General features: G+C 45.7%; 2 protein-coding genes, 1 long non-coding RNA gene and 1 pseudogene across 3 annotated transcripts; 2 read left to right on the forward strand and 2 right to left on the reverse strand.

Annotated features, from left to right (window-relative positions):
* Positions 1–20,419: 20,419 nt before the first annotated feature.
* Positions 20,420–30,138, reverse strand: LOC141938561 (kinesin-like protein KIF20B). Its single transcript, XM_074857437.1, has 4 exons — positions 30,013–30,138; positions 23,429–23,576; positions 21,805–21,947; positions 20,420–20,503 (listed from the first exon to the last, which is right to left on the reverse strand). Exons 1-4 carry the CDS (start codon positions 30,136–30,138, stop codon positions 20,465–20,467), a joined length of 456 nt encoding a protein of 151 aa, XP_074713538.1. The 3' UTR covers positions 20,420–20,464.
* A 1,829-nt stretch (positions 30,139–31,967) lies between these two features.
* LOC141938562 (kinesin-like protein KIF20B) lies at positions 31,968–57,282 on the reverse strand (annotated as a pseudogene).
* Positions 57,283–59,197: 1,915 nt separating this feature from the next.
* On the forward strand, positions 59,198–67,435 carry LOC141938563 (uncharacterized). Its single transcript, XR_012627330.1, has 4 exons — positions 59,198–59,310; positions 62,970–63,146; positions 66,996–67,090; positions 67,345–67,435. It is a non-coding gene; the product is annotated as an uncharacterized LOC141938563 (long non-coding RNA).
* Positions 67,436–131,036: 63,601 nt separating this feature from the next.
* LOC141938564 (syncytin-2-like) lies at positions 131,037–136,564 on the forward strand. The gene is made up of 2 exons (XM_074857438.1): positions 131,037–132,428; positions 135,244–136,564. Exons 1-2 carry the CDS (start codon positions 132,387–132,389, stop codon positions 136,552–136,554), a joined length of 1,353 nt encoding a protein of 450 aa, XP_074713539.1. The 5' UTR covers positions 131,037–132,386; the 3' UTR covers positions 136,555–136,564.
* Positions 136,565–144,179: the final 7,615 nt, after the last annotated feature.

Raw genomic sequence — 144,179 nt, forward strand, 5'->3', positions numbered from 1 at the left:
TGTGGGGCTATGTCACAGTGTGCAGTGCGTCAGTGGTGGCCATGTCACTGTGGGGGCCATGTCACATTGGGCAGCAGGTCAGTGGTGGCCATGTCACTGTGGGGCCATGTCACAGTGGGCAGCAGGCCAGTGTTGGCCACTTCAGTGTGGGGACATGACACAGTTGGCAGCGGGTCAGTGGTGATCATGTTACTGTTTGGGACATGTCACAGTGGGCAGAGTGTCAGTGGTGGCCATGTCACTGTAGGTGCTACATCACAGTGTGCAGCAGGTCATTGGTGTCCATGTCACTGTGAGAAACAGGCCACTGGTGGCCATGTCACTGTGGGGGCTATGTCACAGTGGGCAGCAGGTCGGTGGTGTCCATGTCACTATGGGGGCCATGTCACAGTGGGCAGCAGGTCAGTTGTGGCCATGTCACTATGGGGGCCATGTCACAGTGGGTAGCAGGTCAGTGGTGGCCATATCACTATGGGGGCTACGTCACAGTGGGCAGCAGGTCAGTGCTGGCCATGTCACTGTGGGGGCCATGTCACAGTGAGCAGCATGTCAGTGCTGGCCATGTCACTGTGGGGGCCATGTCACAGTGGGCAGCAGGTCAGTGCTGGCCACGTCACTGTGGGTCCATGTCACAGAGGGCAGCATGTCAGTGGTGATCATGTTACTGTTTGGGACATATCACAGTGGGGAGCAGGTCAGTGGTGGCCATGTCACTGTGGGTGCTACATCACATTGGGCAGCGGTTCAGAGGTGGCCATGTCACTGTGAGGTCATGTCACAGTGTGCAGCAGGTCACTGGTGGCCATGTCACAGTGAGCAACAGGCCACTGGTTGCCATGTCACTGTGGGGGCGAGGTCACAGTGGGCAGCAGATCATTTGTGGCCATGTCACTGTGAGGGACATGTCACAGTGGGCAGCAGGTCAGTGGTGGCCATGTCACTGTGGGGGCCATGTCAAAGTGGGCAGCGTGTCAGTTGTGGCCACGTCACCATGGGGACATGACACAGTCGGCAGCGGGTCAGTGGTGATCATGTTACTGTTTGGGACATGTCACAGGGGGCAGCGGGGCAGTGGTGGCCATGTCACAGAGAGCAACAAGCCACTGGTGGCCATGTCACTGTGGGGGCTATGTCACAGTGGGCAGCAGGTCAGTGCTGGCCATGTCACTCTGGGGGCCATGTCACAGTGGGCCGCAGGTCAGTGGTGTCCATGTCACTATGGGGCCTATGTCACAGTGGGTAGCAGGATAGTGGTGGCCATGTCACTATGGGGGCTATGTCACAGTGGGTAGCAGGTCACTGGTGGCCATGTCACTGTGGGGCCATGTCACAGTGGGAAGCAGGTCAGTGGTGGCCATGTAACTGTGGGGTCCATGTCACAGTGGGCAGCGGGTCAGTGGTGGCCATGTGACTGTGGGGGCCATGTCACAGTGGGCAGCAGGTCAGTGGTGGCCATGTCACTTGGGGCCATGTCAGAGTGAGCAGCAGGTCAGTTGTGGCCATGTCACTGTGGGGGACATGTCACAGTGGTCAGCGTGTCAGTGGTGACCATGTCACTGTGGGGAGCATGTCACTTTGGGCAGCAGTTCAGTGGTGGCCATGTCACTATGGGGGCCATGTCAAAGTGGGCAGCGTGTCAGTTGTGGCCATGTCACTGTGAGGTCATGTCACAGTGTGCAGCAGGTCAGTGGTGGCCATGTCACAGTGAGCAACAGGCCACTGTTTGCCATGTCATTGTGGGGGCTATGTCACAGTGGGCAGCAGGCCACTTGTGGCCATGTCACTATGGGGGCCATGTCACAGTGGGTAGCAGGTTAGTGGTGGCCATGTCACTGTGTGGCTATGTAACAGTGGGCAGTGGATCAGTGGTGGTATGTCACTGTGGGGCCCATGTCACTGTGGGCAGCAGGTCAGTGGTGGCCATGTCAATGTGGGGGCCATGTCACATTGGGCAGCAGGTCAGTTGTGGCCATGTCACTGTGGTGGCCAGTCACAGTGGGCAGCAGGTCAGTGGTGGCCACGTCACTGTGGGGCAATGTCACAGTGGGCAGCATGTTAGTGGTGATCATGTTACTGTATGGGACATGTCACAGTGCGGATCAGGTCAGTGGTGGCCATGTCACTGTGAGGTCATGTCACAGTGTGCAGCAGGTCAGTGGTGGCCATGTCATAGTGAGCAACAGGCCACTGGTTGCCATGTCACTGTGGGGGCTATGTCACAGTGGGCAGCAGGTCAGTGGAGGCCATGTTACTGTGGGGCCCATGTCACAGTGGGCAGCAGGTCAGTTGTGGCCATGTCACGGTGGGGGCCATGTCACAGTGGGTAGCAGGTCAGTGGTGGCCATGTCACTATGGGGGCCATGTCACAGTGGGCAGCAGGTCAGTGCTGGCCATATCACTGTGGCGGTCATGTCACAGCGGGCAGCGCGTCAATGGTGACCATGTCACTGTGGGTGCTAGGTCACAGTGGGCAGCAGGTGTAGTGGTGGTCATGTCACTGTGGAGGCCATGTCACAGAGGGCATCATGTCAGTGGTGGCCATGTGTAAGAGTCGGTCAGAAGATCAGCATTGTCTCAACGTTGTTATCTGGGACATGGACATTGAGGGACCCGACAACGACCTTTTTGGAACACAGTTGTCGATCTCTGGAGTGGAATGTGGTGCAAAGTCTCCTGAATGCAGAACTGTGTGGCACAGCCAGTGTTGTGCTGTTCTCCTGAGCACTGACCCGTGTGGTGCAGGCAGTGCCGTGCTGTTCTTTGGTGCCTGAGCCGTGTAATACAAAGAGTGTTGTGCTATTGTTCGGTACCTGGGCCTAGCCGGAGCTGTTAGAGTTAATTGCACAGCCCTTGTCAAAAAAGATGGATCGCGACTGTTGCCATAACATCGATGAAGAAATCATGAACCTTAGACTAACTTTGTTTCATTATAATACCAAAACACAACACCTGGTTGAAGGTTACCCACCTCCAAGACTGACCACGCCTCAGACACTCCTCCCCGTGCATGCGTGGTAGCCTCACTCAAGAAGGGCGGAGACCCCTGAGGCAGAGGTGGAGCAAGGTGTGTTCCTGAGCATAAAAGATGACTTCTGGACAACGAAAATGAGAAGCTTCCCCACCAAGGACCACGACGATCGACGACGCAGCCTCAGCTGGACCCGGGACCGTTAGGACGTCGTGAGATCAGCGGTGGTAGCTATAACCTCTCTCTCCCCTCTCTCTAACCTTAACTTTACTTTTCTCCTTTCTTTCACCCATCTCAAACTATCACGTGCCGCTTCACAGGCAACACAATAAAGTTTCACTGTTTGATTACTGCTATCCCCTTTGGTGTTGGTCACCTTAATTTTGCACTTTCGAGATCGTAGCAAACGAACCATCACGAGTCCAACGAGTGGACCGTGGCAGATGGTGGATGGTGGAGGGTGGATTGTGGAATGGTTGATGGTGAATGTTGGATTGTAGGACCGTGGATGGTGGATGGTTGGAGGGTGGATGGTGGATGGTGGGAAGGTGGATGGGGGATGTGGTGTCGTTGGAAGGAGGATGGTGATCTATTGTGAGATGGTGTATGTTCAATGGTGGATGTTGGGAAGTTGGATGGTGGATGCTGGATTTTGAGACGGTGGATGGTGGATGGTGTAAAGGTGGTTGGAGGATGGTGGATGGTTGATTGTGGGAAGGTGGATGGTGGATAGTCTGAAGGTTGTTGGTGGGTGGTGGATGGTGGATTGTGGTATGCTGGATGGTGGATGTTGGAAGCTGGATGTTCAATTGTGGATTGCGTGATGGCAGATGGTGGATTGTGGGAAGGTGGATGGTAGGAGGTTGGGTGGTGGATGGTGGATTGTGGGATGGTTGAGGTTGGGAAGGTGGATGGTGGATGTTGGACTGTGGTATGGTTGATTGTGGGAAGATGAATGGTGGATGTTGGATCGTAGGATGGTTGATGGTGGATTGTGGATGGTGAATGGTGGAAGGTGGGATGTTGCATGGTAGATTGTGGATTTTGGGATGGTGGATGGTGTGAAAGTTGTTGGTGGATGGTGGATTGTGAGAATGTGGATGGTGGATGGTGGATGTTCGATTCAGGGAAAAAGGATGGTGGATTGTGGATGGTGTATTTTGGGATGGGAAATGGTGGAAGGTGTGAAGGTGGTTGGATGATGGTAGATGGTGAATTGTGGGAAGGTGGATGATAAATTGTGGATTGTGGGATGGTGGATGGTTGGATGGTGGGTGGTGGATGGAAGAAAGTGGGATGGTGGATTGTGAATAATGAGCAGGTTGATGACTGACTGTGGATGGTGGGCAGTGGGATGGTGGATGGTGTGAAGGTGTTTGGAGGATGGGGGGTGGTGGAAGTTGGAAGGAGGATGGTTGATGGTGTATGGTGGGAACGTGGATGGTTGCCGATGCGGAAGTCTCGGACACAACTTAGATGACCAATTTGATCAAGCTGATGTCACTTTATTAAAGGCTACACAGCAATTTATACTCTATCACAAGCTTCACGCGCCGCTATCTTATTGCTAATAGGCTAAAGCTACTTGTTCACGCGCCCTTTTGCCCCCTATGATTGGTCCCAGTGTGGCGTCCACGCACTGCTCTCCCCCCAGGTAGACCCCCTGTTTTCGACATTCCAACATCTTTATCTCTTGGGCAGGAATGTAGTTTCTCAGGCCATCTCGGCCTTGTTTATGTCCTTGAACACAGCTGCAGCTTGCTGTTACAGTGAGGCCCCTTGGTCTGGATCGCTCACAACATGTCCGTTGTTCTCCAGCGATGCCACAAATCCCCCTTTTTGTTTTTGAGCAATCCAGACCCCTCTGTGGTCCTGTGCTAAAAACATTGCACCGACAGTCCTCTGCAAGCCCCTTTGCAGAAGGCCTATAAGGCAAGGCAGCATTAAGAGCACAGTCACTACAATCAAAAGGACTACTCCGACAGTTTTGACTCATGTTATCAATCAACCAGATAATCCCCAACCTTTAAACATCCTTGTCAGCCAGTCCAAGCCATCATCTTCTGTTAAGCGTTTGAGTCCATCCTTCAATTGCTGAATGCTTTTAAAAATAGATTCTGAATGATCAGATAGATTCATACAGCACATTCCTTCAAATTCAGCACAACCATGTCCTTGCACTAGAAGCAAAAGTCAATCGCAGCTCTATTTTATAACGTAGCATGTCTGACACTATCAGCATCAGTTAAAAGACCACTTAAAGCCAAAGAAGTAGCATTAGTTTGTTTGCTAAGCCAAAACTGCAGTGGATTCGGCCATGTATCCACAGGTATTTCTACCAAGCACGTAGAGAACGGATTTTCAGGGCTTCCGGTGGCGTTTGGTTGTGAGACCACCCATCCTTCACCCTGAGACAGGTTCCAACACAGGCCAAACACCAAGCAGGAACCCAGCGAGAGCTGGCATCTGTGAAAACACAAACATAACCCTCGCTCCAAGTTAATATCTCATTCGGTTTCTGTTTCATCTTTCTTAACCCTTTTTCCAGGGTCGCACCCATCGACTCGGAACCCATCTAGTGCCAGTATCGGTAATAACGCAGGCATAGCCTTGACCCGTCATTTTTAGTTCCACAGGTCCTTTCCACTCTCCTATAGTAACATCTTTGTACTGAGCAAAAGCACCATCTCCACACCGGCTTATATCAGATTTCAGATCCATGCTATGTATTACTACTGGTGGTTCCTCCCTATCACCTGTGAGCCGTAAGTACTTTAACACATACACCGCTTTTGCAAATGGTTCTGCAGCAGCCAAGACCTCTCCCCCATTTTGTTTTTGCAAAAGCACTTTTAAAGTTTGATGCGCTCTCTCCACTATGGCTTGCCCCGTGGGGGAATGTGGTATACCTGTGATGTGACGTATACCCCAGAGTTGACAAAAAAGAGCAAATTTTTGAGAGGTATAGGCTGGTCCGTTATCAGTTTCACGGATCAATTGAACTAATTTCCCATATTCTCTGGCGCATTCTGCCCTACCACGATGGTAACTTCTCACAGCTTAGTACTTTTTCACAGTTCAGTGTTGCAGCTGTCCGCTGGTTTTGCCTGCTACCTTGACACATCTCAGCAGTTTCTTATCTATCTTCCAAGGCCTGTTCTTCATCAACCCTAGCTATTGCTTAGAGGCTGTGTAAGGCTGACAGGCCAATGCCTCCCACAACTCCCCTTTCTTTGTTTTGCAGCAGCACCTGCAAGACTTATTTCGAGACTTTATCAATTAAGGGTTAGGCAAACTTCAAAAAAAACCAGCATACTTAAAACAGCTTCACAGAATGCTAGAGACAATACAGCAGTTACAGTTATTAGGTAAAAAAGAGTAGGCTAATTTCAGTACCCATAACTAAGGGATATGACTAAATACTACAAAAATAAACAGTAAGGAAAATACGAAATAACACGCTTGCTTAATGGGGTGCTAACATTCAGATCCGCAATTGCTGGGGAACCCTGGATGCATCGAGAATTTAGAGTGCCCTTCCTCACAAACCAGAAATCCTACGCGATGCGTCCATCTGTAGGTGAGGCATCCAAAGTCGCTGCAAGCAGGTCCAGCCTCATATATCCAAATCAACAGGCCAAAATAACTGGCAATTTTCTTTGAGCGGAAATATCTGATTTCATCCTCCTGTTGGGTTCCACCCAGAGCCTGGCCACCACTCAAGGGGGAAAACCAAGGGAGTTTCTAATAAGGTTAAACACTTAAGTTCCTAATTCTTAATATTGCTAAAGAAAGAAAGTCAAATACACACATTCTTACAGCATTTCATCCTTATTAATAGCTACATTCTGTCTAAGCTACATCTTTCACTAGTGACTAGTAAGCCTATAAATTTCATCAAGGAGTTGCAATTACTGTTAGCATTTTCTCTTAAAAGAGTTGGCAACTGCAGTGTGATTAAGGACAGAGATAGTGTATTTTGTCCTATTGCAGCAGCAAGCATTACCCATACATTCTGCTTAAATGATCAGTTGAAGAGACCACAAACTGTCAACACAGGGGCATCCACAGCACACACAGCTGGCTCCTGAGTGTCCACCAAAAGCTGCCTCTCACACCTCAGGTGTAGTTGCACACAGCTTGCTGGTAACCACCGGGACTGTAACCTGTGAAAACACAAGCATAACCTCTTCCCCAGGTTATTAAAGGATATGGTCCTTCCCAGTTACATTTTCCAGGACTTGAGCCTTGCCCTGGATTTCTTGTTGATCTGATATCTGTGATGAGAAGTGCTGCAATATTGACGGCACCTATTTTAACGATCCAAATGCAGCAAAGGGAGTGATGTCAGATTGCCATAATTCTGAGGAGTGAGTCCCCGAGGGTTGACACCACTAGCTGTTGAAGAGAAGGAGTCCTTCTGGCATTCAGGGCAAGTCGCAATGATGTCTTCAGCCTGATGCCTTGATAAAGAAAACTGGTTTTGTATTGCCCTGGCATTTTGGTGGAAAAATTGCATGTGAAAGCCGTGCTTACCGTGTTTCTGAGATGGCATTAGCTGCACGGTGGAGATCTTGTTTTTGCTTTCTCTGTAAGTACTCTGGGTGATGTCAGTGAAGGATCTCTTCTCAAAATATAAAGCAAGCTATGCACATCATCATTAGTTAGGCCCAACAACAGCTGTATCCAATTTATGGCTCCCAACAGTTTTTGTAAATCATTTAAAGTCTTAACATCAGTTTTAAGTTTAACCTGTTGCAGGACAATGGTCTGTCCACAAATTCTCCACCCCAGGTACTGTCACGGTGATGATATCTGTACCTTTTCAGGCACTATTTGCAACCCCACTTGAGATACTGAGTCTTTGGTTAAAGCAAGAGCCTTTTCCATGATCTCCTGTGTTTCTGCTGCTATAAGGATGTCACCCATATAATGATATATAACAGCCTGGGAGACCTGCATTGTGGCAGTATTCTTTATGCCTTATGGTAAAACAACCCAGTGGTACCGTGTTGCAGGTTCACTGACATTAATACTGGGAACAAAAAAGGGAAATTTAGATGCATCATCCAGATGCAAGGGAATGGAGAAAAAATCAATCTTTCAGATCATTTATTACAAGATGCCAGTTTAGGGGAATCAATGTGTTGGAGATCATGTAAAAGTCACCATTTACCACTTTTCTTTAAAATAACAAACACCAGGGGGTTCCAAGGACTGGTGGTAGGTACGATATGTCCTGCACTTAACTGTTCATGAATTAAATCATTCAGGTGGAACAACTTTTCCATTGGCAAGGGCCACTGACTCACCCACACAGATGATTCTGTTTTCCAGGTTAGTTTCAGGGTGGGTTTAGGGGTGGGTTGTGCTGCAGTGGCCCTTAAGACAAATTTCATGCAATTTGAGTTCCCCATGGAGCCATACAGTCACGACCCCATGATGTAATAGGTGTTTCCAATATAAATGGATGAATATTTGCTACCCAGTTTTCTGGGCCCCTTACATGGATGAGATCTCTGCTTTGAAACGTTACAACATGACCACCAACCCCGAAAAGCACTCGAGTTACCCGAGCCAACGGCCAATCTGCTCGCAGATATTACAGGCACATCCGCACCAGAATATAAAATGCCTGTCAGTGCAACAGATTCTTCTGCTTTAGTGAGGTTACATTTTATCAGAGGTCGACTTTGTCTTCCTGTCTGAGCTGAAAATACTTCGGGAGTACTTGCTGATCCAAATCCTGAGTCACCCCAGCCTCTCGGCATACTATTAGGAGGAGCTGTAGTAAAATAACAAGCTGAGTAATTTTTGACCCTTTTGTTACTGAACATGCGTCTATGACCTCTGGTAAAACGAACAACCCCTGTAAGGTTGTTGATGATTTTTATGACAATACCCTTCTCAGATAGATGGTACAAAGGTGCACTCTCCCCACAGAGTATGCACCTGAATTCAAGACAACAATTAATACAGAATTACTGCCTCCTGCTAGAGGAGTTATTTCAGCTATGACACTTCAAACACTGAGCCCAAACAAACAGGCAGCACCGATGACCCAGCGGGTACTATGGCACTCTGTCAAAGAAGTCTGCAGTCCGCAGCTGCCGCTGGGCTGCATCTCGCACACGCAAAGCAATCACACAAAGAGGCCTCTTACACTTATTACTCACACAACATAAAATGATAAACGCTGCAAACATCAAAACACTGTTAAGAATATATAAAGCCATTGCTTATTGATTATGTGGGGTGCTGCATGCCAGTGTCAGCAGCTTCTGTAAAAACTGCTGCTTTTGGCGGGGGGGGGGGGGGGGCGGGGGCGAGAGCGAGAGCGCAGTGCCGGTCTCGGCCACAGGCGGTTAAGACTGAAGACTCTTTCAGCCCTCCCATCAGCACCATCATAAGTAATGATAGTGATAAAACTAAGAAAGTCCCAAGCCCCCCAAGCATCATCATGTAACTCAGGATTAACATCAATAGCGGCATGTAGTCAGGCAATAAATTTTGGATAGGGCTCCGTGGGCCCCTGTCTTATTCCTGTAAATGCTGGTGCTGCTTTTTCATTGTTTTTAAGGCCAATTCTTCGGTTAACGGTAATGCTTCTGGTTGAAATCCGACTTCCCAGTTGGAGCTAGCAAAAGGGCCTGCACCTGTAAGCGTTTGAGCTTGCACCTCATATAGAGGATCTCCTTGCTGATGGGGTGTGGCTGCAGCAGCGTCACAGGCCACTTGCCAACGTTGGAAAAATTGCAATTGTTGGGAAGCTGTTAGTAAGATTTGTACAATCATGCGCACATCAAACGGAGTTAATAAATGTGCTGTAAAGATATGCGGAATTACTGAATTTGTATATGGTGATTTCAACCCATATTGTGTTACAGCTAATTTTGCCTCCTTAATCACTTTCCAGTCTAAGGCTTCCCACTCCTTGCCTTGTGGGGTTACTGTTACCGGGAACGTCATTGGGCCAAGTTCGTTAAACTGCCCCTCTATTACAGAATCCCGAATAACTCCCAGCCATCGGCTTGCTGGATTATCATTACCACTCACGCGTTCCAGTGCCCCCGCTCCCATTTGAGCCAGTGCCCCCCCTCCCATTTGAGCCAGTGGCCCCCCTCCCATGTGGGCCGACGATGGCAGCGACCCGATAGCCACCATTTCCCTCTGACCATCCCCCCCCCCACCCGTGTCACGGAGGAAGGGGTTAATAGGAAGAGGGGGAGGTGGCGGTGCTGTAGGGGTGGGCTGAGCCGCTTGCTGCATTCGGATTTCAAATTGCTCTAATTTTCTCGTGAGTTCTTGCAAGTGCTGATCTTGTAAATCATAACGAGATTGTTTCTGCACCGGGGTATCGGGGGCGAGGGCGGGGGCAGGGCTGGGTCAGCGCCGTCCTCTGGCGAGGTGGCGGCGGCGGCGGGGGGGTCGGGCGGGGGGCGGCGGGAGAGGGGCGGGGCCGTGCGCTCCGGTGATTGATCTTTTGGGCTTGAGGGGAGGGGGAGTCGATCTGGAGTAAATCTGTTGATTTTTGCTCTTGATTTTCCTGCCGCACGGGTGCTGCGCGTGAAGCGTCCCCGTCCCTCCTTTTAGGAGCCGCCTTGGGGAACAGGGATCCCACAAACGTCCCAGCAGTGACGGAATCCTGAGAGCCAGCGCGTTCTGCCTCTGCTGACCGGGCAGTGAAAGCAGAGGCGGGGGTCTGCAGTTCCGCTTTCAGTTCTTTCAGAGTGTCTAAGACCAATCTCCACACAGTGGAGAGTTTCCTACTGTCTTTAGAGCCTGAGCTAATGTCATCCCACAGCGCCGCAATGATCTTTTTCCAAGTAGCAGGTTCAAAGGCTGCGGTCACTGAGGGGATTAGTCCGCGCTGCCGAGCCCACAACAGCACCCTCCTCAGGTTCCCCTGATAAGATAATCCTCTCTTAGAGAGTATATGTTGGAGGAGCTTAACCACTGCTGCTTCTTCTTTACCCAGCGTGGACCCCATCTCCTCCCCAGCCGCTCACCTGATCAGGGCGAGATTCCCGACGATTGCGCGCGCGTCTTCCCAGGTGCCGGGGCAGCACCTGCTACGGCTGCTTCCGCCCCCTCCGGACCGTCTTCTCTTGCTCGGGCGAGCACCAACGGGAGGATCCCGATTCCCCAGGGCTTGAGTCCCGCGTATCTTCAATGAGGCTCCCTCGGGTCCCTGTTCGGGCGCCAGTTGCTGACGCGGAAGTCTCGGACACAACTTAGATGACCAATTTGATCAAGCTGATGTCACTTTATTAAAGGCTACACAGCAATTTATACTCTATCACAAGCTTCACGCGCCGCTATCTTATTGCTAATAGGCTAAAGCTACATGTTCACGTGCCTTTCTGCCCTCTATGATTGGTCCCAGTGTGGTGTCCACGCGCTGCTCTCCCCCCAGGTAGACCCTCTGTTTTCCACATTCCAACATCTTTATCTCTTGGGCAGGAATGTAGTTTCTCAGGCCGTCTCGGCCTTGTTTTTGTCCTTGAACACAGCTGCAGCTTGCTGTTACAGTGAGGCCCCTTGGTCTGGACCACTCACAACATGTCCGTTGTTCTCCAGCAATGCCACAGTCCCCCAGGCTGCTATATATCATTATATGGATGACATCCTTATAGCAGCAGAAACACAGGAGATCATGGAAAAGGCTCTTGCTTTAACCAAAGACTCAGTATCTCAAGTGGGGTTGCAAATAGCGCCTGAAAAGGTACAGATATCATCACTGTGGCTGTACCTGGGGTGGAGAATTTGTGAACAGACCATTGTCCTGCAACAGGTTAAACTTAAAACTGATGTTAAGACTTTAAATGATTTACAAAAACTGTTGGGAGCCATAAATTGGATACAGCTGTTGTTGGGCCTAACTAATGATGATGTGCATAGCTTGTTTTATATTTTGCGAGGAGATCCTTCACTGACATCACTCAGAGTACTTACAGAATCCAAGATTCATCTAGGTTGGAAAGGACCTTGAAGATCATCTAGTCCAACCGTTAACCTAGCACTGACAGATCCCAACTACACCATATCCCTAAGTGCTATGTCGACCCGCCTCTTGAACACCTCCAGGGATGGGGACTCCACCACCTCCCTGGGCAGCCCATTCCAACGCCTAACTACCCGTTCTGTAAATACTTCCTAATATCTAGTCTAAACCTTCCCTGGTGCAACTTGAGGCCATTACCTCTTGTCCTATCACTTATTACTTGGTTAAAGAGACTCATCCCCAGCTCTCTGCACCCTCCTTTCAGGTAGTTGTAGAGGGCGATGAGCTCTCCCCTCAGCCTCCTCTTCTCCAAACTAAACAACCCCAGTTCCCTCAGCCGCTTCTCGTACGACATGTGCTCCAGACCCTTCACCAGCTTCGTTGCCCTTCTCTGGACATACTCGAATAATTCAATGTCCTTTTTGTAGTGAGGGGCCCAAAACTGAACACAGTAATCGAGGTGCGGCCTTACCAGTGCCAAGTACAGGGGCAAGATCACTTCCCTGGCCCTGCTGGCCACGCTATTTCTGATACAAGCCAGGATACCATTGGCCTTCTTGGCCACCTGGGCACACTGCTGGCTCATGTTTATCCGGCTGTCAATCAACACCCCCAGGTCCCTCTCTGACTGGCAGCTCTCCAGCCACTCCTCCCCAAGCCTGTAGCGTTGCTGGGGGTTGTTGTGACCCAAGTGCAGCACCCGGCATTTGGCCTTATTGAAGCTCATAGAGTTGGCCTTAGCCCATCGCTCCAGCCTGTCCAGATCTCTCTGCAGAGCCTCTCTACCCTTGAGCAGATCAACACTCCCACCCAACTTGGTGTCATCTGCAAACTTACTGAGGGTGCACTCGATCCCCTCGTCTAGATCACCAATAAAGTTCTTAAACAGTAGTGGCCCCAAAACCGAGCCCTGCGGGGCACCACTCGTGACCAGCCGCCAAGTGGATTTAACTCCATGCACCACAACTCTTTGGGCCCGGCCATCCAGCCAGTTTTTTACCCAGCAAAATGTGTGCCCATCCAAGCCGTGAGCATCCAGTTTTGCCAGGAGAATGCTGTGGGAAACGGTGTCAAAGGCCTTACTGAAGTCAGGTAAACTACATCCACAGCCTTTCCCTCATCCAATAAGCAGGTCTCCCTGTCGTAGAAGGAGATCAGGTTTGTCAAGCAGGACCTGCCTTTCATAAACCCATGCTGACTGGGCCTGATCATCTGGTTGTCCCGCACGTGTTGTGTGATGGTACTCTGGATGAGGTGCTCCATCAGCTTCCCGGGCACTGAAGTCAAGCTGACAGGCCTGTAATTTCCCGGATCATCCTTCTAACCCTTCTTATATATGGGTGTCACATGGGAATGGTGTATGGTGGGAAGTTGGATGGTGGATGGTGGGGAGATGGATGGTGGATTGTGTGATGGTGATTGTTGGATGGTGGATGTAAGAATGTGGGATGGTGTGTGGTGGAAGAGTGATGGTTGATGGTGGGATGGTGGATGTTGGGAAGGTGGATGGTGGAAAGTGGGATCGTGGACGGTGTATGGTGGATGTTGTATTGCGGGATGGTGCATGGTGGATGGTGGGTTGTGGGAAGTTCATTGTCAATGGTGGATGGTGTATTGTGGGATGGTGGATGGGGGATTCTGGATGGTGGATGGTGGGAAGGTGGGAAGGAAGCACAAGTTATTTGAAACTATGAAATATTGTATTTGATACGGGGAGCTATCAATCAGTAATTTCAGAGATGTCAAATGGCTGAAGATATTTCTATTACTTCCACACATTTGAATCAATAAAGAAATCCTACACGCAACAATCAAGTAATTCAGCATTCTTCCAATCCTGCGCTTATGTTGCAGATGTTTTTTGGTGAAATAAGAGCTATAAGGCCATTTGATGATTTAATAAGCAACCACGTGCAGATGCATCTGGCTAACACCAAGAAGTTAAACTTCCACAGCTGAAGTTTTTAATAAGGTAATTAAATATAAATACATATTTTATGTGGGTTTTTTCACCAATCATTTTCTCCAGAACACAAACCTGGATATCACAAGTCTACAAGCAAGGAAAAAGCTTATTTGTGCAGCAACAAATACTGTAATTCTGTCTTCTTCAGAAAATATAACCGTTCATTCTATTGCCAGCTGCTTTTAAGGCAATTCACTCCTGTCAAACACTCTCAAGTACTCACTCATGTCAGCTTCCTCCCATACTTCTATCCTTTGAGCAACTGAATCCATAGGAGATTGCATGGGGACATATTGCCAGCCAAGAACCTTTCAGCTGGCTCATCTGACTACACCCGAAGTTTGAAAGGTCACTCAGGGGAAGATTAGTCTTTGGGGTTTTGCACAGAGCCTGTGCAATCATTTTTGGTGCTGCTTTGAGGCAATAACACATGTCAGAGCAGAAGTACTATTTAAGGGTTATTGACCACAGATGACAAGAAAAGAACATCTAAATCTACCCTGGTCCGTCATGCACACAGGAGCATAGGTGGATAGTTTTCTCCATATGCAGTCAGAATTATCCACTTGACATGGGGTCTCCAAGACGAAGTATACCTGCTCGTAAGGTATGATACCTTCAGGAGATCTAAAATAGACATGCTGTTTAAGGTACTGAGTTATTTCATCTACACATGCTGCCTCTCCTTTATCCACTTCATTTATTTAGCCAGAACTTTCTATTCTTTCTAATCTGACATGAAACAGCACTGAAGCATCACATTAGCAATTCGTCTATGATTCAAAGGGACTCCTTGTTAAAAGCAAATCACACTTTAAACAGTTGAAAACGAAGTGAAAGAGGTGCAAGCTCATTTTACCCAAATCTAATTATTTAATGAATTGAAAAAGCTGATCTTTCAGTTAAACTCCCAAAAACTGTCTTTGTCCCCAGACAAGAGTTTCAGAACTCATTTTTCAGCAGCAATCAGTGAGCACATGGAGGCTTCAAGTGCCCAGCAGGGAAGGTACAATTTGGCATTATGTTCTGAAATAAGCCAAAACTTGCTTCTCAGAATAATCCTTATTCTCATAGATAATTCAAAGATAAAACAATGTTATAGCACCTACATGAAATGCACCCCTATAGCAGAATACTGCTTTTGTTTAGTGTCAACATCTCTAGGCAGAAAAAAAAAAAAAGAGTCCAACTTTATCCATCAATACAAAGACCTATAAATATTGAATCCAGGAACTCTGGAAACAAACTCTCCCTTAATGAATCTGATCTCATCCTTTTTCTCAAGCCTAGGAGGACCTCTAGTTCTGCCCAATGAATTTTACAACGGAAGTACCTTTTGTCTTTGTTAAAAGAGAGTATATAAACTCCTGTGAAACGTTCATGTGCAGCAATGGATGAACAGGTTACAGTAGGCATCAGTGTATATAAACCAACACTTCGTCTCAGAATCCTGACCCAAGAAACAAAACCCTGTCCCAGGGCTATATATTCTAATCGCTTGTGTGCACGGGTAGTGTCAAGTGAATTTAGTCCAGCAGGGTCCCGTTCTGCACTTTTTATGCAGCTTGGCTAAACAGGCTGCAAAGTGCGTTAATTTAAAACAAAGCAAAACATTTCCACCCCCCTGCACCTCCCAGATAAAATTCCTGGTGTGGAGACCGGCTATCTCAAGCAGTGCCTCGGCGCCATGTCCTGGGGATTTTGCTGTCGTACGTGAGACATGGTAACCGACTGCAGAGACCCAAGTAAGCATGTTTTACTAAAAATATTTTCTTTTTCCTCTCTCACAGCCCTAATCAAGTTTCATTAACGTTCAAGTACTTACATTATCTTATCTATGGAAAGCTATTACTGAAAAATCACCCCAAAAATATTCCACTCCCTTGTCTCACTCTCAACTCCAGAAACAGTTCCCCTCACTTTATGAGCTGTCTGATCAAATGGTGCCACTGTTCCTCCTTGTTTTCTCAAAGAGAAAAGTTTGACCTATATGAAGTAGTGTCCTCATATTTTCCTTCCAGAAAACTTCATTATGTGTGTAATTGGAGTGCCATGAGCATGGCAAAAGAGAAAGTGTTCACCCCAAACAAGCTGAAGTTGAGTAAGGAATAGTCTTTTCAAAATGAGGCTTAACCACTGGAAAAGTTGGAGCAGCTTGACACTAGTATAGGCTATTTTCTAAGAATTATCCCCAGCGTGACGTGCTCAAAAGGAACTCTTCAAAGACAGCGGTGTTGCTGTACCAGGCACTTTGCAGGATTCAGGTGTTACATACTACAGAAGACTTTCCTTCCTTGTGTGGGAAAACAAAACACCAAAGAAGTGAGGCCAAGTCTTAAGAGACTGTTATTAAAGTTATAAGGTTATAAGCTTATTCTGTTGGGAAACAGAAACTTTAAGTATCAAAAGTTTTCAGTGCATAGAAGAGATTGATACTGAACGAGGTTGTCCTATTGCAGATAGTTTCAGGAACTAGATTTACCCAAATGGGGGTGGGGGGCGGGGAGAGCAAACCAGTGGAAGTCACTGTTGGTACCCCAGGAGACTTTCCTTTGTGGGATTTGAGTTCTCTCAGCACACCAGCAGTGCATGACCAAAATCCATACACAGAAGCTTGTATTCCCCTCGTCAGCCAACGCTGCAGAGATACACGCATCACACAACACTGCTGGAGTACAACCTTCCTGCGGCCAAGGGAGTTCTGAAGAGAACAAGAAAAGTTTCAGTATTACCATGTGAAAACATAGACCAAATTTCCATGAAATGGTGCTTGCCTTTGGTCTTTGCTAGGTAAAGAATTGAGCTCTCCTCCATTAATAGACTAACACTAATTCTCTGTGCTCTGCAAGCTGATTGATGAATCTTACACTAAGGTAAGACTAAATTAAAGAGTAGGCCTATTCATGCTCAGCTTTTAATCAGTTACAGCACTTATGAGAAAAAGTCAGAAGGCAAAAGGCAAATGATGTCCTAAAACACCTTTTTGCTTCGCTGTCCAGAGGAGCTGAAAGAATGACAATACCCAGCCAGTCTCAGTATTGACCAGGAAAAAAATTATTTCCCATTACTGCCAAAGAACTGAAAGTGACACCTTTATATGTGACAGTACCAAAAAAACCTGCTTGCTTGAATTCTTTTTTTTCCTTCCTATCACACCTGTGCTCTTCCTGCTCAGGAAATAATTGATAATCCTGACATAGACAAAGGTGGTACACAAAGTCTGACCCATTTTCTAGGCTTCCAACACACAGGCTCAAACTCCAAGAGCTGTAGGAAGTACAGAAATCACCATCCCTTGACCAAAGCAAAGGGAGCATGCTTTATTTCTGTATATATTCAAAATCAGTAACCATGGAGTTTGATAACCAAGTCTCCACCTGTGAAGGAAGTTAATTCAGTGCAATTCTTGCAAAGGCTACCTTAGGGACAGAAAAACAGGGTAAGGGAAACAGACAACATTTTTGTACATGTGTATATAGCTACTCTAATGCCCAGATTATATTGAAAACACCCATTCAAATGACTTCCAGAAAAAACAGGTTGTCATACAGCCTCCAGATAGCTCAGCAACACTGATAGAATTTTAGTAAATACAAGAACTTAGAAAAACTGGCAACACAGGTGGAAATACAGGGGCATCCCCGAGTGTCACAGTGGCTTGACTAATTTGAGATTCTTCTTCCTAGTTAGTTGCAGATAACTAAACTAAAATTTACCAGAGTCATTGAAATAAACTGTTAAATGTTTTGACACTTGTTATTTACCAACAAAATCAGAAAGAAGCACAAGTTATTTGAAACTATGAAATACTGTATTTGATACGGGGAGCTATCAATCAGTAATTTCAGAGATGTCAAATGGCTGAAGATATTTCTATTACTTCCACACATTTGAATCAATAAAGAAATCCTACACGCAACAATCAAGTAATTCAGCATTCTTCCAATCCTGCGCTTATGTTGCAGATGTTTTTTGGTGAAATAAGAGCTATAAGGCCATTTGATGATTTAATAAGCAATCAAACTGCCATTCAAGACAACACGATGACATATGAATTTCACTGCAGGCAAGTGCCAGGTTATACACAATGGAAGGAACAATCCAGCTAAACAGGCACATGCTGATGGGTTCTAAAATTAACTGAAACTGTTCAGAGAAAGCAACAAGGGTCAAGATGAACAGCTGACTGAGAACATCTGCTAAAAATGGAGAAAACCAGACAAAATGTTAAGAGAAAGACAAAGAATAACTATTCCAAGTACTGTCCTATTGTTTAAGACTGTTATATGACTTCACCTTGTATATTTACTGTCTCCAGCTACGAGACTTCTGTAAAATGAGCAACTAGCACCTACATGAGGCAAGAATCTTCACTGCTGTGCTCTTCTATAGCCCTGAAAGATCAATCCAGGTATCTGGACATGGATAGCAGAAAATGGAAGATCTCAGGAAGGACAAAGGGGCTCAAAGTATAAAATCCTGCCTGTAAAGAGATACTGCATTTATTTTTATTTAGAATTATCTGATCATCACCTGAATTTTACATCTTTCTTTTACAGAACGAAAAGAGGGAAGAAAGAAGATGTCAAGAGCAAGCTTGACAAGGAAATCTAAGTTCTCATTCACACAGACAGATGAAGACAAAAAGTTGAAGCAATGGAAGAACTGAATGATTGGTGGATCAGGCTCACTTTGTCACTTTCAAGTTAGAAAGAATAAAATATCAATCTTTCTTTGTTGAAGAGTATAGGGGTACAACTCCATTTTACAGCCATGAAACTAGAGAAAAGACAGTATGAGAATCTGATCTTACAAGTCAGGATCTACAGAACTGAACTATGCATTATCCTTATGAAAAGACATTTCATGCTCAGACAATCTACTGGATAACAGCAGAGAAAACCATGTCAGAATTTGTTGCCACTGAACTGACTCACAGCACATTTAAGTTACAGTCACATAAAGAGGAAAGGAAAACTACTTCTACTAAAGAAATACTAATGACCATTTTTACGTTGATTTGCATTTTTAAAGGTATCACATTTGTTAAAACAAAACTGCAACAGGTATTCAAAGTCCCTTTTTTTCCTCTCAAGAAAAACAACTTTAATCTCATGTTCAAGTCAATCTGATTCTTTTTGTCTTCAATCAAACAAAAGACAACAGAGAGCAGCAGTCCAAGAAAACAAACAGAAAACCCCACTTATAACTTAAATCATGGAATCATTTCAAAAGGACAGTAAAGTTGCAGCTGTACTATCAAAAATAAGCAGCACTTATCTGGCTGTATGAGCAAACTATCACTGCCTCTACAGACCAACTGGTTGTTGCTGATGAACCAGTATGGCTTGGAAGGAGGGAACAAAAAAAAAAATAAATCTCAGACTCAATGTTGACAGAGAATTTCTGAAAAATTTTTGTGGTCAAGACAATACCAAACCTCAAAATGCAATCCTGTAGACAAGATATTCTTCCTGTGGTGCTATACACGTGCAAAACAGACTGATAAGGAGTTCTTTAAACAAAGGCATCATAGAATCATATAGATGATGGGTGACAGACCAAAATGCAGTAATAATCAAAATAATCCAATAGTCCACGTAAAAACAGTGTTGTATGGTTGGCATTAATTCAAGAAAATAAAAATAAGAAAGCTGCATGAGCAACAAGTTAGAGTACCTGATCACTTACTGGGATTGTCTTGTTCCATCCATGCCAACAGCAGGTCCTTGTCAATGTAATTTCAGCTCTTTCTGAAAGGTGATCAGGACTGTTCCTCAAACAGTGCAAAATCCTACGAAATACAGTCACTGCCCGTGACTTAGGTAAATGCTACATTGGTGAAACCAAAAGGGTTTTAAATGTTTACTCAGTCACTGATTATAAGCTGAAACCTTACTACATATAGCTGTTCTAGTTGAGCAGAACTGGATGGTTGGAATAAAACGTCAAATGTCTGAGAGTGGGTCACTTTAATAGCAGATTATAATTATCTATGGATATTATAATCCCCAAAGAAATAATATTGTGCTTATAAATTCCTTTAGAAGAGTAAATAAAAGACAGTTAAACCACACCAGTGATAAAAAGCATATTTCTCCACATAGTGCCAATTCCTTTTTTTGTCACTTCACAGAATTTATTGCATACTCATATTTTTTTCATTAAAAGTTATGGTTGGTATATTGGCCAGCTGAAAAAAACAACTTAAACCATTCCACACAGGCATAGTTCTTACTGCACAATGGATAAATTATGAACACTTCCAGAGACACCATTCCTAAAAAAAAAATATTCAGACACAAACTTCTTGAACAGTATTTCAACTTTAATGGAATCAGAACAGTAACCCATCAGAACAATTCTATACATCTCTATAAACACTTTGGAGCATGACTAAGTACCTATTACTTCCTATATACAATCACCTGAAACAATACACTGTAAATATGCCTTAACTAAGAAAATACAAACATGCTTCTGCAAGATTATTTAGCTCTTTTTGAGCGTAGCTGTCGCTTGATGATTAGCTGATCGCTTTCCTTCTCTTTTTTTCTATAAAGACCTGAAAAAGATGATATTTCAAGAGTTACTCAGCATTTCTTCAGTGACGAATGACATGTACTTCTAGACCCATGTAACCAACAACATGTTTTTTCCCAGAAGCTGTTTTCAGAATGAATTTTGCCTATTATCTTCTAGTCAGAGGTCTCCAGAACAGAGACACCATTTTAGTGCATCATAATAAGCAAAAAATACTGGGAACATATGAAATCCCTTTTTTTGCTGAAACAAATATCAAAGTCCAAAGAAAACAGTGATCTGAAAGCAGCTCTCACTTCTTATCTCTAATACTCATTTTGTGAAACAAGAAGCGTTCAGAAAACATATTTTTAGCTTAAATTTCTTTAGCTTTCTGACTTTCCCAGGATTCAGTCTTTAACTTTTTCTTCCACTTCCAAGCTCCTTAGCTTCTTTTGCCCTGCCTTCCTGTCATTTCCTTCAGCCTCCTGTGGACAGCATTTTGGTTACTGCTGCATCTATTCATACAGTTTACAGAAAAGTCAACAGAATAACTCAGTATGGGCAAATGCTCACCAGAGCGAATGAAAAAGGACTGAACAGAATGAAGAGATGTACTTCTAACAGCCAGAGCACGCTCAGCACTTTAGTTACTGACAAAACCATAAAGCTGGATTTCAGAAACAGTCCATCAAGCCCTGGCCTATAAGACTCTCTATAGGCTGGTTTAGACAGGGCAACGCAATTTAAGCACACGCAGAAGACTACTGAAACTGTGCTTTGAAAAGCATGGGTGTATCCAAATCCTAAAGTAACCCTAATAGCAGCTGGGCAGAAAAGGAATCGGAAATTACCTCAGATGCTCACTTGCCCTGCAAAGTTAATCGTACATGCAGACCTTTCTCTTCAGTGTTTCAATCATGCTATTCCAAATCTATGGATTCCTTAATGGTCTCTATTTCTGTTATCCCTTCATGCTACTCTTAAATGAACACCAACTACTGGAAAAACAAATTAAGACTCAACTGCTGTACTAGAGGAAAAAGTAACACTCCACATACCACAGCTAAGGTATCTAAGACTCCAAATGTGAAGATATCGCCATGACTGCTATATAGGTGATACAACAAGTCAGCAGTCACACACAGAGAAGATAAGCGAGAAAACAGAGAAAATTAAAGTAACACATCAGGAAGAAAAGACCAAAAGAAATAAGTCAGTACTTTCAAACCTCTTCTGCAACTTGACTCAATCAGGTTTGTTCTGTCCCCCCAATATCTTATTTTAAGCCCAGATTACAGAAATAGATTACAGCGGACAGAACACTAACCCGTAATCACTTACCGAAGAATCAGGGATATCTAGAGGGCAAGAACTGTCCGTTGAACACAGCTTTCTCTTAGATCGTTTTGGCTTGAGCTCCTTTCCTTTGACATTTTCTGGTTCTGCAGACTTGGGAGAGCTTATTGTTGCCATCAGCTTCTTTGCTACAAGAAAAAATTTATTGTAAATCAATGTCTTATTGGTTTTATGAGCCTCAAAATTAATGAATAAAGGTTTAATGAATAAAGGTTTATTAAAATCAGTTTAAAAATGAAACAGATGTAGTCTGAAATTTAAACATAAAAATTCAGAAGTGGTATGTATTTGACTACCACAGTCTTCTATATCCTGAAACAGTTTTCTATAGCTTCAAATGCAAAAGCTTAAAGGACACATTTAAATAGCACCAAAAAAATCAATTGGGATTCAGATTTCACTGGATGTTAAATACAACAGGAATTGAAAACCAGGCTTAACTTCTTTGTACTGACAGAAGCACAAGGTTGAGTCAATTTTCTCTATGTACTTGTATAGTTTTATCAAACTAGTACCAGCTCTATGAAGAGATGAGTGTGTGCATCTTATGAGCTAGAAGGAAAGAAGAGATCCCAATCAATACTAAGTTATGCAAAGGAGGGAAAAAATACAGGACATGGTAATAAAGGTTACAAATTAGACCTCATTTGCTCAAATAAAGTATTTCCAGGGTGAAATTTTGATTACTCTGAATTTGGCTTCCATTGATAATGACATGTTGTCCTCATGGAACCACTCTGACAAATGTGAAAAATGTTAGAAATCCCACTATCTTAACTGTGCATCGTGAATAATGACTAACCTTGTTTTAACCAGCCAAATAGTAGTGTCTTTTAGAATTTAACACTGGTGATTCTTTGTGCCCTCTGCTAATTTTAATCTTTTTTTTAAAAAAAAACCCAGTAACTCAGAAATCATGTCTTACTGTAGGAAAGAATAAAAATATATTCTTCAATGGAAGGTCCTAGCAGTTAATTTTCCCAAGGCTATACTTAAACTTGAAATCCATTAACTGCTTCAGAGCTAGTTTATTGAACTCTTCCACATATTTTCTGGAGATACTGGCTTTCAGATTCTGTAGAACTAATCTTCCTCTCCTACATACATACTTCAAAAAACATTAATACAATTTCCACAGAAACAAAACAGGAAGTGGGGGGGAGATTGCTTATAGAACAAGGTCAGATCTGGGTTTGAATTCAACTCTTGATTTTTTTAGATCAACAGGTCAAGTTTCTGAAATTGCCTTTAACTGTTTTACTGTAAGCAAGAACAAAGTAACTCAGACATTTTGAGCTTATCATTGCTTTTATGATAAATTTATATGCACATAGTCCACACTGCATCCTTTCGCTCTACCTGGCTTACCTTTCACACTTAACCTAAACTTTAGAACCATGTGGTCCTTGTAATCCAGTCGGCCTCTTCTACTCTGCAAGATTCAGCAGAGCAGGCCCCAGCTCAGACTCCATTGTTTCATAAATGAAAGAACAACTGGATGCAGCAGACGTGGCCTTTAACAGCACATACATTAACAGATTACAGTAGAAAAAAGCTATTCTACAATACCCAGATAACATGGAATAAGCCTTATTTATTCTGTACAAACCTTTAGAGTGAAAAATAACAGGAGAACTTTGGAAAAAATCTCCAATTTTTTGTAGTGTTCCATCTTTCTTTTTAGCTGACTTTTTACGTGAAGTAGATTCTTGCTTTCTTAAGGGGTATTCTTTTCTTTTCTTCTGTGTAGAAGACATCTGTACAGAAATACACAGTCATTGTTTAAGTCAAAAAGTTGACTTATCTTCAAGTTTAATTCCATTTTGTTTGGCTTCAATGTTATTTTCAAGCTGACATTTTGAGCTTTGCTACCGAAACCTCTGCTCATTAATGATACTGCCGCAGCAAGCAATGTAGACAACCTTATTTTATACCCAAAAGAAAAAAAATTGTCAGTTTCACAGAATACATCTAAGGGCATGAGTAATATAGGAAACAAATAGTTTCTTTTAAAAAAGTAGATTCAAAGTTTTAGAGTATTTCATTAGACTAGCTGTTCTAGTTATAAAACAGAAGAAAACTGATGGTGAAAATAAATCTACTGTCCACCCTTTGAGCCTGCCCAGGTTACTACTAAGGCCTAAAATCATATTTTTATAGTTGTCATGCATATAGATGACACAAACCTTAGTTTTACTTCAAAAGGAATTGCCTATAACATGACATATGCTAAGAGTATGCTCAAACTAGTCTTCATAACTACTCAGCATGCAACATCCTTCCCTGGGAATCCCTGTACGCTGCAGCCAGTACACGTTCTGGGCAAATACAGACTGACTCTCCTTGGTTAGCTTAGAAAGTTTAGTAGGAAGACAACGTACGTGTTTAAGAATCCTATTAAAATACATAGATAAGGATTAAGATACTGCTGCATAAGAATGTTTGCTCCTTTCACAAGTCCACCTTTACAGAAAAGGTGGACTTATGAAAGGAGAAACTAACTTCAAAATTGAACAAAACCAAACTATTTTCTTGTTGCTTGTAGAAGGTGAATTAGTCATAGCAGGTTTTGCATTTTCTTGTTCTCACTTTTCACAAAATCCTAAGAAAATAAACATGACAAATTTTAACTAGGATTCTTCCGGAAAGAATAATGATTACCTATATTACAGAAGCAGCCACTATTTAAATGCTATGACTAACAGTAGGGAGGCATTGACTACTGCTGGATAGAGGTAACTATTCAAACGTGAAATAAACACTAAACAAACTTGTGGAAGGGAACTAGAAATGCCTGTAGTCAAACCATTCTGACATTTACTATTTTCTTCTCTCTGTTATTTCCTATACTTTTGACTTTAAGAGATTTGACAAGCCAACACCCAAATTGAAATTAATAAATCTAAGTGTAAATTTGGATTTATGGTGACAAGTATATAAAAAACAGGTTGGTAGCACAGTGCCATTGTTAAGCTGTCTTTTAATGACATCTTCTATCTTGTGAAGTGGTGCTGAGAGATTTCAGATAACCGACAGCCATACCAACTGATAACAGCATCAGAAAATGGAAAGAGGATTTTGTTCTTTAATTAGAAGGGAGCCTCTGAAAAAGATTTGGTTTTGTTTGTTTCTAAAACACCAGGGAGTTTGTTTCATTTTTAAAAAAATTTGACATGAGCAGTATGTGGTTATTTTAGCACTACAGGTTTCCCCTCAGTTTTAGTTTTCACAATGCTTTTCAGTTTTAGGAAATTTAAAAAAACAAACTGTGTCTTCAGTAGACTTGTAACAGTTAAAGTTACTGAATCATTTTATAATCTGTTTGGCATATGTAACATGAAGATAAATATTTAAATATGGGTACAGAAGGCCCCATATGCAGACCGGACCCGCTTCATAGGGAAGTCTGCTGCCTCCCTGGGGGCCGCGTCAATGACCTCAAGGCAAAACTCCCCACTCTAGTGAGACCCAAGGACTACTACCCTCTCCTGGTTTTTCAGGTAGGTAGTGACGACATTACTAGGAGAAGTCCTAAAGCAATGAAGAGAGATTTCAGGTCCTTGGGGAAAGTGATTAAGGGGTCGGGGGCACAAATTGTGTTCTCCTCCATCCCTTCAGTTGGAGGGATGGATGAAGAAGAACACAGGAGAACTCAACAGATGAGCTTGTGGCTCCAAGACTGGTGTTACAGTCAGGGCTTTGGATTTTTCAATCATGGGTTGGTATACAGGGCGCCAGACCTTTTGGCATTAGATGGAATGCACCTGTCCCAGAGGGGGAAGAGGATCATGGGACAGGAGTTAGCTGGGCTCATTGACAGAGCTTTAAACTAGATTTGAAGGGGGAAGGGGGAAAACATCAGCCCATCTGAAGTACATGTATACCAATGCACACAGTATGGGTAACAAACAGGAGGAGCTTGAAGCCATGATGAAACAGGAAAATTATGATGTTGTGGCTATTACAGAAACATGGTGGGATGTCTCCCATGACTGGAGTGCGCCTGTTGATGGCTACAAGCTCTTTAGAAGGGACAGACAAGGAAGGAGAGGTGGTGGGGTGGCGCTGTATGTTAGGGACTGTTATGATTGCCTTGAGCACAAGTGTAGCGAAGACAGGGTAGAGTGTCTTTGCGTTAGAATCAGGGGGAAGGCCAACAGGGCAGATGTTGTAGTAGGAGTCTACTAGAGGCCACCCACCCAGGACAGAGAGGTGGATGAAATATTCTATAAGTATTTAGAAGAAATCTCATGATCGCTTGCCCTTGTTCTTGTGGGAGACTTCAACTTCCCAGACATCTGCTGGAAGTACAGTACAGCAGAGCGAGACAGTCCCGGAGATTCCTGGAATGTGTGGGAGACAACTTCCTGACGCAACTGGTGAGAGAACCAACCAGAGAAGGTGCCCTGCTGGATCTCCTCTTTGTGAACAGAGAAGGACTGGTGGACAATGTGGCAGCTGGAGGCCAACTAGGGCACAGTGATCATGAAATAATAGAGTTCTCTATTCTTAGAGAGGCCAGGAGAGGGCTAAGCAGAACTGACATCCTGGACTTCAAAAGGGCTGACTTTGTATTGATTAGGCACCTGCTTGAAAGGATCCCTTGGGAGACAATCCTGAACAGTATAGGGGTCCAGGAAGGCTGGGCACTCTTTAAGAAGGAAGTGTTAATGGCTCAGGAACAGGCAGTCCCCAGGTGCTGTAAGAGAAGCCAGCGACAGAGAAGACCAACCTGGCTGAACAGGGAGCTTTGGCTGCAACTCAGGGAGAAAAGGAAAGTTTACAGCCTTTGGATGAAGGGACTAGCCACTCACAGTGATTACAAAGACACAGTGAGGCTATGCAGGGCAGAAATCAGGAGGTCTAAAGCCCAGCTGGAAATTACCCAGGCTTCAGCAATCAAGGATAACAAGAAATGTTTCTATAAGTATGTCAACAGCAAAAGAAAGACCAGGGAGAGTCTCCATCCCCTGCTGGATGCGGGGGGAAACATGGTAACAAGTGATGAGGAGAAGGCTGAGGTCCTTAATGCCTTCTTTGCCTCAGTCTTTAATAACAAGACTAGTTGGACTGAGGGAATCCAGCCTCCTCAGCCAGAGGACAGAGACTGGGAGAACGACCCCCCTGCAATCCAGGAGACAGTCAGTGACCTACTGCATCACATAGACACACACAAGTCTATGGGACCTGATGGGATACACCCGAGGGTGCTGAAGGAGCTGGCTGGGGTGCTCGCCAAGCCACTTTCCATCATTATCAGCAGTCCTGGCTGACCGGGGAGGTCCCGACAGATTGGAAACTGGCCAATGTGACGCCCATCTATAAGAAGAGTCGGAAGGATGATCCAGGAAATTACAGGCCTGTCAGCTTGACTTCAGTGCCCGGGAAGCTGATGGAGCACCTCATCCAGAGTACCATCACACAACACATGCAGGACAACCAGATGATCAGGCCCAGTCAGCATGGGTTTATGAAAGGCAGGTCCTGCTTGACAAACCTGATCTCCTTCTATGACAGGGTTGACCTGCTTATTGGATGAGGGAAAGGCTGTGGATGTAGTTTACCTCGACTTGAGTAGGGTCTTTGACACCGTTTCCCACAGCATTCTCCTGGCGAAATTGGCTGCTCGAGGCTTGGATGGTCGCACACGCTTTGCTGGGTAAAAAACTGGCTGGATGGCCAGGCCCAAAGAGTTGTGGTGCATGGAGTTAAATCCACTTGGTGGCTGGTCACGAGTGGTGTCCCCCAGGGCTCGGTTTTGGGGCCACTACTGTTTAAGATCTTTATTGATGATCTAGACGAGGGGATCGAGTGCACCCTCAGTAAGTTTGCAGATGACACCAAGTTGGGTGGGAGTGTTGATCTGCTCAAGGGTAGGGAGGCTCTGCAGAGAGATCTGGACAGGCTGGAGCGATGGGCTAAGGCCAACTGTATGAGCTTCAATAAGGCCAAATGCCGGGTGCTGCACTTGGGTCACAACAACCCCCAGCAACGCTACAGGCTTGGGGAGGAGTGGCTGGAGAGCTGCCAGTCAGAGAGGGACCTGGGGGTGTTGATTGACAGCCGGATAAACATGAGCCAGCAGTGTGCCCAGGTGGCCAAGAAGGCCAATGGTATCCTGGCTTGTATCAGAAATAGCGTGGCCAGCAGGGCCAGGGAAGTGATCTTGCCCCTGTACTTGGCACTGGTAAGGCCGCACCTCGATTACTGTGTTCAGTTTTGGGCCCCTCACTACAAAAAGGACATTGAATTATTCGAGTATGTCCAGAGAAGGGCAACGAAGCTGGTGAAGGGTCTGGAGCACATGTCGTACGAGAAGCGGCTGAGGGAACTGGGGTTGTTTAGTTTGGAGAAGAGGAGGCTGAAGGGAGACCTCATCGCCCTCTACAACTACCTGAAAGGAGGGTGCAGAGAGCTGGGGATGAGTCTCTTTAACCAAGTAATGAGCGATAAGACAAGAGGTAATGGCCTCAAGTTGCACCAGGGAAGGTTTAGACTGGATATTAGGAAGTATTTCTTTCCAGAACGGGTTGTTGGGCATTGGAATGGGCTGCCCAGGGAAGTGGTGGAGTCCCCATCCCTGGAGGTGTTTAAGAGTAGGTTCGACATAGCGCTGGGGGATACGGTGTAGTTGGAAACTGCCAGTGCTAGGTTAACGGTTGGACTAGATGATCTTCAAGGTCCTTTCCAACCTAGGTGATTCTGTGATTTAAGAGTAACATTCAGGTGAATAAAACAGCAATAAGATACTTCTAAAATTAGTTCCATGTTATTGAAAAATTACTTAGCTAAATGTTATCCCATCAGGATATGAACATCTACGCTATGAAAGGATTTATAAATGGATTGGTAAAACAGTCTTCTCAAAACATGGATAACTATGTTAGATGAAATATATTCATCTGTAGATAAGGTTCAGTACTTTTCCAGTGCCTTCAGAAGGATGGTTATTTTTACACTTACTTTTCCAGCAGCCTAAGAGAATACTCCTCTCAAAGAAAATTGGTTCAAGACATAGGAAGTTTAAATCAAATCTGGACATTATTCCAGAATGAAGCGTTCAATTCCAGATGAATTAACTTACACAACTTTTAACAGTTACTTTTGCAATCCAAGTTTAACAAAATGAGTTTATTGAAGTACTGTTGAACACTAATCACTGAAGTGACCGTTTCTCTTAACTATTTTACTAAGAGATTAAAAAAACATCACTTGAGAACACTTGAATGAGAATGCTAGAAAACCATCAGACACTTCACTCTCCAGCTGAGACAAACTCAGAGTGATCACTTGCCACTTATGCAAATGACCCACAGGTCATCTCCCTATACTCACCTGTCAGCTTCAGAAGTCCTTAGAAGTACAGAGATTCATAAGCCCCACAAGTAGGATTACAAGTAAGTACCACCACAATGAGGTATTAGGGTTTCATAGTCTTTGTGTCTTAGAAATAGCTCTGTTCATGCTAATGTTGATAAAAGTCAGAGGAAAGAAATGTGCGGTTCAAGTAGGAGCAGTGAAGATTTTTACCACCCTGAACTGCTGTGAAGCCTTAGTCTCGCACATAAACACCACAGCACACTAAGAACGCTGGCACATATAACCTAGCACAACTGAAGGAATTAAAGAGGAATTAAGTTCTACAGAAAACAGGGAGGTTCAGGTGCTCGTGCAATTAGTTCTGTATATTCCCTTTAAATACAAAAAGATCAAAGAAAACACAGACTGGACAAAAAGTCAAAGGAAGTGGTCTTGAAACTCTGAAATGCAATGATTAAGCCCAGAGGCTTAACTTTTAATTGCCTATTAGAAGAGGTTATAGTTGATACCAATGATTGCTTAAACCAAAAGAAGCAGTTCTATTGAACTGGTCTCTAATCCTGCAGATCACAGCTACAGACAGAAGCAAATAGTAAGAGCAAGGAGAGAGAAATGTAAAAGGTGAAGAGGAAGTACATATCAGGGACAAGCGTCCAGAGTCTGGATAAATTGAAATCTATGACTTTATTCAACATAGGCCAGAGATCCACACCTTGGCAGGAGGTGGGGGGTGGGGGGGAAAGAGGTTTAAATATTCTCTGTATATATCCTTAGGATCTCAGTGAGAATCAAAAGGATAGGATTTTAACAAATGATCAGAGTAATAAATTGAAAGACTACACAACACATTTTGTCAGTTGGTCTAGGTCATACCTCATCCCTCTCTTCACTTGTCCTTTTCTTTCTTGGCTTGAGCACTTTAACTGTAGCTGGTAAGGTGCTGCCCTGGTGTTTCACCTCCATCTTATCGGGTTCCAGAGGTGTGAACTGAATTTCCATCTCTGGTTTTGGGAACCAACTAGTATTTCCACTTTCTGTGGACACTTCTGAAGAGTCAAGGACAATTTCTGAATGCTCCTGCAAATACATGGAAATTTTAAGAACACAAGTTTTAAAATAACTGAGTTAAAAAACCCATAATACACATCTTTCCCCAATGGATTGCAAAGTAAGCATTCCATTTCCCAGCTTTCACTTTCAGAACACTTCTAATTGAAGGAATCTACTTCAACCATAGCAGAGTTTAACCCTTACTTTCTAAAACTTTTTTGTTACATTTTAAAAAGTTAACGTTTCTATCTACAGTGACAGAACTTGAACTCAGCCTGATACTTTGTTTCCAAGTCATTTTGCTCAAGGGCAGAGACAGTCACAGTTTTCACAAGTAGCAGTAGTAGAATGGACATGACTTTCATCTTAACTCTGCTGCTCCTTAGGAGCTAGGCAGTGATAGCAGCTTTTGAGAGAAAAGTATAACCTTTCTCTAGCCTATCTTTAAGGAATTTTCCCTTCCCCTTCTACACCAGAGAAGTTGTGTAAGTAACAAGGTCCAACTAGCAAGCTACAAGCCAAATTCAACCTATGAGAGGCTTCTACATCACTACCTGTTCTCTGGAGGAAGAGCAGGCATTAAGGCAGCCCGCAGCCCACAAGCTGAAAACCTTGTCTTGTACCTGCTTACAGCCAAACTGCAAGAACTGCACAGTGAGGGTGGGATGGAAAAATCAGTTTGACAATTCTTCTTCCTCAGCAGCACTTACCTTCCACCATCCACCCAACCTGTTTTTCTTAGCAAAACCAGCAAGTGAGAGCTGTGGTCCTCCCAGCTCCTGCATCTCTGTGGCAGCAGTTCAGCTGCTGGCTAGCATACAGGAATGGATTCAGCAGCTGTTTGAATGAAACCTGAAAGACAGGCTGCTGGGGTGGTTGGTGCTTAGAAACTGCAGGTGGCTGCTACTACTGCTGCTGGTGGGGTCCCAAACAGAGCAGCTGCTGTGGCTTCTCGAAGGGCACTCTCCTCCTCTCAAAAAGGAAAGTGATCAAAGCTCATGGAAAGCCCAGAGATAGTCACATTCTGCAACAGGCTCTGCTGGGATTCTGAGTAAGAATACAAGCACCACTGCATTCCCAAGAATGGAGTCGGCTAATAGAAACATTTTTCTTTATAACTGCTATTTCATGAGAGTTAGCCATCAAAAAGTTACACAGGAATGGCTAGTGTCATTAGCTAACACAGCTACACACAGGAATCCTGTAGTGGAAGAAAGCAAATCCAATTTGCCCTGCTACTGCTCATCCATTTAAAAGGGTTTATATATTTGTTTCAAGTGACTTATCTAATAATCAGCCACTTCATAAGCATTGGTGAGAGGTAGGATTTCAAGAGCATGCAGCTGAAGTCAGATATAGCTATTCACATGATTATGTTATACATCTTTTATTTCTACCAAAAGCCACTAAAATGAGGTGATCTGATCACCAAGAAAGGTATTTGCAGAATAAAACTTTAGAATTATTCAGACAACAGGATACATTTTCTTCCCTATTCTGCATTTAGCAAAACCCATACAACTGCATAAAATTTTTAAATTTCAGTTTTGTACCAACCTCACTTAATGAAGAGGCACTGCCAGGACATTGAGATAATGAATAATTCCCTTTAACTGCGTCATATCTAACTGAAATACTTGACAAAGTATAGGATTAGTCCTGCTTTGTTTTTCTATAAACTGTAAATATTTAGAACGAGAAGAGATTATGCTAAACTGTAAACCTCAAAATATTTTGATTTTTCTAAAGCTACAATATAAAAGCTCAAGTGCAGACAGCTAATGAACACCTGGGCTGAGAGACAACACAAGTTTAAGGCAGTAACCTCTACTCATGATGCCATCATGAGATGTGCCCTGCTGGGTCTCACCAACAGTCCGTCTAGTTCAATATTCTGCCCCCAGAGTGGCAAAGGGAGATGCTATTTAAGGATAAGATAGTGATCCTGGTCACCTTGTCATCTGTCCTCTCCATACTCTCCCAGCATTCTTAGCTGTGCATTACAATTGTCAGAGTCTACACCACTGTCTAACCCTCAGAGTATCCATTTAAAAATATATTGATGGATTTCTACTACAAAATTTTTCTAATCCCTGCTGACAGTAACTGTTTCCACCACCTCCAGAAAATTACTAGCTGCTTCATATAGGAATATGTTATTTTAGCTGTCTTAAAATTATTTCCTATTAGTTTCACGAAGTGCTGCCCAGTTCTTGCAGGATTTTAACAAGGACAGTTCTGCCTTCTGTTTACCCACCGCAACCATGATTTTGTAAACCTCAGCCCCACAACCCTCTGGTGGCCTTAACCTCTCCTAATCACAGTGCCAGCTTCTTAGCCTCTCCTCACAAGGCAGGAGACACACATCGTCTTGATCACCTTAGATTTTCTTCTTTATCTCCACTATATCTTTCCTGAGAATTATTTGACTTCCCCCCAAAACTCTACCCCATTCACTTCACACCATAACAGTTTATCACATGATAATCCTGGTAGTAGCCTCTCCTTATTCATAACATCAAGTACTGTGGCTACTGGCTTGAGGTAAATACTTCAGCACCAACTGTTCACAACAATTCTTCTCTGTAACTAATTTTATAGCAAAAATAACTAACTTTATGGTGCTCTCTTAGCTGCCATTACAAAGCTGTATAAAGCAATAACCATTCTGAGAGCTCCTCTCTACTCCCTCATACATCACAAGCTTTATCTATACGGCACCAGCTGAATTGATGAAGTAGCAAGAAACTGGCCAGTCTTATTTGGCAGTAGACAGGAGAGAGATGAAGAGATGCATTTCATCATTCAGTCCAGTTCTGCCACAAGAGGAGAATCGCATCTTCTAGCAGCCAGGGGAGGGTCTGCTAGGAAATCCATGTTCAGCTCTCTTCATTACTAGTTAGCAATGGAGTCACGGAGCATTAATTCAGTTTGGGAGGAAAACTACCTCACTGAATACTGCTCACGTAGCACACAGGGATTTGGTCATAATCAGAAGGCTCAGTACAGGTGCAAGCCTTTCAATTTTTGTTCAGGAAATATGCAAAGTCGATCTTTTCTTTGTGTAAACTTCAAATATTGTTTTGTTTTTAAGTAAGATGCAAGATACCGTTCTGTTCTTGTGAACCCCATACGGGCTGGCAGCTCTAATTACAGAACCATCTCTACTACCACACTATAGGTGGTATCAGGAAAGTTGTCTGAGCTGAAATCCCCTTAGCACTGACATAACCAAACAGAGGTGACATCACAAATATTATGTCTTCAAATCTCTAGAATCTGGATTAGTTAACTAGTTTTTCCCTCAGGTACAGAAGTTTTATAGTGTATAGAGAGGTGGTATTCTCTTAACTAAAGTACTTCTTTTTCTGAGAGGGAACTTGAAAGAGGGAGAGAGAAGAATAAACAAGAACTCAGAATTAATGATATAGTTAAAGTACGAAGAACTACAGAAAGTAACTTCTGGGAGATTCCCCACATTGCTGAAATATATACTGAGAAAACAACAAAAAAAAGATGTTACTAACAACATATCATTAGTACATACTTTCTATAAATATAACAAACATACCTCTTTGTTTACAGACTGATCTATTTTATCTTGTCCTTCAGGTAAAGGTACTTCTGCCAAAGACTGAAGACTTTTATGGTTAACGCCTTGTTTCAATTCCTTTATAAAGTCATCTTTCTCAGTCAGCTGTTTTCTTAGTTCTTCTGTATCAGTTCCCTCATCCTAATAAACATAGCAAAAATTGCCACAAATTGCAGGATTGGCAAAAGAAATTAACATGTGCATGAGCATCATTACAATTACTCAGTAGCATCAGTTTTAGAATTGCAGGCTCAAACAGCCAGCTGTCCAACAAAAAGCCAACAACTTCATGTATGAGTGGCCTCTACTTAAAGCCAAGAAAGGTCATACAACAGCCTGGGAAGATGCAATGCAAAATTTTTATTTTAATCTACTTATGTAGGGTTATAAATTTCACCTCCCATTGTTTGTGAAGTTCTTGGTTCTGTGCAAAAGGCAGCTGATGTGATAGTTGTTTCAGATTTCCAGTCTAATCAAATTGCAATCAAATGATCAAATAGACTTGAGTGTTTATTTGAACTACTAAGTTTTTTGAAACTTCAGTTACTGTTACAAATTCAGTTTCAGAAAAGCATAAAGCTTTTTTTTTTTGTATTAGCTGCAAACAATTTCAATATGTTTGGAATAGAGCCAAAACATAGTGTTTTGCAGAGTTAGTGAATAACAAAAGAAAAATCACAAAAACAACTAAAAAAAAAATCCCACAGAAACAACAGAAAGAATGAGAGAGGACCTTTCCTGAATCATTTACTGCAGCTTCTTTCAGTTCTGCTATTTCTTTATCTTTTTGTATGGTGATAGAAGCCAAAGTCTTGAGCTGTACTTCCAAAGCTTCTATTAATTTATTTCTTTCTTCACGCCACTTTTGAAGATTGTTGTCCTTTTCTACCAGCTGTGCAGCAAGTCTTTCCTGAATGGGGGAAAAAATAGGTTAGAATTGAACACCACTTCTACAAACCATCTGAACTGTTCTGACAGCTTAGTTTGGCATAGTCAGTACTATTTTATGGCCTCAGTAGACTTGAGAGCCTATGTAGATCTTAAAAAGCTCACACAGAACTAGTTTCACTACAAATATACAAAAGCAAACCATGCTTCAAATGAGAAAAAACTGTATCTATATTTATACTGTTTGTGAAGAGAATTTTTGTCAAGAACCACCACTCCTGCTTGCCCACTTACTGATTTTATTACTGGAAAGTCTCAGGCAAGCAAAGTCACAGACAAAGTGAAAGTAGTCCCAAGCTCCTAACATCCCCCTGTACTGATTGCAGGTCCAGAAGGTCATTGCTAACTACTTCTAGATGCAAGTACAGTTTTAGATTGCACAGATTCATACAATAATTTCATATGCTTAAGAAATTACAACCTTGATACAGCCCAGTGACCAGGCAAGGTATCCACCTTGTTATTAACTATCAGTCACCCTACTTTGAAAGTGGTATGGGAGCAAAACCACTAGCATTTTGACCAAGTATTTTTACTGGAAAGATCTGGAAAGAGGCTTTTTTTGTCAACTACTGCTTGCTTCTTCTCTTCCTTCTAAAGCCTCATAGGCTTCTCCCCCCCCCCCCCCCCTTTTTTTTTTTCAGAAAAGCCAAGCAACAAATCTTGTTTTTCAAAGTATGTTTTCTTAGCTTCATTAAGTAGCAATTCATTTAAGCATAGGTTACTTATTGGTGTTTTACACACAAGATGAAGTTTGAAGAAGGTGGTGGTGGTGACAGGATAGAAAGGAACAGGCACACTAACTTCCATTACGTATCACGCTTTTTCATTTTGTGACACTCCTATTCTTCCCTTTCACATTGAGATGATCTCATGTAGGCTTTGTCATGTGATAAATGAGGGGACTTTGACAAAGGCCAGCTCCCCTCAAGCACCCACACTGTTAACACTTGACACGAGATCTGCTCTGTACTAACGACTTACGCTAGAGGACTCTGACGAGACCTCCAGTCACTTACAATTTCTGCTTGCTGCTCTACATAACGTTCTCTGTCATCCGCAAATTTTCTCATTTCTCTGTTGTGATGGCTCTCAGCTTCTTTCACTTCACTCATGAGTCTCATTTTTTCCTCCAGCCAATTCTTTTTATCAGTTCGATACTTTGTCTCACTTTCCTATTTTAGTGGAACCAGAAATAAAGCCATAGGCAGAGATTAAGCAACAAAAAAAAGAAGTCTTAAAATCCAGATTACCATTAAACTCATTAATTTCAAAAAGATAACAGAAATACTAGCACAGTTTTACTCCAGCATATTCCCAAGTGCAAGTATTATATTCTCATTTGTTCCTTTCCAGTTAAAAAAATTGTTCAGCAGTTCTCAGAACTTATTATTCGGACTGGCACATCTTCAGGGAACAGACTTTTTTCCCTCTAAAAAATGCTCTGGGTAGGTCACAAACACTATTAAAGTTACACCAAAGGTAATGGCAAAAAGACCCTTTTTACTTACAAATTCCCAATCTTTTATACTTGCAGAACATGTTAAAAAACCTACTTCAAGACTGAAAGGCAAAAAATGCAGCAAAATTTGAATGGTAAACAGAGAGAGTGTGTAACTAAGAATGTCGCTTCAATCACAGCAACTTTGCCTCCTTCTCTGCCACAATCAAACCTCTTGTCAGACATTCTCCCACATAGGACCTGAAAAGCTGCTTGAGAAAAAAGTCTACTTTCTAATCCAAGGAGAATTAAGAGGTAAATCCTTAGTCTAACAGGAAGGACTTACAGGTCACACAGCAAGCACAAGATCTTTAAACAGTCTGATTTATTTGCCCAAGCAACTGACGGGAAAAAGGCTTGAAACAATCCAACTCTTGACATCTGTTCAAGACAATTTTAAGAGGAGCCCAGCTAGAGAAGCACCGTCCATGGTAGCATAACATAGTGAAGGGTGCACTCCATTATGGAGCATCAGTGATGCTGTATATTACAAAGACACCACATCCAGACTTTGCTGCACTGATGCACGGCAGTTTTTAGAGGAGGTTTCCTTTACCAGAACTTGCCACATTGTGCCCTAGTTCTTGAAGATAGCAACACAAAAAAAATTTAGACTCCTAAATGAAAGTTATGGCTTTAAACCTAAGTATGAATTACATCACCATGTTTTACCTTCAGTTCTTTTCGCAGCTTTATTAATTCCTCATTTTCATCTATGTTTTTTTCTGTGGTTTTGCTCATCTTTTGCTGCCAGTCACTATTGCTCTGGTTATCCAGCTCTCTATATCTCTGCTTCCATGCTTCCAGTTCTAGTCAGCACACAAAATGAGGTTATATAACATAGTCTTAAATGCATATTTGACCACATTCACATCCTTCTACTAAAGTTACTTGGATTTATCAGCCATGACCACAGAGGGACAACAGAAGCCTTTAACTGTTAGAAGTTTGTTATGTACTATATAAAATTAATGCCTAAATAACACTCAGCAAATCAAAACAGAGATTTAAAGCAGCTATCACAATACATCCAAAACAATTTTGTCTCCTTGCTCCCTTTCCATGGAGAGATTACCCCAAACTAATCTGTTGGTCTCTTCTAATTTGGTTTCAATCACTTGATCTTGTTTAATATGAGTCTGTTCTTGTTCTTCTAATGTCATCCGCATATCTTCAATTATTTTTTCCTTTGCACACAGATCTGAAAATATATTTACAGATGAGCCCCCATCCTAGTTCCCACCATTCTCTCCCAAAGTGCCTTCATCACAAGTAATTTCCCCCATTTCCTGAGATCTAAAGCTCTATTAGAAAGAAATAGAGTATCTCTACTAAACTTTCCAAATCCAAAATTCTGAAGTGATTCTCATCAACTTGATTTAGGTGAGCATTTCATTGTTAATGTCAGACTAAGGCTTGTATTATACGAAAACCTAACTATTGTTCCACTGCTAAATGTTTATCAAACCTGCAAAAACTGTTATTGTGCTAGTTCATGTTTCAGGGTTTGACTTTTTCCACAATAGGCTTACTTTCAGAGCAACGTTTTCTTCCCACTTTCAATAGAGTCTCCTCACAATCCCTGAATTGGCTGCTTTCAATCAGTTCATTAGAGTTCTTTTCTGCCAATTTTCTTTTAATGGTAGTTACAGTGTTGTCCTGTGTTAAAATAAGATAAATTACTTTGAAGTTTTACAAAGTGAGCACTTAATAGGCTTAGTAATCTTTTAGATGCAAATATTTTTACAAATCTATCTGGGTAACCTGTATATGGGTTGTCAGAAGAACAAGTCAGTTACAGATCAGTTGCTTAAACAAAAAGCAGGTACACCTTCAGACAGTAATAAGCACAATGCTTTGCACTGTACAGAAAGTAGAGCAAGAGACTAGGAAACTACGAAATGCAAAAGGAGTTTACCACCTGAAGTATCCAGTGTCAAAAGAGTTGAGGAAATCCATGATTTGCTCAAAGGGCCAATGGTCAGCTCTACAAGTTCATCACTTTCTTGTCATAGTTGGTAGAGCTGGGAGTCTTAACCACCTTCAGCAAAGCCACAGATCATTTTTATCATGAAAGATCTGATGCAATTTGAAAGCCTAGTCAGTTCTGTCATACATACTTTAGACTATGTATTTGACCAAGAATAAAGTTTCTTTACTCACAAGATGACACAAGTGGCAAGCCATGCCGGTTGCCAAGGACCAATCACTCATCTAAGTAATTCATTAAAAAAAATAATGATCTATAGAACAGACTTGAGGTTTGTTGTCACATTTTAAGTTTCATCCCACACAGTCTCATAGAAACACTGGACAGAGCTAGAGCCTGTCTCTTGGAAGGAGCAGTGATAGGAAGCAGTCATCACAACTGTTACCACTCTGAGCATTAATACTATTGAAAAGCTAAGTTGCTCAGAGGCAGAGAGGGAATAGAAGATTAAGTATGGTCAAAGCTTTAAGTTCACAGTGGAAGAGAAAAATGGATCAGAGCGCTGCCTAAGTTTAACTTAAAATGTTCTCAGAACTACATTTCAGGTTACAGGGCATCAGGCTCAAAAAAACACCTAACCGCATGTTTTGATTTTTTTTTTTTTAACCTGTGTACATGTAGCCAAGCCAGCCTTTTGGCATTCAGCAGCCAGCAGCAGACTAGCCAGCTGCAAATTTTATTGATCGCATCAAAAGCAGAGATACCCTGGCCATCCACTCTTAGATCAAACTCTGCTCAATACATTCATATTATTGCTCTGCCTTAGAAAGTTTGTGTGCATCATGGTAGTAGGTGGGACACACTGATTTTTGTTGCCAATTTACACAACCACTGTCCTTCTCACACTAACTTCTAACTTCAATTAAATTTGAGCTTTTGCTGCAGCAAAACCTCCTTTCCTTCCTCTTCCATTCAGGCAAAAATAAAAAAGACAGTGACATAATCCCTCTCTTCCCACAGCTGGAGTCCTCCCAGTTTGAGTGTTGTTTTTTTCTTTAGAGTGGCTCTTCATAGTCTCATCGACAGTCCTCCAATAGTAACTCCAGATCACTGCTTCCAGAAATCCTATTTTCCACACACACCTCTGCACACATTTTGCCGTAACTTCAGTTGTAATGCCAACTTCGCCTGCTACCATTTCAAGAAAGTAGCAATTACTTACAGAAAAATTCAATTTTCCAAAATAGTCAAGTCCGTTATAAGCACAGATTTAATTTTTTTGTAAACAGAAAATTGAGATGTCTAAGACTTACATAGTCTTTTATGGTTTCTTCTAAACAGGATATCAAATCTTGCAGTCTCGTGATAGCATCATCTTTTTGCTCTGCGATGTCCATTAGTTCTTGAATCCTTTTATTCTGCGTATTCATTTTCTTAGAAAAGAAAGTAGTTCAGTCAATGCTAAATTCTTGAACTATACAATGCATTTAGAAGCAAGATCAGTTAAGCTAAGCTTGATATAAAAAAAGCTAGAAACATACTACAATAGCATTTTAAGCTACTGAAATTTTGTACTAAAGCAAGTAATTTTGCACAAGTTTTTTTTGAGAAAGTTACCTCAGTTGCTTCTTTAAGCTGCTCAGCAGCCTCATCCGATTTAATCATCTGCATTTCAAAGTCTGTAACAGGAAGAGAAGCCTGCATCAAATAAGTGGCTATTACATGGTTTACTCAGTAATCCATTTTTCCAGATCTTCTGGTACTTTAGTAGCTTTTGAATAGACTCATTTATTTTTGTGTTGGCTTCTACTTACAGGACACATTTCAAAAGTTCAGGTTTTTTTGAACAGAATTGGGCCCTGTAACCCGTATAAAATATAGATCATGTCAAGAGACTTCTGCTGAAATCATATTATGAGGTATTGATACTTTTATCTATGAATGTTCCACAGAATACCTGAAAACACTGCATCAGCAAAATGTGAAGTGCTGGGATCACAATATAACCATGAAATCAAGAATAAATAATGTTGACATGTTACCCCCACAATTCAGAAGTCTTCAACTGACAGTTCTAAGTTTTGTCTTAAAAATGAAATAATCAAGGCCTGTGGAATTGTTCAACCCAAACATACACAAAACAATTGATTACCACCTATAGAGGTAACATACGATTTGGTTCCAAAATCCTGCTCAACTGGATTATTTCTATTTTACAGTGTCATTTCTTTTTTCTTTCACATCACACACACACCCAGCTCACCTTTGGTTTTCTGTGTCAGCTGTTCTTCAATTTTGATTAGTTCATTGGTTTTCTCTGTCAGCTTTTCTTTGGTCTGAGTTAGTTCAGTGCTAGTTTTTCCCAGTTGCTTTTCAAGCCAACCTATAGCTTCCTGTGGGTCCTCCAGAGACACAATGTATCTGTATGTTTCTTCCGCCTGCTTTTTGGTATCAACGACATCATTCTGCAGAGAATCAATAACATCCTCAAGATCAATGTAGGTGCCTGGCCCTATGCCATGTTCTCCATCCTGAAAGATAATTTATATCCATTTAGAAGTAGCAAATAGTTACACAATATCCATTATTTCTACTGAAAATTTCAAAGAACGTTATGTACTCAAACATCTAAGTACAGTTAATTCTGACTTCAAAGCCATCTTGTAGGTTCACAGGCAATTTGATTGCCAGTTTCTCTCTACCTTCACACAGAATTCTCCAGCATCAAGTAACAGCTACTTTATTTTTAAAGCATTTAACGGCCCACCATCACATTCCCTTTTATACCACCACAAAAGCATCCCCTCCAAATTTAATATAAAAGCTAGCATTTTTACCCAATGAGAACACTGAATGAACACAGCAAGCAAACAGTTTTAGAAGGAATACATCTGAAATTTTCAAATATCAGTAAAAGTTTGTGAGGTCAAATAAGTTTGTGGTAACTTATCAAATTAAGCTGTACTTAAAACACTGACTTTCTTTCCTCCTTGTTTTTTTAAAAACAAAGGGTTCGAAACTCACAAGAACCAGCCTCAACTTCAGAGTTTAGTTATGCTTAAGTGTATATACAATTCTCATTGCTTCAGTTGTAGCCACAATAGCCTTAAGAGGAAAGAAGTCTCTGGGACCACTCCAGTACCATCCATATATGGGGTCTTAGAAGTCAGCTTCAAATACCTTAAACAGGCACTCAATGCAACAGTTTATAGCATAATTGCAGCTTTTCCCCCAGTTTCTTTGTACACAGTAATTCTCACTTTGTGTTGCAGAAATGCAGAAAACCCCAGATTCCTAAATGCATATCCGAGGCACAGCAACTACTCCTATTGAACATGATAAATATATCTTGCTGAGGATACAGTTAGGCAGCATGCAATTCCTTGAAACCATTCTTCTAATTCTTGAGACGTACCATCACCATAACAGGTAGTTAGTGAAAGGGATGTTATCAGGGGCATAATACCAGAGGTCCAGCTTGTTCACTGCGAGGCTTATCCTTTAGTTCATTTTCTTCATCCATGTCTTCAAGATCACCATTTACAAGTTCCTTGAAGATTTCCAGGCGTCTGTCAGAATCTTCTTGAAGCCGTTCTCGTTCATAAGAAAGGAACTCACTATAGTAGGAAAAATAAGTCAGATAAAAGCTAGCTAGTATGAGCTGCTACAAAGTTATTAGTACAGCTGCCTATAAACAAAGATGTTTTTTTCTTTATTTTGGCACAATAAAACAATACACAAAATGGTGTTGCTACACCAGAGTACGCACACTCCTGAAGAATGAGGGGGAGACATATATACACAGATATGGCTAACACTTGACTACAAGCATTTTTTCTAAGCTTCTTGAGCCAGAATACCCATCTGAAGTATCACTAAGACTGCAGTAACCAAAGAATTTGCAAGTGTCACTCTTTCTACAGACATCCTATCAAAGCTCTTCTGTTAGGGAGAGCTCTACAGGAACACTGCTGACAGATTACACACACACACACACACACACCCTATGTGCCCCAAATCAAAGCCTTTCCTACACAGTATTTTTCCTGAACTCATAGTCCAAACAGAAACTGATCTATTAACAGAGGCAGTAAGTCTAGCAGAAGAGTGTGGTCTCTTATAGCCAAGAGACAGATTTAAGAAATAAATGAATGGAATTTAATTTTTTTTAATCATTAACTTTAAAAACCACTTAAAGCTAACTTACTTGAAATATATTTCCTGCTCAGCAAAATATTGGGCAAATTCCTGCATCACCTCTTCACGAATCTTTAGTTCCAGCAGTAACTTATTCTTCTTTTCAGCAATAAGTTTGTTCTTCAACTCTTCTATGAGATTCAGCAGCATCTAGAATTACCATTAGTATTAAGTTTTTCATAACGACATGGTTTCCCATAAGTGAGATTTTTCTCATTCCTCAAACACTACAACACCACTTTACCCTTCCACCTGACAAAATTTCTTCCAGTTCTTTTATTAGTTTATTCATAAACAGGAAGATTTATGAGTAGATCAGAAGATCTCTTTGGTACTAACACAGCAGTTTATAAGTTTGCACAGAGCAGGCATTTGTAAAGAACATCCATTTTATTACAAGAATTCTTGAAGTTGTCTTAAACAGGCTTAAGCTCCACAGGATTTGGCTCTTGTTTTCCAGGTGCTCATTTTTGGGACAATATTAATGAAACCTCCACAAAACAGTTTCTAGTCCTCAGTTCCCTCCTCATCTTCCCTAGAAGTGACTAAATTTGCTGTTCCTTAAGGAACAGTTTTCAGCATTTTCTTGTACACAGAATACAGAGAAACAGTCTTCTGTATTGCTAAAAGCAGGTAATACTTGCTGTGCATTGACCACAGGCTACCAAAAGGAGAGAAAGCCAAATCTGCAATTCTTACTGCTTGGTCTATATTCAGACACATTATAGAGTTTTCCCACAACAGGCATCATCACATCATGAGTAATCCCACTTTTAGTTCTTAATGCTGGATTTAGATAAAATAAGGGTGATCAGAAAAAAAGGTGAGAGGGGGGAAAACCAGAATAATACCTTGCTTCAAGACTCCATGCTACGCTAATTCTTAACATACCCCCGGCACATACCATGTACTCTTTTTTTCCCATAATAACTTTATTATCTTCATGTTTCTGCACTGCTTCTTCTCCTGACATATGCTGTTCCTCCATCTCATTATCATCTTCAATCACATCTTCTAAGCTCCTGTCCCATAGGACAGTAACTCTTTTCCTTGAAATTGGCATTTTAATGTGACTAAGTAGTGATGATGTTGTTGATTTCTGGTCAAATGACTGATCTTGGACAAAAACAGATGTGTCCATAGCTAAAACCTACCCAGAAAACAAAGAATAAAGTCTTCAGTATTTTTTAATCCTCTACTGGCACTTCCAAGATATACCCGCTGCACTTCCCTATAGGTCTCCTGAGCACAGTACTCCCCCAGTCTATCATCTGTTCAGAGTCACTACTTCAACTGGTTTCCAGCTAGAGTATAAAGGAGTCACTTTAGAGTCTAACCCTTCTTTTGATTGCAGGAACACCAAGTTTCACTAGCTTGACAACGTACAAGAGGGTTGCCACCTCATGCACCTTCAGATTTCTGTATTTCCTATACTTTGAGTTTCTAGTTGCATTACACAAATGCCATCCAACAAATTCTGTTTGTTTTAGTGTTGTACTTAACCCATTTAGATGAGCCCACATTCTAATGGCCTGGATCTCTTGTCCTTTGAACATATTTAACTGTCAACAGAAGTTTTCCATGGTTTCCATTAAGGCTGCAGCACTGATCCCCAATACTTTTGTCTTCCAACTCCACCAGGGTTCTATCCCTGCACTTACTCCTACTCATTCTGCTTAACCTCCACCTTCCCACTGAAGCTCCTGAGGACATAAAGACAACCTTTCAAATTCTCTTTGGTGCTCAACCTACATACCTCAGGTGAGCAATATTCCACATTAAGATAGCAGTAGTATATGGGGCAGCTAGACTTGCTACTAGGTGAGAGCATGCTATGACTACAGAAGAAAAATTCACCCAGATCTCATGGAATTTCTTCCAAATATAGCAAGTGTCTTGTCAGGCTGGATATTTTATGGGAATTACGGATTTTTAATAGGAAATATATGTCCCAACAAAGCCTTTTTAAAAGCTTTACAAGGAAATAAAGCCTGACTAGGAGCAATCAGAAAATACGATTGCAACATGAGACAGAAAAACCCAGTCACTAAATTCATATTCTTAGGAGTGAAGGAACCTGCTCTTTAAAGGCAAATCAGAAGTACTGATCAAGATAAACTGCAACACACTTACTTTTTGTGCAATGGCCGAGAACTTTAACACATGGAGTGTTTCATCATACGTTGAAGAACATTGGCTTATGTTTACTATCATGTATACACTCCCCTTTCCACTGAAGAATCCTTGAAGGAAATGAGTTAGTTTACTTTCCCGAAAGGGTATGTGCTGCTGCGACCTTTAAAGACAAAAGAACAGATGACCAGATGTTTAATAATTTCCAGTCAGTGTAAAAGCTACCCAGCATGAAGACTTAAAAATATTTATTAAAGTAGTAGTCATTAAATAAATTAAAATTGTTTTGGACTAGATGCAGCTGTTTGTAGAGAGACCATGTGGCTGTTGTGACTGTGGCTTTAGCCATTATCTTAGATAGGCTATAGCAATATAACCAATGGGAGCACTTAAACTGAAAGTGTTCAACGTTTAGCCTTGGGCAGGTCACACAGCCTCATGCTACACCAAACTATACCCCAACCTCTCTCTTCCCTTCCACATTAATGAAGAGAACATATCTAGTTCTAGGCATGCAGTATCCAACATCATCAGAGATCTCTCTCACTCAGTATCCGGCCTCTGAGAATGGACAAGAGCAAGTGCCTAGGCAAGAAAATGAGCATACACCAAACACATGGAGATACTTTTCAGAACTTTCTTCCTAATCTCCCAGCAGTTTGGCACTTCCTAAAAAAAAAAAAAAAATCACAATTTGTGCCCTTGAATTTAACAGCTGGGGATGTAGTTTTTGATGCTTATAGGAAATTTTATGAGAATTCCTAAAACATGACTGAACGCACACTTGCCACCAAATAGGTTGCCTGCATTTTGGACACATAACAGCTATTCAGTTACATGGACAGTGCTACAGAACTCAGGAAGGCAGCGACACTCCTACCAGAGTACATAGACAGCTCATAAATAGCTTTGCTGCAGGACTGGTAGTCCAAAATAATTTTAAGAAAGTTTCTATTTCCTATTCAACTTGCAAAGGGCATGTATTAACACTTTAACAATATAGAAGAAATGCTCTGAAGCATGATCTCTTAAAATTCCAAGTTATTGGGATCAGAAGAAGTCATTCTGAATACATTAACAGCCCTCTAAGCAGCCGCTAGTTTTAATGCATCCTTCCTATCTGGAAAGAACAGAAAAATAAGACAGACTGTAAATTCACAGAACATAATCAGGAACACACGCTAGCAAAGCTTCTTCATCTTAAGGTGTTACAGACTTTGAACAGGCTGTCAGGAAGAGTGCTACGGGGTAAGTGAATTTGGCAAAGCACATCCATCAGCAGACTGGGTTCATTTAACTTCTGGGACAGAAATAGAGCTGCAAATGAGAACATGTGGAGAAAGCAGTTCCTGGACAGTTATATCCAGCTGTGACTATATATTGTACTGTTTTTTAGACAACTAGCTTCTTGTATTATTTCACTCTTATTTAGATCCCCAAGGTAGGGCATAAATAGCAGGAAGGCTTTCTTTTGTCTGCATATGGTTAGCTGGATCAGGAGGAGAGTGTTAAAAGTTATGTCAGTATTTATTAAAAAACAGACAAATTTTGTCAAATGGTGCACAGTTATGATAGCACAGCAATGTTCTGCTGATGAAAAAATGTTACACTAGAAGTATTAGACAGTTGAGTTAGTTCGTAAGGAGTAATAAAAGGCTAAAAATTTGACACTTACTATGACACTGGTGAAAAGGGGGGTTTAAACTTATTCCAAAGTTTGATTTTTTGATAAACCAAGCTCAGAGGAGTAAAGTTAAATTGCTAAAATATACAATAGCATGCTTAAAGGAGATTAGAATTGATGATTTAAAGAGCAGAACAAGGCAAGTTTAAGATGACTTTGGTAGATCAACAAGTCTATACATCATTTCCACCAAAAACTTAGTATTAGCATTGCATATTTTAAACATTGTAGGTAATACCTAAAAGCCACAACCAGTTTGCAATTCGTACAAGGACTTACTTTGACTGTTGAGAATTCTTGAGTGCGTTAATACACTTGCCTAGAATCAGAAGAGAGGTGTTTATATTTCCACTCTCTTTCAATCTATGACCTTCATTGTGGGTCTTGGCATATCTTTCTCAACCAGCAAGATCACACAGTGACAATCTGAAAACAGATAAGGAAAACTCCCTTTATTTACCTTAGAACATGCACAAATTATTCACTTTTTAAAATGATCACTGTTTTTAGAGGAAGAATTTCTTGATCTTCATCTGCACAAACACTTCCATTCTTTTCAGTGTTGCTTTCCCAATCAAATTTTACATTACCTCCTGACAAATCTTTTCCCAACACACTTCTTATTTCCCCTCCCCCCCACCACCATCCTCTTCCTTTTGAGGACTTAGACGAGTTCAGGTATATAGCAGGCTAACAGAAACTTGTGCTGAACAGAGGGGACAAGATATAGAACAGCACTGCAACCTGATGGCTGGAGATAGAGGGCCAAGTACTGCATGATTGTAGAAAGTGGGGAAAAGGAGTGGGAAGTGGGTAGAAAGTGCATGAGCTTCTACCAGGAAGCACTGGGTATATAGTCAGTACCAGTACACCAACACAGAAGATAACTGACAACTTCATCACAAAAGAAGAGAGGGTCTCTGCTCTGAACTTACTCATTGACTCGGGTGACTTGTGGGGCTCCTGAATCTTCAATTTTTAGTATCTTAACTGTGAACATGCTGTGACTAAAAGGAAAAGTTTAAATCAGCAGAGAAGATAAAGTAGACTAATACCTTCAAAATATTTTTAGCCTCCACAACATCTGTTCAAAACACTGTTGAATCTGTCAACTTGTCTCAGCATATACTCTATCAGATACAAACTTTTAAAGAGATGCTGGTGTAGCCTTTATTTTGCTTTTTCCTCAGACATTTAGATGGAATAAAGCTAAGTGCTTTTGCTTGAAGGACAGTATTTGATAAATCTGTTAGCTTTTGTACAGGTTCATCTTACTGACGGATTGAATCCTTTTGACTAAAAACATTGGGTCACACAGTGCTAAAGGATGCCAAACCTAGATATCTAGACCCTGTTAAAGCCTCTTCCCCTCCTAAAAGCCACAATCCATATTTTAGTTCCCCCTTCCTCCCAGACACCATCCTATGCCCAGTGCTATTCAAAAAGTTTCTCACCTTCTGCTGGCGAAAGTATTTAGCTTCGTGCTTGCGATACTCTGGTGTTTCAACCCCAGTTTTAGAAGTCTAAAAGCTTCTTTAGAATCAGAAATCTGAACCCACTGCAGACCTTTAGGAAGAACAAACACAGTAATCTTGTAAATATCATTATCAAAAAGAAAGAAGGGATTAGGGGATAACGTATGCACACCAAGAATAATACGTTTATTTGAGACAAAAACATTTTACTAAGCATGCTTCAGACAGAAATTATGTGACGACAAAATCAAGATTCTTCCTTCCATGGGAAAGGAAGGGCACATATCTCTCATCATTTCATCCTATTAGCACACAGAAATATGCTCCATCCAAATTAAGTGAGCAACCTTAGCCTCCACTCTGAAAAGCCAAAGCACAGGGTCTAATATGAGCATGAACGCCCTATGTTCATACTCATCAAGGCAGAATTCTACCTGGACAGCTTCTCTGGTTTAGCCTACGATTTTGAGGGTGCGGGGGGAAAATCACCTAGACATCTTTCAGGGCCATCAAGTTAAAAAAAAAAAAAAAAAAAAAAAAGAAAATCAGTGAAGAATTTTGTCTGCAATATGATGACTGTATATCACCTTGGTATGGGCTAGAGTAAATACCTACAACCCTACTAATGGAACTTAGAATATGAACATTATGGCCTCTGTTAAACTAGAGGTCACCAAAATTGTACTAGCAAAAATACCAGCTGTGAGGAAGAAAAATAAGAAAATCATCAGCTGGTTTTCCTCTAGAACATCAGGAACAGCCTTATACCTCCAAATGTTATAAAAAGAGATTATGCTGAAGCATAGCTCAAAGCAGACTATTTCCTACTTCACACCTCTTCTAGTCTTTGAAGAAATGAAGGAGTTGGGTTTATCATCTGATTCAGCTTTTTGAATTATAATTTGGCATATAAAAGATAAAAGGAGCAGGCCAAACACCTCCAAAAAAGCCTTTAATCTAGAATTGGTGTCTTGATTTTCCAAAGAACCTATAAATCAAATAGGATTTGAAACCTGTTATTTCCATGGCCAGAAACAAACACTGAACTGTTAGAGTTCTGCTAACCCCCCGCCTCCCCCAACCCACAACAAATCACATCACAGGCTTCATTAGAGTACTGTAAAATGTAATTTGCAGTCAGACTGAACTTTCTCACATATTCTCTGAAAATACTAACAAAATAGAACTGTTGAGCCAATTATAACTATAGGTAAGAATTTGGAGTCTTTTTTAAGAAAATGGAAAAAATCAAAACACTAAAAAATTTGTCAATTGTTCTCAATATTTCTCCCATTTCAGAGAAATATCAAGTCAGTGGAGTGCACGCAGGCTTTTAAGAGTTACAGTTAACAACAGAGAGAAAACACTATTAAAGGTACAGATACTTCTGTGTATGTAGATTGTTGCCTTTCATACCCAAGGCAGACATTTCTAGTGCCACAGTGAATACAGTTAGGAGTTTTCTAATCTAGAAATAAATATTATTACAGGAAGACTGACTTCTCAAATTACACGTTTGGCAATTTGCAATGTATTCTAATCACCTTTTACATAAGAACATCCCTTGATGTCTTGAGCAAGGCGTAGTGTTTTTCTTTTCTTGTCATTTGACATAGGAATCAGTAGATCATAAAAACATTCATTGTAAATCTCACAAAATGAAACCCAAAGAGAAAATTTCACGTGATTTTTCGCAGTTGTGCTAGATTGTTCTGAGCCTTTTAAGAGTTCTTCCAAATCTGTCAAGTACAAAATATTACAAGTCAGTATAGACCTTGTAAAATAAACTTTATTCAAAAAATTAGTAAGTGAAGACTGATATTACAGCAGCCTTCTAAAAAGCACTTACCCCAGACAAAAATCCCTTGAAACTTTTCTCCCCTTTCTTAAATATCTGGAAGTCACATGCTTACCCTACATATCTGCCAGACACCTCATCTACCACTTCCTTTCCCACTTGCAAATTCTATCAAAAACATGCAGCTTTGTTAGAATTATTCAAGTCTCTTCAATGTCTTTAAAAGAATCAAACTGACAAGTACATATCATTCTAACATTTTAAAGCAAACCTAGTATTTAGGTAGTTTTTAAATGCTAGAATTAGGTTTATCTAATTACATACAGGGTCAGGATACCACTAGAGACCATAGCATAAGTAGTACTATTTTTCCTTGCCATAGTTTCATCTCATTTAATGTCTGTTCAGGTAAACTTCTAACCATTTTATCCTTGTGTTTTCTGGCCAGATAAATTGATCACTATCCAATTCACAGGCATATAAAAATGCCAAGCAGTCATTTTATTATTAACATAGGCCAGAAGTCAGTTGTTGACTTTAAGAAAGCTTCTTTGCCTGCTTTAATTGCAATTCTTTAATATAAAACATACCCTTACAACCAACTGGTGCTTTGCTGTTAGTGCTATCTTGATGGTCTACCTACAAAAGAGAACAGAGGCTTTAAGATACATCGTTGACAGTAGATCACCAGTTCCTTTTGTAACAGCTCCTACTAGACAGTAATACAGTGTAGTTGCAATATGCCAATACAAAGATCCTGACTAGGCATCATGTCTAGTTCAATGCACCTGTTCACTCCTATTGAAAGGATTGTTCTTACCTTAATACTCATCCCTGACACTTCCCTTACATCAGGCCCTATCACAGTACAGAGCACTTCAGCTCCCTGAGCCAGAGGAAAACTAGCCACAGAAAAATAGAGGGGTGGGACCCCACAGAGAAACAGGGTGATTTAACAGGATGATTTGCGGAACTCCAGTTGCAGTTTACACATTATTCTTAACCTGGTGAATCTAGAGAGTCTGGAAATTTTTTAGTATTGGTATTTTGCTAATTCAGGATTCCGTATCTTACAGCTTCCTAGGTCAACTCTCAGAAATAGAGGTAAATGTAGAACACTTGTTCACTTAAGAAATTAAGTGAACAACTTACTACTACATGATACAGGCTGTATCACAGTTGAAATAAAGCCCAGGTTTTAGAAAGAGAAGGAAAACTTCCTTCTGCTGAATTCTTAAAAAAAAAAAAAACAAAAAAAAACCAAAGTAAAACAAATCCCTACAGATAGAGGTTAATACACACACACTCCATTCCCACTCTTAGTTTTGGTTGTTTGGTTTTTTTAGGCACAGAACTGCAAAGAAGTGCAACTCGTCTACCAAAACCAGTATGCTTAAGAGAAGAAACATGGATTAAAAAACAGGTGTGATTTGGGTTGGGTTTTTTTAATGTTTTGTCAAGAGCATATGTCATATAAAGCTGGGATTCCATAAAGCAATTCCTGAAATAGTTAAATACGTGTGTAATCAAAACTTTCAGGTTTAAGCTTTACACATATAAAACACCCACCCAAACCTCTCTCTGTTGAAGTAGGTGCAAACTTTGAAAACTGTTGTTATAAGAACAGCTTAGAGATTTAGTGGCAAAACTACAGGGGACACATACATGATCGTTTTTTCTGAAGCCCTTAAAGACTGCTAGAGCTAGATAGAACATACGCCTGTGCTTTTGAAGTGAAGTCTTGAAGAACTCTGCTGCCACCTGCCTTCCACACTGGAGAATTCTAGTTAAGTAACTCGGATAAAAATCAAGGTAACAGATAGATTCCATCCCACAACAGCCACACCACTGTATTATAACCCAGCATACCACTAGGCAGATAATTCTTTTCACTAAAAATAAAAAATGCACTGCAATCCATTTCTAGTTCCAATTCCTAGCATATGCTCAGTTTTCTTACATTATTGCATTCATTTCAGAGTTAAAGACACCAGGAAAAAGGTATGCTTATACAAAATACAAATCCCCACAACTGTAATTGGACTAAACAGCTTTAGAGTTCCAAGCAATTCATGAAACTGAAGTGTATTTCTGGACTACTCAATAGTGAACTGTTTAAGAATAAAGTCCAGCAGAAACCTGTTTGAATTCAAATCTTTAGAAATCCAACAGCTTTATAGCTCTGCTGTTCCAAAAAACCCTTTGCTTCCTTTGAGGTTATTGGCATAGACTGGAAGAGGGGAACAACCTCAAAATCATTCATTTCTTTCAAGTATCCTGGAAGAGAGTAAATTGTTTAAAGGAGCAGACCTACTAGCATCCCCGCAGATGGCGAGACTATTTGCATTCCATCCTTATTAAGCACCAGTAACCCCAGAGGATAAATTATCAGATGCTCAAACTATAGAAAAAAACCTTAGTGTTTACATTGTATAAAGTATTCAGCCACAAGGCAGAAATTCACAGAACAGGGTTCATCAGCAATATTGCTCACTTTGCTGCTCATCTGAAGAGCTACCTGACAGCAAAGACACGTCCATACTTAAATACAGAGAGTTGCTTCCCATTGAAAAATGAACATGGTAACATTGAGCTATCTAAAGATGCACGTACTCGTCAGTACAGAAAGAAGTGCTCCTCTACCTCTTTTGTTAGGCGAAGTATTGAATTTTTAATAGCAGTTTCTTCTTTCACTTGGTCTCTAGTCAGCCTTATATAATCTCTGCACCGATGGGGTTTGAAATCCATTGCTGTGTATAGCCTCCCTTGAATACTTTTAAACAACATATCCATAGTCCTTGGCAGAATACCGATGTCATCTTCTGTCCCTGAAAGCAACATACCAAAGAAAGACCCTAATTATTACTGTGAACAAGATATACAAATAAACAAAGACAGAAAGATAAGCAACTCTAATCTCAAGGCATACATGATGGATTTGGAGGCCACTTACAGCACGAAGCAGTGGGTTTTTTATTCTCAAGGTAATAGCAATGTCATTAGTGTTCTGAAAGGTATTTGGCTTTCAGCAACAGCTCATGCTCTACCCCTTAGACAGTAAGGGGCAGAACATAAAAACTGATGGGGTGTTCTGCATAAACTTAGCCTTAAGGAAAAAAAACAAAAAACAAACCAACCACAACCAACGCACATTCAATAGAGATTTGCAGTTTTTCAATTGCATTTCATAGGCTGCCTTCACTCTCTCTCTCAAGGAAGTAATCTGCAAATACAACTGATGACTCCTCTCTCAGCTGCAGTCCTGTACTAATTCCACAGACCCTACCAAAAAAGTTCTAGAAGCCTTGTGAAGACTCACTCCTTTCCCTGTCCCAGACCCTTTCCTACCAAAGCATCCTACTTTTGCACATGAAAGGCAAAAAGGAGTCAGATAAAAGCCTCAGTGAACACTTGATCTTTCTGAATCCAGATGCAAGTTTAAAAAGGGTTCACTTAACTTTGATTTCTAAACCAGAGAGGAGAGGAAAGAGGGGAGAATGGAAGAGAAACAACTATCCTGTCTCAGACTGACAGCATTATCTTCCAGCCTCTGATAACTCCTACCGCTCCTGAGACAGATGGGCTTTCACCAGTTACAGCACTAGCTGTGTTGCCCAAGTCAGAACCTATGTAAAATCTAGCTGGCACTCAAACACCAAGCTAGGAACCAAATAACATACTAAAGTACTGTTGGATTACATTTGTTTCTCCTCATCTACTCGTAATTTTTTGTTTCTCGTAATGCCACTTGTAATTCAACCTCACATGAACAAAGTAGCAGTCACTGGCAAACAACAAACAGTCCTAAAAAACTGTTGCATCTTTCACTTAAGTCCCTTGCCATTGACTGAATACAGACTGCCATGTACTGCCACAAAGGAAAGGCTATATTGACAATACTGGGAATAACAGAAGAGGAAATCATGGCACCCCGTAGGCAACATTCTGCCCTGACAGTTCTTATCACAAGTTGATAGTTAAGTCCTAGAAAAATATAATAGCATGAAAAAGTCTGCAGAGTCTGAAAAGACATGAATCAAAAAGTCTTGAAAACCCACACAATATAGCCCAAACTAGCCAAGCATGCGGGACTGTACACTTTAGGAATTTTGGGGGGTTGTTATTTACCTATTATTTATTAGGACAGAGCATGCCATCATTGCCCCAGATTAATGATAACTGAAAATACTGGCAGTAGTCTTTAGTTATAATCTACCTAACAGAAGATCACTTAGAAGACAATGTCACTTCAATAAAGATCAATTTCATATGGCATAAGACATATTGTCCTTCTACTACTTCTGTGTATAAAATAAGCATTATAGAATCTAGAACTGCCATTTTATTACAGGAGAAATTGTTTCCATCTAAATCAAGCCACCTTATTTGTTAAAATGTTTTGAAAAATAATTAAAGAATGACATCTTCCAACCAGAAAGGATATTGAGCTTTAACAGTACAGAAACAGTACATCAGGAGACAAGGTCTCCTAGGATATTATTGATAAACTCAGAAACTCGAGACAAGACAGAAATACTTGGAAGTACTCAAATATGTTTCAAACCATTTATGCTCTGCCTGTAATAATTGAAACGGACTCAAATACTATTCCTTATTTGGAGACAATGCATATAAGATGCATATGACCTTTATAATAATGATTAAGAAAATATGAGTCTGGACTTACACACTTTTCACATTCTGATATACAGAACACATATTTTCTTAACTCCCCCCTCCACCCTCTAGATACTTGGAGGAAAAAAGAAGTCACGTACACCTGGTTGAAATTATTACAGCCTTACAAAGCAATACCACTGTATGTCTACGTAAACTCTGGCAGTGACTGTCAGTTGGCAGTTTAGTGATATTGGTTATGGAAGGAGACTTTCAAAGGCTATTTATTATTATTATTATTCAAGAGAAGCCAATGTACAGGGCCTACAGCTTAAATAAAGGAAAGAGTTATAATATTTCTGCTAGAAGTAATCCTCTCAAAAAAAAAAAAAAAAAAAGGAATTTCATTCAAGAACACATTTCTACTTATACCTTGGAATGTGTAGGTTTTCCCAGCATTTGTAACGCCATATGTAAAAATAAGACGATTATATCCATCTAAGAAGTCTTGCACTGGTTGCTTCATGGTGCCTTCAAAAAATTCTTCTTGAGTTGTTTCAGGGGCAAACACCTGAGCATTACCAAGAAACATCTTTATTTTGTTTCAGCAATCATTAGAGACTTTTAAAGAATCCTTTAAATTCTGTATGTTTATAATCTTAAAGACTATTGACAGTTTAAAAATCTAGTTGGATTGCTATTTAATAATATAAAGTTAAACAAATTTTTCCAGGAAAAGATTAAAAATTTTTAAAGACAATTCATTTACTTGTGAAAAAGTGAACTTCTGTCCAACAGTTTTTTCACTCAGTCGACTCAAAGAATATTGGGGTGGCTTCAGTATGACACTTGTTGAATCTTCAATCGAAACACAGCTCTATTAAAAGGAACCAGAAACAATGCAGGCATGAAAAGTGTATGAAAAGCTCAGCTTAGAGGAAAAAACAAACCAAAAACCCCAAGCATACATTTAAGGTATTTTCAAGTTATATAAATGTCACACCTGCAATTCATTTTCTCTCTCCAACGATGTAAATGGCCTAATACGCAGGCAAACTTGTATGTGTCCCTTAGGCTCCAAAACGTTCCTCTTAAATAAAAAAAAAATAAGGAAGTTAGAAATTTGACTAGCTTCTTTGTTGGATAGCTAGCATCTTAAGGCAGTTTTATTTTCACCAGGCTACTTTGAACAGACTTATTTGATGACAAGAGAAGCAAAAGTAATTCACTACATCAGTTTTCACAAGTGCTTAGGCCTCTGCAGAAGTTCGCTGTGATAACTTAAGAGTTCATAATCTTGCAGCATATATATATACACACACACACGACACTAAGGCAATGAGAAATCAAGAATGAAACCCACAAAAACATTCTATGATTAAGCTGCTCCAAGACTGATGCGCCCAATAAGGTATCAATGCAGTGCCACACAACTTAGTCTAATCCTATCTATCTCCTCCAAATTAAAAACATACTAAAGATGCTTTTCATCTTCTCTGTAAAATTCTGATTATTCGTATTGATGAAAAGACTAAGCTTATTAAAAAATATCCAAACAATGCAAACGTTAAAGCTTTCTTACCTGGCTTGTGTCCGAGTCTGAAGAAACCAAAGAAAAATCACCAGAGAGATCTGTTTTAAGGTCTTCCACACTTACTGGCCCTGTTCTTTGAAGTGGCTCAGCACTAGCAATATAGGATGGTCTGAAAAATTCCTCTTTATCCAAATTTGGTTCCATCCTGCGAGATAAAATAAAATCCTTCTTTTGTTTTCTGATCACATAACATAGAGCTTCTGAAGTCTCTTATATAAGACAAGCCAATTTGAAACTGATAGCTGCAGTTTCTTTAAGGAGAAAGCTTTCTTTATCCTATTCAAAATTTACACAGCAAGTTTCTGATAGCTGGGGAGAGGGTCTGCAATGGAGTTCACATCACGATGAAACAAGACCAGCCATTCTTCTTTCAATGCAAAGCAACTGTTTACGAGGGAAAAAGCCTTACACATATACCACAACCTTGCTAAAACCCATGTTTGACAAGGAAGATAGAATTAAAAAATAAAAACACCAAACAATCATATTGTTCCACATCCGTTTCTCCATCATCCCATTATTGTGTCCATTTAGAATAAAAGTTCATTGCAAGAGTAACCCAGACTTCATGGTTATCTCTGCAGGACCTGATAAATAATTGGTATTATAAATATAACACAATGTAGCTTAATGCATGACAGAGTTCAGAAAAATTCTGAAGACTAGCATATAGTTTTAGCTATTAAGGGGACACTAGAAAATTAGACCTCATGCCAGAGGGCAAGTTACAGAATTGCTTTTTAGTAACTTTTTCAGTCATTTTATAGATCAGCAATTCATCTATTAATCCAAAATTTAATGATTTTTGTGCATCTCAGAATCTGGGCAGTGAAAATTTGCTATAGAAAATGAAAGTAAATTGATTCAGCGTTGATAGTAGACAGGTAGATTTCAAAATAATCTTTAAAAAGTGCATTTTATTTCAAAATATTAGCGTATTTTGTCTGCCCTTCACTCTCCAGTTGCTTTTTCCTGTGATGTTACAGACGTGGCTTGGCAGCTTTTGTTATGAATTAAGTTTAACTCATTGGGCTCACAGACTATGACAGCAACTCACTGGGCTCATAGACTATGGCAGCAAGCATTCCAGCAATTAGACATCTACCACATGGTCTCCTACAGTTTTGAAGCTTTGGACATGATGAGTCAATGGTCTAATACTACATTCCCATGTCTATGCTACAGCCACGTATATATATTTTGTCTCTAAATACTAATGGAGAACACACAGCATTCATTAAAACAGTGGACAGACCAGGGCTGGTTCAGAAAAGGTGTTGCCTATTAAGCAGTCGTAATATTTTTGTTCCGCCCAGCAAAAAACCTGAAATATGCCAGCACTTTGGTGTCAAAACATTTAACAGTTCAGCCTGACTATCTAGCTTGTAAAAGGCAGATACAAGGCTTCATGAAGCCAGACAAACTTCACCAAGAGGCAAATGAGGTAAAGCTATACATAAACTAAGCAGCAATGTTTAGTTTAATCTACAGTTCTTATTTTGTCAGACAACTATATGAAAACCAGGAAAAACTTGGCCTGAAATACTGACAAAGCTTGAACAAACACCAAGTTGGGAATAAGCTACTACTGGAAAGAAACATACCTGTGCTGTCCCGATCTAGAAGTCTTCCTCATCAGCTACACAAAGTCACAGGGCAAAACTCTTACCAGACCTTGACAGGAAACATAGTTGTTAGGTAACTGACAGTTTAGTTGTTTTAAATATAAGCTTATTTTAAAGTGTGATTTGTCGAGATTATGCTCTCACTCTGTGCTTTTTTACCTAAGGGGCAAAATACAAACATTAAGCTATGTATGTAAAGCTGGAATTCAAAGCATTCATATGAGCCCAGCATTCAGATAAGTCAGGTTGAACCACTAATAGCATGTAAAACACAAGATGCAAACTGTCCATCTGTCTGCACATTGTGTCATACAGCACTGTAATTACCTTAGATGTTCTGGGGTAAACAGGTATACTGCCCGGCTGTAGCCTCTAAAATGTACTTGTATACTGGGATACGTTATTGTAATTCTGCTTATCGTGACAACAGAGTTTAGAGCTGCAGACACCTTAAGAGAAGGGTATCCAGAATGGCACACAAAGCAAAACCTGGTCACGGTACACACACAACCTGTAGCACTGTCAGACAGCACAAGGGTTGAAAAGGCTCCAAACCTCACAGCTGGCAGCTTATAAAGAAACATAACGCATCCGTACTTACACTTTAAAAAATTTAAAAGAAAAGTTTTCCTCCGCAATTACCAATCTCTCACTGCAAGGCTTCGCAGTGTTGTCCCGTTCTTACGGGACACTGTCGCATGGCCTGGTCATAGCCCTGGACGCTACCCGTGACTTGCACGCCCCTCAGCAGTACCTAAAAGTTTTCACACACACATCCCCCGCTCCACAAGTTTTCACCCACCGTAGTGCCAGGGGAGAAGCGAGGGGAAGAGGCCTCAGCACCGCCCGCCACGCAGACCCCCCAGCACCGCTTCCCAGCTCCGCGACCCCGAGGTCGAAACCGCCGCCTCCTTCCCTCCTCTAGCGAGCGGCCGGCAGCCCGACAGCCCCACAACCCCTTACCGGAGAGCGCACGGCAGGCTGAGCGAGCCCAGCCACCGACCTCCGCCAGGCGAGAGCCGCTCGGCTCTGCCGAGCGGCCCTAGCAACCGTTGCGACTCACCAACAAAACTAAGGCACGGCCGCGATTCTTTTCAAATCTGACCAATGGCAGAGCTCGGCGCCGTCACGCGACCGCCGGCGAGGGAGGGCGGACGTTGCCGCGGCGAAAGGCTCGGCGGGAAATGTAGTCTGGGGGGGGCACGCGGCGGGGCCGGGCCGGGCCGGGCCGGGCAGCCCGGCTGGCGGTGCGGGGGGGAGGTTTCCTCTGAGGCGGCGGCTGGGCTTCGCAGTGGGGGCGCGCTGCGCTGCGAGGGGTGTTCTCTGAGGCTTCTGTGTTGCAGGCACCCAGAGTATGGAAATGTACGGATTTAGGTAACAAAAATCACCATAAGTTTCTCTTTAGACTCAGACAGGAATTCTTTGAACTTTAATAAAGAATGTCTGCCTGTTTTAAATTGAAATAAAAGGAAAAGTAACTTGAAAGTAGTCAATAACTACCAAAACCAAACGTTTGTCTTTCATTTGAAGAAAATGCCAGCTAGTGCAAGCAATTCTGTAAAAGAATAATTCTACACAGATCCTGTATCAGCTGCTTTGATGAGGTTGTCTTTAAGATTATATCCCATCTTTCGTTAAACAGAGGTTGTGTCGTATCAGTAAAAGATGTGTGCTTGATTTCAGTTCAGATGCAGACCATGTTGCAAGAGTCGGTGTGTTTTAACAGCAGAAAGTGATGCGATTTTGGATTTGAAATTGCTTGCCAAACAAAACCGAAAAGCTCTTGTAGACATTCTTTAAGACTTAGGCTAACTTTTTTAAAAGTATTTTAGTTTCTATCCTGAACAGAACAGTGAATTCAAACTACTGAACTAACCTAATGCCAAACCACCTTTTTCATACCAGGAAGGGACTGAGAATGGTTCTCAAATAAAGGGGAAAATTAGCTCCTGCGAGCAAACCTGAAAGTTGTTCTCTTCTACTTGTTGAAAAGGAAAACTGAAGATCTTCTCGGAATATTTTTCAAGGTATATTCCTAAAAATGTTGGGTGCTGTTTTCTGCAGAACTTGGGGCATAACAAAGCTCATAGTACAAGCAGTATTTTGGTTTTGTTTGAATATTAGATTTCTGAAACTGATTTTAAAATACTGCACATGCTGCGTAATTTAAACTAGTATCTCAAAGGACTACCATCAACATACTAAAAGAGCAAAACACAATCTAACATGTGCTCCTAGCCTCACACAAACCATGATAAAGAAAACATTACATCAGCATAACCAACCCAGCCTGTTTTGGAGTGGGAGATGATGAAACTCTATCTATGTAAATAACCTATATGGCTTTTCACCAATATATTCTCCTTAAAGTAGTTTATGCAAGGACAGCCAGTTGCAACAAAAATATCTGCTGCCAAAAGTGTTAACTCATTAGCTCCTGAAATTTGATTATGTTTCTTTTTAAGTCCTCTATAACTTGTGGAGCAAGGTTGCCACTCTGCAAGGGGAAAAGATTTTTTTTATGAATTACTTGTTACAGCTCTCATCATTACCCTTAGAAACTTATGCTCCTTATATTTGGGACAGGATTGAAAAGTTGTGGATAGTCTCCTCATCAGAGTGATGAGATGATGCCCTCTGAGACAGCGTATCTCGGGTAGCTTTTACACTGCTGTCAGAAGAAATTAGAGACACAGTCAACACTTCTGGGACTTGGCCCAGCATCCTTCAGCACATCTGAGCAGCAGCCAAACCAGAACTGGCTTCAGCGTCTTTGTACTCAACTCATCTTCCCCGGGGAACTGACAAAGCACTTCAGTTTCCCCTCAGCACTCCTGGTTCTGCTGCGCTTCCCTGTGCCCTGACAGCGCTGCCTTCCCATCCTGGTTGGAGGAGAGTCCTTCTTCTGCAGGGCTTGTTTGGAGCTGACTGGCAGGAAAGCTCCCGTTCCTTGTCACAGAGGTGCCTTGGAGGAAAATGGTGTGCTGCGTTACCTTCTTGGTAGTCTGCCATATCAGCCCCTTTTCACCTGTCTTTCAGGGCAGTGCGTGTCATTTGTCTTGTGATTTGCACAGTCCTGTGGGTGCATTTCACACTGCCTTTAATTTGAACCTATATAGTGGTACCCTCGTTGGCCCAGTGCCATCAATTGCCTTCAGGTGACATTATTTCTAAGTCATATACAGCTGATTTTGTGAACTCATGACTTTGCAGGCTGTTGATTTGTGCATTCTTCTTTACTGATATAGGTATATTTTCCTTTATGTCTTTTAAGCAATAAGCTGCTTCTTCAGTGTCACATTTCCCAGTTCATCCAATATATTTTTTCCACAGCTGACTTTCAATTCTTCAACTATTTGCTTGTTTCCTGCTCAAGATTAGCTTTAAAGGCACAAACTTAAGAGAAAAATGACTTGAGTTTGTCCGTGTAATTGTTGTGCATCAGCGTGCATACGTTCAAGCCTTCCCTTGAACCGAGGGGCGCAGAGGCAGTCACTGGCAAGCAGACGATATTCACGTTGCGGTCCGGTGTCAGTCGGCCAGCACAGCGTCTCTTCCTTCAAAGGGACCTGAACTTACGTCAAATTAACGACGGGAGACAAGGTGACGGGGCCCGGAGCGCGAGGCCCGCCGTAACGTCCAGCCGTAGCACCTCGGCCCCACCGTCAAGGCCCCACCGGCCCCGCTGGCCCGGCAGCGCTGGCGGAAGCCGCCTCGGCGCGAAGCGAGGCCACAGACCACCCGCCGCCGCCCCGACCCCGCCGGGCCCTCGCACCCAGCCCCGGCAGAAGGCGCCCGGCCTGGGGGCTGCCGCGGGCGCTCCCCAGCTCGGGAGGCGTCACCCCGGGGGCAGGTGACGGCGTCGAGGCCCAGGAGATCCGAGCGGGGCTGGGCGTCCCCGGCCGGGAGCAGGCGGGGTCCAGCCCTGCAGGGTGGGGGGCGGCTGGCTGGAGCCCCACGGCGGTGTGGGGCCGGAGCCGCAGCCGTCCCCAGCGGTATCTGTAGTCGGGGCCCTTTCCCCAGGGGCAGGGGCTTTCTGCCAGCCGCCGGCCTCCAAATGCTGCGGCTGTTTCGTGGGTAATTTGGTTAACTGAGTAATTGCGGGAGTTCGGGCAGGGTGGGAGGAAGGAGTTGGCGGATGGTCATGAGGCCGCTCCCTTGAGGTGCTCTGGAAGCATAAAATACAGTCTGGAAAATGAATCCCAGACCCACCGGCAAAGAGGGGGCTTGAGCAGCACATGGCAGTGTGAAATAGCCAGCTGGGGGCCTGGGGAGGAAGGAGGGGATCGCTGATGGGCTGCTGGAGGCAAGCCATAGCACCTGGTGCTGGACTCGGGCCTTGACACTTGGCCTCTGGCGGCTTCCCAGCGCCAGGGTTGGCTGCTGTGGCAAGTAAGGTGTTGGGGTTGCCTGTTGCCCTGTGGTCGTTTAAAGTCATTCACTGAGAAGAGAAGAGACAGGGAGCTCACAGCTGGAGGCATGGTTGTGTTAAGGCATGTTTAGGTACTGCTGCATGTGTGCTTTTCATAGATGCATTGAGGCCACCTGGTCCCATGACAGGGTTTTGTGTTATAAAAATGTGCTACATGTGCTCAGCATATAATTTTCAAATCTTCATAGCTTCATTTGAAAGCATGTACATGGCAAACATAGTATTACTCCTTGAGCAGGAGCTGTATTGTTTTGTATTGTATAGAAGAACTATATTTACTAAGATGTATGTTGTTCAATTTGAATAACTCAAGACTTAGTCCTTGGAAAGAGTGCAACTGAGACAAAAAAGCTATTGCTGTTTCTCCCTCCACCCTGGTTATTCATTCTACCCTTTGATTTATTGCATAATTCTCTGATGAGCTAAAGAGATCATTTCAGCTTTAACCAACCTTTTAATCTTGTAATTAAACCAAATAGTTTCAAAATCGATTATTCTCTGCAATACGGTAATATAAATGATTACTGTTTTGAAGGTCAGATCTAGCATTTTGAAATCAGAAACTTCTATCTCTCATCAACAGGCTTAAAAATGTACCTGAAAACATAATTGTGTGTCTTGGATCATTACGCTTACCAAGTGTATGAGTGTACTTAGGTTCTCAGGTCACTTTAATTCGAACAGCTCTTAAAGAAGCGTGTGTAACCAAGTGCCTCACAGTAATAGTGTTCTATACTGGCTCTAGCAACTAAAATAAGTGAATGGCTTGGATATTTTGAGGAATTAGTAATGCAGTTTTTTTCAGTATTAGTGTGCTGTATATTTTTTACATCCATCCATCCATCCATCCATCCATCCATCCATCCATCCATCCATCCATCCATTTAAATCTTTTGTTACTATGATTAGGAAGCTTTTCAAGGCAGGATCATTAGGGCCTTCCATTAGTGCAGTTGTACTCATGTTTGCCTAATACAGTGCATTCTTAACCTCACAGGAGCTTTTTAACATCATCACAGCATAAATGATGATAAAGTATGTTTCTTAAATGTTTCTGTGACATACCCTACTCATTTAAACTGCCAATCTGGAGTAAAATTTAATAGACTCTCAAGATGAATAATAATTGAGAAATATTTTGTGTATGTATGTGCGTATATATATATTTATATGTTTTACTACCAAAGGAAACTGAAGCTTTACTAACTGGAGGGGAAAAAAACCCAACTTTTATTTTTCTTCTGCGTTTTCTAGGGTCTTTCTGTAACTCTGGCACAGATGCTGTAAGACCACCAGTGATGGCTAAGTATTTTACTTCTTTATTGCTGAAAGGGGCTGAAGCATTTAGACAGGAGTTGGCTGATCAGGCCAAACAACACAGTATCACAGTAGTCAATGTAACAGCAAAAGTGGCCTCCGTTGGAGAAAATGGTAAGAACTGTTTTCACATTGTGACACAAGTATTTGTCCTGTAAATGTTTTGTCTGTTTGATTCATTTTGTTTGTCAGTGTCAATGTCTGATGCAATTTGTTGTCAAATGTCAAAACATTCAGTCTGTTTTGTCTGACTGATTCATAGTCATGTAGCAAATAGCTTAGCTATCAGGTATTTAAGATACATGTTGTGAATAGTAAAACTATTGTTTAAAAAATATACGGTCAAAGGTTTTTTTGTGAAAGTGTATTTATACAAGAAAAGATGACTGCTCTTAAATTGCGTGCTGTCTTATTTTTAAGAAAAGTCTGCATAGATGGCTTTTCCGTAGAACTGGTTGCTAAATATAGTTTCTGGGGCATTTGTGATGTGCCCCAGAAAATTAACTCCATCCCAGCCAGAGCCGGTACACTGTCTCACTTTGGGTTGTGATCATGCTGAATCATGTAAACCAGGCATTTTTGAGTTACTGGTAATCACATAACTGAAAACCTTGCCATAGAAAGCACAAGCAGAAAGAGTGACGGTTGGTATCAACTAGGTGTGTAATATTCTTCTCTCCTAGCCGACATTCTACTGATGTCTCAGGACATACTGTTAGAAATAGCTATACAGCTGGAATAATAAATCGAATCCTGTACTTAGAGAAGTCAGTATGAGCTTTGCCGCTGTTTTCACACAGCCATCTTAGTTTTCCTATGGGTTTCAAGGTTACATCCTTTGGACATAAAAATAGAGTGGTATGGTTAATGCAGAAGGACAGATACAGTACAGGAACACTGGCTACTTCAGAAAATGTTTTTTATATGTGCTGCTTATATTTCATGAAGGGTGTTTGAACTGTGTATCCAAATATTGTTTGGTTCCCTAAAATGTCCCCTTTTTTCTTTTTCTTTTTCTTTTTTTTTTTTTTAATTTCTAAACCTATGCCTATGTTCTGCAAATATTTGCATAATGTCTTTTTATCTCTAAGTCTGGGACTAGGCCTGTTTTGCACTTTTTGCCATACATGATGTTAATTATTTTTTTTTGCAGACAGTATGTTAGCTTGAAACCTCCAGGTTAAGGGCTGGGCATGAATTCCAAATCTTACTAGTAAAACTATTTCTCTCCATGTGTTGTTGATTCTTTTTCAATCATCCACAGAGCTGTGTAAATACCAACATGGGTAACCATTATTTAAAGGTAAAAATCTCAGGATTGACTTTCCTGAAATGAAACATATGTTTGAATTTTATTTCAACTGAGGTTTCAGAAGTTTTATTTCAGTTCCGGGCTGCTTATGGAAATTCTTCATGGTGTAAGAAATTCAAGCTTTAATCCTTAGGATTACTTTTTTGAGAATACTGTTTCTTCTTTTGTAGTGTTATATAAAACAGAGGCTGTAAATAGCTGTCTAATGGTCCCAGAGCCCTCAGAACAGCCCAGAAAACTTTACCAAAGGCATTCTGTTGCTCGTTACATTCTCAACTGTTGCTGTCCTCTTACTAGAAGCTTAACAAGATAAATAAATTGGAACATGAAGTCAATACATATCTAGAGTCATGCCATTCTGAAATGGGGAAACTGGCCAAGATACCAAGATATATCTAAATAAATATCAGATATTTATCTGATAGCTGAAGAAACTGAAAGATCTCCACTAAAGGGGGGTGTGTGTGTACATATATATATATATATATAGTTCTGTGTAGAAGCCAGAAGACTGGACACTTCTGTGTCTCAAAAATATAAGGTGCCTCAAAAAGATGTGGTTCAAGAGTAAGAAGCTTACTGCTCATGTAACATGGGCTAAATCCAAGGAGCAGGATATGTTACAGTGCAGCCATTACAGTATTTCAGTGTAGTATTACTCATCTTTCTGGCTCTGACACCCAAGACAGAGCTTCTTTTATCCTTGGCAAGTGTCAACTGTCTGTCTTGACCTCAGAAACTAGTGCCATTCTCTGATGTTATGTACCATTCCTCGGAATGTCATCATGGTTTTGGGCACTCAGGGCTTCTCCTTGAACTTAAGTGAAGATGTGACTGGAGTGGGATAGTCATGCCACTGACCTTCAGATGTTTTAACTTGGGCTTCCTGTAGAGCCAGTGGTGAGAAATGCTCAGAATAGTTTCAGGCCTAAGTTAAACTCTTGTTCTTTCCAGTTATGCTACATGGTACAGCTAAGCAATATAACCATAACCTGAATTGCCCCCTGGAGGAACCTTGCTTTCTAGCCGCTTAGTTTAGATGTTAAATTTAATGTCTAATATTGGGTAACACAGTTATCCTAAAGCATGATAAAAGGGCAAGGAATTAACATTTAGAAAACAAATTTCTTAACCAGTCACATCTTTAAAGGACTTGAAAATAATGGCTCTTTGACAATAACAAATGGCCCAGGGCATTTCCTGTTTTGGTCTGAGCTCATCTTCCTTTTTTTTTCTTTTGTAAGCTTATGTTTTAGTAGTATTTCAGGCTGGCCATTGCCCATCCTGTAGGAAAAACAGAAGGCAGGGAGCTTAATACACACTAGACATCTGCCCTGCATAGAATGAAGTCATACTCCTGAAAAGAAGAGCCTGTATTTGTGCCATGCGATGGGACTACAGTGTTCTTTGCAGTCCTTGAAGAGAAGCACAGTCTTCTTCCCTGAAAGTGCACCAGCAGATGAAAGATGATGAAAACTCATGAAGTCTCTGTTGCTTCTCAAAGGGTTGATTAATGAGCAGCTAGTTTTTTAAACATGTTTTTATACCATTATTTTCAGCCAAATCAGCAAGTAGATCCATGTGGCCAAACAGGTGCTGGGACAGCAGAAGAGCAGGCAGAAATGCTGGTGGGACAAAAGAGCAGGGCTGCTTCTCATCTATTAGGCAGTCTTAGATTGGCTAAATTGCTTCTGAAGTTGCATCTTTGGCAATTCTTCAGCAAGGAGTCAAATATGCAGGAGGCTGGCTGGATTGCAGCCTTTGGGCATATCCAGACTTGCAGAGTTAGAGAGAGTATTTCCAAATGTTGTTCAGCATAAAGTTCTCCATTTAATGCTGCCCTGATGTTGTCACAACATGCTGCAGCCAAGGATGAGAAGAGTTTTGAAGCAGGCCAGGCTTCCTTACTGAAAGTTTGCTCACAGCTGAAATCTGAAGAAATTGAAAGGTTTCCACTGAAATGATGAGTGTTACCAAGCACTGGCTGATCTGACCCTCTGTAGTCAGAATAAACCCCATTTTGCAAAAACTGAGCTGTAAACAGCAAAATTCTGTTGTTAGTAATTCAGTTTTGTGCATCTGAGTTTCCCTTTGCTGTTTCAACAGATTATAGGATCTGACTGCAGTTCCAGTCAGGTGCTTTTGTATAGTGTTGCCAAGTACTGTCATGTACTGCATCATGTATGGGGGTGCACTGAAGAATACACAGACATTTACAAAGCACCGTAAGATCTTTCTGGGTGAATGGCGTTATAAACCTAAGATAATTATTCCAACAATCCAAAAATTCTGTATAAAGCAGATTTTGGCATTGTGAAAAGAAACAAAACATGCAACAATTTAGGGGTAAGGGAGGAATCCTTTTATTTTAAGGATAATATTAGTATAAAGTTAGAAATGAGTAATTTTCTAACTCATTTCTAACTGGGTGACTCATGCTCTTGGCAAATTAATTATCCAAGACAAATGATTCAGAAATAGATGCTATAGTTTTATTATTTTTTTAATCAGATGGCTATTGCTGTTACAAATAAACATGAGGCTTGATTTCAGGTATAACAAATGTAGCTATACGCTGCAAATTATGCCACAGTGCTGCTTGAGTATGTGTTACACATGCCAATTTTTCTTATCTGATGTTTTGGTTTCAGTTTTAGGTGAATGCTGTAGTAGCTACTGGGTGTCTAAAGCAGCTGTGGCCACCAAGAATCTCAGCAGTGAACTTTGACAAGGGAAGTCTAATGTGGTATGTATTTCTTTCCATACAGGAACTGTGATTTATTAAAGCCTCATCACAGGAACATTCCTATGAACAAACTTTTCACCTCAGAATTCTTAATAAATTGTTTGATGAATATTATTGAGAACATTGACATGGGGATGATAGAAGATCCATGCCATCTTTGCTTGGGATGGATATATTGTATTGTTGGCTGTAACCCCCTGTCTCTGTTCTCTTTCTTTTTTTCTCCCTGCCCTGCCCCTCCTCCTTGGCTGCAGTTTGTAAGGGAATATCACAATGCAGGTCTGATCTGTTGAAACCACAGCTAATGCCCATGCCTGCCTCTGATGGGAAGAGAACACAGACCACAAGTTTGGGATTTCTAGCCTCTTTTTAGGCAAGTCTGTTGCTTATCTTCCCCTTTGCCCCCCAGTTCCCTTTGTTTCTGCCCTTCCTCTGTATCATTAATTCATATCAAAGTTCAGTGTTATTGGTTGCTGGGAACGCAGTTTCATTTGGCTATACGTACACTCTTCCCTAAAAAAAGTCAGATACTACCTCCACATTGCATGTTCATCGTGCAGTGAAAATACGGAGCATGATTTTATTGTAGTAGTTCTGAATGATTTTCAGCTGAAGTAATGAAGAGGAAAGTCAGGCACATTTTTGTGAGGGGTTCATGTTTCTCAACTATGATTCTTAAATTGGAAGTTTTGAGTTTTTAATAACATTAGAAATTATTCATGTTCATTGCAGATACCTATACATCCTTATTCTTAAAAGGTAGGATATTTGCTAGCATAGCTGAAATTATTCCTGTAGTGAGACAGGAGAATGTCTAAGGAAAACTGCATTGAGTAATAGTTTCTATTCTCTTTATTTTGTTCAGTTGTAAATATAGTAGACAACAGATGAAATAGCTATTGACGTAGAGAATAACACAAATTACGTCAAACAAGGACTTCAAACAGCGTGTTTTGAGGTCAGTAACCTGTGTGCCTAGAACTTTGGTCACACTGGTGACAGCCAGCTGACATAACTTATGTGGATGTACATGCAAAGATAAATAGGTAGCTTTTTGCTGAATTTTCCAAGCAGAACAGCAAGATGTCAGTGAAGGTGTATGTTTCTAATAGGCTCAAGGTGCTTCAACAAAGGAAGCTGTTATAGGTAAATTCTCAAATTGATGTGAGACAGGGCCAATAAAAATTCCAATTGTTTATTTAGCAAGCGGCAACAAGCAAAACAGCGCTGGGCGGCCGGGGAGTTCAACTCCACCAATGGCGCGCACTTTCGAAGTTTTTTCGTCTTGCTTATGTGTTACAAAGTGATGTATATTAATGAAACTCTCATATATATTCATAATCTATCCCCGCCTACCCCCGCTTCATATTTTAATGAGGTTTCTCTGCGCAGTAAACTTCAACAGTTCTGGGCGGTGGTCGCAGAGTCCTGAATAGTGGTCGTAGAGATGAAGTATCTCCTCTTCCTCGCCGTTGAACTTTTCACCCCAAGGTTCTGCGCAGCCTCTGTAGTTCTCTGACATGTCTCTGCTTGCCTCTTGTCTCTACATGTCTCTGTTAAAGCTCTGATAAGGACGCACCACTATATCTTCTACCTACCCCCTACACAGCCTTGATTTATTATGTTAGTTAAGCTAAGCGCTTTCTGTTAGTCGGTTAGTTTTATACAATGTAGCAATATTAGCTTTACATAGCTCAGGTGGTGATTTACTTCTCCATTGTTTTAACTGAATTTGATGAATAAATAGTTTACTATCTATCACAGAAGCCAATACTGATGAGTTAACTTGCTGAAACTGCAAGAGGTTTTTTTTGCTTGTTTGTTTGGTTTTTATACCTAAATGGATCCTGTTTTCAATAAACAGCATGAAGGAGGAGTCTTTCCAGGGCTCTGCCATATCAAATAGAAGACAGCATGTTCTGTCTGATGAAATGTAGGTTTGACTGCTAATCGGCCAACGCAAAGCACTGCTAAATTAATAGCCAATTTTGCTGAGAATACAACTTCTCAGGAACTGAAGGTGTTTCCTGAATCTGTGACTGGCTGAGAAAAATGGGAATTCCTTTTAAGAAAATCAGGATATTCTGATTTTTTCAAACAGAAGTCTTTCATATTTCCATGTCAGCACTGATCCTGCCTAGGCAAATGAGTTAAAAATCGGAGAATGACTCTGGAATACTGCAACTGAATTTTCCAGTTGGGTGTCGCAGTTGAGACGGACACGACAAACATCAGATTGTGTGAAAGCGACCAAAATGGCTGCAAAAGCCCCTTTATTGTTTTAACAAGCTTTTTTATAACCTTCTTCAAAGTAGGTGTTCATACAGGATTGGTTTACTTTAGTAACTAACAGTTCACGATTGGGTGATAGTTTCTCGCCTGAATCGTCAGGACAGTTCTTCTTATCTTAGTTCTCTAATCTTGTTTCCATGGCACTTCTCAGGACTTTCTCGCCTCTCATGGATACACTGGAATTTCTTCAAGGTTAAATTCTTCTTCAGTTAGACTAGAGGCAGACCCGCTGCCTCCCCCGACAGTTGGGGGGCATGGATATTTTAATTTTCATTTGGGGTCAAACTGATCCAAATACGTGTTTCGGTTTGGAGGTGAGACCTGTCTGCAAGTCCTTTCTCAGCTCTCTCACTACTTTTTGTTTTAGCATTGTTGCTTTTGTTTCTTTAAATGGGAGATGAGAAGAGCAGTTATTCACACTTTATGAAGTGTCTGAAGACCTGTGGGTACAGAGCACTCCATTAGTGCAAAGTATTTAAATGTAGAACTATGTCTTCTTCCTTTTTCCTTATGCCAGTCTGTGCTGTGACTGAAATCAGTCTGCTTACAATCAAATTTAATAGGGGCAGAGAATATTTTTTTTATGTTTTAACCACAGACTTTCTCATTCAGTGAAAGTAGGGTTCCAGCCTATTTCTCTCTGCAGGAAATTCATATATATATATTTTTTTAATGTTTTAATTGATTAGGTAGTTTTTGCTACTCCTATGAAAACAGTCATGATGTGTCTATCCAGTGCTGTTTGCATTTCCTTCAAAATGTGGGAATTAATCCATGCTAAAAATTACTTGGTTTATGTGTGCGTTGTTTAGTTTATATGTTCTGGGAGGATCTAAGGACTGAAAACTGTAATAAAACATATATGGTATTTGTTATTCAAATCTCAAGGGGAAAAAGAAGTTGTAGTCAGGATGTTGTGGCCGAACAGTTTTGTAATTCTCTTACGTAAATAAGAAATAAGATATGTGTATATAGTTTCTATTGTTAAAATCAGTTGTTAGAAGGGAGCTAAAATGGCCCCCATCTCCAAGCCACTACAAAAACACTTGTGCTGAGTCATCCCCCCCTTCTGTGACGGAAACCTGAGACAAGCCCACCGAAACCTGAGAAAAGCCCGCGAAAACCTGAGAAAAGCCCGGGAAAACTTGTTTACACCTTTGCAGACCCCTCAGGGTACACCCATCATGAATATGGATGAAGCCTACACTATAAAGGGACTCGGTTCTGCCGGGTCAGGTGTGTGTCCTGGTAGAGCAGAGACTCCCGGCACACCCAGCGCTGTTTTGCTCACTCGCCGCTTGCTAATAAAATTTTATTGATCACTAAAAATTGAGAAGTGGTTATTTCCCACTAAATTACAATTAATCAATAACAAATTTGGTGCCGTGACTCGGATCCAGATCTTTTGGTGCGAAACCCCAGATAGGGGAGGCGCCCTATCTTCGGATAGCCCCAGTCTGAGGATCTCGTGGCCAAAACGCTGGATATCCGAACCCCTTTTAATTCGAACTCGGGAGTGAGCAAAAGAATCTGCAGAACCCCTTAAATTTTGTGCACGAAGACCGATCGAAGACTCCGGGGAGGAGTAAGTATTTGCGTTTGTGCAGTTATCCGTTCGGTTGGGGTTGGTAATCCCAGAGTGCGAATGAGTGAGAGGTCTCAAAGAGATCACCCGAGTGCGGACCCTTTAGTAGTGCAGTTCTCATAGCCTGCGAAGGAGCGAGTCACGAATAAGGGAAGCGTGTGTGTGTGTGAAAGAAGGCACTCTGGAAGATGGGACAGAGGGAAAGCAAGCCCTCTGGATCCATGGGTGGGGGCAAGGAAGAATTGCCGGATATCCCACTAGGAGGTTGATAATCCCAGAGTGCGAGTGAGTGGCACTCTGGAAGATGGGACAGAGGGAAAGCAAGCCCTCTGGATCCATGGGAGGGGGCAGCTGAACTCCTCCCGCTGCTGGCTCCAGCTGGGACAGGGCTTGTTCCCGGGGCGCCACCGCCCGACTCGAGCAGCGTGCCCAAGCCGAGCCCTGGAGCAGTGTCGCGGAGCCTGGCCCAGCGTGGGGGAGGGGGGGGGCAGAGCTGCCCACTCCCCAGCCGGGAGGGCCTGTCCCGAGCACCCAGCTGCCCCGGGGTGGGGGTTGGGGCTGGAGCAGGGGGCACTGAGCGGCCCCAAATTAGCGTTTAGGCTTCTGCTCAGAGACAGGCTGCAGTAAACTGTCTCGAGGGGGCTCTGTGCTGAGAACCCCCCCCCTCCTTCTAACCCGCTCATACTTGTAACCAATGATTCTGACCCTGAATCTCCCGGACCCCCTCAGCGGGTTACCCGAAGCAAAGTTAAGGAAGGAAGATTATACCCCCTTAGAGAAATGCTTGTGCCAGGAGTGGGGGCACAAGGGGAACCGGGAACGGGGTATGTCACTGTTCCCCTCAACACTGGAGATATTTTTAAAAAAGAAATGGGGAACTTATTAGAGGACCCGCTTGGCGTAGCCAAACAGGTGGACCAGTTTCTTGGCCCAAATTTATATACCTGGGATGAATTACAATCTATCCTAGGAATTCTATTTACTATGGAGGAATGAGATATGATCAGGAGGGCAGGTATAAGACTTTGGGACCAGCAACATCAAGTGGGTCCCACAGCAGATCAGAAGTGGCTGTTGGTAAAACCCAACTGGAATAATCAAGACCCAGGCCACCAAACCCACATGGCAGATTTAAGAATGATCATAATTCAAGGAATTAGAGAGTCAGTTCCCCGAGGGCAGAATATTAATAACAGTTGTACTCGGGAGTAGATCCTGCCATCCCTGTGGGGCAGGCATTATTAAAGACTCAGTTTGTGGCTAAGTCTTGGGCAAATATTAGGAAGAAGCTAGAAAAGATAGAAGATTGGCAAGGGAGAGGAATTGCTGAGAGAAGCTCAGAAAGTTTAGGTGGATTCCTACTTGAAGTGGTGGTATTGTTCTCGTTATCAGTTTGGATACCCAGATAATGATCTATTTAAATGTTGTTTCACCTCTTCATAACTCGTTTATTATTCAGTATACCTTTGCCTGCTTGACTTGGTGATCAGAAGGTGACAGCTTAGAACTTTCTATCCTCTTGGTATTTTAAGGACTGTAGACAAGGATCAAAAGATACTGTGATAGATACAAGCCCTTGGCTAGCTTCAGCAGCTTTTTTTTTTTTTTCTTAACAGTGATGAATCAATTTAAATAAGAAAATCGGAGTAAAACATTATCAGAGTGAAAGCAATAGTCCAAGAGGGGAAAAAGTGAGCAGATCTGCAGCTTAATCTGGCTGCCTGTTCTTCAAGCAGGCAGCTCTCTTACATCATTGGCAGGAGTTGGAAAAAAAAAAAAAAAAGAATCAGGGTTCTAGCATACAGGCAGGTATATGGGCTGGGGAGCCAAGTTCAAGCTAATTTGCCCCCAGACCACATTCTTTTGGAGCTGCTAATCTGGTTTGTACTTCTTAGCCAAAAGACGGGGAACTGACATAATTGTAGCACACTGACTAGACAGCTCATAAATGTTGTGTCTTTTCCAAAGAAGGAGGATGCTGCTGTGCCCTTTGCAGACTTTCTCCTCACAGGCCATGGCCTAGAGCTTACCAGTTTTGTAATTTGTGATGTGCTATGTAAACACCGCGCAGCGCGAGTGTGGTATAGCTGCCCAGATGCTTTATTTGATTGCATCTGGAAGTACATGGGCAACAGTCTTGGTAGATTTAAACTGCCCTTGCTCTAAATGTCTAGACCCAGGAGTAGGAGTTTCAGGTTGAGAGGAGGCAATGCAGAGTGTGTAACAACTCAAACATGCAGCAAACTACATTATTTTAGCCTGAAAACTGTTCTGTGCATTCCCCAGTACCTGCATGTAATAAAGCTGTGCAGAACATGGATGTTTTATGTGATGATTACCTGGAGACTATGGTTTCTTTGGGATCAGAGATTTTCATTCATTGAATGGTTCTGCCTGCTTTAATATGAAGGAAGTGGAATGTTTTTATTGCAAAAGGAAGGGGCATGTGAAGAAGGTTTGCTGGAGGAGAATCCAAGATGAGAAAATGTTTTCTGAAGACTAGTGGGGTCAGGGGCTCTATGTGCTGGGAACCCAAAGAACAAAGAGCCCTTGATAAAACTTAAAGTGGGTCCTCAGCGACAAGAGGTAGAGTTCCTTGTGGACTCAGGAGCCGAAAGATCTACCATTCAGGCTCTGCCTCCAGGCTGTAAAGTATCATCAGAAAAAATCAGTGTAATAGGGGCTAAAGGTGAACCGTTTGAGGCCCCGGTTCTTCATGATGTGATTGTTGAATCAAAATGCAAATATGTGATTGGAACATTTTTATTATTACCAGAAGCAGATTATAATTTACTTGGACGGGATCTGATTATAGAATTGGGAATTAATCTGGAAGTAGAAGAAAGAGAACTCAAAGTCAGATTATGCCCCCTCACAGTGGCGGATGAAGAAAAGATTAACCCAGAAGTATGGTATACCCCAGAGACAGTGGGTAGATTGGATATCACCCCCTTTGAAGTCACCATTAGAAACCCAGAGATCCCGACTAGAATCAAACAGTATCACTTGCCACAAGAAGGCAGGAGAGGCTTAAAGCCTGAAATAGAGAGACTCCTTAATCAGGGGCTATTAGAACCTTGTATGTCACCTTTTAATACTCCAATATTGCCCGTTAAGAAGGCAGATGGGAGTTATAGATTAGTGCATGACTTAAGAGAAATCAACAAAAGAACTGTAACCAGATTTCCTGTAGTGGTGAACCCCCATACTTTACTTAGTCAATTGAATCCTGAAAATCAGTGGTATAGCGTAATAGACTTGAAAGATGCTTTTTGGGCATGTCCTCTAGAAGAGGAGTGTAGAAATTATTTTGCTTTTGAATGGGAAGACCCAGATACCTTTAGGAAACAACAGCTGAGGTGGACAGTTTTGCCTCAGGGTTTTACTGAGTCCCCTAACCTCTTTGGACAAGCCCTCGAACACATCTTAAAAGATTATAACTTGGGGGAAGGTGTTACTTTAGTACAATATGTAGATGACCTTCTGTTAGCAGGAGGCAACCCAGAGATGGTACGAAAGGAAAGCATTAAGTTGTTAAATTTCTTAAGCCTCCAAGGATTAAAAGTATCCAAATCTAAATTGCAATTTGTAGAAGAAGAGGTGAAGTATTTAGGTCACTGGATTAGTAAAGGGAGCAAGAAATTAGACCCAGAGAGGGTAAATGGAATTCTTTCTCTCCAGGCTCCCAAAAACAAACGACAGGTTAGGCAGCTCCTTGGACTACTGGGGTACTGTAGACAATGGATTGAAAATTATAGTACAAAAGTTAAATTTTTATACCAGAAATTAACAAAAGACAGGTTGCTTAAATGGATCCCAGACGATGAGGAAAAATTAGAAAAATTAAAAACTGACTTAGTCAACGCTCCAGTATTGAGTTTACCAGATATAAGAAGGCCCTTTTATTTATTTGCCAATACTGAAGACGGCATGGCATTTGGGTTATTAACCCAAGAATGGGCTGGGAAAAGGAATCAGGTTATGCAATTATTAGTGGAACCACCCTAGAGGTAGTAGAATCAGGACCACTGAGTCCTAGCTGGTCAGTTCAAGCTTGTGAACTATATGCAGTACTAAGAGCGTTACAGATTTTAAAAGGATTTCCATACTAAAACTCACTGGGGAGTACAAGCATTGGTAGACCAGTTTGCTATTAAATACATGTGCATAGGAATTTATAATGTTGCTAAGGGAATAATAAAAAGCTGTTTAACTTGCCAGAAAATTAATAAGTACCAATTAAGAGAAAAGATTCAAGGGGGACGGGATTTGGCATACAGACCATTTGGAAGAATTCAAATCGATTTTACAGAACTACCAAAAGTAGGACGGTACAAATACCTCCTAGTATTGGTAGATCATCTCACTCATTATGTGGAGGCCTTTCCCACTGCTCGAGCTACAGCAAGTAATTGATTCGGACAGGGGTCCCCACTTTGTGTCTAAAGTAATCAAAGAGACATTGACTTCCCTGGGGACCAAGTGGGAATTCCACACTCCCTGGCATCCACAAAGCTCAGGAAAGAATGAATGGAGAAATCAAGAAACAACTTACCAAATTAATGTCAGAAGTTTACCCCTAGCACTTCTGAATATCTGGACCCAGCCCCGAACTGATACTGGAATATCCCCGTTTGAAATGCTATATGGTATGCCCTATGATACGGAATTTCCCACTGATCACCCAGTATTGGAAAAAGACAATTTGCAACCATACTTAATAAACCTCATGAATAGGAGAAAAGAACTACGCAAAAAAGGGATGGTAGTACAGAGACCTCCATTAGAAATTTGTATGCACTCCATAAGACCTGGAGACAAGGTGTTAATAAAAACTTGGAAAGAATCCTCTCTTACCCCTCGTTGGGAGGGACCGTTTCTTGTTATACTCACAACAGAGACTGCTGTCCGGACTGCTGAAAAGGGATGGACTCATGCTACCAGAGTGAAAGGACCCTTAACGCCTGATCACTGGGAAGTAGCTGAAACATCAGGAGATCTGAAGCTAGTGTTGCGAAGGAAGAAGGACTAAATTAATTTTGTAAAACCCCTAACTGTGTTTGTTATCCTTTTGTGCGTTTTAAATGCACTACTTGTGAGGAAAGTTGGTGGGCGCACTGCGTCCACGGCTATTCCCCAAAGGAATACTGTGACCAGTGCTATAAAAGAGAAAGAAAATTAACCAGTCATCAACAGGAAAAATTGTGTGCATACCAATGAACCTAAGCCCCATAACGTGAATATAGTACAAACTCTTTGCAAATTCCAAATACTCCAAGTGCCCTGTACGATCCCACAAGTGAAAGCCTGGAACTGGGAGGCGTTTAGGTGTCGACAACGAGACCCTAACCCCAAAGAATACGACTGCTGCCGAGAAGATGGAAAGCCCCGCTGCTCTAAGGAATGAATGGAGTAGGCGGAGGAGGCAGAGACGTATGGAGAGGGGAAAATAAGAAAGGCCTTGAAGCAACCAGTTCAGGTGATTGTTGTGGCAAGGAGAACTGGAAAGTATGGGGAAGGAAAAGATCTGAGCATGCAAATCCTGTCGCAAGACAGAAAGGGGACACGTTTGTACAATGAGCTAGTAATTGGAAGATGAACCCACGAACTCTCCTCACTATAGTGGTCATTTGGGCTATGGGAGGAATCGCAATTTTGATGTTAAACCTCCATTTTATGAAACCCCTAGTGTTATTATTAATTGGGTTAACTTTCGGACCATGTATATTTAACAAGTCTGTGATGTGTTAAGGAGATTTGAAAAACAAAATTAGTTAAAAGAAAAGGGGGGAATTGTAATAAAACATATATGGTATTTGTTATTCAAATCTCAAGGGGAAAAAGAAGTTGTAGTCAGGATGTTGTGGCCGAACAGTTTTGTAATTCTCTTACGTAAATAAGAAATAAGATATGTGTATATAGTTTCTATTGTTAAAATCAGTTGTTAGAAGGGAGCTAAAATGGCCCCCATCTCCAAGCCACTACAAAAACACTTGTGCTGAGTCATCCCCCCCTTCTGTGACGGAAACCTGAGACAAGCCCACCGAAACCTGAGAAAAGCCCGCGAAAACCTGAGAAAAGCCCGGGAAAACTTGTTTACACCTTTGCAGACCCCTCAGGGTACGCCCATCATGAATATGGATGAAGCCTACACTATAAAGGGACTCGGTTCTGCCGGGTCAGGTGTGTGTCCTGGTAGAGCAGAGACTCCCGGCACACCCAGCGCTGTTTTGCTCACTCGCCGCTTGCTAATAAAATTTTATTGATCACTAAAAATTGAGAAGTGGTTATTTCCCACTAAATTACAATTAATCAATAACAAAAACTGGCAATAATAAGGAGGTCATAAATCAGGCAGCTTTTCTTGGTTTAGGATTTTAGGTCAGGCGTATCAATTCCAGCTTATGCTAGATTGCAGCTGTGCTTGTGAATGGAGACTAGATCATGTCATGTAACTTGTGGGGATTTTCTCACTTGCAATCCATGACCACTGATGCCTCATAACCACTGCAGCAGGGGTAGCTGTACCTTCCTGTCTGGTTTGTGTGCTTGTTCTCTTTCTTTTTTTTCTTTCTTTCTTTTTTTTTTTTTTTTTTTTCCCCCTTCTAAGAGGAAATGAAATTAAGATAGATGTCTCCTTTGGTATTTTAAGTAAATTTTATAAAGGGAGGAAACGCAAATCAGTTGGTGCTTGCCACATATAGAGCAGTCAGACAAAAAGTATGAGGGGTTGATGTCTTAGCACTATCAGTTCTGTTTTCAGTGGATATACAGAGGTTTTGTAAACAAAAAAGGTATCTCTGTCTCCTGTTGTACAGGAGTTACACAATGCTTTTGTTTTCTTTTCCCGTGTGTGAAATGTCTGGCACCAAAGTAACTCCGAGGCTTCTTTATCTGACTTCTCTGTCAAAATTAAGGATAAATACAGCAAATTTGATTAGCAGTGTTCATGAGATCAAGGAGTCTGTTTTACCATTCTGGGTTAAAAAGAATGATAAATGTGTATAATTAGGACTTTATGTGTGTCAAAATAATGCTTTGGTCCCAAGGTGTTCAGTCATACGTTGTGAGATAATAGAACATCATCTATGCTCTGTGGTACTTGGCATATATGTTTCTTAGACCCTTTCAGGTTAATCATTGATTCAAAGAACTTGTTTCAATGACCCAGATGGTCTCTTTGAGTCTTAAATTCCCATTAGACCAAGTGTGTGTATTAGTTATGTTTTATTGCAAGAAAACAAAGATTTTGGTGACACTAAGGTTCCTGCAGTGAAATGCAAGTTGCCTTCTGTGTGGGAGAGATCCTGGAAGTTCCTTTCTATTGTTTTGGGTTTTTTTCACAGTGTATCTAATGAAAAGACAGAAGTCTGTGTAGTTCTGTTTTTCTTTTTTTGTGTGTACATAGATTGTATTGACCTTGTGAAAACCTGAAAGCACTAAATTGGCCTCTTGAACAAAATGAAATGCATTTCACAGAACAGACTATTCCCTGTAGTATTTATTCTGAAAGGTCACCAGTCACAGAAACATCAGAGGATGTAACTATGGCAAACCAACCCAATGTTAGCATAATGTTTGGTTATTTCCCTTCTTTGTTACTAGGTAATCGGAGCCTTTAGGAACACATTTGTCATTTATAGCACAGCCCCTTCCTACACAAGACTCTGATTCTTTGCAAACATGGATAAAAAAGGTATTTTTAAAAAGATTAGCATTTGAGTTTTATTGTCTGTGGTTTCAGCTTAATTTCACAAGGACATATTAAATGTTGTTCAGCATCAAAAACCTAAGCAAATGTTTGTTTTATCTATCAGAAAGCAAAGTCATGTTGTTCAAGTACTAAAGTCTTAACTCTAGATTAGTTGTGGTGTTTGGACTTAACTCTGTGCTTAAATGCTCTTTCAGACATACACTTCCCTGCTACTGAAGGTGATTGAGGAGCAAAACCAAAGGTGTGGTGTGTTTCTGTTTTGCACCGATTCCCATCCGTGGACTAGTTTGGAAGAAGGAAAATAGAAGCTCTGTGACCTTTCTAGCCTCTGATGGACACTGTGTGTTCCCTCCTGGGTTAGAGGAGTAAGCCAGTTTTGTCTGGTTTGGAGGTATGTATGTCTAGCTAGAATAGTTCAGAGAGATGCTTTTTTTCCCTCTTCCACATACAGACATAGAAAGTCTGGTTCCCTGTTGTAATAAAACATATATGGTATTTGTTATTCAAATCTCAAGGGGAAAAAGAAGTTGTAGTCAGGATGTTGTGGCCGAACAGTTTTGTAATTCTCTTATGTAAATAAGAAATAAGATATATGTATATAGTTTCTATTGTTAAAATCAGTTGTTAGAAGGGAGCTAAAATGGCCCCCATCTCCAAGCCACTACAAAAACACTTGTGCTGAGTCATCCCCCCTTCTGTGACGGAAACCTGAGAAAAGCCCGCGAAAACAGGAGAAAAGCCCGGGAAACTTGTTTACAACTTTGCAGACCCCTCAGGGTACGCCCATCATGAATATGGATGAAGCCTACACTATAAAGGGACTCAGTGCTGTCCTGTAAGGTGTGTGTCTTGGTAGAGCAGAGACTCCCGGCACACCCAGCGCTGTTTTGCTCACTCGCCGCTTGCTAATAAAATTTTATTCATCACTAAAAATTGAGAAGTGGTTATTTCCCACTAAATTACAATTAATCAATAACACCTGTTCTTATCTGATTCATAATCATTAATATCCATGGGAATTTCGTGTCAGCATTTAAACTCTGGGAATACAGACCAACGCAAGTGAAAAACCTCCATGCAGCTGAGTACTAATAGGAGAACCAGTTTCTCCTCCTCTTCAGATGTGGTAGTGCTGAATAAGGAAGAGCGAGTCTTTTGTAATTGTCAGCCATTCTGTTACTGTCTTTCAAAGTGCTTGTTTTGAAGCTGTTACTTCCCTCCTGATGGCATTATGAAGGTCCATATAAAAATGCTGAGTTGGAAAAAAAGTGAAGACATTCAGCCGAGCAAAACCAGTAGTTTACATACATGAGGGTAATTGTCTGTGGGGGAGCAGTCAGGAACAAAGGCTTTTCTCTACCAAGTTCTCTCTACCAAATGCTCTGTCACTTGTTACAATCATTTTTATGATGATGAACAGTAATTCTCAATCTCTGGGTTGTTAACTTGCCTGTTTTTCAATTACATTTTGTATATTTAAGTTTGATAGTTAAAGATAAGCAGCAGTACACTGAGCCAAATACTTAGGTACAAGGTAGACTGGATGGGAGCAAAGGACAGTGTATTTGAAATGAGATTTTTAGCTTTTTTACATACCTAATAGTTTGAATCAATTACCTGGCTTTTCCTTTTTTACAAACTCTCTGCAGAATAGAACTTATGGCATGGAAAAAAGATGATTCACCTCTTAACACCTACTTTATCTTCACTGGCTTGTAATCCTAAGCAATAATCAAGGACTAGATTCTAAATGTTTACTAATTTGTGGAGTTTATTTGAAATGTCTGAACTAAGGCACTGAAGGTTTTTGTTTCCTACCAAAGATGGGCAACCAACAGCTCTGCCAGGGATCAGTTAAAGTTGTGGAGAGTAAATGCACCTGCAAATTAAGTTGTGATTGTCTAGTTGGACACAGAGAAACAGAGGTATCGGCAGGAAAAGCTTTAGAAGGAAAAGGTTCTTGCTGTTTTGTGACTGCTGCATGCTTTTTTTCAGTTGGGATGAAAGACGGCAACCACAATCTCTAACCACATCTCAGCACTGCCAGAGAATAACTGTAGAAACCACTTGGGCCACGACAAAGTCTGGCCGCAGGGATGGGCAGGCTGGTGAGACCAGGATACACCTGTGTACTCTTCTGACTGTTATTCCCTAGTCTTGGCTATTGTTGTTATGTTCTAGTCCAGACAGCTTTTTCCAGGTAGCGTTCATACCGCCTTTCCTGGACATTCAGCTTGGCACTTGGGCCAGGAGATCTATCTATGCCCTATTTGTCATCAGTGAAGTGAAAGAACATGCCTCCTGAGGGCTGTTCAGACTGCCAAAGCTAAACTCCCGCTTAGACAGGAGTGCCTTTCTCCATCTTTCTCATCCTTGATGAAAGTGAAGGGGAGATGAGCTTCAACTCTGTGCAGGGGAACCGGGCTTTTTATTAAATCAACAGGTTTTGTTTAAGTGTCACAGAAGGCATAATTGAAAGGAGCCTGCACTGGGAGGTGGGTGGGGAGAAAAGGAAAGGAACTGATGGTCTCAATATAATCTTTCTTGGCCTCAATCTGGCAAAGATTTAGGCATATGACTAAATTTATGCCCTTCACTTCCTCTATCATCTGCAATCAGTTTCCCCTCTCAGATGCGTTAGTGTTGGGGGAAAGCAGAATTCTCGTGCTAGCTAGCTGTTGTCATAGTAAGGCTTAGCTTTCCTGTGATGGCACTGATAATACTAGAGCACTTTGGGTCCCTTTCTAAGTACTTTGTCATTGCATTTTCCAGATAAGAATTCTACACAGTTTTAGAGCTGGTTTTGTCCCGTTTGATTTACACATTTATCATATGTCATTATATAGTTATGTTTGACTGTTAGTCTTCTAGTCCTGCAATTTAAAGGGAGAAAGAGCATTAAAACATATTTCAAACAGGTGTCTACCTAAGGCTAGTTGTTTTTAGTACGTTTTTTTCCCAGTTCTGAAAAGAAATTAGGAAGAAATACTGAACTCCTAGATGTGGTTCTTTCCTTTTGATACATGTGATATGTGAATATACCTAAGCCAACAGTATCTGATTTTTTGCAAGAAATGCTATTAATATTTTCATGTTACTTTATTAAGCTGTACTGTATTTGCTTTATTTTCAAAGGGGAAAAAATGAATAAGAACTAGTATGACTTTCCTGTAATATAGAAACAGGGTAAACATAGAATAGAAATATAAACAGAAATGGCAGAGTGCCAGCAACCCCTTGAACATAAATCTGCCAGCAGCTGTGCCAGAAGTCTGTTTCATTACACTCTTGGCATTGGTTAATAGAGTTTGTGTAAATTGAGAAGATGTGTACATGCTCCTCATTGCTACTTCTCTCCAAAATACGACCAAAGCTTTGTATCTGCATGGCTTTGAATTAGAATAACACCACTGGTGCTCTGTAAGATTTTTTTTTTGGTTCTTGGGTAATGGATTTACCTGTGGACTGCACCTGTTTGGTGCTTATTTTAGCTTAGTCTCAGACCAGGGACATAGGAGGTCCACAGAATGAGGGAGGACGAGCCTAAAAATTTCAGGCCAGGATGCCTGTGATAACATGCCTGAAAGGGTGTTTTGGTTTGGTTTGGGTTTTGGGGTTTTTTTTTCAGTTCCATTGGTTTTGAAACTGTAAGGGCTGGAGCACAGCATATTTGATCCTGTGGCAGAGTATCTTAACCCCAGGGTAGTCATTAGTTTGCTGAAGCTGACTTGTAGAGTTAGAGAATTGCAGCCTGGCTCTCTGTGTTTATAAACAAATAAATAGAGGTGACAAAAAGCTGGGAGTCTGAAGTGCAGGCGGGGATGGAATAATCCAGGAAGTGTTTGCTCTGCAAATGTGTAATATGCAGTGAGTCAGTGTAGCAGACTTGTTCACTGTTCTGAGTCCATTTGTGTCCTGGATTTCTTCAGCGTACTACGTGTTTGTAGTCCTCTTCCCACCAGATTGCTAGTGAAATATATAGGAAAATATTTTAAAATAAGCAAGTAGTTTCCACCTACTCCTGTTCAGAAAAGAAAACAGAAATCCTGAGTAAACGTTAATATTGAAAGAACTGTAAGCATCCTCAATTTTGTTTGCCAATATTGCATCTCTACCTGGATTGTTGTCTTGCAGGTTAGACTGAAAACTGAAGTGGCTCACAGGGTTTATTTATAAAGTTAGGATAAAAGGAAGAGGAAAACTTCACTTTGGTTGCACCAAAGGGTTAGAAATTCAACCTGTAATACATGCCATGACTTCATTGACGGGTGTTGTAGTTCTACCTAGTTCTTGATTTGCAACAACTTATATATATATAAAATATACAGAAATTAATATAAAGGGATGTAGAGTAGACATTAATATACTGAATGTGTATCTGTGGTATAAAGGCAAGAGAGTGCAGTACCTCTTAAAAACAATACCTGCTTTCAGCCAGTTGTGCTGTGATGCATCACCTCATAAATAGTATGGATAAAAAACCAGCAGACAGCAGGTCTGGAGCCAATGGCTCAACTGTGAGAGTAGCAGGATAGTTTATTTCTGCTTTTTGTCCTGTTTTGAAGAGGTGACATTATCACTTCCATCATATTTCTTCTGGATTGTGTTTTCTAAGACATTCCAGATTTTCAAACACTAAGTATAATGTGAGACCTTCACATCACCAATTTAGCTCCAGTGCAGAATATGAGAAGAGCACAGGCTGCCTGCATCAGGAGTGAGTTCATGATGTACTGTGGTTCTACCTGTGGCTCACAGTTGATGCAGAATAGGGTGAACAATTCATCTGCTCCCAGTTTCAACTTTATTAATGCAAAAGGCTCAGGTCTTTTTGCCCTGAATGCCAAATGGATTGCACTGTAGTTTGCTTGTGCCCAGAACAAGCAATGCTATATACACCTGAGAACATGAGATTACTTCATTTTAAACCCTTACAGATGATCCCGTAATACATCAAACACTCTAGTTTTATTCCCGTTGTCTTAGTTTACATTGCAGAAGAGCTGAAGAATTCTGAAATCAGAACTGAAGAGGGTATGTAAAACCTTTCATTCCAAAATTCAACAAGTGTAAACAAAAATTATATGTAAAAGGTGATACTTTGCAGTGCAGAAATCAGTTCATGTGATATTCACCAGTACAAGAGTCTGAAACTGTTTTGATAAAGCAGCACCTTGGTCTGAAACTTGATATTTCCACAACAATACAAAATGTTAGGAAAGTGTTTTCTTCCATTCGTGCTGGAGAGCTTACAAGATCAGGGAAACTTGCTCACTTAGAGGACTCACTCTCAAGGACTCATCTGTCCTTGTACATAAAACCTGTCAACTGATTTGGACCGTCTTTAATGTTGCTCTGTTTCTTATTTTCTCCAGCATTATTTGATGTGACATTTGTTGTTGTTATGTGCCATTGGTCTACACTGCCCCTGAACTTTTCAGTGACCTGAGCATAATTGTGCAATATTTACAGCAAAATATTAGGGAAATATTTAATTAGAAATAAAAGATTGGAAAGAACCTCAGTAAGGTGTCTAGGCCATGCCTTTTCCTTGCTTTAAGTCAGGATCAGCTCGACCTAGACTGTTCCTCACAGATATTTAATTTTTCCTAAAAATTTGCGGCAATGGACAGTTGAGTCTTCCGGTGCAGTCTAATGCTTGTCTAACTTCATTCTAGGAAATGCCTGAAGTCTAAAGTGAATTTCCCTTACTGCAGTTACTGCTTAGGAATTCCTTCTAGTTTCTCAGCAACTGTGATATATCTCCTTTGCTGTTAGCTGTTCCAGATTTGAATATCTCTTCAAATCTTTCATTTCCTAGACTAAAACTTGATGTTTTCATTTAATCCTTTGTTAGTTATTCCAGAAGTTTACTGCCTGAAATTGAGCACAGCACTTGAAACAGGTACTGTATTCCATTGCAGAGCCAGTGGGCTGCTATCCTACCACGAGGGAATGTAAGCGTGCAGTTAAAGGTGACTTCCTTTTGTTGCACTAAGGTAAAAAGTTGCCACCCTTCAGCTGAGATACAGTAACTGCCTATCTGTCTGCTCTGCAGTTGCAGAGAAAAACAGATTTGCAGGAATGATCCCCTGTTCTGCATCGGGTGGGTTGGTTGTGGAGTCAGTTTCTGTGTCAGACATAGAGAAAGGGGCAACCGTTACCAGCTGGGGACAGAGCAGCAAGGATTCCTCATGCCCTGAGAGGTCTGAATTAACAAGGAAAGTTCGCAAAGCATAACCAGCCAGCTGCCTAGAACTGCTAACAAGTGGTATGAAGGTCCCTGCCAGTCAAGGCAGCGGCCGCCTTGTTTTTGGTTTAAACATAATTCAGTAAGTTAGGGAGTTCTCAAAGAATTTCACAGGTTTGGAAGCACTACAGCTCCTTCTAGCAGTAAACATACATAGCATGCTTGCCTTCCTGCCCTCTTCAGGGCAATCGCGTTTGGGCTAGCAATTACAACAGTTGCTTATGCATTAGGATATGAGGAAAAGGAAAATTTGGAGTGTTTTAATCATCAGAACACTAGTTACTGGTTTTTAGGGAGAAAATTCTACTTGTTCTTTGTTCTCAAACGTGCTTTCTTCGTTTCCCCAGCTTCATGCGCCTGTTTTTCTGTGGCTTGCTCCCAGTTACCTAAATATAATGTTGTGTCCCTAGCCCAGAAGGGGAGAGAATGTCACATTACCTCTTAGGAAGCAGTTGCTTAATACAATGTCCCTTTCTGGAGGCAATTAGAATAGCTCTTCATTCTTCGTAGGTGTTTTTCAGGGGAGGGCCTGTGTCCTGTACTAATTTTAGGTGTAAGGAGGAGAGACGATGTGACCTGGTTTTAGTTTAAGAACAATCATCCATGTAGGGACTGGCAGTTTGTGTGAAGAAATGACCTTCATGTGCAGGGCCAGAATTCAATTACCGCTTCTTTTCAAGTACACGCATGGCACCGCAGCACAGCTCACCCGGTTTTATGTCCACTTGATATTTAATATATTTCATTCAGAAAATGGTGTTTTTACACTTGGCTGTCTCAAGGGTCAGAGAGTAAATCAGTGTCACAGGATTACCAGTGCTGCACAGGGAAAGCCAAGATACTAAAAAAGCACGAGGTCAGACGCATTCAAGGTCACACTAGCCCCACTAAGCTGTTGAGGAAACAACGTGACTACGCAGACAAAAACTTGAATGTTGATGCTGATGCCCAAGTAACTTTTTGTGCGGGGTACAAGGCACACCTCGAGTCACAGGAGCGCGCGGGTGGGTGCCCTGAAGCGAAAATGACCCCGCAGCCGGTTACTGGGGCCAGGGGTGCCGGCTGCCGGGGGGACCGTGCGAGTGGGGGCCGCCCCAGCGCCCCCCGCCCCGGCGCGCTCCCGGAGCCCCGCAGGTGCCGGCGGCGGCCGGGAACGCGCATGTTAGCCGGGCGTTGGGGAGGCGGGGGGTCGCCGCCGTGTCCCCGGCGGAGGACGGCGGCCGCCCCTCTGCAGCGCGCTGCGAGCAGGACGCCTGCGCCGTGCGCTGCCGGCGGCGGGGGGCGGGCGCCGCATCCCCAGCGCTCGGAGCTGCGGGCACGGGCGCCGGCATGAGCGGAGGCTCCACCGCGCCCAGCCGGAGCTGAGCCGGGAGACAAAGGGGAGAGGTCTGCCGCCATGGGGGAGCCGTTCCGTGCCCAGCCCGCCGCCCCGGCGGGGCCGCCATCGCCCGCCGCCTCCTGCTCGCTGCTCGGCGGGCTGCTGCAGAACGGCTTCCACCCCCCGAGCCAGCCGCTGAGCCACGGCGGCTGCGGGGAGGCGCCGCACCCGCTGCTGCTCCGCCCGGAGCTGCCGCCGCTCAGCCACGGCTCCGCGGCCAAGAAATGCCGGCTGCGCCGGAGGGTGGACTCGGGCCGGCGGCACAGGCCACGTAAGTGACGAGCGCGGCGGGCTCAGCGCGGCAGCACTGCGGGGCGGCCCCCTCCGTGCGGCGCTGCCGCGGCCCGGCCGGGCCGGCGTCGCCATCGGCCCCGCTGTCAGGCGGCCGCGGGTCCTGCCCTGCAGATCGCCGCCCGGCCGGGGCTGGCGGCCACCCGGCTCCCGCGCCGCGGGCGTTCCCCCCCGCCGGTGGCGGCCCGGGCGGGCGGAGCGAGGGCCCCCGGTGCCGGCCAATGCGGCGGCGGCGCCCGGGCACAGCCCCGCTGCCGCGTGGGCCGGGCCCGCCCTGCGCCAATGGGGCGGCGGCGGGCGGGGAGCGGCGGCCCGGCACAAACGCGGGCGGGCGGCGGGCGGCATCTTCGTGCCGTGCTGTGCCGTGTCCCGCGTCGGGCGGCGCCCAGGGTCCTGCCGGCCTCCGCCGCCTCCTGGACGCGCCCATGAAGCTCATAGAGCCCAAGCAGCGCTGTGAGTAGCGCCTGGGCGGGCGGGGGTCGGCCTGGGTGCCGCTGTGCGGCGGGAGGGCGCAGCGGTCTTGGTACATGCGCCTTCTCCTTCCCCAGAGGCTGGCAGAATTAAGAAAAAAGTAGACCTGGGAGCTGAGTGCAAATCATTCGGACTGAGGCGGGGGGGGGGGAGGGGAGTATATTGCAAGCACGATAAATTTGTAATACACTCCTTACGGTCATTGCTTGTGGCTTTGGTTGGTTTGGGAGATGTTCATGAACTGGCTGCTCATGTTTTGTTGCAAGGCTGTGAGTCTCAGACATCCATATTTGTAATGTACTTAATTGTATAAAGTTTGTTGATTAATGGTATGTTTTACTTACTTGATTACAGCTGACTTCTTACATTTAGGTATGGAGCTATTCAATAATTTCATGGTGAAACTCTACAAGTAAAGCAATCCCATGGAATTGGAGTACTCTGTTTCTTTACAGTCTCACTTTGCTAGCCCTTCAAATAAAGCAAACGAATGTTTTCTTCTTTGTTAAAAGTTCAGCATGTTCCAAAAGGGTAATCAAGGATAGTCAGGATCGCAGCTACCTGCTGCCAAAACTTAAAGATGTTTCTTACTCAGTAGGAAGCAGTGTGCATTCAGCTAGTCTGGATTACTACTTTTTTCTTTCTTTTGAAATGAATACTTAAAAAACTTTTCTGTATAAGTCAGAAGAATAGTCAGAAGGAGCCTTGAAGAGCTGCAGCTTTCACAAGGCTACTTATTAGCCAGTGCCTTCTCTGGCGTTTTTAAATGTTTTGCTGAGCTACACATGCTATTTTACCTTAGAATGTTCTCAGTATTGATTAATCATACATAGTATTTGTAGATATTTAATTTAGTCTTCTACCAAATTTAGCGTATTGGTGACAAAATCATTCTCTGACACAAACTGGTTTTGTAGTCTTTGTCTAGCTTCACACTTTCATTCAGGAACAAAAACTGCAGAACTTGGACTAACTTATGTTTTGATTTGGTGTAACTAAGAAGGGTCAGCACTTGCATATCAAACTCTTCATAATGTTAAAAACTATTTTGAAACAAAGAACGAGGCTTTTATGTATTCATGTAATCACTTGAATAAGAAAGAATGGGGAATTTGGTATTTCCCTCATGTTACCGAAAAACTCGGAATAAAACTTATCAACACCAATTTGATGCAGATAAGCAGACACTTCTTTATTAACGGCCGGGTGCACGGGTGAATCCTTTCACCAACGACGCACACCATGCACCAAAATCATACATCTTATGTGGAACGTACTCATACATATTCATTAAGTATTCATGCATAAACATAACAATTCCTGGAAATCATTATCATACTCTCCTCCTATTTCCGATTCTGCACAGTAGAGTCCAGAAGCACCTGGAAATGGGTCTGGGGTGTAATGTGAGTCGGTGGGTAATGAGTCGGTGGTCGCGATCTCCCCCTGTCGGAGTTACCTATTGCCTGAGGACACTTTCTTGGCTTAAACTTACATGTTGCTTCAGCCGATTTCCCTATTTTCCCATTAATTTGGATTCTGACATCTCTCTGCATTCTTTCAGGTTATTAAATACCTTATAAGTAAAATTATCTTGAATCTTAAGCCTGTTAGCTATAGTTCTAAATGTTCCTACTAGGTGATTCTGACCAATTCTTTCAGCCTTGGTACAGGGCTGTACAGGGGAGTTCGTAGTAGCCTCGGTTCCTGTATAGAGTGCAAATGCAGCATAGGATTTTTACTAAATATCTCTTATAATTCTATAGACCTATTAAAATTAAACAAATTAATACTAATCTATATTAAATCAATAACATATCAAATCAGTAACATTGGTATACTGCTGTTGGATTGGGGTGTATTTATTTATTTAAAGTCTCATGAACAGCAGCTTGTAGTTGGCACCACCTGTCAGCTTTTCAGTGACCAGTATAAAAGGAGCTGATGGTTTGTTTCTTTGGGTGGAGGTAAGCCTGGGGTGTTTGTCATCTCTGCTGGAATCTGCTCTTAATACCTGTTTAACAGAGCATCTTGTCTCAGGGACTTCTTTTCTAATGCATATTAGGTGATGATTGCTGGGAGTTCTGTGTTGTTACTTCATATCAAACTAGTTGTCAACAAAATCCCTTTGAATATTGGAGCATTTTTAAGAAAGAAAAGAATGTGGTAGAATTTTCTTCAAGCAATTGCAGTAGAAGCCCTAAAAGCATAGATCTAGAACAAAAAAAAAATAATAATTTTGAAAAACATGGCAAAAAATGAAAGGCGAAGCATTGAAGAAGTGGTCATAGGACTCGGAACTGACCTTGTTTTGGTTCTGTTGTTCTGACTTACCAAAAATATTCTGAAAATAAGAATTCAAAACAGTAAGTGGAAACATGCATATACTGATTATCCTTAAAGATTCTGTAAAATGTAGGGAAATTTTATTACAGCTGTGCTCATAGAACAGGAAGAGGAAGATGTATCCTCAGGATATTTTCCTGCAATTTTGGAGCGTTTTTGCCAGACTTCCAACAGTGATGTGATAAAAGCTTCCAGACCTCTCTGTTTGGAAGAGCTCTGCCTTGGGTAATTTTCCTGCCATCCTCAGCATGGGCCAAGGGGAGCTGGGGGGGCTGAAGCTTTGGCAAGAGCATGTTTTTTTTTTTTTCCCCCTGCAACTTTCTCTGTCAAATGGCCCTCAAGAAAAATAGCCTTCGCTTGTGCCTTAGACCCAGAGCCAGCACATGGTTCATCAAATGCATCTGTTATCTAAGTGCAGTGAAAGGTGGGGAAGGAGGGAAGAAAACAGGTGAAAAAAAACAGAGTTTGTTTTTTGTGGGTTTTTTGTTTGTTTGTTTGTGGTGATGTGGGTGTGTTTGGGTTTTTTTTAATAACTAAGTTCTCTGATTTGATTTCTTCTATGCCCAGGTAGCACCCATGCCAGCAGGAAAGGGTGAGGGGGCGATGAGGCCCCTGGGTGGGAGAGGAGGCCAGAGCCCACCTGGGGAGGCAGGAGGGGTTGAAGTGTCTCACAACTGTTGGCTGGGGGATTTGGCAGGCCTGACAGCAAACAAAAAGGAAAATCAATATTGTGTTTTGTTTCTACCCTTAAGAAAGGAAATATTTTAAAAGGAAAAAAAAAAAATCAAGAAAAACGATGAATGTATTTCTTTCAGTACTGAAAACAAGAACCAGATTCATACTGCCAGATTTGGTCTGCAATCACCCTTCCTTTACTTTTTGAATATTATTGAGGTACACACATTTATGACTGATGAGCTTTCTTAATGGAAAGCAGCATGTCTGGCAGCAGTGTGACAGCCGCAGGGATTTCCAGCTGGTGCCCTGGCTGAGTAGGTAAATGGCTTAGGACGCAGGTTGCACCCCCCTGCAGATGTTGTTCTGAGCCCTCTGCAGTTCCAGACTGCACTGCACTCTTCGTGCTGGTCTTAGAGCCCTTCCCTCAGCTGGCCTCATGTGAAGGATTGCAGCAGAGGAGTGGGAGGCTCCATGGGAATTTCCTTTGCTGAGCCATCAGGGCTGGTCTGACCTGTGCTGTTGTGTTTTAGGGCACTGCCAAGCACAGGAGTGTTCTTCTGCCTGGCTGGGGCATTCCTGCCACGTAGCATTCCCATTTCTTAGTCTGAAGGACTCTGTTTCAACAACCCAGTGAAGTTGTGTAAGATGTATTTAACACTTAGTAAACAAGCCCTTGAGCTGGCTCATGTGTTTTTGCAGTTAATTTAGTACTTTACTAAGCGCAGCTACACTGTTGGTTTCTAAATCTGGTGCATTCGGTGTCTTTTTTTGTCCATACAGCACATTTAAGAAGGGTTTTACTAATTGCAGTTCAGTAGTTCAGACCTGTTGTATGTTGAGATCACTCTAATTGCATTCTCAGAGTATGCATAGAGCTTGATGGTGACGCTTATGACTTTATTTCGTTGAAATTGCTACTCCCATCTCATCCATAGAAATGCTTTCTGTCTGAAACACAGCTGCATTATGATTTGCTGTGATAAATGTTAATTGATAAATGAGAGTCATCGTCTCTTGTTTGAACCTTATTACAGATTCCAAATTAAAACTCAGAAAGCATTTTTCTGGATGCATGAATGGTAAAAGGTATGGGGAAGAATAGGTTTTGGAAAATATGTAGAAGATCCCACAACTGGACAGGCATCATGTTTTTAGCACGGACTGATTCTTGCATTAATCATTAAAGCGAACACTAAAGTGACTCCCGTGCTAATGGATTAAAGCAATGCACTTAACAATATGTATTCCCTGCTCATTGATGTGTGAAAAATCTTTGTTTCCAGCTTTTGTGAATATATTTAGGAAGGAGGTGATTGATGCTCCTGCTACATGCAGTTTTATTGCAACTCAGAGCTGCAGCTGCCTCAAGTTCAGCAAACAGAATCTCCAAGTAAAGATTAAAAGCAGTTTCCGTCTGTGGGAATACAGTAATTCCTGAACTGGGAGAGGTCTGGGTCCCAGTGCTGGTGACCAGATCTCAAAATCATTGCACTTCAGCCAGCAGTGGGAGCTCTCTGGAGCAGATTTCTGTTTGTGGTCATTTATTAGCTAATGTGTGCAGCTTCATTTTGCATGGATGATGTAGCTGATGCATGTGAGGTCCACAGTGCCTCACAGTCAGGTCTTCACATGTTTATCCGCATTAGGAACCTTGTGGTGGGAGTACAAATGCACCATGATCACTTGGAAGACTTACGAAATGACACAGCAGCTCTGATCTGTCGGTCCAGTTCATGATTTCAGTCATTGTCAGTGCAAGATCTGCTGGATTCATACAAAGGTGTATTTCAACACCAGGTTTGTTTAGAAAGGGTAGGAGAGTGAATTTGTACTGATGTATATTCAAACTGTCCTGGCACCAGACTCTTCTGTTGATTTAACTCACCTTAATGCCATAATTCATTAGAACCAACTCCATGGATACGTGTACAGTAAGTGATGCTTTGTACTGAGCAGTGGCAAAGAGCAAGGGTTGTTTTCTGTTTAACACGTGTACAGCACACACAGGTTTGCTAGTCTAATTCTACGTACGTATGGATCTATCTTAAGGTTAATTTTTTTTTTAGATGAACACCTGTAGTTCTGCATAGTGGAGCCTGTTGACTTCAGAAAGTATAATTGCATGTGAAATGTCACACAACCCTTTCCACTTAGTTCTGTTTAAGAATTTTGCAGTAAGCAGGGTGCTTTATCCCAGCCTGTGAGATAGCGATGTTGGTTTGAGTTTAATAGGAGTGTGTTTAGTGTGTGTGTTCAGAATGTAATATGTGTGTTTTTGTGGATGTTGACAGTGCTTACGTATTGTATAATGAGCGTTGTCTGTTTTAAAGATTGGATAGAGGATTGCTAGGTTTTAAGAATGAGGGGGAATTGTTTCTGTTACTATTTGGTGCATCAACGTCCCTTCCTTATGCCTCTGCATTGTCTATGTTTCTCTGTTTTTCCTCTCTTCATTTATTGTAGAATGTGCTTCTTCCAAAAATTGTGTTCAGAAGACCGCTTAGAATATGGAATTTAATGGCATAGGAATGAAAGACTAATTAAAATGAATGGATTGTGAGGATGTGGGCTTGGGCTGGAGGAGAAGGAATGGGCGTACGTGGCAGGTGAACAAGGAGGCGGTGGGTGATACGGAGCTGTGGATGAGGTTGTGCTGTTCTGATAATGCCTTCTGTGTCCTTACCATTGATCAAACTGCTGTGGATTTTAGAAGGTGACTCAGGCTTTGTTTCTGTGGTCTAGTCTGTACAGATGTACAAGTGCAGTGCTTGGTTAAATTTGTGCCAGCTCCATGTAGGTGCTGGGATCTGTCCATGGGCAGCTGACAGGAGGTGGATTGGAGATACCTGAGCTTCAAACATAGAGTGAGGAAAACAGAATTCTGCCTCTGCACTGCTCTGCTAGCAGTAAGGCTTTTGCTTTTTCTCTCTCTCAAATGGTTTCTTCTAATATTCCTCACTCTCCTCTCTGTAAGATCACTTTTGTCTATAAAACTTACTTTGCCTTATCATCATCTTTTTTCCTCTTTTTTTTCCCTCAATCCTCTTCTTTTCCTCAGGATTCTTGTAGGATTCTTAGCTGTAACCTTTCCTGCTGCCTCTGCTGGTTTGGCTTGCAGTCTCGTGATTGAAGACTGTGCTTCTGACCTTACTCTTTAATTTCTACAAACCTGTGTGGCACCCCTCAGAAGTGCCTTTGAGTGGCTGGAGCTGAAACCTGGATGAACAGTTCTTACTGAACCTGTTTGCCTTCGGGTGGCCATCATGAGACCGTAGTTGGTGGAACTTGGTCAAGAAACTCTGGTTTTCATTGTAATATCCCTAAATAATTAAGTGTGCACACCAATCTGTGTGGACTAGAAACGCAGCACCATAATTTTCCATACCCTGTTGCTTCATTTATTTATACATTTTTAATTATATTTAAATTTAAAGCTCTGCTTTCTAGGAATACTTTTTCCATGACTTTTTTTTTATATTCCAACTACACTAATTTATTTCTTCATACGCTGTCCCGTTCTGCTTAATTCTGTAGTAAAACCTATGACAGACAACTTGCTTAAGAGCAGTACAGGTAAGGCCGTGTAGTTCAAAAGTAGTTACTTGTTTGAAAAGAATTTGTAACTTGAATGAGTATCATCTGACAGTATGTACAGTAAAACTTTAAGGTGGTTTGCTCTTTCTCTTGTTTGAAGTAGAATAAGATTTTGCTTTAGGAAATTGGCTTCTTTAGAGCAGTTGAGTACTTTCAGAAGTATTCAGTGTGCACATCTATATATTACTGAGAGTGAAGCAGCAATAGGAGATTTATCAGCTGACTGATGCTGATTACAGACATCTCGTTCTGCAAATAATTTGTTTTCTTTCAGGTAAAAAATGAGGATACAGTAATTTTTCACCCAGTTAAATCCACAGTGTATTAACTTTCTTTGCCAGTATGGATTTTCTGTATCAATAGCGATTTTGAGAAGAGAGACCTTTTATTTGCTCGTGGAAGAGGCCACGCAGCACACACTGACCCATTCCCTCATTCAGACTGCAGCTGGAATTGGGTAGTGAGGCTTGTAATGGACTAAATGAGCTGTCGGAACTTTGCACTCCCTGAATAAGATTCAGCAAGCTTTTTCCTAGTTTTTAGAAGAAAGAAGATACTGAAAATTGAGATCTTCATGTACTTTGTACAAGAAGTAAATTTAACTTAGGAGATCCACACATAGAGACGTACACGCAGTTGCTGAAGTTTTATTCTTTAACAATGAATGAGTCTGATTCTGAAAATTCCCAAGTTTGTGGGAAATCCCAAATTCTGAAGTTGGAAATGGCTTTAAACTCTGACGCTGTTCTGGTGTTTGACCATCAGCGAGAACCTTGTATAACTTTGTCTGAAGTTACCCTTCTGTAATGTCATTGTCTGTAGGGTGGGTGTGTGGCTCCGGTAACACCTACAAACCACCCAGGGCATTTGGATGAAAAAATTCTGAGAAGTCTTTGGATGATGATGATTTTACAAGGTAGTTTTTAAAATAGCACTTTGAGGTTTGAGTGGTGTGGGTGTTTTTGTTTGTTTGCTTTTTCTTTGTCTCCTCTTGAAACATTGTTTAAAATGGTGATAAAATGCGTTCCTCTGGCCTTGTGCAGTTTTTCTAAGTGTATGGGGTTTGGGGGGTTTTTTTGGTAATGGTCTTTACTGGAGGTTCTTTGTTGCTTGCAAAGTTCATTCTGTATGTCAGTTGAATCTGAATTTAGTTGTAAAACATGAGGCCTTGGTTTGTTCCTGTAAATTGCTGGGTCATCTTGGTTGACTATACTATGAAATCTAGTATTTGGTGAACTCTGTAAGATAACTCTGCGTTAGAACAATTAGAGACAGTGTGGTGCCACTGGCTCCTTGTGGACAAGCCCTTTGGAAGCTGCACTTCTGCTTTAGTTCAGGGGGTGGTTAAAGTGCTGCAGAGGCTCAGACAAGGCAAAGGCCTCCCAGGTTCTGCCACACAGTTCACACGATCTGCTACGCGCGGGGTTCTCCATCGTGCAGTGATGCAGTAGGATATTCACATCAACAAGGCTTTATTAAAATACTTGTCATTTGAATCCAAAGGTAACAGACAGACAACCTTCAGTTTTTTCAGGAAAAATATGTGTGGTCGTTTTATTATCAATTTAACATTGTCTTCTAAACCCAGACTCTGTTGTGGATTTAATTTTAAGTTGATCTCTGCTCAGTAAAATACTTAAACCTATGGTAGATTTTTGCTGCAAACAATGGCTTAGGTGAGACTTTTCTTTTTCATAGTTGTTTTCTGTTATGAGAAAGTAGAGATGTAAAGAAAACCAGGGGTGTTCTATGTATTAAAGCATCCCTAACTGTCACACCACCCGGTGGTTCCCTTGTCTGCCTCCTGCAGTTCCAGGTTCTGAGCAGTACCAGGAATTTGGATGTTCAGATCGTCTGACGTGGTAGGAAGGAGTACTTGAGTGTGTGTTTTATCTTTACCACTTACCTGGAGTAAAACAATAAATTTTTTTTTTTTTTGCTTGTTTGGGTTTATTTGAAGGAATAATGTAATTCTAGTAGTGAATCAAAGGCAATTTTTTTACCCATTTCCTGAAGCCATAGTTATAGGCAAATAATAGTGTTTTTATCTGCAGTGAGAACATGTGTACATTGTGAGTGGTCCTGGTACAATGAAGTGTTGATTTCAACTATTTCACTTGTTCTGATTTCTGCTGTCATTTAGCTTGTGCCTTAAGTACTTAGTGAGCAGCCTTTTATTTATTTATTTTCTAAAAAAGGTACTGTAATACTCTTAAAGACGAAGCATTGCAAGTATTAAGTGATTGTGAATGTAGTGTCAGAGGATTAAAGCCCGGAGCTCACTTTCCCTGTGCAGATACAGTGGTTCCTTGTTCTGGTCAGTGTGATGCCGTGGAAGAGACTGATCACTGCAATATCTCCCTGCACAAACTGCCCTGAGATCCTGCTGATGGCCAGGCTGCAGCATCAGGCTTCAAGTCTCTTGATGTGAGTCCTTCTGTTTGAAACCCTCAGGGAAGAAGTGTACCTGTGATAGTGCCTGGAAGAGTTAACTTGTTCAGTTTTGAAATTAGGGCAATTTTTCTAATTGTGCTACTTCCAAGAGCTGTTCTGTTGTTGGTTTACCTTTCATATATGGGAGGTTCTGCTTTTGAGAGGCAAAAAAGTTCTGTAGGATTTAAAAAGATCAGTTTTTATAACACCGATTTCTGATCAGGTGTACATAGGGAGGTGGCCAAAGGTAATACCAGCAGTGGTGACTCTGAAAATCTTGGAGTAAAAAGCCTTGTTCACATTTTTTAATATTTGATTAAACAGCTTAGAAGGATTTCCTGGTACAGTTATTTGGGCACTAACAAATGGTCAGGCTATTGTAATATGTATGTTAAGCTCTCTCCAACGTTCAGGTGTAATCAGGATCCTGAACCTGGTATTAGCCCTCTCACTGATCATATGGGCCGGGTATATTGATGGAGTGACACTGAATGTCTGCAGGTGCCTGACTTGTCACACGCACGGCATCTCTGGGCATGTGAAGCAGGTGGAGTCTGCAGGTGTGCAAGGGTCAGCAGGTGTGTGTTGTATGAAAAAGGACCTGTCAGTCACACAGTGTGTTCCCTGGGTTTCGGTGAGAGCATTTCATGGGTAGAGCATTACACCAATGATCCTTCTCCCAGAGGCAGGGAAGGCGAATCACCGGGACACTGGTACCTGCCTAAAGTCACCAGAGAGTCCGCTGGCAGGAGCTGCCTCTGCATCTCATAAATCTCTTGTCCATTTTATGTCCACACAACCACAAGAAGACATTCGTATTGAATTATTTTCTTAAAAACTCTGGAAGTGCTGCTCTATTGTTACAGGCATTGTATTTCAGAATGCTTTCAGGTGTTTTCAAGCGTTATAATTCTCCATATTCAGAGAAAAGAGGAAAAACGCAGACCCCTTTTTTTTTCTTGCACCGAAAAAGGGTTTCACACCCAGATGCAAAATCCCCTCCCAAAGCAGATTTTACAGCTCAGTTATTAACCCCTGGAAAAGAATTCACACTGGGAGTGCTGACAGTTCCCTAATTACAGTGATTCTAATAGAACCCGTAATAATAAGGTAGCACCCAAGTTCGCTGAGCTGCTGTGTCAGCTGTCGAACCCAAGCTCACAGAAATCTCTTTCTGAGTGGAAATGTGGGGTGGTCCCATTCAGGGCTGGTTTGCATCTGCTGTTCTCGGTGAGCATGCTGGCTGATGTATGAAATGGTGTTTTCCTGCCGTTAGGGCTGCCTGGCCTGCTGCTGGAGGTGTGTCTGAACACAGCTGAGGTTATCTCTGCGCCTTTGAAATGAAACCCAGTGCATTCTTAGACTAGATAAACACCAGTGTTATTCTGGGCAATTGAGGAAGGATTAGCAGTGTTAAAAATGTTAATTTTTCTTTTTCGTTAAAAAGATCCTTAAGGCTAACTTCACTTTGAAGCAGCGGTATTTCAGTTACAGTGCAATAGTCTCCACAGCAACACTTGCCCACACGGGGTGGGAAACTGATACACCAGTGACCCAATTTTTCAAGGTCTGTCCACTTTCCATTCTGCTGTGTCATAAGCTAAAGATTTTTCCAACTTACTTTAGACTATAGAAACTAGTTAATGGAGTTGGACTTGGTGAGAGCAAGGGCCTTGAAGGGGCATTGCATGTGCAGTGCTGGAAGTTCCCCTGCGGAACAAATCCTGTCCCAGGTGAGCTGCCGTCCAGAAGTGAGCACTGGGTCACGCTGGGTGCTGTAGGCAGACCACAGTCTCTAGGAGCAGCTGATACTTGGACTTTTTTTCTGGGCTGTGAACACACTGCCAACACAACACCTGGTAGTGTCAAACCAAACATCTGAGCCTGGGTCCTTCTAAGAATTGACCTGATTGAGCTGTAACTGGTAGTCGGTGTGCTGCGAGACTTCTGGAGTAGGAGAAAGATAGAAAGGGTTGCTGCTAAAAACAAACATCTTCTGTGCTTGATTTTTAAAACATACTTTCAATATGGGATGAAAAAGTACATTTTTAGAGTAATTTTGTGTAGTAAACAGGGCATTTGAGATAACGGTGATGATAGTGTTGATGTGTCTTCAGGAGCTAATCTTTAACATAACGGCTTCTCTGATGGCTGCTCAGACAATCACATTGATCACTGAGTGCTGCTGAGACACAGACTGTGCTTCCAGCATTGATCCATGACAGCATGAGAATACTTTGGGTAAGTAGTCATGTATAAAATTAACTGCAGTTTTATTTTTCAAGTGATGTAATGTCAGGAAAATTAAAGAAGTCTTCACCCATATCCAAAAAATCAGTTTTATTTCATATTTATTGATTATAGTGTTTTAATTAGCATGACTTCATTTCTAAAAAATTAGCAAAATTGTATTGTTTTCCTGAAAGTAAGCAGTTAAGTACTAACTGAAACATAGTTAAATTTCTTTGGCTCTTAGAGCTGGAAGGAACAAGTTGTTTTTGCAGGTGGATTCATAAACATGGCTGTAATATCCAATAATGCAAAGTCTCTTTTCTTTTATGTTATAAATTAAGACAAATGCCAGGATCTGGTTTTGGTGCTACTGGATGTCCTCTCCTGCTAACATTCATTTGGGGGAAAAACGACTGGAAAATGCTGAATAAAGCTTGAAGGCCTGAAGCCATAGGCTGGGGCTCTCCCAGACAGCTGCTGCTTCAGCTGCAGCCATTGAGAACCCTCCGCAGAGCTGCCTCGGAAGGGCCAGGCGCTGCCTTGGGCTGGCAGCCGTTTTTAGGCTGTTCTAAAAGCCGGTGGGAGAGCAGTGCTTACCCTGGAGTCCAGGCTGGGAGCACTGTGTGCAGGTCATTGCTGCTGACCTAAATCCCAGCCCTGGGGTTCAGTGCTGTGCAGTGTGTGTGCTGCACAGCTCAGGGGGCAGCAGGCAGTCACTGCTAGTGCTTTGGGACTGGTACCACCAAAACTGCAGGTCAGGGGGAGACACGAAGGGAAAAGCTCTGCTGTGCCCTGCAGCCACTTACAGCTGCTGTACAGTTTTCTTACTGTTTCTGTTTGCCATGTCCTGATGGCTGTGGTAGTATGGTGTGTGCTATTTAAAGCTGACTGATAAACCAGAGCCAACCCAAGGTGTTGCAGGATCCCACTTCTCTTGTCCCTTAATCAGCAGACAAGCCATTGCCGTAATGTGGTGGGACAAAATTTCTTGTCCTTTCATGTTGCATCACAGCGAGAACAATGCAAGAATAGATCTCTGTCAATTTTTTCAGTACTTCAAGCTAAAATATCTCAGTTATTTTAAAATGTTCATTTTGAGATGTCAGTGATGATCCATGAGGCTGGGAAGATTCTTAATTTATGAAACCAGTTTGGCTGTCACATCTCACTTTTCAAACTTAATGGATTCAAATTCCAAGTTATTTTTCCCTTGCATTCTGAGTCGCTCATTTTATTTTGTTGATCTGTGATAGAGAAGGTGGCTGAAATAAAACTAGAAGAAAAAAAGCAAAAATTATTAATGTCCAGGTGATAAGGATATGTTCTTGCCCTTATCTCTTCTTCTCGACACCCCTCACCACCTTTAGCCTCACTTTTTTCTGCTTTCCATGCTTCCAGTTTGAAACTGGGTTTTTTATCTTTTTGGTCTGCATTTTCTTCCTGTTGCTCTTTGCTGTGCTCAGATCCTGGTTCTAAAGAGATGGTGAGTCTTATTTTCAGCACTCGATGACTGACAGTGGAATTTCTTTGATGAGGCAGACTGTGCCTGTAGAGTCTGTTCTTTGGCTCTGGCACCAGTACAAGCTTTCCGGAGGGCTCGCTGCTGAATGTGATGCTCATCTCTAGTCTAGACAAAACCTTGGCAACTTTGTTTCATTTACTGTCTCTTTTACATTTCCTTCCCTGTATATCCAAACACTGATATTGCTTGGAGTCATGTTTAGAATATTTAGTACAAGCAATTAGAGAGCTTTTTGGCTACTGTCTTTTTATTTTTAGAATCTCTGTGAGGCAGAGTGAGGGAGTTACCTCTGGGGAGTGCAGCCGTCAGCATGTGTTTTAGATTCCATCTGTGGCAGAACTGAATTTCTGCATGGCTCACCAGACCAACCTGCAGCCAGAGGACTGGCTCTAAAGAAATCCATGCTTTTGGTTCCTGAGGTCTTTGACTCAGTCCTGAGTATTCTGGCAGTCATAGCCAGAACACTTCAGTGTTTTGTGGTGGGTCTTTTTGGTTTGTTTTGCCTTTTTTTCCGCACCAGGAGTGGGACAAATAAAAATGCTATTAAAGAAAAAGTACAAAAAACTTCAGTGCTGGTAGTGGGTCATTACCACAGGTAGTTACAAACTGTACAACAGAAAGAAATTTGCTTGCTTTTGAAATGTGAACCATCTTCTAAATGTAATAAGGGCACAGAGAAGTACGCTGTGTTGAGAAGTGACCCTACTTGTTTGGAGAGCAAAGCACGGAAAGGCAGCCCTGCAGCTGGGGGTCAGCTGGGACCCACTGAAGCCAGGAGCAGGCTGTTGGGTGCCCGCCGCGGGGGCTGCAGGAGCCGGTGGTGCTGGGGCCAATCCTCCAGCCCAGGGGGGCTCTTGCCAGAGCCAGCAGGTTCTGCGGAGGGCAGCGTGCCTGGGCAGCGAGCTCTGGCCCAGCACTGCTCTGCTCTGGGCAAGGGCAGCTGCTTTTGTAGGACAGTGTCACTGGCACAGAGACTCAGACGGGGCAGATGGCACTTGCTGGATGTTTTCCTGAGATTTCTGGCACAGCAGAAGTTGTCTCCAAGAGTCTGACAAAGTTGCCCGTGTAATCCGTTTGTGTTTGTCAGTGCAAGGAAAACAGATTTTTCAGTGTTTTTAATTTGCCTTTAAATAGAGAATAGGAAAAAAAGATCCTAACTCTGTATTTTTTTGTCAGACAACAGCTTAGAACCAGAGAAGAGATACTTATGAGTAAAATAAAACATTCAAATTACCTTAGTGGATCATTGGCAGCAAATTATGTTTCTGTGTTTAAAAACAATGACATATTTTGATTTTTAATTGGAACTGGGCACGCAACTCCTTGAGGTTTTTTGAAAGCTTCACCATTCCCAAGTGCCACCTTCAGAGATGTACACATTACAGAACAGGTTAAACTGCCCCTTCAGTTTTCTGCTTGAAATGTGTCATAACAGTTCAGTTTATTTTGTTCAAAACCTGTAAATATAAAGGTTGTGATGGTAAGTAACAGAGCTTTGTCTCTCTGCCAAAAAGGCACTCAGTAGCATCTTGCATTGTCACTACAGATTTTGGACATAATAAAAAAGTAAGCAGTACTAATAATGACCATAGCAAAAACTGATCAATAACACCACTCTATAGATATCCTAATAGCAATTAAAGTGGGAAGTTCATGGTAGTTTTTAATTTTGCAAGGGAAAAAGACTCACTGAGTAAATGCTCGCTATTCCTCTGTGAAACTTCTTGTGAAGGGAGAGCAGCACGAGCCAGAACTGTGGCCTGATTTCACATGTACATCCAACTTCCATCGTGGCTTCGAAGTGTAGAACGGAGAGTCACATGCAGCTGGTTTCTCCATAGCTAGAAAAGTTAGAAACAGAGGGATTTCTGTATTTTCAGAATGACCTCTTGTACTAAGCTACACATTTTCCCCAAAGCATTGTTTAATAAATCTGACACACTAATGGAGTAACTTAAGGTCTGCAGGGAAATGAAATAAAACTTGTCATCTTTTAAACTCTTTTAACCCTGATCTACAGCTTCTGAAAGAGCACTGGGGACGGGGGAAACGGATTTTTGTGGGCTTTGCAGTGAAAGAATAGGTAGCATTATCAAATGAAAAGAGCGTGTTTGTGTTGGTCAAAAATAACCATTGCATGCTTGTGGCTAGGCGTGTTCTTAGGAGGATTGATGCTTAAGTCACTGAAAGGAAGGAGAAGAAGAAGTAATGACTAGAGAAGAAGTTAGTATTAAATTGGAATGAAACTAAACAGAAATCATAGGCTACTATAAAGTTAGTCCTCCAGCATTCTGGAAAAGTCCTACTAAACTGAGAGTCCGAGTCCTGTTTCTGTTCTGTTATTTATGTAAGTGAATGGTGTATCTTAATCCAATTTTAAATGAGGGAAGAAACCTCCAGAACTGCTACCAATTTAACTTTATCTTGAAAGTCTTAGTGTGTTTTACCTGAAAAGTTGAGTTGCGAAGGAGCCTGCCTGGTGAGCTGCAGGAGGCGTGTAACACTAGCTTCTGGCTGTGCGTCCTTCAGAACGTGTTTAAAACGTGTCTGAGATACAGATGATTGGCCCGTGCTGTGTATTCTCAGTGGGTCAAGGAAAATACTGTTTCCTGAGCAAATTAGTATTTTTGGCTTTTTTTTTGGTGTGAAGAGAGGTGAAGGACTGCTATGTTCCAATGCTGGGTATAAGTTAGATTCCTTTCTGGCTGACACAGATTTTATTAATGACACGTACTTGTAAATCCTGTTCGGGTAAATGGAGCAGTTAGAAGATCAGCATCACAGAACATCACAGCCATCATTTAGATGCCAAGAGGTTTTTCCTTCATAAATAGACAAGAAGGGCAAAAGAGCAGTCCGGGGTCATGAAAGAATACTTGGAGTGATACGCGTTCATATGGTTATCATGGAGCAGTTAGGATCACAGTCTGTATCTCAGTTTCCTGCTCTTTCATAATTACAGTGTGACGTTTAGTTACAAATCCTTATTCATATTGGTATGCTCAGCCATCGTTTACTGAAAGAACCAGGACAGTAATTAAATCAGGCACACTGCCTTTCTTTTCTCCTTTGATTTTATACGTACATTGAAATGAAATGTCTTTTTTAATAATAATATCTGCAAGCAGAAAATAAATGTAATCATAATCATTGTGACAAATCAAAGCATACCATCCTATTTAAAGCAATTCTGCATTTTTAGATGGCAAGGGTTAAGTAGGGTGCCAAGTGCTGCTTTTCTGTCCTGCTTTGTGAGTGTACCGGGTCTGGCTGAGCCAGAATTGGTTTTCCCCTGTAGCAGCCCTCATGGTGCTGTGTTTTATGTTGGGAGCTGGCAGGGTGTTGATAGCACACTGGTGTTGTGGCTACTGCTGAGTGGTGCTTACACAGCACCAAGGCTCTTTCTGACATTTCCCCCCTCCCCACAGTGGGACGGGGTGGGCAAGATCTTGGGAGGGGACACAACCAGGACAGCTGACCCGAACTGACCAAAGGGATATTCCATACCATATGACGTCTGCTCAGTATAAAGCTGGGAGAAAGGAGGAAGGGGGTGGGGTCACCCTTCGTCCTCCAAGGCAACCACTACGCGTATCGGAGCCCTGCTTCCTGAGAAGGCTCGACATCGCCTGTTAATGGGAAGTAGAGAATAAATCTGTTTTCCTTTTTTTGCTTCCGCACGCGGACCTTTGCTTCGCTTTGCTTATATTAAAACTGCTGTTGTTTTACCCACAAGGGTTGGGTTTTTTTTTTCCTTTCTTATTTTCTTTCCCGTCTTTGCCCTGTTGAGAAAAAAAGGGGAAGGGGGGGGGGAAGTGATAGAGCGACTTGGTGGGTACCTGGCATTTAGCCAAGGTCAAACCACCAGAGTCTTTTTTGGCGCCCAACGTGGGGCGGGACAACGGCAGTTTATATTAATTGTGCTATAGCTATAGCAGTTAGTAAGCGACAAGCTCTTGTGCTGGTCACGGGTTTGTTTATTGCTCTGCTTTTCTTTATTTTGCTAAGCTCGGGAACATGCTGGAAGAAATTGGGAACATCATGAGTGGTTTTATTCTGCAAGCTCCCGAAGTACTTATTAATTCTTATGTTAGCTCTTTGATACTGTTCATTGATGCTATTTGCCTATTGTGGGCTGTGTGGAGCTCATTAGGTTTTTGGTGTAAGAGAAGGCAAATTTTGGGTGAGAGAATACCAAAATGTGCCCTGAGGCGGCCTGTCCCTGGGTGGCAGGGGGAGTGGAAGGATTTGGGCAGATTCCTAGGACGGTTATCACCTCCTGTAGCCTGGGATCTTACCCCTGAACAGGCAAGCAACCCCGCAAAATTGACACAACACCTGATAGAAGGGTGCCTTGTCTATCCCGATGAAAATCAGCAACTCCTAGCGCTGTACTGGGGCCTGGCCTGTGCTTATCAAGCTGCAGTTCAGTGCTCTCAAAGGACTGTGGTGGAGATGGGGACTCAAACAAAAACAATAACAGCAGAGATTGCCCCAGTAGTAAAAAAGAAACAGTGGACAAGGAGAACAACAGGTCCATACCCTCAATTAATAAGGGACGAAAAAGAAGAGGAAGAAGCGGGTCCTTCAGCAAAGGGGTCAGAAGAGGGAATAACAGAGCTCAAACAGGAGGCAGAAACTACCCGGTCCCTGACATCATCAGAACTGCGAGATCTGCGGAAAGACTATAGCCGCCAGCCGGGTGAGCGGATTGCTGCCTGGCTGCTTCAATGCTGGGATAATGGGGCTGATGCTCAGCAGCTGGAAGGTAAGGAAGCCCAACAGCTGGGTTCCCTTGCTAGAGATCGAGGAATTGAAAGGGGAATTGGAAAAGAAACAGGAATTTGCAGTCTGTTGAACGGTTCCTTTCAAGTGTTAAAGTAAGATATCCCTTCAAGGAAGATCTTACGGACAACTCCCCAGGGAAGTGGACTACTGCAGATGAAGGTGTGCAGTACCTGAGAGAATTAGCAGTGCTGGAAGTCATCTATGGTGATCCAGATAATGATGAAGCCCCTAAAAATCCAGAGGATGTCCTGTGCACACGGGCCATGTGGAGGAAGGTGATTAAAGGTGCACCATCCTCGTATTCTGCTGGCTTGGCTGCGATGTACTATCCAGAAATGGATGTGGGAGAAGGACTAAGATGTACGCCAACTGTGGAGGCAGTCTCTTCCTGGCTTCAGAACTTTGAAGAGAGTCTTGGTACCTCCTCATCTCTACGGGCGAGTGCCTTAAATGTCAGGAGCACCCCAAGAAATCAGTTCTCTTCCACCCCAGTCAGAGGGAAAGGGAAACCTAGGCGCATGACACGTGGCGAACTTTGGTTCTTCCTGCGTGACCAGGGGGAGGACATGAGGAAGTGGGATGGTCAACTCACCTTCAAGTTGGAAGCTCGTGTACATGAATTGCGAGGAAAGACCCCTGCCAAGAAGACATCCAAGAAGGTTGTTAATGTAGCTGGTGTGAAACCTCAAGAAAGTAATCAGCGATCTCCCAGATACAGGAAGACTGAGATCACCTCCCTTGGCCCTGATGAAGGAGTCTCCGGCCTGGCACGGCAAGGGTCAGACAGTGAATACTCTGACCAAGAACAGGAATAGAGGGCCCCTGCCTCCAGCCAGGAGGAGGAAAGGGATGATCGGGTGTATTGGACAGTGTGGATTCGATGGCCTGGCACATCAAATCCACAGAAGTACCAGGCTTTAATCGACACCAGGGCAAAGTGTACATTAATGCCATCAGGTTATAGAGGGGCAGAACCTATCTGGATCTCAGGAGTGACAGGTGGATATCAAGAACTGTCAGTACTGGAAGCCGAGGTTAGCTTGACCGGGGACGAGTGGGAAAAACGTCCCATTGTAACTGGCCCAGAAGCCCCTTGTATCTTGGGCATTGACTACCTCAAGAGGGGGTATTTCAAAGACCCAAAAGGATACCGATGGGCTTTTGGTGTGGCCAGTGTGAACACAGAGAAAGTCAAACAGTTGTCTAATCTGCCTGGCCTCTCGGAAGATCCTTTTGTTGTAGGACTGTTGCGAGTTGAAGAACAACAGGTGCCAATTGCTATGAGGACCATGCACCGACGGCAGTATCGCACGAACCGAGACTCTCTGGCTCCCATCCAAGAACTGATCCGTCAACTGGAGACCCAAGGTGTCATCAGTAAGACACATTCGCCTTTTAATAGCCCAATATGGCCAGTGCGAAAGTCTGACGGAGGGTGGAGGTTGACAGCAGACTATCGTGGCCTGAACGAAGTGACGCCACCACTGAGTGCTGCTGTACCAGATATGTTAGAGCTCCAATATGAACTGGAGTCAAAGGCAGCCAAGTGGTACACCACAATCGACATCGCCAATGCATTCTTTTCAATTCCTTTGGCAGAAGAGTGCAGGCCACAGTTTGCTTTCACGTGGAGGGGTGTCCAATATACCTGGAATCGACTGCCCCAGGGGTGGAAGCACAGCCCCACTATTTGTCATGGACTAATTCAAACTGCACTGGAAAAGGGTGATGCCCCTGAACATCTACAGTACATCGATGACATCATTGTGTGGGGCAACAAGGCAGAAGAAGTGTTCAAGAAAGGACGAAAAGTAATTGAGATTCTTCTGAGAGCTGGGTTTGCCATAAAGAAAAGCAAGATCAAGGGACCAGCACAGGAGATTCAGTTCTTGGGAATAAAATGGCAAGATGGACGCCACAGGGTTAATTCTACTCAAAATTATGCCTCCTCAGAGTGCTATGAGTGATAGTTTCTTGGTGCTTGAGGCTATAGCCAGAAAACTTGAGGTGTAGCAGGTAAGTCTCCCTTTGTTTGTAAGTGGGAATGGTGTCGGGCTGTCATTGTCACTTGATGTATTTTCTTTCTTGGTAACAGGCAGATGCTGGAATAAGCCCGCATGTTTTCCCCTCAGCTCGTCCAGGCTCAGCCACTAAAGATGCTGGAGCAGGGATGAGGCGGTCAGGCTCCTGTGAACGGTGACTGCTTCCAGTCCTTGTGTGGTACCATGTCTGCTGCCTCCCGCCATGGTTCCCAAGGGACACACGGCTCATTCTGTAGTGCTGTTACTTCCTTTAAGGATCTGTTCCTAAGATAATTCTTCAGTTCCCTTTCTCTTATTTTTCAGTTGTTATTCCTTATTCTCATTGTTCTTTTACAGGGCTGTGTCAAACTATACAAAACCCATTACTGTTGTATGGTTTTACAAAATATTTTTTCAGCTACATTTGAATTTTATTCTTTCCTTCTACCATTTGTTTGTGGTCTAATTTTTTTTAATGGCAGGGTAATATTTCTTGATGTATTAACAGTCCTCCTCTAACCAGTCAGAGTAGCGCATATTCATTTTGTTGTAACGCTTTTGCTCTGCTTCCTTAATTTTTTTGTTTTTGATTGTATTTTAATCCCTTTCCCTTTGTCCCGCTTTTGATCTTATTTAAATTTTGAGCTGTCCGTTGTAAACAGTTGTCTATTATGTTGTTAGTCTTTTGTTTTTGAGGAGCTGTAATGGATTATTTATGCCTCCTATGTATCTCTGGGACTCTCTGCTTCTACTTTTTCCACAGAAGTAGATTTGAATTCTGTTTTCACTTATTTCTGAATTATTTTCCCCACATGTACTTGAAATCCAAGAGGCTCAAAGTCTTCTGTTGTATGGGTTCAATGACAGTACAGTATCTCTTGGTCAGCAACCTTTGTTACTTTTCAATTCCATACCTTTCTCTATTAGTAAGAGGTTATTTAGAATTTATTTTCCTTTTTATGGATTTACCATACTTATATTCTGCAACTCCCCCTTCAGCCATAGATTCTTTCAGTATTAGCCTTTTTATTAAAGAAACTGAAAGCTTAGAATTCAGCTAGCGATTGTGAACATGTAAACTCTGATTTGAATTTTTGGTTCTTCTGTAGGTTTGTGAAATCTTGGATCAAATTGCTAAACTTGTCAGAGGGTGCTATGCAAGTTGAGCACAAACTAAAGCACTTTGAATTCAGACGATCTTTCTTAGTCTCAATTCCTCACCTGTAAAATAGGGTGAGTATTTCTAAACTTTGTAGTCAGACTTTATGGCTTTTAAGCAAGAATTCTTCTAGGAATTTATACTAAATTTATACATCTGTTGTGTCCTCTAAAACCAATTCAGGGATTTTTGATTTGCTGATTTTCCCTTTTTTTTTAATGATTGTGCATGTAAATCTGCTAACAGGACTTCTAAATGATTTTTTTATTTGCCTTGTAAAATGTAGGGCTTAATCCGTTATCAAGCGTTCAGTACATATTTGTAAACTACAGGCTAGAACTAAAATACTGTATTTGTATCACTACTTTTTTTTTAACTGTTGTAAATTCACAGGGAATTGTGAAGAGAGGTGAAGTTGTGTTCGAGGCTGCCAGAAGCCGCAGAATCCCAATCCTGATGGGAACACCTGGAGGTGACCAGAAGAGGACAGTGAGGATTGTTGCCGATTCCATCCCTGACTTGCCTGACCTGGGGCTTATTGACAAGGAGCTGGCAACCAGTGGAGCTGGAAATCCCAAGGTAGAACAGATGATTAGAGACTCTACTAAAGCCTTAAGCAACTTGTCACTGCAATGACAACTTACTGCATTTTAGGAAGCAGCTTCCTGGTTTAGGAGCAGGAAGTCTCCATATCATTATCAGGGTTAATATAACATATTTAAAAAGGACTCAACGTGCCAGTAAAATAACAGAGTAGAGATAATATGCAGTCACAGAATAATTGTGTCTAATTTCTGAAGCTATCTTGAGCAAAGGCAACAAGTCCTTCTAAGGTATTTGAGACATACACTCAGGGGTACTGTCTTTCAGTTTATAATACTACTGTAGAAAACTCTGATTGCTTCTCTTATTGTTATGGGTTGTCTGTTATGTTGAAAGAACTTGTAGCTGGTATCCAAAGACTGTCCCAGACCTATTTCAGATGATGCAGTTCAGACTGTGGTGGGAGAAAGGACTAAACTACTGGCATTTTTTTTAGATACTGCATTTTATTGATTGCTTTTTTTATTGCAATATTTTTATAAAATGGGTTCTGTGCGGGCTTCAACTGTCAGTTCAATACTGAAGTTCAGTGCAATACTATAAAAAACAGTTCAGTTGGTAGCTTTTTAAGCCATAGCCTATTAGAATGAAAGTTCATTAATTTATACTTTATTCCTGTTGTTGATAGTGACTTAAATCCTGCTTATAAACACCTTGAGAAATAAAATATGAACTGCCTTTGGCTCCATATGCAAATGAGCCATAAGGGCTCAGCATTAGCAGTCTAGTTTTTGCCTCCTGCATATAAAAGGCAATAGTTACTTGTAAATCACAGAGTAAAGAAACTACAATAAAATGAAAACTGGTTTTAGAGTTCTGCAAATTCCCGCAGAAAACCTGTAGAACTATAGGGTATCTTTTATTATTGCCAGCTTGTCATGTATAAAACAGGGAAGAGTAAATCTTGATTTTTTTTTTTTTTTTTTCCCCCCCAACTAGTGCTGTGTTTTTCACTTGCCTGAAGAGTAACGGTACTCATAGTTGCAGTCATAGTTTGTAACCAAATTGTTCATATTTACAGATAAAAATACAGTGAAATTTCTACATTAAGTTAATGTGCTAACTTTATATGGGAGCTTCTAGGAGGACTTCGGAACAAAATAGTGTATTCAAAAGCAAATTCAGTACACTAACTGTAAAGTTTGGGTTTATTTAAGCTGGTATATTTTGCATTAGGTACTGTTTGTAGCATTGGGTTGTAAACATACTAAACTGTATATTTTTCAAGAGCTTTTTTAAATTCCAAGTATTCACTGGTTTGTAGTGTAAGTTTCACGTCATATTTAGGTTTGAGCCTTTCTATGAAGGAGCACCAGTATTTTCCTTGCAGTAGAATTGGTGTGTAAGCTGTTTAAGGAATGTTTAATTCTAATTAGAATACTTACCTCACTTAGTGTTAATTTTTAGATTGGGCTTTGTTGATTGTAAGAACTTGCATAATTGCTATAAATATCTGCTTTAAAACAGATTTGACATATTGCACGAATCTTGAGTTGTAACACTGTTATTGAAAAGCACTTTTAAATTTCTTACTAGAAGGACCATCAGAGTACAACTAATGTTGAGATTTATTTTTTCTATACTGTCTGATGTTACTGAAAGATGTTATTCTTTCATATATTTTTTATAAAATTATAAATTACATTTCTATAAACTAAAACCCTGTCATAGTACCATATGGTCTTTTCCAAAACATTTTCTGTTTGTGTTAACATGTTTATATTATTTTCCCTTGGTGGAGATTAAAATGATGTTGAACAATGCTGACTGACTTTCACTTTCTTTTCACTTCCCGTGTATCTTGGCTGTCAAAAACTTCAAATGGAACAGTTTATTGGAAAGACAAGGAGATGTGTTTTTCATAGTTAATGTAACTGATACTGCAGTGAGTCTTAAGGGTGAGTAGTACAAGGTTTGTCAACGGCGAATGACTTCTCTAAGAGTTAATGTGTTGACCTCTTAAGGTGAGCTTGGAAGTTCTGTATCCAAATACTTTTTAAGATGTCATCGTAGGGGGTTAAAGTCACTTTATAATTCCAAGTTATGTGCCATTACCTATGTTGTTGAAAGTCCTGTTTTAATTATTTCATTGTTACAGGTGTTAAACTGTAAACTAAGTGTCTGTTAAGCTGCGGTAGTTTGTTAGAGGTCTTTTATAGATCAGCATCTCAGAGAACCAAACATTTGCAGCAGAGCCTGCTAGTTTTCAGACTCACCGGTAAAATTTGTGATTGTTAAGCAACAGCCACACTGACTGCATTTTCAGTGTTCATTGTAAAGTTAGAATTGGTGAACAGGTAACTCCTTCGTACTTTTCAAAAATTTTGATTTAGTGTCATATTTGACTTGGTTGTTAAAACCAAAATATTAATTTCTACACATTAACAAACTGGTCCAAGATAAATGTGTACTATGTTTCAAAAAGAAGTGGTGAAACCATTTCTAAGTTGAATTTAGACCACAGATACTGTACGATTCACAGCTCAGCTTTATTGAGATTGCCTGGCTGTAAAAGGAAGGAAATTGATGTAACATGTCCTTGGATCCATTTATGTTTAAGGGGAAAAAACCCCAGTTATTCTTTCTGAAGATGGAATAAATCAGTGATCATTAGGCAAAGTTCACTGAAAATTTCATCATGGAAACCTTGCCTTGACCTACCACCATCAAAATTTTTAGCTTTGACAAGAACTTTTGTGGAACACGAAGACCTATGAAAGTCTCCTAGGAGAATGCCATATAGCCACAAACTTTATGGGGGAAAAGGGTTTTGTTGGGTTTTTTTTAATTGCAGTGGTAACTATAAAATCCTCCCATAATAGGAAGGAGTGTTTCAGAACTGATGCCCTAACTTACAACCAAAAAATTATCTCGAGGAAAGATCTAGTAGGTCTTGTCTTTCATAATAAGGCATTAGTTTGACTCAAATTACTTAGAAAACAGAGAGGATTGTTCAATAGCTTATAGTTAATGTATGAACATGCATTTCTTGCTAGTCATCCATGAGTGAAATTTATTTAAAAAATAAACTGAAAAGTTGGTGTTTTCGTCTATTTGATTTGACAGTTGGCGCATCGAGCTCCAGCCCCCCTTGCCTCTCTGACAGCTGACACGCAGTGTAGAGCTTGGCACTGGAAACACTGGGTGTTGTGCTTACACTGGCTAAATCCTAGCTTTAGATGGTAATAGCAATCTCTTTCATGCTGAAGGTATGATTTTTTTTTGTTTGTTTGTTTGACTTTGGTGTTTTCATTGTGAAGTCCCAGACTTGTATCATGAATACAAGGAAGAATTTGAGTCACACTTTTAACCGTTGAGCATGCCTTCATTCATCCCCTGATGACATCTGTACTTTGTTGAAATCCCCTTTGCAGTTCCCCTTTGTTATCTCCAAGGTTTCTTTGGTCTCCAAGGCCCGCTCAGGACTCCTCCGCTCCCATTGCCAAGCTCTCGTGAGGGCTCTTTGAGCTCCTTTTTTCCATTTGGAACCCTTCCTGCATCCGCATCTGTTACCCCAGTCGGTCTTTCTGTCCTCCCATCCATTCGGTGCACCTCCATTCAGTTCCCCGGCCCCGTGAGGACATCTCTACTTTGTTTGATTCCCTTTTGAATTCGTTGCATCCCCGAGACTTCTTTGGTCTCTCTAATCCCCGTGACAATGCCTCTCGTTTTGCCAGAACCTTTTCTGAAACCATCTTTGTGCTCCAGAGCCATCTATTTGTTTTCCATCTTATCACATGTCTTATTTGGTATCTGGTATCCCAAAGACGTGTGTCGTCAGCTTAGATCTCTTCCGGAGTTTTTCAGAGAAGAGGATCACCTTCATATGTTATCGATAAATCTCCTGTGGGGGTGTTTGTCATGTTTTGCAATTTATTTTTGTTCTAGCAACTTAGGTGTTAGTTAGGCTGGTTCATACAGTTTCTGATACATGTCATGCAATTCCGTGGTTCTTTATCTATTCTGTCCTTTGGGACTCTTACGGGAGTTAGTCAGAATGTCAAGGTCACTCTGAATTGTTGGCAATGTACAGTAAATAATTTATATTGCAGCCTGTGGTATTTCTGAGAAGGAAATCTTATAGGATCTAATTCTGCTTTGTTCTTTACTCCTATCTAGAACATGGTTTTGTTAGAAGTTAGGTCGTGTGCGTGGTCTTGCTAGAAAAGAAGCGAACCCAGTAGCATTTTTGTTTTTCACAGGAAACTAAAGCACATCATTTAGGATAATGATATCGCTATTGCATGTAGCCAACTACTTCCCGACATCACCCCCCCAAGAGAGATGACAACGACAGCACCGCCACAACACAGACGATGACATGGGCCCACGCCCCCCCCGACAGGCGACGACTTCGGCCCCACCCCCCCCCAAGAGAGGCGACAACCTCACCCCCCCGCCCCCAAAACCAGGCGATTGCACCGCCCCCCCCCCCCACCTAGGGGCGACATCGCCCCCCCCAACACAAGCGACGACTTTGCCCCACCCAAAGACAGGCAACGACCTCGCGCCCCCCCCCCCACAAGAGAGGCGACACCGCGCACCCCCCCCACTCATCAAGACAGAGGACATCACCCCCCCGACCCCACGAAATGCGACGACCTCGCCCATCCCCCCCCCCCCGAAGACAGGCGACCTTGCCCCCCCCCACCTCCGAAGAGAGGCAACGTTGTCCCCCCCCCGCCCGTCCCCCCCCCCCCCCCCAAGACAGGCGACGACCTCACCCCACCCCCCCTCCCCGCAAAAGACAAACGACATCGGCACCCCCCTCCGCAAGACAGGCGACGACTTCGACCCCCACCCCCACCCCCAAGACAGGCGACGATTTCAACCCCCCACCCCCACCCCCGGATAGACGACGACCTCGCCCCCCCCCCCCCCCCCCCCACCCAAGACAAGCGACGACCTCGGCACCCCCCCCCCCCAAGACAGGCGACATCGGCACCCACCCCCCCCAAGACAGGCGACGACATCGCCCCCCCCACCCCCCCAATACAGGCGACGACTTCAGCCCCCGCCCCCCCCCCAGGATAGACGACGACCTTGCCCCCCCCCGCCAACACAGGCGACGACTTCCCCCCCCCACCCCAAGACAGGCGACAATTTCAGCCCCCCTCCCCCAGGATAGGTGACGATTTCAGCACCCCCCCACGAAGGATAGACAACGACCTCGCCCCCGCCACCCAAGACAGACGACGACCTCGACCCCCCCCCCCCCCACGACAGACAACGACCTCGACCCCCCCCCCCCCCAACACAGACGATGACCTCGACCCCCCCCCAAGACATGCAACGACATCGCCCCCCCCACCCCAGACAGACGATGACATCGCCCCCCCCCCCCCCCCAAGACAGGCGACGATTTCAGGCCCCCCCCTGCAGGATAGGCGACGATTTCAGCCCCCCCCCCCAGGATAGACGATGACCTCGCCCCCGCCCCCCAACACAGGCGACGACTTCACCCCCCCCACCCCAAGACAGGAGACAATTTCAGCCCCCCCCCCGAGGACAGGCGACGGTTTCAGCCCCTCCCCCCAACCCCAAGCATAGACGATGACCTTGCCCCTGCCCCCCAAGACACACGACGACATCGGCGCCCCCCCAAGACAGACGCCGACATCGCCCCCCCCAAGACAGGCGACGACCTCGGACCCCCCCCCCCCCCAAGACAGGCGACGACATCGCCCCCCACCCTCCAAGACAGGCGACATCGGCACCCACCCCCCCCCAAAGACAGGCGACGATTTCAACCCCCCACCCCCCCCCCCAGGATAGAGGACGACCTCGCCCCCCCCACCCAAGACAAGCGACAAGCTCGGCACCACCCCCCCTCCAAGACAGGCGACGTCGCCCCCCCCCCCCTCCAAGACAGGCGAGGACTTCGCCCCCCCACCCCCCCCAAGACAGGTGACGACTTCAGCCCCCGCCCCCCCCCCAGGATAGACGACGACCTCGCCCCCCCCCCCCAACACAGGCGACGACTTCACCCCCCCCACCCCCAGGATAGGCGACGATTTCAGCCCCCCCCCCCAAGGATAGAAAATGACCTCGCCCCCGCCACCCAAGACAGGCGACGACCTCGACCCCCCCCCCACGACAGACGACGACCTCGTCCCCCCCCAAGACAGAAGACGACCTCGCCCCTCCCCCCCCAAGACATGCAACGACATCGCCCCCCCCCCCAACCCCAGACAGACGACGACATCGGCGCCCCCGCCCCAAGACAGGCGACGACTTCGCCCCCCCCCCACCCCAAGACAGGCGACAATTTCAGGCCCCCCCCGCAGGATAGGCGACGATTTCAGCCCCCCCCCCCCCCCCCCCCCCAGGATAGACGATGACCTCGCCCCCGCCCACCTAAGACAGGCGACGACATCCCCCCCACCCCAAGACAGGCGATGACTTCGATCCGCCCCCCCACGACAGACGACGACCTCGACGCCCCCCCCAGGACAGGCGACGACGTCGCGCTCCCCCCGCCCACCCCCGAAAGGCGATGACCTCGCCCCCCCCCCAAGACAGGCGACGAAATTGCCCCTCCCCAAAGACAGAATACGACATCGCCCCCCAAGACAGGCGACATCGCCCTCCCCCCCCGCCGAAGACAGGCGACTTTGCCCCCCCCCCAAGACAGGCGACGACATCGCCCCCCCCTTCCAAGACAGGCAACGACATCGACCTCCCCCCCACCCCAGACAGACCACGACATCGGCGCCCCCCCGCAAGACAGGCGACGACCTCGCGCCCCCCCCAACACAGGCGACGACTTCACCCCCCCCACCCCAAGACAGGCGACAATTTCAGCCCCCCCCCCCAGGATAGGCGACGATTTCAGCGCCCCCCCCCCCCAAGGATAGACAATGACCTCGCCCATGCAACCCAAGACAGGCGACGATCTCGCACCCCACCCCTCCCCCCAAGACAGACGATGACCTCGCCCCCCCCAAGACAGACGACGACCTCTTCCCCCCCCAGACAGAAGACGACCTCGCCTCTCCCCCCCCAAGACATGCAACGACATCGCCCCCCCCCCACCCCAGACAGACGACGACATCGCCCCCCCTCCCCAAGACAAGCGACGATCTCGCACCCCACCCCTCCCCCCAAGACAGGCGACGACCTCGCCCCCCCCCAAAGACAAGCGACGAACTTGCCCCCCCCACAAGACAGACGACGACATCGCCCCCACCCCCAACACAGGCGACGACATCGCCCCGCCCCCCCCAAGACAGGCGACGACTTCGCCCCCCCCCACCCCAAGACAGGCGACGATTTCAGGCCCCCCCCGCAGGATAGGCGAAAATTTCAGCCCCCCCCACCCCCCCCAGGATAGACGATGACCTCGCCCCCGCCCCCCAAGACAGGCGACGACATCCCCCCCACCCCAAGACAGGCGACGACCTCGACCCCCCCTCCCCAAGACAGGCAATGACATCGATCCGCCCCCCCACGACAGACGACGACCTCGACCCCCCCCCCAAGAGAGACGATGACCTCGACCCCCCCCATGACAGACGACGACCTCGACCCCCCCCAAGACAGACGATGAACTCGCCCCCCCCCCAAGACAGACGACGACCTCGTCCCCCCCCAAGAAAGGCGACGACCTCGCCCCCACCCCCCCCAAAACAGGCGACCTTGCCCCCCCCCCCCCCCCCAAGACAGGCGACATCGCCCCCGACCCCCCCCCCAAGACAGGTGACGTCGCCCCCCCCCCCTCCAAGACAGGCGAGGACTTCGCCCCCCCACCCCCCCCAAGACAGGCGACGACTTCAGCCCCCGCCCCCCCCAGGATAGACGACGACCTCGCCCCCCCCCCAACACAGGCGACGACTTCACCCCCCCCACCCCAAGACAGGCGACAATTTCAGCCCCCCCCCCCAGGATAGGCGACGATTTCAGCCCCCCCCCCCCAGGATAGACAATGACCTCGCCCCCGCCACCCAAGACAGGCGACGACCTCGACCCCCCCCCCACGACAGACGACGACCTCGACCCCCCCCAAGACAGACGATGACCTTGCCCCCCCCAAGACAGACGACGACCTCGTCCCCCCCCAAGACATGCAACGACATCGCCCCCCCCCACCCCAGACAGACGACGACATCGCTCCCCCCCAAAGACAAGCGACGAACTTGCCCCTCCCCCCAAGACAGGCGACGACTTCGCCCCCCCCACCCCAAGACAGGCGACGATTTCAGGCCCCCCCCGCAGGATAGGCGACGATTTCAGCCCCCCCCCCCCACCCCAGGATAGACGATGACCTCGCCCCCGCCCCCCTAAGACAGGCAACGACATCCCCCCCACCCCAAGACAGGCGATGACTTCGATCCGCCCCCCCACGACAGACGACGAACTCGACGCCCCCCCCCAAGACAGGCGATGACGTCGCGCTCCCCCCGCCCACCCCAAGACAGGCGATGACCTCGCCCCCCCCCCAAGACAGGCGACGACCTTGCCCCTCCCCAAAGACAGAATACGACATCGCCCTCCCCCCCCGCCGAAGACAGGCGACCTTGCCCCCCCTCCCCAAGACAGGCGACGACATCGCCCCCCACCCTCCAAGACAGGCGACATCGGCACCCACCCCCCCCCAAGACAGGCGAGGAATTCGGCCCCCAACCCCCCAAGACAGGCGACGATTTCAACCCCCCACCCCCCACCCCAGGATAGACAACGACCTCGCCCCCCCCCACCCAAGACAAGCGACGACCTCGACCCCCCCTCCCCAAGACAGGCAATGACTTCGATACGCCCCCCCACGACAGACGACGACCTCGACCCCGCCCCCCCAAAGACAGACGACGACCTCGACCCCCCCCCAAGAGAGACGATGACCTCGACCCCCCCCCATGACAGACGACGACCTCGACCCCCCCCCAAGACAGACGATGACCTCGCCCCCCCCCCAAGACAGACGACGACCTCGTCCCCCCCAAGAAAGGCGACGACCTTGCCCCCACCCCCCCAAAACAGGCGACCTTGCCCCCCCCCCCCCCCAAGACAGGCGACGACATCGCCCCCGACCCCCCCCCCAAGACAGGTGACGTCGCCCCCCCCCCCTCCAAGACAGGCGAGGACTTCGCCCCCCCACCCCCCCCAAGACAGGCGACGACATCGCCCCCCTCCCCAACCGCAGACAGACGACGACATCGGCGCCCCCCGCCAAGACAGGCGACGACCTCGCGCCCCCGCCCCAAGACAGGCGACGACATCGCCCCCCCACCCCAAGACAGACGACGACATCGCCCCCCTCCCCAAGACAGGCGAGGAGCTCGCCCCCCCCCCCCTCCAAGACAGACGATGACCTCGCCCCCCCACAAGACAGGCGACGACTTCACCCCCCCCACCCCAAGACAGGCGACAATTTCAGCCCCCCCCCCCCAGTATAGGCGACGATTTCAGCCCCCCCCCCCCAAGGATAGACAATGACCTCGCCCCCGCCACCCAAGACAGGCGACGATCTCGCACCCCACCCTCCAAGACAGGCGACATCGGCACCCACCCCCCCCAAGACAGGCGAGGAATTCGGCCCCCACCCCCCCCAAGACAGGTGACGATTTCAACCCCCCACCCCCCCCCCCCCAGGATAGATGACGACCTCGCCCCCCCCCCACCCAAGACAAGCGACAACCTCGGCACCACCCCCCCTCCAAGACAGGTGACGTCGCCCCCCCCCCCTCCAAGACAGGCGAGGACATCGCCCCCCCACCCCCCCCAAGACAGGCGACGACTTCAGCCCCCGCCCCCCCCAGGATAGACGACGACCTCGCCCCCCCCCCAACACAGGCGACGACTTCACCCCCCCCACCCCAAGACAGGCGACAATTTCAGCCCCCCCCCCCAGGATAGGCGACGATTTCAGCCCCCCCCCACAAGGATAGACAATGACCTCGCCCCCGCCACCCAAGACAGGCGACGACCTCGCCCCCCCCCAAAGACAAGCGACGAACTTGCCCCCCCCACAAGACAGACGACGACATCGCCCCCACCCCCAACACAGGCGACGACATCGCCCCGCCCCCCCCAAGACAGGCGACGACTTCGCCCCCCCCCACCCCAAGACAGGCGACGATTTCAGGCCCCCCCCGCAGGATAGGCGAAAATTTCAGCCCCCCCCACCCCCCCCAGGATAGACGATGACCTCGCCCCCGCCCCCCAAGACAGGCGACGACATCCCCCCCACCCCAAGACAGGCGACGACCTCGACCCCCCCTCCCCAAGACAGGCAATGACATCGATCCGCCCCCCCACGACAGACGACGACCTCGACCCCCCCCCCAAGAGAGACGATGACCTCGACCCCCCCCATGACAGACGACGACCTCGACCCCCCCCCAAGACAGACGATGAACTCGCCCCCCCCCCAAGACAGGCGACGACCTCGCCCCTCCCCAAATACAAGCGACGAACTTGCCCCCCCCACAAGACAGACGACGACATCGCCCCCCCCCCCCAATACAGGCGACGACTTCGCCCCCCCCCACCCCAAGACAGGCGATGATTTCAGGCCCCCCCCGCAGGATAGGCGACGATTTCAGCCCCCCCACCCCGCCCCCCCAGGATAGACGATGACCTCGCCCCCGCCCCCCAAGACAGGCGACGACATCCCCCCCACCCCAGGACAGGCGACGACGTCGCGCTCCCCCCGCCCACCCCCGAAAGGCGATGACCTCGCCCCCCCCCAAGACAGGCGACGACCTTGCCCCTCCCCAAAGACAGAATACGACATCGCCCGCCCCCCAAGACAGGCGACATCGCCCTCCCCCCCCGCCGAAGACAGGCGACTTTGCCCCCCCCCCAAGACAGGCGACGACATCGCCCCCCCCTTCCAAGACAGGCAACGACATCGACCCCCCCCCCCACCCCAGACAGACCACGACATCGGCGCCCCCCCGCAAGACAGGCGACGACCTCGCGCCCCCGCCCCAAGACAGGCGACGACATCGCCCCTCACCCTCCAAGACAGGCGACATCGGCACCCACCCCCCCCAAGACAGGCGAGGAATTCGGCCCCCACCCCCCCCAAGACAGGCGACGATTTCAACCCCCCACCCCCCCCCCCCAGTATAGACGACTACCTCGCCCCCCCCACCCAAGACAAGCGACGACCTCGGCACCACACCCCCTCCAAGACAGGCGACGTCGCCCTCCCCCCTCCAAGACAGGCGACGACTTCAGCCCCCGCCCCCCCGCCAAGGATAGACGACGACCTCGCCCCCCCCCCCCCACCACAGGCGACGACTTCACCCCCCCCACCCCAAGACAGGCGAGAATTTCAGCCCCCCCCCCCAAGACAGGTGACGATCTCGCACCCCACCCCTCCCCCCAAGACAGACGATGACCTCGCCCCCCCCAAGACAGACGACGACCTCTTCCCCCCCCAGACAGAAGACGACCTCGCCTCTCCCCCCCCAAGACATGCAACGACATCGCCCCCCCCCCACCCCAGACAGACGACGACATCGCCCCCCCTCCCCAAGACAAGCGACGATCTCGCACCCCACCCCTCCCCCCAAGACAGGCGACGACCTCGCCCCCCCCCCAAAGACAAGCGACGAACTTGCCCCCCCCACAAGACAGACGACGACATCGCCCCCACCCCCAACACAGGCGACGACATCGCCCCGCCCCCCCCAAGACAGGCGACGACTTCGCCCCCCCCCACCCCAAGACAGGCGACGATTTCAGGCCCCCCCCGCAGGATAGGCGAAAATTTCAGCCCCCCCCACCCCCCCCAGGATAGACGATGACCTCGCCTCCGCCCGCCAAGACAGGCGACGACATCCCCCCCCACCCCAAGACAGGCGACGACCTCGACCCCCCCTCCCCAAGACAGGCAATGCCATCGATCCGCCCCCCCACGACAGACGACGACCTCGACCCCCCCCCCAAGAGAGACGATGACCTCGACCCCCCCCCAAGACAGACGACGACCTCGACCCCCCCCCCAAGACAGACGACGACCTCGTCCCCCCCCAAGAAAGGCGACGACCTCGCCCCCACCCCCCCCAAAACAGGCGACCTTGCCCCCCCCCCCCCACCAAGACAGGCGACATCGCCCCCGACCCCCCCCCCAAGACAGGTGACGTCGCCCCCCCCCCTCCAAGACAGGCGAGGACTTCGCCCCCCCACCCCCCCCAAGACAGGCGACGACTTCAGCCCCCGCCCCCCCCAGGATAGACGACGACCTCGCCCCCCCCCCAACACAGGCGACGACTTCACCCCCCCCACCCCAAGACAGGCGACAATTTCAGCCCCCCCCCCCAGGATAGGCGACGATTTCAGCCCCCCCCCCCCAAGGATAGACAATGACCTCGCCCCCGCCACCCAAGACAGGCGACGACCTCGACCCCCCCCCCACGACAGACGACGACCTCGACCCCCCCCAAGACAGACGATGACCTTGCCCCCCCCAAGACAGACGACGACCTCGTCCCCCCCCAAGACATGCAACGACATCGCCCCCCCCCACCCCAGACAGACGACGACATCGCTCCCCCCCAAAGACAAGCGACGAACTTGCCCCTCCCCCCAAGACAGGCGACGACCTCGCCCCCCCACAAGACAGGCGACGACCTCGCCCCCCCCCACCCAAGACAAGCGACGACCTCGGCACCACCCCCCCTCCAAGACAGGCGACGTCGCCCCCCTCCCCTCCAAGACAGGTGAGGACTTCGCCCCCCCACCCCCCCCAACACAGGCGACGACTTCACCCCCCCCACCCCAAGACAGGCGACAATTTCAGCCCCCCCCCCCAGGATAGGCGACGATTTCAGCCCCCCCCCCCAAGCATAGACGATGACCTCGCCCCTGCCCCCCAAGACAGACGACGACCTCGAACCCCCCCTAAGACAGACGATGACCTCCCCCCCAAGACAGACGACGACATCGGCGCCCCCCGCCCCCCCCAAGACAGACGCCGACATCGCCCCCCCCAAGACAGGCGACGACCCCGGACCCCCCCCACACCCAAAACAGGCGTCGACCTCGCCCCCCACCCCCCCCACGACAGGCGACCTTGCCCCCCCCCCCCAAGACAGGCGACGACATCGCCCCCCACCCTCCAAGACAGGCGACATCGGCACCCACCCCCCCCAAGACAGGCGAGGAATTCGGCCCCCACCCCCCCCAAGACAGGTGACGATTTCAACCCCCCACCCCCCCCCCCCCCCAGGATAGATGACGACCTCGCCCCCCCCCCACCCAAGACAAGCGACAACCTCGGCACCACCCCCCCTCCAAGACAGGTGACGTCGCCCCCCCCCCCTCCAAGACAGGCGAGGACATCGCCCCCCCACCCCCCCCAAGACAGGCGACGACTTCAGCCCCCGCCCCCCCCAGGATAGACGACGACCTCGCCCCCCCCCCCAACACAGGCGACGACTTCACCCCCCCCACCCCAAGACAGGCGACAATTTCAGCCCCCCCCCCCAGGATAGGCGACGATTTCAGCCCCCCCCCACAAGGATAGACAATGACCTCGGCCCCGCCACCCAAGACAGGCGACGACCTCGCCCCCCCCCAAAGACAAGCGACGAACTTGCCCCCCCCACAAGACAGACGACGACATTGCCCCCACCCCCAACACAGGCGACGACATCGCCCCGCCCCCCCCAAGACAGGCGACGACTTCGCCCCCCCCCACCCCAAGACAGGCGACGATTTCAGGCCCCCCCCGCAGGATAGGCGAAAATTTCAGCCCCCCCCACCCCCCCAGGATAGAGGATGACCTCGCCCCCGCCCCCCAAGACAGGCGACGACATCCCCCCCACCCCAAGACAGGCGACGACCTCGACCCCCGCTCCCCAAGACAGGCAATGACATCGATCCGCCCCCCCACGACAGACGACGACCTCGACCCCCCCCCCCAAGAGAGACGATGACCTCGACCCCCCCCACCCAAGACAAGCGACGACCTCGACCCCCCCTCCCCAAGACAGGCGATGACTTCGACCCCCCCCACGACAGACGACGACCTCGACCCCCCCCCAAGACTGACGATGACCTCGCCCCCCCCCAAGACAGACGACGACCTCGTCCCCCCCCAAGAAAGGCGACGACCTCGCCCCCACCCCCCCAAAACAGGCGACCTTGCCCCCCCCCCCCAAGACAGGCGACGACATCGCCCCCGACCCCCCCCCCAAGACAGGCGACGACATCGCCCCCCCCCCAAGAAAGGCGACGACCTCGCCCCCGACCCCCCCCAAGACAGGCGACGACATCGCCCCCCACCCTCCAAGACAGGCGACATCGGCACCCACCCCCCCCCAAGACAGGCGAGGAATTCGGCCCCCACCCCCCCCAAGACAGGCGACGACGTCGCGCTCCCCCCGCCCACCCCCGAAAGGCGATGACCTCGCCCCCCCCCCCAAGACAGGCGACGACCTTGCCCCTCCCCAAAGACAGAATACGACATCGCCCGCCCCCCAAGACAGGCGACATCGCCCTCCCCCCCCGCCGAAGACAGGCGACCTTGCCCCCCCTCCCCAAGACAGGCGACGACATCGCCCCCCCCCCCCAAGACAGGCAACGACATCGCCCCCCCCCCCAACCCCAGACAGACGACGACATCGGCGCCCCCCACCAAGACAGGCGACGACCTCGCGCCCCCGCCCCAAGACAGACGACGACATCGCCCCCCCACCCCAAGACAGACGACGACATCGCCCCCTCCCCAAGACAGGCGAGGAGCTCGCCCCCCCCCCCCAAGACAGACGATGACCTCGCCCCCCCACAAGACAGACGACGACCTCGTCCCCCCCCAAGACATGCAACGACATTGCCCCCCCCCACCCCAGACAGACGACGACATCGCTCCCCCCCGAAGACAAGCGACGAACTTGCCCCCCCCCCAAGACAGGCGACGACTTCGCCCCCCCCACCCCAAGACAGGCGACGATTTCAGGCCCCCCCCGCAGGATAGGCGACGATTTCAGCCCCCCCCCCACCCCAGGATAGACGATGACCTCGCCCCCGCCCCCCTAAGACAGGCAACGACATCCCTCCCACCCCAAGACAGGCGATGACTTCGATCCGCCCCCCCACGACAGACGACGAACTCGACGCCCCCCCCCAAGACAGGCGATGACGTCGCGCTCCCCCCGCCAACCCCCGAAAGGCGATGACCTCGCCCCCCCCCCAACACAGGCGACGACTTCACCCCCCCCACCCCAAGACAGGCGACAATTTCAGCCCCCCCCCCCAGGATAGGCGACGATTTCAGCCCCCCCCCCCCAAGGATAGACAATGACCTCGGCCCCGCCACCCAAGACAGGCGACGACCTCGCCCCCCCCCAAAGACAAGCGACGAACTTGCCCCCCCCACAAGACAGACGACGACATCGCCCCCACCCCCAACACAGGCGACGACATCGCCCCGCCCCCCCCAAGACAGGCGACGACTTCGCCCCCCCCCACCCCAAGACAGGCGACGATTTCAGGCCCCCCCCGCAGGATAGGCGAAAATTTCAGCCCCCCCCACCCCCCCAGGATAGACGATGACCTCGCCCCCGCCCCCCAAGACAGGCGACGACATCCCCCCCACCCCAAGACAGGCGACGACCTCGACCCCCGCTCCCCAAGACAGGCAATGACATCGATCCGCCCCCCCACGACAGACGACGACCTCGACCCCCCCTCCCCAAGACAGGCGATGACTTCGACCCCCCCCCATGACAGACGACGACCTCGACCCCCCCCCAAGACTGACGATGACCTCGCCCCCCCCCAAGACAGACGACGACCTCGTCCCCCCCCAAGAAAGGCGACGACCTCGCCCCCACCCCCCCAAAACAGGCGACCTTGCCCCCCCCCCCCAAGACAGGCGACGACATCGCCCCCGACCCCCCCCCCAAGACAGGCGACGACATCGCCCCCCCCCCAAGAAAGGCGACGACCTCGCCCCCCACCCCCCCCAAGACAGGCGACGACATCGCCCCCCACCCTCCAAGACAGGCGACATCGGCACCCACCCCCCCCCAAGACAGGCGAGGAATTCGGCCCCCACCCCCCCCAAGACAGGCGACGACGTCGCGCTCCCCCCGCCCACCCCCGAAAGGCGATGACCTCGCCCCCCCCCCAACACAGGCGACGACCTTGCCCCTCCCCAAAGACAGAATACGACATCGCCCGCCCCCCAAGACAGGCGACATCGCCCTCCCCCCCCGCCGAAGACAGGCGACCTTGCCCCCCCTCCCCAAGACAGGCGACGACATCGCCCCCCCCCCCCAAGACAGGCAACGACATCGCCCCCCCCCCCAACCCCAGACAGACGACGACATCGGCGCCCCCCGCCAAGACAGGCGACGACCTCGCGCCCCCGCCCCAAGACAGACGACGACATCGCCCCCCCACCCCAAGACAGACGACGACATCGCCCCCCTCCCCAAGACAGGCGAGGAGCTCGCCCCCCCCCCCCAAGACAGACGATGACCTCGCCCCCCCACAAGACAGACGACGACCTCGTCCCCCCCCCAAGACATGCAACGACATTGCCCCCCCCCACCCCAGACAGACGACGACATCGCTCCCCCCCGAAGACAAGCGACGAACTTGCCCCCCCCCCAAGACAGGCGACGACTTCGCCCCCCCCACCCCAAGACAGGCGACGATTTCAGGCCCCCCCCGCAGGATAGGCGACGATTTCAGCCCCCCCCCCCACCCCAGGATAGACGATGACCTCGCCCCCGCCCCCCTAAGACAGGCAACGACATCCCTCCCACCCCAAGACAGGCGATGACTTCGATCCGCCCCCCCACGACAGACGACGAACTCGACGCCCCCCCCCAAGACAGGCGATGACGTCGCGCTCCCCCCGCCCACCCCCGAAAGGCGATGACCTCGCCCCCCCCCCAACACAGGCGACGACTTCACCCCCGCCACCCCAAGACAGGCGACAATTTCAGCCCCCCCCCCCAGGATAGGCGACGATTTCAGCCCCCCCCCCCCAAGGATAGACAATGACCTCGGCCCCGCCACCCAAGACAGGCGACGACCTCGCCCCCCCCCAAAGACAAGCGACGAACTTGCCCCCCCCACAAGACAGACGACGACATCGCCCCCACCCCCAACACAGGCGACGACATCGCCCCGCCCCCCCCAAGACAGGCGACGACTTCGCTCCCCCCCACCCCAAGACAGGCGACGATTTCAGGCCCCCCCCGCAGGATAGGCGAAAATTTCAGCCCCCCCCACCCCCCCAGGATAGACGACGACCTCGCCCCCCCCCCAACACAGGCGACGACTTCACCCCCCCCACCCCAAGACAGGCGACAATTTCAGCCCCCCCCCCCAGGATAGGCGACGATTTCAGCCCCCCCCCCCCAAGGATAGACAATGACCTCGGCCCCGCCACCCAAGACAGGCGACGACCTCGCCCCTCCCCAAAGACAAGCGACGAACTTGCCCCCCCCACAAGACAGACGACGACATCGCCCCCACCCCCAACACAGGCGACGACATCGCCCCGCCCCCCCCAAGACAGGCGACGACTTCGCCCCCCCCCACCCCAAGACAGGCGACGATTTCAGGCCCCCCCCGCAGGATAGGCGAAAATTTCAGCCCCCCCCACCCCCCCAGGATAGACGATGACCTCGCCCCCGCCCCCCAAGACAGGCGACGACATCCCCCCCACCCCAAGACAGGCGACGACCTCGACCCCCGCTCCCCAAGACAGGCAATGACATCGATCCGCCCCCCCACGACAGACGACGACCTCGACCCCCCCCCCCAAGAGAGACGATGACCTCGACCCCCCCCACCCAAGACAAGCGACGACCTCGACCCCCCCTCCCCAAGACAGGCGATGACTTCGACCCCCCCCCATGACAGACGACGACCTCGACCCCCCCCCAAGACTGACGATGACCTCGCCCCCCCCCAAGACAGACGACGACCTCGTCCCCCCCCAAGAAAGGCGACGACCTCGCCCCCACCCCCCCAAAACAGGCGACCTTGCCCCCCCCCCCCAAGACAGGCGACGACATCGCCCCCGACCCCCCCCCCAAGACAGGCGACGACATCGCCCCCCCCCCAAGAAAGGCGACGACCTCGCCCCCCACCCCCCCCAAGACAGGCGACGACATCGCCCCCCACCCTCCAAGACAGGCGACATCGGCACCCACCCCCCCCCAAGACAGGCGAGGAATTCGGCCCCCACCCCCCCCAAGACAGGCGACGACGTCGCGCTCCCCCCGCCCACCCCCGAAAGGCGATGACCTCGCCCCCCCCCCAAGACAGGCGACGACATTGCCCCTCCCCAAAGACAGAATACGACATCGCCCGCCCCCCAAGACAGGCGACATCGCCCTCCCCCCCCGCCGAAGACAGGCGACCTTGCCCCCCCTCCCCAAGACAGGCGACGACATCGCCCCCCCCCCCCAAGACAGGCAACGACATCGCCCCCCCCCCCAACCCCAGACAGACGACGACATCGGCGCCCCCCACCAAGACAGGCGACGACCTCGCGCCCCCGCCCCAAGACAGACGACGACATCGCCCCCCCACCCCAAGACAGACGACGACATCGCCCCCCTCCCCAAGACAGGCGAGGAGCTCGCCCCCCCCCCCCAAGACAGACGATGACCTCGCCCCCCCACAAGACAGACGACGACCTCGTCCCCCCCCAAGACATGCAACGACATTGCCCCCCCCCACCCCAGACAGACGACGACATCGCTCCCCCCCGAAGACAAGCGACGAACTTGCCCCCCCCCCAAGACAGGCGACGACTTCGCCCCCCCCACCCCAAGACAGGCGACGATTTCAGGCCCCCCCCGCAGGATAGGCGACGATTTCAGCCCCCCCCCCCACCCCAGGATAGACGATGACCTCGCCCCCGCCCCCCTAAGACAGGCAACGACATCCCCCCCACCCCAAGACAGGCGATGACTTCGATCCGCCCCCCCACGACAGACGACGAACTCGACGCCCCCCCCCAAGACAGGCGATGACGTCGCGCTCCCCCCGCCCACCCCCGAAAGGCGATGACCTCGCCCCCCCCCCAACACAGGCGACGACCTTGCCCCTCCCCAAAGACAGAATACGACATCGCCCTCCCCCCCCGCCGAAGACAGGCGACCTTGCCCCCCCTCCCCAAGACAGGCGACGACATCGCCCCCCCCCCCCCCAAGACAGGCGACGACATCGCCCCCCCCCCCAACCCCAGACAGACGACGACATCGGCGCCCCCCGCCAAGACAGGCGACGACATCGCCCCCCCACCCCAAGACAGACGACGACATCGCCCCCCTCCCCAAGACAGGCGAGGAGCTCGCCCCCCCCCCCCCCAAGACAGACGATGACCTCGCCCCCCCACAAGACAGGCGACGACCTCTCCCCCCCCCACCCAAGACAAGCGACGACCTCGGCACCACCCCCCCTCCAAGACAGGCGACGTCGCCCTCCCCCCTCCAAGACAGGCGAGGACTTCGCCCTCCCACCCCCCCCAACACAGGCGACGACTTCACCCCCCCCACCCCAAGACAGGCGACGATTTCAGCCCCCCCCCCCAAGGATAGACAATGACCTCGCCCCCGCCACCCAAGACAGGCGACGATCTCGCACCCCACCCCTCCCCCCAAGACAGGCGACGACCTCGCCCCCCCACAAGACAGGCGACGACCTCGCCCCCCCCCACCCAAGACAAGCGACGACCTCGGCACCACCCCCCCTCCAAGACAGGCGACGTCGCCCCCCTCCCCTCCAAGACAGGTGAGGACTTCGCCCCCCCACCCCCCCCAACACAGGCGACGACTTCACCCCCCCCACCCCAAGACAGGCGACAATTTCAGCCCCCCCCCCCAGGATAGGCGACGATTTCAGCCCCCCCCCCCCAAGCATAGACGATGACCTCGCCCCTGCCCCCCAAGACAGACGACGACCTCGAACCCCCCCTAAGACAGACGATGACCTCCCCCCCAAGACAGACGACGACATCGGCGCCCCCCGCCCCCCCCAAGACAGACGCCGACATCGCCCCCCCCAAGACAGGCGACGACCTCGGACCCCCCCCCCACCCAAAACAGGCGTCGACCTCGCCCCCCACCCCCCCCACGACAGGCGACCTTGCCCCCCCCCCCCCAAGACAGGCGACGACATCGCCCCCCCCCTCCAAGACAGGCGACATCGGCCCCCACCCCCCCCAAGACAGGTGACGATTTCAACCCCCCACCCCCCCCCCCCAGGATAGATGACGACCTCGCCCCCCCCCCACCCAAGACAAGCGACAACCTCGGCACCACCCCCCCTCCAAGACAGGTGACGTCGCCCCCCCCCCTCCAAGACAGGCGAGGACATCGCCCCCCCACCCCCCCCAAGACAGGCGACGACTTCAGCCCCCGCCCCCCCCAGGATAGACGACGACCTCGCCCCCCCCCCAACACAGGCGACGACTTCACCCCCCCCACCCCAAGACAGGCGACAATTTCAGCCCCCCCCCCCAGGATAGGCGACGATTTCAGCCCCCCCCCCACAAGGATAGACAATGACCTCGCCCCCGCCACCCAAGACAGGCGACGACCTCGACCCCCCCCCCAAGACAGGCGACGACCTCGCCCCTCCCCAAAGACAAGCGACGAACTTGCCCCCCCCACAAGACAGACGACAACATCGCCCCCACCCCCAACACAGGCGACGACATCGCCCCGCCCCCCCCAAGACAGGCGACGACTTCGCCCCCCCCCACCCCAAGACAGGCGACGATTTCAGGCCCCCCCCGCAGGATAGGCGAAAATTTCAGCCCCCCCCACCCCCCCCAGGATAGACGATGACCTCGCCCCCGCCCCCCAAGACAGGCGACGACATCCCCCCCACCCCAAGACAGGCGACGACCTCGACCCCCCCTCCCCAAGACAAGCGACGATCTCGCCCCCCCTCCCCCCCCAAGAAAGGCGACGACCTCGACCCCCCCCCCCAAGAGAGACGATGACCTCGACCCCCCCCACCCAAGACAAGCGACGACCTCGACCCCCCCTCCCCAAGACAGGCGATGACTTCGACCCCCCCCCATGACAGACGACGACCTCGACCCCCCCCCAAGACTGACGATGACCTCGCCCCCCCCCAAGACAGACGACGACCTCGTCCCCCCCCAAGAAAGGCGACGACCTCGCCCCCACCCTGTCGGGGGAGGCAGCGGGTCTGCCTCTAGTCTAACTGAAGAAGAATTTAACCTTGAAGACATTCCAGTGTATCCATGAGAGGCCAGAAAGTCCCGAAAAGTGCCATGGAAACAAGATTAGAGAACTAAGATAAGAAGAACTGTCCTGACGATTCAGGCGAGAAACTATCACCCAATCGTGAACTGTTAGTTACTAAAGTAAACCAATCCTGTATGAACACCTACTTTGAAGAAGGTTATAAAAAAGCTTGTTAAAACAATAAAGGGGCTTTTGCAGCCATTTTGGTCGCTTTCACACAATCTGATGTTTGTCGTGTCCGTCTCAACTGCGACAAATGGTGACCCCGACGTGATAAATTAGAGCGACGTGATAAATTAGAGCGACGTGATTGATTAGAGCAACGTGATTAGAGCAAAGTGGTCATTTAAAGGAGAATTATAACGGCGGCGGGAAGAGCCGCGGAGACGGAGCCCGGTGTAGCTGAGAGCAGAGGGAATCTGCCTGGTCCGGACCTGAACTTTGACACCTAAAAAGGTGAGCCACCGGGAACGGGACTGTAATTATGGGGCAGTCATTAACAAAGGAAGAGGAGACAATTTTGTCTACCTGGAAAGCCCTATTAAAAAGAAAGGGGGTTAAAACCTCAGAACAAAGCCTGAAAAAGATTTTGCTATGGAGTAAGATGCAAGGCTTTGAAGCCACAACAGTTACTGCATTCAGTGTGAGTGCATGGCAAGCAGTAGGATTGAAAATATTGGATGAGGTCTCTAAAGGACAAAAAGAGGCATGTGAGTTGGCAACCACATGGCGCTTATTGAGTGAAACCTTAAAGGAATGGAAGATAGAGCGTGAGGCCTCTGATGGGAAACTAACAGACATTCGACCTGAAGACAATGACGGGGAGGACTGTGGCAAAGGGACAAAGGCAGTGGATACCTCAGCCTCAGGAATAGCAGGCAGGAAACCCCTCACGGGCAAAAGCAGATCGCGCCCTCGCCCACCTCCTCCTCCTCCACCATTAAATATTTTGCGGGGCGATGAGGAGCCCCCCCCATCTAGTGGTGCAGCGGCGGCCCCTAGCGGCGCAGCAGCAGAAGGGGTGATTCCATCAGCCCCCCCCGAGGAGGAAAATAGGGCGGGTAACACAGAGCCAGAGAGCGAGAGCGAAAATGAAAGTGAGGGAGAAGAAGCTTTAACCACGGCTTTACAAACTCTACATATCACAGATAAACCCATGGTGAAGAAAGCCCAGCCATGGACTCTCCCTCCATCCACAGTAACTGTAATTCCAAGGTCCCCTGATCGATTTTGGGAGGGAGTTAGAAAGTATGCTGCTGAGGCTGGCAACTGGGATCTGGTTGAACGCCTCAGCCCATACTCTCCAACCCCGGCATGTCCAAAGCCTGTAGATATAGCAGCAGAGGCTTATGGTGCATTCCCTGTTTATAAAGCTGTTGCAGGCACAAATGAGCATGATGAGCACAATCCGATCAGTTGGAAGGTGGTGCAGGATTTGCAGAATAAAGCACAGAAATTTGGAATCAATTCTCCTGAGGTGATGCAACTTATTCGAATAATCAGCACAGATTTGTTGTGTCCATATGATGTTACACATCTCGCACAAGTGCTGTTTCAGCCAGTACAATTACAAGTGTTTCAATCTACTTGGAGGCAGATGGCACGAGCAGCTGCACAAAATAATGCTCGACTGCCACAAGACGATCCGAGGTTAGGACTCGGAGAAGACGCCTTGCTTGGCGAGGGACCATTTAGTAACCCTCAGCTGCAAGCTACGTGGCCTCCGATTGTCCTTGAACAGGCACAACACATAGGGATTACAGCATTAAAGCGAACCATGGAAATGGCAGCTCCAAAACAGAAGTATATTGCTATCCGGCAAGGTCCTAAAGAACCCTTTTTGCAATTTGTAGAAAAAATATCTGCTGCATTGGAGAAACAGGTAGAAGATGAAACGTTAAGACAAATGTTATGCAAACAGCTAGCAAAGGATAATGCTAATGAGGACTGCCAAAAGATAATACAGTCTTTACCAGGAGATCCTTCTATTCCTGACATGGTGGCCGCATGTTCAAAGGTTGGTACAGTGGAACATAAAATGGCGGCTTTAGCTACTGCCATGAACATGCGAAATACAGGAAAATGCTTTGGATGTGGTAAAGACGGTCATATGAAAGTAAATTGCCCGAACAGAAGGTCGGCAGGCAAGCAGCCCATGACTGTCCCACCAGGAACTAATTGCAATAAATGTGGGAAATCGGGACATTTCGCGAAACAATGTCGTTCCAAGTTTCATGCTAACGGGCAACCGATACAGGGAAACCACAAGAAGAGCGCGAGAGGGCGCGCGAGGACATCAAATCCCCTCCAGACAACAGGTCAAATCCCCTCTGTGAGCAGCTATCAGCCGCAACTACTGGCTCAGCAGGGTTGGATGTATCCACCGCCGACACAATAACTATAGTTACAAAAGACATTGTTAAGGTCCCTCTTGAGGCAAGGGGTCCCATAGGACGAGGACTGAGTGCGTTACTTATAGGAAGATCAAGTAGCACCTTAAACGGATTAATCGTGCATGTGGGAGTCATTGATGCTGACTTTACGGGTCAAATTTGTGCATTAGTTTCGACCCTTTATCCACCTGTTACGATTCCAAAAGGTACTCGTCTTGCTCAACTTGTTCCTTTTTTGAGTTGTGTCCCAAAAGCAGAACAGCGACTGCGAGGCGATGGAGGCTTCGGTTCTACAGGACCCCCTCAAGTGTGCTGGTCTCAGACTGTCTCATCATCTCGACCACATATGACGTGCACGCTGTCAAATCATGGACATTCACCGACTACAGTAAGGCTTGCGGGGCTCCTAGATACGGGCGCCGATGTGACTATTATTTCTAACTATCTGTGGCCATCCACCTGGCCAACAGAGGATGTGGACACAGGGGTAGTGGGGCTGGGAGGCTCCGCACGAGCAAGAACAGCAGCTACGGCAATTCTGATCACCAATCCTGAGGGCCAACAAGCAGTCGTTAAACCATATGTGACAGCAGCTCCCCTCAATCTATGGGGGAGAGATTGCTTGTCACAGTGGGGGGTGAAGATTACTACGGATTTTTAACGGGGGCCACTGTGCTGCAGGGTGTTAGGCAACCCACGCTTGTTTTAACTTGGTTAACGAATAACCCTGTGTGGGTGGATCAGTGGCCCCTACCAATGGAGAAATTAAAGGCCCTGCAAGAATTGGTGGCAGAACAGCTAGCTGCTGGACACATTGAACCCTCTCAGAGCCCCTGGAATACTCCAGTGTTTGTGATAAAAAAGAAATCAGGAAAATGGCGATTTTTGCATGACCTGCGGCAGATCAATGCTGTCATGGCCACGATGGGGGCTCTACAACCAGGCATGCCTTCACCGGCCATGATCCCTAAAGATTGGGAAATCATTGTCATGGATCTCAAGGATTGTTTTTTTACAATACCATTAGCTTGTCAAGACAGGGAAAAATTTGCATTCTCTGTGCCTTCTGTCAATCATGCAGAACCTGCAAAAAGATATCAATGGAAAGTTCTGCCGCAGGGCATGAAAAATTCACCAACAATTTGTCAATGGTTTGTGGCACAAGCTTTGTCACCTGTAAGGGAAAGATTCCCTACCAGTTATTGTTACCATTACATGGATGACATCCTGTTAGCATCAAACAACAAGGAGCAGTTGAATGACATGGAGAATGTGACTAGAAATTCATTACAACACTATGGATTAGTTATCGCCCCTGAAAAGGTGCAGAAAGTAGAACCCTGGAAGTATTTAGGACTAACAGTCACAGGTAGGCAGGTAATGCCTCAACCTGTGAAACTTAACCTTGAAGTTAAAACCCTTAATGATGTACAGAAGTTAATGGGATCTCTGAATTGGATTAGACCCTATCTCGGACTGACCAATTCACAACTGCAACCTTTATTGGAATTATTAAAAAATTCCAATGATCCAAGAGAACCCAGAGTATTAACTGAGGAAGCATTAAAGGTAATTCACATGGTGGAACGATCTATACACGAGAAATTTGTTTCTCGAATAGATCTGTCTCAATTGGTGCAACTCTTTGTACTAATTGACAAAACTGTACCATTTGGTGCTTTGGTGCAGTGGAATTCTGAGTGGGATGACCCACTGCACATTCTAGAATGGATGTTTCTGTCATTCCGACCACGAAAAACTGCTCCTGGACTGTTTGAGCTTATTGCTGATGTAATCATAAAAGCCAGAAAACGATGTACAGAACTAACAGGGCGTGACCCAGCTAAGATTGTTTTACCTGTTCAAAATTGGTATTTTGAATGGTGCTTGGCAAATAATTATGAACTACAGGCAGCCATGGCGGGTTTTCAAGGACAGGTGTCATATCACCTGCCGTCACATCCACTACTGAAATTTGCTCGAGAAATACCATTTGGTCAAAAAAAATTTAAGCCGCCCAGAACCAGTGAACGGCCCTACTGTTTTTACAGATGGCTCAGGAAAAACAGGTAAAGCAGCAGTAGTATGGTATGAAAACAACAACTGGAACAACAAAGTAGTATATCAAAATGGTTCTCCACAAGTAGTAGAGCTACGTGCAATGGCTGTTGTTTTTTCTATTTTTTCTGTTCCTGTAAATATTGTAACTGACTCAGCATATGTAGCTAACTTAGTTTCTAGACTAGACAAAGTGGTTTTGACCATGTCAGACAATCAATTATTATTTGATGTACTTTTAGAACTCTGGAAAAGTATTCAACTACGGACAGAACCTTATTTTATCATGCACATCCGTAGTCATACCACTTTACCAGGATTTTATACAGAAGGTAATGCCAGAGCGGATGCTCTTGTTTCCGCTATGGCTCTTAATACTGTTCCTAACATAAAGCAACAAGCTGTATTATCACATCAATTTTTTCACCAAGGATATCGAGCTTTACGACGGCAGTTCGGCTTGTCTCATGCGGAAGCTCAGTCTATTGTAGCCGCCTGCCCTGACTGCCAAGGAACTCACACACCAGTGTATTTTGGTACTAACCCCAGAGGTATGCAGGCTTTACAGATTTGGCAAAGTGATGTTACTCACATAAATGAATTTGGCCGACAGAAGTATGTTCATGTTTCCATTGATACTTATTCTCATGCCTTAGTAGCAACAGCACATAACGGGGAGACAGGAAAAGATGTAGTTCGACACTTCCAAAAGGCTTTCTCTATGCTTGGGGTACCACGCCAAATAAAAACGGACAATGGCCCAGCATACATTTCACAGAAGGTTCAAACATTTTTTAATTTGTGGGGTGTTACTCATGTTACAGGAATTCCCCATTCCCCAACAGGACAAGCAATTGTTGAGCGTGCACATAGTACGTTGAAGCGGCAGCTTCAAAAACAAAAAGGGGGAATGATTGGGGAACCACCACAGGCATGTTTAGATAAAGCAGTTTATGTTCTTAACTTTCTCCATTACGGGGATAATTCTTCTTTACCTCCTCTTTTTCAGCATTTCTCTTCTCTTTTTTCAAAACAGGATTTGCAAAAAGACATCAAAGTGCATGTTAGAGATCTAATTACTGGCCAGTGGAGTGGACCATGTGAATTATTAACCTGGGGCAGGGGTTATGCTTGTGTCTCTACAGATGCCGGCCCTCGCTGGGTTCCTGCTCGGTGTGTTCGGCCTGTGCTGGAACCTGCATCAGGCTGAAGGATGGGTAGTTCCACAACCCAAGCAGAATATCTGGGTAACTTTGGCAAATATGACACATCAAGAAACCTTGTGCCTTTCTACTGCGAACCCGGAAAATCCATTCTCCACCTGTTTGGTGGGAGTGCCAGTAGACACATGGCCAATCCCACAAACCCTTCAGGCTTTCTCTCTTTGCAACTCTTCAAAAAATTGTACAGATAATTGGGATGGTGTATATAGTCACCTTCCACAGGTTACGCAAGAACCCCAAGAGCTAGAGTTGCTAGGCTCTGTTATAATGGATGCTTGTGTGTTTTTTAATTACTCCTATAACACCACACGGAGAGGGCAAAATGTGAATGCAACTAATGCTGCTTATCATAATTCAACTGCTTGGTGCAATTATACTTCGACTAACATCTCACGATCTTTTGCTGTTCCTCTTGCATTACCTCCTGGTGTGTTTCTAATCTGTGGAGATCGTGCCTGGGGAGGCGTCCCATCTAAACTGAATGGAGGCCCGTGTAGCCTCGGACGTCTCACGTTATTAACACCAAATGTGTCAATGATTCTGAATATGACTCGAAAACATAAGCGAGTCCCAAGGACCGTTCATCGGTTTGAAAGTTCTTGTCGAGATAACGTTGAATTCTGGAATCCAGGCCAGATCATAACGGCCTCCATATTGGCACCAGGAGTTGGTGTTGCAAATGCCTTAACGACTTTGAATAAGTTGGGATGTTGGCTTAGCAAACAGACTAATGCTACTTCTTTAGCTTTAAGTGGTCTTTTAACTGATGTTGATAGTGTTAGACATGCTACTTTACAGAACAGGGCTGCAATTGACTTTTTGCTTTTAGCGCAAGGACATGGATGTGAAGATTTTGAAGGAATGTGTTGCATGAATTTGTCTGACCACTCAGAATCTATTTTTAAAAGTATACAGCAGCTGAAGGATGGTGTGAGGCGTCTAACAGAAGAGGACGGATTGGATTGGCTTACAAGGATGTTTAAAGGATGGGGACTTTCTGGATGGTTGATATCTCTGGTCAAAACTGTGGGGGTCATGATCTTGGTAATTGTGACTGTGCTTTTGATGTTGCCATGTCTTGTCAGTCTTCTGCAAAGGGCCCTGCAGAAGACTGTTTCTGCAATATTTCTAGCACAAATACAAAAAGGGGGAATTGTCGGGGGAGGCAGCGGGTCTGCCTCTAGTCTAACTGAAGAAGAATTTAACCTTGAAGACATTCCAGTGTATCCATGAGAGGCCAGAAAGTCCCGAAAAGTGCCATGGAAACAAGATTAGAGAACTAAGATAAGAAGAACTGTCCTGACGATTCAGGCGAGAAACTATCACCCAATCGTGAACTGTTAGTTACTAAAGTAAACCAATCCTGTATGAACACCTACTTTGAAGAAGGTTATAAAAAAGCTTGTTAAAACAATAAAGGGGCTTTTGCAGCCATTTTGGTCGCTTTCACACAATCTGATGTTTGTCGTGTCCGTCTCAACTGCGACACCACCCCCCCAAAACAGGCGACCTTGCCCCCCCCCCCCAAGACAGGCGACGACATCGCCCCCGACCCCCCCCCCAAGACAGGCGACGACATCGCCCCCCCCCCAAGAAAGGCGACGACCTCGCCCCCCACCCCCCCCAAGACAGGCGACGACATCGCCCCCCACCCTCCAAGACAGGCGACATCGGCACCCACCCCCCCCCAAGACAGGCGAGGAATTCGGCCCCCACCCCCCCCAAGACAGGCGACGACGTCGCGCTCCCCCCGCCCACCCCCGAAAGGCGATGACCTCGCCCCCCCCCCAAGACAGGCGACGACATTGCCCCTCCCCAAAGACAGAATACGACATCGCCCGCCCCCCAAGACAGGCGACATCGCCCTCCCCCCCCGCCGAAGACAGGCGACCTTGCCCCCCCTCCCCAAGACAGGCGACGACATCGCCCCCCCCCCCCAAGACAGGCAACGACATCGCCCCCCCCCCCAACCCCAGACAGACGACGACATCGGCGCCCCCCGCCAAGACAGGCGACGACCTCGCGCCCCCGCCCCAAGACAGACGACGACATCGCCCCCCCACCCCAAGACAGACGACGACATCGCCCCCCTCCCCAAGACAGGCGAGGAGCTCGCCCCCCCCCCCCCAAGACAGACGATGACCTCGCCCCCCCACAAGACAGGCGACGACCTCTCCCCCCCCCACCCAAGACAAGTGACGACCTCGGCACCACCCCGCCTCCAAGACAGGCGACGTCGCCCTCCCCCCTCCAAGACAGGCGAGGACTTCGCCCCCCCACCCCCCCCAACACAGGCGACGACTTCACCCCCCCCACCCCAAGACAGGCGACAATTTCAGCCCCCCCCCCCAGGATAGGCGATGATTTCAGCCACCCCCCCTAAGGATAGACAATGACCTCGCCCCCGCCACCCAAGACAGGCGAGGATCTCGCACCCCACCCCTCCCCCCAAGACAGGCGACGACCTCGCCCCTCCCCAAATACAAGCGACGAACTTGCCCCCCCCACAAGACAGACGACGACATCGCCCCCCCCCCCCAACATAGGCGACGACATCGCCTCGCCCCCCCCAAGACAGGCGACGACTTCGCCCCCCCCCACCCCAAGACAGGCGACGATTTCAGGCCCCCCCCGCAGGATAGGCGACGATTTCAGCCCCCCCACCCCGCCCCCCCAGGATAGACGATGACCTCGCCCCCGCCCCCCAAGGCAGGCGACGACATCCCCCCCACCCCAAGACAGGCGATGACTTCGATCCGCCCCCCCATGACAGACGACGACCTCGACGCCCCCCCCCCAGGACAGGCGACGACGTCGCGCTCCCCCCGCCCACCCCCGAAAGGCGATGACCTCGCCCCCCCCCCAAGACAGGCGACGACCTTGCCCCTCCCCAAAGACAGAATACGACCTCGCCCCCCCTCCCCAAGACAGGCGACATCGCCCTCCCCCCCCGCCGAAGACAGGCGACCTCGCCCCCCCTCCCCAAGACAGGCGACGACATCACCCCCCCCCCCAACCCCAGACAGACGACGACATCGGCGCCCCCCCTCAAGACAGGCGACGACCTCGCCCCCCCACCCCCCCCAAGACAGGTGATGATATCGCCCCCCCCACCCCCCAAGACAGGCGACGACTTCGCCCCCCCCAACCCAAGACAGACGACGACATCGACCCCCCTCCAAGACAGGCGAGGAGCTCGTCCCCCCCCCAAGACAGGCGACGACTTCGCCGCCCCCCACCCCAAGACAGGCGACAACTTCGCCCCCCCCACCCCAAGACAGGCGACGATTTCAACCCCCCCCCCCCAGGATAGACGACAACCTCGCCCCCCCCCCCCCCCAAGACAAGCGACGACCTCGTCCCCCCCCCCCCAAGACAGGTGACGACCTCGGCCACCCCCCCCCAAGACAGGTGACGACCTCGCCCACCTCCCCCAAGAGAGGCGATGACCTCTCCCCCCCCCCCCCAAAAGACAAACGACATCGGCACACCCCCCCCCCAACACAGGCGACAACCTCGCCCCCCCCCCAGACAGACGATGACTTCGGCTGAGGGAAGAAAGTTATTCTGTGAATGTCTGCACCAGACAAAGGCCACAAGACGGTCACGGAACAAGTGACTTCATGAGAGTGGTACCAAGCAGTGACTTGCTTAGGTACTACAGCACGCAGGTCTGCAGTCACTGTACAAGATGTGTTCAGATACAAGGATTCCTGCAGCTGACAAACCCAGGCAGGACTCACATGAGTACTTTTACTTGCCATTTTCCAGATTGCTTGTCTCATGCCCACTTCTTTTTTGGTTTGCAACAAGGCATTTAGTCTGCTGACATGATTCACACCGTGAACTACCCCATACCCATCCCTCTGTAGAAAGCCACCTGGTCAGAGCTGGGAGGAGTCAGCAAGGGCACTGCCTTTACTGCCCCTCTGCACAGTCCTTGTGAGATAAGTGCTGTTCCAGCAGGCTACCCTGCTCCACAGCACAGGTTTAGAAAGGGGTGTCCCTGACGTTCCCATGCCTGCCAGGCTGCCTGGGGGCTTATTTTCCTGTAAGCTCCCATTTTACTGCAGCGTCTTCTCCTGGGATAGGCTGTGGTCAGGCCGTTTAATTACAGCTTCCTAAATACACTATAAGGTACAAATAACCTTGAGAAATAGCATGGTCACAGGTCCCTGGAGAAGTTATCCTATTCCAAAGGAAGAAAAAAATATTTCTCACTTAAAAGAAAAAATGTAAAACGCTTACCTCAACGCCATCAAACTTGTCAACTGGTACGTACGCATCTTCAACTGGCTGTAAAGGAACAGATAACTGTGTAAGAAAATGTTTTTTGCTACTTTCATGTTCTTCCTAAACTGTGATAAACTACAGATTTTACACTGCTAAACTACTTAGTATAAACACTGAGTTGCTTCTGAACCAAAAAAAATTGTTAGTAAGCTGCAAGCAGTATGGCACTAATACGGTGCTAACACTGGCTTTAAAGAGTTCCTTAGCCAAGAGATTCAGAGGCTGATCCTGTGCTGTAATGAACCAGCGGTGCACAACGAGCCATCAGTGCTGGTAAGGCACTTCCCTTGGCCGTGAGGAAGAAAAGTAAGAGATTTCTGTAGCTATCTTACCACTGGTTAACATCCAGAGAAATCGAAAAAGTTCTGTCCACATCCGACAGCATGCACTAGTCTTCCTTATTTTGATTTTCTACCGTGCCCGAGGGGCTGTCAGATACCTTATGGGACAGTTTTCAGTGCTGCAGACCCCTTGTCAGAACGGTGCCGCAGCCCACTGAGAGTCTGGTCTCAGGTGACAGTCATTTCAGCAAAGGCTCATTCGCTGTGCACATGAAGTCTGTCCAAATGTCTGCACGAGGAAGACCAGGCTAAGAGGAACACTTCTCAGGAGCTTAGTTTCACACACGAGGTGCACAATAGATGCACCTGGGTGTGATTTTACAAAGCAGTTTTGTACGTTCACAGCGCAGCCCCTACTCACTTGATGTCAAGCTGACAGCGTGCGTCCCTTCCGCAACGTCTGGGGCTGAGTGGCCAGAGAGGAACAGGACCAGGGCAGAATGAACTAGAGGTTCTAAAGCACATCCAGAGGGACACCACGGCAAAGGCGCTGACAGAAGCCTTTCCACATCCCCTTCAACTGCCTTAGCTTTCAGGCTGCCCCTTCCTCTTCCTGCCCCTTACTAGACCTAAGATTAAGGCAAGGCTCCTAGGGACAACCTTGCTTTCTGATACAGCTGACTCATTCTCAAACCACGGGCAGGGGAGAAGTGTACCACAAAGATTCTTATGTGATGTACAGTCACTGCAGAAAGGAACCAAAAGCCTGACTTCTCATGCTGCAGGAAACAGTATTTTAGAAGGTGCTCAGAAACAATTCCTTCTTAAATTTTGCCTTGTAAGACATCCACTACCAATATGAGTCTTTAACATGAATATTCTTTTTGTAAAAGTTGCACAATTATCAAGGAGAGAGCTCAGTCACTCTTAAGATTTTTTATTTCCTCCTGATGTTTTAGTTTTTCAAAGAATGACTGAAAAGTATCTGATCTTTCTACATGTCTAGGAGCAACAGAAACAGCATCTCTGTCAGCACCTGCAAAGAGATTCCATTTCTTCTGTTATTGCTGGAAGTCACTTTCAAACATTAGAACTATCACCAGACAATGAAAGTTCCACCTTTACTGTGTACTCTGAGTCAGTAAGATCCAAATGTAAATATTTTGCCACCAACGTTTGCTACTGCTGAAGGGGGAAGACTCTGTGGGTAGAAGAGTTTACTTTAGAAGATAAGATACACATTGATCTATGTGCAAGTTCAGGCAGCGTACAAGTTTTTCAGAAAGACTACAAGAGCCTCCATAAAAAATGTATTCTCACTCCCTACTGAATTGTTAGTCTAATAGACTGCTACTGTTTTTCTGGAGTGCTTGCAACTCGGAAAAAAAAAAAAAAAAAAAGAGAGATGAGTAATGTAGCACTCCCTTCATTAATTTACAGAAATTAAGATGCATTATTAGTCTCCCCCACAGCAGACATACATAAATTAACACAATCTAAGAGCTATACAAAGGGCAAATCTAGTGTAATTATTTCTAACTAGATTGGGGGCTGCAGGCTGTTTGGGGCAAGATTAGTGCCACTGACCATCTATCTCACCCCACAATAAGTTGTTTCAGCTTTGTTAACTGCTACAAGTCAACTGAGAGAGCCACTTCACACATCTATTCAGTGCCCCAAAGACTTCAAGATCTTGAACTGAAGTATCTTTTATACCTTATTGCAATGGCAGTTACTACAGCTCTACTCAATACTTAAGAAGTTAAAAGTTGAACTTCATCAATCCTAGTAGTATGGCCTTTGAAAGAAATAAAAAGGCTTCAGCTGTTTTGATAAGAACATATGAAAAAAATCCTTACCTTGCTCTCACCAAGTTCTGAAATCTATTCATTGACTAAATTATTCAGTTTACCAAGAACAACCAGCTTGTAAAGAAAACTCATATTAAGCTTGCCCTAAAAACCCAAGAGGTTAACAAATGTGACAGCCTTGTTATACCTGTGATTCAGTTCTTCCCCATCTTTCAATACCCCAGATGGCTTCATCGCTTCAACCAGCTTCTGAGTATGGATGCAGTCTATAGCCTTAGGAGGAGCCAAGCTAATCGGAGAAGTAATTCCATAATGCCTTTGAGGCTGGTTCTGCAGCTTAGAATTACTGTGGGAGAAAATAAAATACTGAAGACTTCACAGAAGAAAAAAACCCACAACCTTACTGGAAAACATCCTTCAGTTTACAGGTTTCCAAATCAATGTCTGTTCTTTTACCCAGCATTAATATAAATGAGAAAAAAATTGTCCTGCTTATGATTTTTAGATAACTTGACCTAACTTAGAAGTCACAACTACTTTTTCAAAAATATCTGTGGATGTAAGAAAACATCTAAGTTGCTACCAACTTACTTGCATTGCTCTAGACAGTTAGAACCAATCACCAGGAAATGAAAAGGTTTGAAATCCACTAAGGGTGACGCTACACACAGCAGAAGTTTTGGACACATTTCGGTTTCATATCAGTTTTGATTTAAGGATATTCCCATCAGCTTCCTGCTAACATTAAATAAGACCATTTAACGCTGGCTTCTTTTAGTTAAATGTATTTGCTGTGCTTCTGATTCTGGAAGGGCATTGCAGTTGGTTGTAGAGGAAGGACATATAACAAAGTGATCTGTTAAAGAGCTGATGCAGTAAATCCAGCATTGCCTTGTTTTTGTTTATGGAAGAGAGTATGAATGAAAATATCAACCAATCTGCACCTAATTTTGCTAGGAGAGCCTCATGCACTTAACACAGTGTTCAATTTTTAGAGTTCAGAGGCTTAGCTGTACATACATCTGTTTGGTCTAAACCCAAGAGATGTACATCAGCATATAAAGCAGCAGAAGTTAAGCTTCGTATGCAGAGGGTGCTCAAACCTGGCTTAGCCAGCTCACTGCCCAGTTAGGCTGAGCAGGACACCAGGCACCTGGGTTTGGAGCCCCCGTAACTCCAATTATAGCAAGGCATAATTTGTGCCTGCAACCCTCTGCTTGCCCTGCGTGTTTAGACTTATTTGCAATCAGAAGCAGCACAGGGCTGACATGGCAGGACAACATTAAATTAAAGGCAGCATTCACATTTTCTTTACGCCACAGAACCCTTGCTTTAGAAAGGGAAAAATGGAGAAGAAACCCTACTTTGCATTACCAGCTGAAACCAGGAGAGAGAAAGGAGCGGGACAGGAGGGAAGCACTGTACTTAACGATCAAGGGTCTCTACAGAAACACCAGTAGCAAAAGGGGGAAGACGCATTAAAAGGTCTGTACAACTCATCACGCTTGTCAGACCCTAAGGCTAAAGGGATTAATGATGCCATTATTCAAACTGGCTCTTTTTCTACTTCACAGTCAGCCAGCCTCAAATATTAGATGGGTTAGTCACAGAATCATAGAATGGTTTGGGCTGGAATGGACCTCAAAGATCATCTAGTTCCAACCCCCTGCCATGGGCACGGACACCTTGCACTAGCCCAGGTTGCCCAAAGCCCCGTCCAACCTGGCCTTGAACCCTTCCAGGGAGGGGGCAGCCACAGCTTCTCTGGGCAACCTGTGCCAGTGTCTCACCACCCTCACAGGGAAGAATTTCTTTCTTACATCTAACCTAAATCTGCCCTCTTTCAGTTTGAAACTCTCACCCCTCATCCTATCACTACACTCCCTGATAAAGAGTCACTCACAGGAGCCCCTCCCCTGCTACCCCCCCCCCCCCCCCCCCATACAGCTGTGAAGGGTTTTAATATCGATACAAGCTGTTGATTCTTGGTTTGTTGGTCAAAGATCTGCTGGCATAAGAAACATTTCAAAGCAATCTCCTGCTTTGGCTTCGATGAAGAATTATGCTTCAACCATACAAATGAACTAAGAGGAATGGGCAACACAACCCATTTTCTGTGCAAACCTTAGCAAAGCCCAACTCTGACCCCATCTGCATATTTTTACAGTGCAATCGTCCTGACTCTTCCACCCAAAGAAAGTGACTATAGAAGTTAATGCTGACTTGCAGAAAAAAGAACTTTACAACTTTGGGGTTGTAAAGCAGGTATGTTTATTCAGCGCTGGGCGCATGGGGGATCGCTCCTCCACAAGCATGCGCGCCTTTCTGTAGTTATTCCCTTGCTTTTATGGTACAAAGTATTGTATATTCATAAGACGCCTATACATATTCATAGCCTATCACCGCCTCCCCTTGCTTCTCATGGTAATTAGGTCTCCTCCCCTTGCGCCTGCGCATTGAGCTCCTCAAGTCC

Source organism: Strix uralensis, unplaced genomic scaffold (assembly GCF_047716275.1).
Source record: "Strix uralensis isolate ZFMK-TIS-50842 unplaced genomic scaffold, bStrUra1 scaffold_149, whole genome shotgun sequence".
NCBI lineage: Eukaryota > Metazoa > Chordata > Aves > Strigiformes > Strigidae > Strix > Strix uralensis.

What these genes read in the sequence shown, in the direction of transcription:
- LOC141938561 (XM_074857437.1), bottom strand. Translation starts at nt 30,138, where the DNA reads ATGGAAATTCAGTTCACACCTCTGGAACCCGATAAGATGGAGGTGAAA. An exon ending in TGTTATTTTTCACTCTAAAG is followed by an intron (nt 21,948 to 23,428) that starts GTTTGTACAGAA and finishes TTTTTCTTGTAG; the next exon opens with CAAAGAAGCTGATGGCAACA. An exon ending in TAGATATCCCTGATTCTTCG is followed by an intron (nt 20,504 to 21,804) that starts GTAAGTGATTAC and finishes CATCTTTTTCAG; the next exon opens with GTCTTTATAGAAAAAAAGAG.
- LOC141938564 (XM_074857438.1), top strand. Translation starts at nt 132,387, where the DNA reads ATGACGTGCACGCTGTCAAATCATGGACATTCACCGACTACA. An exon ending in ATGGACATTCACCGACTACA is followed by an intron (nt 132,429 to 135,243) that starts GTAAGGCTTGCG and finishes GTGTCTCTACAG; the next exon opens with ATGCCGGCCCTCGCTGGGTT.